Below are 141298 nucleotides of genomic sequence, written 5' to 3'. Positions count from 1 at the left end.
AATTAAAAATTTGTCTTTGAACGATTTTCTTAAATACTTTTAATGACGTCATCGTCATAACAAACATGACGACAACTAACTTCATGACAACATGACGACATGATGACATGACGTCACTCGATAGACAGACAGACAGACATAACCCACAAACTACTTATTTATATATATATATATATAGATATATATATATACAAGTTGTTGGGGTGGCGCTTCGCGCCACCCAAACACCTAGTTGGTGGGGCACTTCGCACCACCCCAAGCCCCCCCACGCGCGTAAGTCGTTACGCGCCATATTAGTTACTCGCCATTGTAGTTGTGTCCATGTGTCCCACCTGTGAATATAGATAGATTTATATATGTGTTTCAAACTACGTAAAACTTGCGAATATACAACATTCTTGGCTTTCCCATTGTCTGTGCATATACAAAGCCTTATGTACTAATAATGACGTCATATACAAACGCTCTTTTTACAAACAAACAAACATGCATACACAAAACTCGTTTTTATATAGATAGATAGATAGATAGATACAATACAAATTAACTGCGTAAAACTTGCGAATATACAACATTCTTCGCTGTCAAATTGTCCCTGCATATAAATAGATTGTCAGGTTTACCGACCCTCGAACATGCAACGTACAATCGTCCATGGGAAAAACAATCAGTATTAAGATCTATACCACATTTTTCTAATGATTGACCTTGAGCTTTGTTAATGGTGATTGCAAATGCTAATCGAATTGGGAATTGCAATCTTTTAAATTGAAAAGGCAGATCTGTTGGAATCATGGAAATGCGAGGAATAAGAACAGCCTCACCCTCAAAAGGCCCTGTTAAAATTGTGGCCTCTATTAGGTTTTCCATTGTTTTTTTTACGGCAAGTCGCGTGCCATTGCAAAGCTTTGGTGGGTTGATATTTCTTTAAAAGTATTATTGGTACGCCTATTTTTAGTTGTAGCACGTGTGGTGGAAACCCTGAAAGATCCACGGAATTTAAAAATTCAGATGGATAATTAACCGCTTCATTTGGTTCCAAAACTGTATCGACTGACTTGTGAAGGACTGCCTGGTCTCGAATCTTAGTCAAATCAATATTGTTGATTTCGTGGACGTCTATATTTTTTGGTGCAAGAATTGCTCTTTCACTTAGCCATTTATTATTTTTATAATTGCTTAGAATATTAGGAAATACTTTTTCAATCAATTCATTTTTGGACGTCACTAAATTACAGAAATCAGCAGGTAGTTGTATATGTCCTGAAATTGAGTCTACTGGGAGCTTTCCGTTTCCAATTGCCAGCAATTGATCTGAAAATGTTTGACCAGAGTCATCGTTTTGCAATCGGAGACGCATAGTTGTAGTTAATTTTAATGTTTTTACGTGTGCCCATAAATTAGAATTTTTCAGGCAAGCATTCATTTTGTCTGCAGGGGTTGATCTCGGTATTATAGGTAATGTTTGCCTGAAATCTCCCGCAAGCAATATTAATGTGCTGCCAAAGGGTTTCGACTTCCCTCGCAAAACTTTCAAGCATTGATCCAGAGCGATTTCAGCATCGATGAGTTTCAGCAATTCTTAACAACTGAGCGTTTCGCTTATGAAGAATAATATCTCGAGGTAAAAAATGATTACCGACCATAACGTTTGCCACTCCGTCGATAGTTGGAGCATTGTATCTACGCACATGTTGGCCAGGAGGCGTTTTGTCAGCGGAAATAACAATTTTATGCTTATCAGTAGGCATCAAATCGATGGCTGTTTTGAACAGACGTACTAAATTATTATTTTGTTGAAAAGATGTTGCAATTGGGAAACGATTTTCCTTTCAACTTTGGGAGAAATTTCGCAACGTGCATTCAATTCAGAATTTCTATCACTGATGAAGTACAATAATAAAAATTTATGATTCTCGCCTGAGAATGGTAGAAGGGACCGTGCTCTATGATAATTTTGCCCTTTTACTTTGAAAGTAGACATAAATTGATCTGTCCACGATCTTCTTACAATTAAAAATTTGTCTTTGAACGATTTTCTTAAATACTTTTAATGACGTCATCGTCATAACAAACATGACGACAACTAACTTCATGACAACATGATGACATGATGACATGACGTCACTCGATAGACAGACAGACAGACATAACAAACACACATTTTCGATTTGGGCTCCAAACGACGTCATTTGGAAACATGAGTTATATTTTCTGATTTTTGACAAAAAACGCTTAGATTCTGACGTAGTAAGAATCTAAGGAAAGTCTTATCTTTCCAGTTAGGAAAGTCTTCAATGGCTCTGGTGGTGCAGCCAATAGAAGAAGTTTAACTTTTCCTGGGGCGCAACACATTCCTTTTGTTTCACCATTGAATTTCAAGGCCTTGCAATAGGGACAAATTTTAGACATAGTCCCGATTTGAAAACATCTACTCAAGCTATAATCATCGACTGGGCTGTACCTGAATGCCAGGCGATAACTTTCAGGTTGCTCTGATTCCACGGCACGCTTTCTTTTCTTACTTTCTCTATCAGCAGCAAGCCTGATTTCTTGCTGTTCTTGTGATTCCTCGGCACGCCTTCTTTTTTCACTTTCTCTTTTAGCAGCAAGTCTGGTTTCATGTTGCTCTGGTTGTTCCTCGGCATGCCTTCTTTTTTCACTTTCTCTTTTAGCAGCAAGTCTAGTTTCGCGTTGCTCTGATAGTTCCTCGGCACGCTTTCTGTTCTTTCTTTCTCTATCAGCCTCAAGCCTGTTTCCTTGCTGTTCTTGTGATTCCTCGGTACGCTTTCTTTTCTTATTTTCTCTATCAGCCGCAAGCCTATTTTCACACTGTTGTTGTGGTTCCTCGTCACGCTTTCTTTTCTTACTTTCTCTATCAGCCGCAAGCCTGTTTTCTTGCTGTTCTTGAGATTCCTCGGCACGCTTTCTTTTCTTACTTTCTCTATCAGCCGCAAGTTTTTTGGCATAGACTCTTTGAGCACTTTCAACATAATTATTCCAAGTAGACATCTTCTAATTTTTACTAATTCGTGACGAGTTGAAGTCACGCGTTGAATAGCAGGAACCTAACAAAAAACAAAACTAATTCTAAAATATTCAGGTAATTTTCTTTTTTGAAATAAAAACTAAAAATTATTGCTCAGACAACATAAATATTTTTGATGTTTACATAATAGCTTTATTGGTTCTGGACTGAAAACTAAATATATATATATAAATATATATCGATATATATATATATATATATATATATATATATATATATATATATATATATATATATATATATATATATATATATATATATATATATATATATATATATATATATATATATATATATATATATATATATTATATACTAGCTGTTGGGGTGGCGCTTCGCGCCACCCCAACACCTAGTTGGTGGGGGCGCTTCGCGCCCCCCCAAGCCCCCCCGCGCGCGTAAGTCGTTACGCGCCATAATAGTTACGCGCCATTGTAGTTGTGTCCCTATGTCCCACCTGTGAATATAGATAGATATATATATATATATATATATATATATATATATATATATATATATATATATATATATATATATATATATATATATATATATATATATATATATATATATATATATATATATATATATTTATATATATATATATATATATATATGGTTTTAACTACGTAAAACTTTTTAGATTTTTTAGTTTTTTTATTAGTTTTTAGTTTTTTTTTTCTTTTTAGTTTTTTTGTCCCGGTCGTCATTTATATCCCCCTGTTTCCCCCGGTTAGTTTTTTTATTAGTTTTTAGTTTTTTTTTCTTTTTAGTTTTTTTGTAGTTTTTACCTTCTTTTTAGTTTTGTTAATTTTTTTTTTTACTTATGTCCTGGTCGTCATTTATACTCCCTGTGTCCCGGTGCTTTGTTGATTGCTAATCGAACATTCCTTTTGTCCTGGTCGCTTTCTCTTTGAGTGTCGTCATTTATTTTTTTCTTTTTTAGTTCTTTTAGTTTTTACCTTTTTTAGTTTTTTTTAGTTTTTTAGATGAAAATTTTTTTTAGTTTTTTCCTTTTTTTCTTTTTAGTTTTTTATTGGTTTTTACCTTTATTTAACTTATTTTTCAGTTTTTTCCTTTTTTTTAGTTTTTTTTTATTTTTTATTTTTTTTAGTTTTTTACCTTTTTTTAGTTTTTTTAGTTTTTTTAGTTTTTTAGCTTTTTTACTTTTTTTAATTAGTTTTTAGTTTTTTTTTGTAGTTTTTGCCTTTTTTTAGTTTTTTCAGTTTTTTTTTTAGTTTTTTATTGGTTTTTACCTTTATTTTAGCTTATTTGTCAGTTTTTTCCTTTTTTTTTAGTTTTTTTTAGTTTTTAGTTTTTTTAGTTTTTTATCTTTTTTTAGTTTTTTTAGTTTTTTTAGTTTTTTAGCTTTTTTATTTTTTTTATTAGTTTTTAGTTTTTTTTGTAGTTTTTGCCTTTTTTTAGTTTTTTTAGTTTTTTAGCTTTTTTATTAGTTTTTAGTTTTTTTTGTAGTTTTTGCCTTTTTTTAGTTTTTTTAGTTTTTTAGCTTTTTTATTTTTTTTATTATTTTTTTGTTTTTTTTGTAGTTTTTGCCTTTTTTTAGTTTTTTCAGTTTTGACGTCAATTGATCCAGTTTTTTCAGGTGACGTCACCTGACCCATCCACAGACAGACAACTTATTTTTATATAGATAGATAGATATATATATATATATATATATATATATATATATATATATATATATATATATATATATATATATATATATATATATATATATATATATATATATATATATATATATATATACTAGCTGTTGGGGTGGCGCTTCGCGCCACCCCAACAGCTGGATCAGGTGACCTCATGTTTCTGTGTCGGCTGAGGTCATGAAAATAGTTGTCAGGTGACGTCATGTTTCTGTGTCGGCTGACGTCATGAAATTAGTTGTCGTCATTTTTGCTTTGACGGTGACGTCATTCAAGTTATATAAGACATATGTTCACGTAGAAATCTATTAATGTTTAAGTTTACAATGACTGATGAAGATGCTCAAAGAGTCTATGCCAAAAAACTTGCTGCTGATAGTTCCTCGGCACGCTTTCTTTTCTGACTTTCTCTATCAGCAGCAAGTTTTTTGGCATAGACTCTTTGAGCATCTTCATCAGTCATTGTAAACTTAAACATTAATCAAAGAGAAATCAGAGACTGGGACACCGGGACACAAATGACGACCGGGACACAGGGAATATAAATGACGACCGGGACACAGGGACATAACTACAAAGGGGACGCCGGGGTGCACAGGGGGATATATAAATGACGATGGCGACTCAGGGAATGGTCGATTAGCAATCACCATCAACAAAGCTCAAGGGCAATCATTAGAATCATGAGGTATAGATCTGAATATGGATTGTTTTCCCATTGACCATTATATGTTGCATGTTCAAGAGTCGGTAAACCTGACAATCTATTTATATGCACAGACAATGGGACAGCAAAGAATGTTGTATATTCGCAAGTTTTACGTAGTTAAAAACATATATCTATATATATAAAAATAAGTTGTCTGTCTGTGGATCTGTGGATCAGGTGACGTCATGTTTCTGTGTCGGCTGACGTCATGAAATTAGTTGTCAGGTGACGTCATGTTTCTGTGTCGGCTGACGTCATGAAATTAGCTGTCGTCATTTTTGCTTTGACGGTGACGTCATTCAAGTTATATAAGACATATGTTCACGACGAAATCTATTAATGTTTAAGTTTACATTGACTGATGAAGATGCTCAAAGAGTCTATGCCAAAAAACTTGCTGCTGATAGCTCCTCGGCACGCTTTCTTTTCTGACTTTCTCTATCAGCAGCAAGTTTTTTGGCATAGACTCTTTGAGCATCTTCATCAGTCTTCAATCAGTCTTCATCATCTTCAAGAGTCGGTAAACCTGACAATCTATTTATATGCACAGACAATGGGACAGCAAAGAATGTTGTATATTCGCAAGTTTTACGTAGTTAAAAACATATATCTATCTATCTATATATATAAAAATAAGTTGTCTGTCTGTGGATCTGTGGATCAGGTGACGTCATGTTTCCTGTGTCGGCTGACGTCATGAAATTAGTTGTCAGGTGACGTCATGTTTCTGTGTCGGCTGACGTCATGAAATTAGTTGTCGTCATTTTTGCTTTGACGGTGACGCCATTCAAGTTATATAAGACATATGTTCACGTAGAAATCTATTAATGTTTAAGTTTACAATGACTGATGAAGATGCTCAAAGAGTCTATGCCAAAAAACTTGCTGCTGATAGTTCCTCGGCACGCTTTCTTTTCTGACTTTCTCTATCAGCAGCAAGTTTTTTGGCATAGACTCTTTGAGCATCTTCATCAGTCATTGTAAACTTAAACATTAATAGATTTCTACGTGAACATATGTCTTATATAACTTGAATGACGTCACCGTCAAAGCAAAAATGACGGCAACTAATTTCATGACTTAATTTCAGAACTTAATTTCTGTGTTGACTGACGTCATGAAATTAGTTGTCGTCATTTTTGTTATGACGATGCTTAGTATATTGTAAAACACATTAATTTGGTTAATAATATACCATTTAAAACACCAAAATGAACATGCTGGAGTAGTCACTCGGTGAGAGAGGGTGTCAGAACGGAGAATGAAGGTCCCAGGTTCAAATGCTGGTTAGGCTAAAAAAGGTAAAAATCTAAAAACTAAAAAAAAAACTGAAAAAACTAAAAAAGGCAAAAACTACAAAAAAACTAAAAACTAATAAAAAAAATAAAGAATAAAAAAAAAATAAAAAAGATAAAAACTAAAAAAAAAGTAAAAAGAAAAAACTAAAAAAACTAAAAAAGCTAAAAAAAAAAGGTAAAAACCAATAAAAAACTGAAAAGAAAAAAGGAATAAAACTAAAAAAATTTTCATCTAAAAAACTAAAAAAAACTTAAAAAAGGTAAAAACTAAAAGAACTATAAAGAAAAAAAAACTAAAAAAAGGAAAAAACTGAAAAATAAAGGAGAAAAAGAAAACTAAAAAAATATAAATAAAAATAAAAAAACTAAAAAGATAAAAACTTCAAAAAAAACTAAAAAGAAAAAAGAAAAAAACTAAAAAACCTAAAAAAAGGTCAAAACCAATAAAAAAAAACTAAAAGGAAAAAAAGGGAAAAAATTAAAAATTTATTTCATCATATACCAATTCAAAAACAAATGTATACCGGGATGACGACCGGGACACAGGGAATATAAATGACACAACTACAACGGGGACGCCGGGGGGCACAGGGGGATATAAATGACGACCGGGACACCGGGACACAAGGAATATAAATGACGCCCGGGACATTCAAAGAGAAATCAGAGACTGGGACACCGGGACACAAATGACGACCGGGACACAGGGAATATAAATGACGACCGGGACACAGGGACATAACTACAAAGGGGACGCCGGGGTGCACAGGGGGATATATAAATGACGATGGCGACTCAGGGAATGGTCGATTAGCAATCACCATCAACAAAGCTCAAGGGCAATCATTAAAATCATGAGGTATAGATCTGAATACGGATTGTTTTCCCATTGACCATTATATGTTGCATGTTCAAGAGTCGGTAAACCTGACAATCTATTTATATGCACAGACAATGGGACAGCAAAGAATGTTGTATATTCGCAAGTTTTACGTAGTTAAAAACACACACACACACACATATATATATATATATATATATATATATATATATATATATATATATATATATATATATATATATATATATATATATATATATATATATATATATATATATATATATATATATATATATATATATATATATATATATATATATATATATATATCTATCTATATATATAAAAATAAGTTGTCTGTGGATGGATGGATGTGTCAGGTGACGTCACCTGAAAAAACTGGATTAGGTGACGTCAAAACTGAAAAAACTAAAAAAAGGCAAAAACTACAAAAAAAACTAAAAACTAATAAAAAAAATAAAAAAGCTAAAAAACTAAAAAAACTATAAAGGTAAAAACCAATAAAAAACTAAAAAAAAAACTGAAAAAACTAAAAAAAGGCAAAAACTACAAAAAAAAACTAAAAACTAATAAAAAAAGTAAAAAAGCTAAAAAACTAAAAAAACTAAAAAAACTAAAAAAAGGTAAAAAACTAAAAAAAATAAAAAATAAAAAAAAAATAAAAAAAAGGAAAAAACTGAAAAATAAGCTAAAATAAAGGTAAAAACCAATAAAAAACTAAAAAAAAAAGGAAAAAACTAATAAATGACGACACTCAAAGAGAAAGCGACCAGGACAAAAGGAATGTTCGATTAGCAATCAACAAAGCACCGGGACACAGGGAGTATAAATGACGACCAGGACATAAGTAAAAAAAAAAAAACTATCTATATATATAAAAATAAGTTGTCTGTGGATCTGTGGATCGTGGATCAGGTGACGTCACCTGAAAAAACTGGATCAGGTGACGTCAAAACTGAAAAAACTAAAAAAAGGCAAAAACTACAAAAAAAACTAAAAACTAATAAAAAAAATAAAAAAGCTAAAAAACTAAAAAAACTAAAAAAAGGCAAAAACTACAAAAAAACTAAAAACTAATAAAAAAGCTAAAAAACTAAAAAAACTAAAAAAAAGGCAAAAACTACAAAAAAACTAAAAACTAATAAAAAAAATAAAAAAGCTAAAAAACTAAAAAAACTAAATAAAGGTAAAAAACTAAAAAAACTAAAAACTAAAAAAAAACTAAATAAGGTAAAAACTAAAAGAACTAAAAAAGAAAAAAATAAATGACGACACTCAAAGAGAAAGCGACCAGGACTGTGGATCGTGGATCAGGTGACGTCACCTGAAAAAACTGGATCAGGTGACGTCAAAACTGAAAAAACTAAAAAAAGGCAAAAACTACAAAAAAAACTAAAAACTAATAAAAAAAATAAAAAAGCTAAAAAACTAAAAAAACTAAAAAAAGGCAAAAACTACAAAAAAAACTAAAAACTAATAAAAAAGCTAAAAAACTAAAAAAACTAAAAAAAGGCAAAAACTACAAAAAAACTAAAAACTAATAAAAAAAATAAAAAAGCTAAAAAACTAAAAAAACTAAAAAAACTAAAAAAAGGTAAAAAACTAAAAAAACTAAAAACTAAAAAAAAACTAAATAAGGTAAAAACTAAAAGAACTAAAAAAGAAAAAAATAAATGACGACACTCAAAGAGAAAGCGACCAGGACAAAAGGAATGTTCGATTAGCAATCAACAAAGCACCGGGACACAGGGAGTATAAATGACGACCAGGACACAAGTAAAAAAAAAAATTAACAAAACTAAAAAGAAGGTAAAAACTACAAAAAAACTAAAAAGAAAAAAAAACTAAAAACTAATAAAAAAACTAAAAAATCTAAAAATCTAAATAAACTAAAAAAGAAAAAAAAAGGAAAAAAATAAAGGAGAAAAACAAAACTAAAAAACGAATGTATATACAGACCGGGACACCGGGATACAAATGATGACCGGGACCCGGGACACAGGGAATATAAATGACGACCGGGACACAGGGACACAACTACAACGGGGACACCGGGGGAAACAGGGGGATGTAAATGACGACCGGGACACCGGGACAGGGAATGGTCGATTAGCAATCACCATCAACAAAGCTCAAGGGCAATCATTAGAATCATATAAATAGATTGTCAGGTTTACCGACTCTTGAACATGCAACGCATAATGGTCCATGGGAAAACAATCCGCATTCAGATCTATACCTCATGATTCTATTGATTGCCCTTGAGCTTTGTTGATGGTGATTGCTAATCGACCATTTCCTTTGTTGCCGTCGTCATTTATATATCCCCCTGTGCCCCCCGGCGTCCCCGTTGTAGTTGTGTCCCTGTGTCCGGGTCGTCATTTATATTCCCTGTGTCCCCGTCGTCATTTGTGTCCCGGTGTCCCAGTCTGTGATTTCTATTTGAGTGTCCCGGGCGTCATTTATATTCGTCAGGATATTGTAGGGCATCGTAGCATCGATGAGTTTAAGCAATTCTTGTCAACTGATTGTTTCGCCTATAAAGAATATTATCTCGAGGTAAGAACTGATCACCGACCACAACGATTGCCACTTTGTTGATAGTTGCGTATCAGGAGGCATCAATTCGATTGCTGTTTTTAAGCAGAAGCACTAAATTATTATTTTTGTGGAAAAGATGATATATATAAATATATATATATATATTTTCTTTTTAGTTTTTTTGTAGTTTTTTACCTTTTTTAGTTTTTTTCTTCTTTTGTATTAATGCTAAAGCCAAGGTTCAAACCTGGAGCCTCTCGGACCTAGAACCTGAAACATAACGCTTTACCAAGTCAGCTACTTCGGCGTGAATACATTCGTTTTGAGCAGCTTCCTCGGGTGTTGCCATTGTAGGTTCTTCAGTCATTTTACAATTAGAAATTTCTCTTTCAACGGTCTTCTTACAATTACAAAATTTGTCTTTGAACAATATTCTTAAATACCTGTGTCCTGGTCGTCATTTATATTGCCTGTGTTCCGGTCGTCATTTGTGTCCCGGTATCCCAGTCTGTAATTCCTCCTTGAGTGTCCCGGTCGTTATTTATATTCCCTCTGTCCCGGTCGTCATTTGTGTCCCGGTCTGTAATTTCTCTTTGAGTGTTTTTTCTTTTTAGTATTTTTTAGTTTTTTACATTTTTTCTTTTTTCAGTTTTCTTTTTCTTCTTTATTTTTCAGCTTCACTATGAAATACATATCGCCGAACCTTTGTTTTTTTAACTAAAATCTGGTAGGCATTGATGACCTTATCCAAGTCAAGATCCCAAACCCAATCATCATCGCTATCATTTTCAGTTTTGATATGTTTTGACTCTCGCTGTCCAGGTGGATCTTCATCTAACTGCGCGGTTTTGCGTTCTTTAGCCTCAAGCCTGTTTCCTTGCTGTTCTTTTGATTCCTCGGCACGCTTTCTTTTCTGACTTTCTCTATCAGCAGCAAGTTTTTTGGCATAGACTCTTTGAGCATCTTCATCGGCTTTTGCCATTGTAAGTTCATCAGTCATTTTAAACTTAAACATTAATAGATTTCTACGTGAACAAAAATGTCTTAAATATATTTAATGACGTCACCGTCATAGCAAAAATGACGACAACTAACTTCATGACGCCAGTCGACACAGAAACATGACGTCACCTGATCCACAGACAGACAACTTATTTTTATATATATAGATAGATATAATTCTAAAATTGTCAGATAATTTTCTATTTTGAAATAAAAACTAAAAATTATTGCTCATACAACATAAATATTTTTGATATTTGCATAATAGCTTTAGTGGTTCTGGACTGCAAACTAAATATAACTCGAAAGTTGTGTGTCTGTTGCCCTTGTAGGTTCTTCAGTCATTTTACGATTAAATATTTTTCCGTCCACGATCTTCTTACAATTAAAAATTTGTCTTTGAACGATTTTCTTAAATACTTTTAATGACGTCATCGTCATAACAAACATGACGACAACTAACTTCATGACAACATGACGACATGATGACATGACGTCACTCGACAGACAGACAGACAGACACATCCACAGACAACTTATTTTTATATATATAGAAGAAGATATATGATGGCGCGTAACGACTTACGCGCGCGGGGGGCTTGGGGGGGCGCAAAAGTAAAAGCCTAAGGCTTTTACTTAACGTGGCTTATTTTTTTTTAAATATAAATTTAAAGCACCTGCTAACACAGCTCCAACCACTGTGCCAACAGTTAAAACAATCCAAAATAGTAGCCTGTCGCTGCAATGAACGTCAGCGAGGCGAGAATTTGATAGGAGTCTTGGCTATTGATTTCGTGTCTTCGTGAAAGTAATGATTGACAACATGTCCTATATTAACTGTAACTACAGTGACAACAAAAAAAGAACAATCTAACATAGCAGTTATGAACTTCAGCGAGACAGGACTTTAACGAGGGTCTTGGATATTGGTTTCGTCGTCTTCACGAAAGTAATGATTAAGAACACATGCTAATACAGCTGCAACCACAGTGGCAACAGTTAAAACAATCCAAAATAGCAGTTGGTCGCTGCTATGAACATCAGCGAGATGGGGCTTCGATGGGGGTTTGGGATACTGTTTTCGCGTCTTCGCGTAAGTTTCCCCATGTAAGTCATAGTTTATTTCTTCTGGTTCCACAACTATGTCCTCTAAGCCTCTTAGCGTCTTCTGAAGACTTTCTCTTAAGTTTTCAAAGGGTCGAAGCATCTTTCTAACTTCTTGTTTATAATGATCTATATTTTCAAATTTGTGGTTAGATTTCAAAGTTGTTTTACGTTCTTCCAATTGAACATAGACACTTTGACTTTTACCAATAAGGCTACCACCTTTTTCGGTAGAAAACCATAGCTTCGAAATTTCGTTGAGATGAGAGCTAAGATTTTCTGGCTCAGACTTCTTCTTTTTTCGATCATGGATTATTTTCATCATTTCAATCCATTTCATTCTTTCAGCAAGCTTAATCAACTGAAGGTTCGTAATGCTTGTTTTTTGTAACATTTCGTGTATTTCTGATTCAATGAGTTCCACCATTCTTAAACCTTCCAATTTATTTAACTTGTCAGATATTCGGTAGTTTTTCAAGTCAATTATCTCAATCTTCTTCTCGTCCACTCTGATATAATTTTCACATAAGTATGGGGTGTCCGACGGATTTTTATCATAGTAGTACCTCTGACCGCGCCCTACCAATATGTGGTTTAAGCTTTCGCTATCGACAGGTAGCCCCCCACGTGATACTCGTTCGAGATATCCGTAATGGGGTATCCTTTTTATATCTGCAGGTTCGTTGTCACCCCAAAAAATTTGTCTCTTCCTTTTGTCCTCAAAATTTTCAAGTAATTCTTGGCCATTTTCCCATTTCCATTTGTCAGTCTTTTTCTGAAGCCCTATCCACAGTTTAATTGTCTTGAATCCCCACTTATCACGAAGAGCTTCCAGGTTGGGATATACGTCTTTGTTTTCTTGATCGGAACTGGAAATTGAAAACACTTCTCCATCTAGCTGCTTACATATCTCTGACGCTTCCCAGCGATCCTTACCGAATTCAGTGATGAAATATTGGTAGTTTGGATCCACCCATGATTTTTGAAACAACATATGCGCGATTTTTTCACCATATTTTTGATACATTTGCCCCTCTTTTTTTCGCCTGCACATGACGGGCAAGCCTTTTTCGTCCCAGCTGGACTGACATTTCGACGCATAAAATGCAGCACGACGTGAAAAAACATCACTAGATAGGAAGGCACACGTTGGATAAGGTTCAATACTTTCTTCATCTTCATATATATCAAGCTTGTCAACTTTTTTGTTGTAATGGGTCCATTTCCAGCTGCTCCCCTCTTCTTTTTGCAGACCTACCAAAAGGTATGGGTTTGATTCTGTTATAACCTCTTTCAGCCATGGTGATAATTCTTCTAGTACATTATTTTGAAGTGACGCCAACCACCCTCCTTTTTGTTGACAGCTCTCTTTGGCGTCTTGCCAAGATTTTTTTGTTTCTTCGTATGTAAAGCAAAGACAAGGATCATTGTGCTGGCAAAGTCGTTTTTGGTTTTTAGCATCGCATTTGTTCCCCAGATGCTGGCAAAAGCTGAAACCAATTAATAACGAGAATATAATTAGTTTAAAAGTTACTTTTGAACTAAGAATCATAAATGTTTCATTATTGAACATTTCTTGTTTATTGTGTAGAGTTCTTAGAATTGAAAATAAGAAATATTTGGAGTAGATAAACGCTATGGAGGGTGGTTTGTTGGAGTTTGAAAAATAGAAATTTTGTAAGAATAAAAAATGGTTGAAGATTCATCTGTGTGGGCATGACAAATAGAGAAATATTTTTGGACTAGTTGTACTCTTTAATTTGTTCAACTTTATGCTTTTTTGGAAAATTGAAAATATGCCATGGAAAAACCAGTTTCGATTGAAGCAAGATTAGCAATTTGAACCAGATTTAGGAATGGTAACTGTTGATTCAATTAATTGCAATAATAAATGTTTGTTTTGAAAACAAACTTATGAGAATTTCACAAATAGCCTAAAACCATACAAAAAGAACATCGAATCGAAATATAAGCGATATCTTTAGAACTACCGTAGCCACAATCATCATTTGGCATAATTACCGTCCACAACCTTAATAAACATTCATTTTGTACTCAGAGGCATTGAACGCTGCAATTAAAAAGATGACTTTCTTCATATGGGATGAAATGATATCTATTTTAAATTTTTTGCATGCAATAGATGCTTTGGGGCTTATTTGAGAGAAAATTGCCATATCTACGTACTTCTACAAACAAAAATATATACAAAATGTGATAAATGTTTCATTTTCATATACAAGAGAAAATAACGCACTACACTACTGACGTCATAAATATGACGTTACAAATATTATTAGCATTTAAATGGTAGATTAGAGTAAAAATAACTCTATGAAAACCATGATAGATTATCTTCAGCGATAAGGGGCTTAAAACTTTTATTAGTTCCAATGAGGGATTTGCAGCTTTTGCGTGTGTAACTAGTATTTATTTTAAGATCCTTACAGATTAACAGCATCAGCGTTTAATCAAAGCTAGGAAACAAAACCAAAGTGTTGCTCTTGCAACACGTTACTCGGCCAAGCTAAAAAAACGGTTGCCGCAACACCTCACGTTGCCCATTCAACGTAGATCTAGTTGATTCTCAAGCATGACTTTGTTAGTTTTTAAGAATTTGTCGTAGAAAATTGCAATTTGTTCTCTACTTGGTTCCAGGTTAAGAAAAAGTCAAGAAATATTTTGTCTGTTATATAGATAGATAACAATACTAAGAAAAGATTAACAATCAAAGAAAATCTGACAGATCAATCATAATCTAAAAAATAAACTTGAAGAGAGACTGCCAAAACTTAATAAAGGGTGTCACCAAAACTTAAAATGTGTTTTAAAGATACTTTCTAGTGTAAAATATTATCTTTATTCACCATCATGGTAGCGACCCAAGACTCCTATTGAAGTCCTGTCTCACTGACGTTTATACTAGTGACAAGCTGCTATGTTGGATTGTTCTGACTATGTTGTCATAGTAGATGCAGTTGCTATAGCATGTGTTCTCACCAATTAAAATTTCCGAAGACGCTAAAGCAATGGCAAAGACCCCCATCGAAGTTTCATCTCGCTGACGTTCATAGCAACAACAGGCAACTATTTTGGTTTTTCATCTGTTGACACTGTAGTTACAGCTGTGCCAGCAGGTGTTCTCAACTCATATTATGGTAACCAAAGTAGCAGCAATCTACTAAAGGTTGAAAATCAACTTAGTGTCACCAATACTTAAAAACGTGTTTTAAAATATACTTTTGAAGTGAAAAAGGTTATCCTTAGTCTTCATCATGGCAGCGATGACTGTAACTTAGGTAAGAGTGAACCCTGTTTCAATGTAGAAAACATCTTAATAACAAATTTAGGGAAAATACTGTCTAGTGAGAAAAATAGTTTTGAAGGTGATTCAGGAACTGTATTATTTCAAAAAATGTTAACTATAAAAGTTTATTTTACCAAAATATTTACGGGAATTAAAAAAAAACCTAAAATCTCAATCGGCATCAGATCGAAATGAAAATTTTTTGCACCATTGAAATCATTACTGTCAAAGATCCTTTGAAGAAAAATATTAGTCTCCCCTCCCCTTGAACAGCAAAGAAAATTACTTTAATGGGAAACGCTTATGTCTGCTTTTTTTCTTCTTTGTTTCCTCCTGGAGTGACTGCACCAAGTTGGTGAGTGTAATTCACCGTCCATGCTCGGTCGATGCTATCCACAATGATCACAAATTGAACAAATAAACATATATAAAAAGGTTTATTAGTGATAAAGGAGTAATTTAGTGATAAAATTCACGGGGAACAGCATTGTGATAAAAACAACAATAATAAAAGAGGAATCTACTTATATAATGGAAAAAAGAAGAACTAAAGAGGAGTAAAACCAAATGAGTAAAATAAAAGTAAAGAACTTCCTATTCAATATTTAAGCTTTCCTGTTAACGTTAGCCAAATAAGATAGGGTTAGATCTAAACAGTAGATTTTTACACATTGAAAAAAAAACTCATCGTGTGAAAAAAACATTGGAAAACTTCTTCTACCTTGAGAAAATCATAAAATCTAATTGTTTCTAAAAGATAACTTTGTACTTAAAACACAGTGTCTGCAAGGGAGTTCTTGATTGAACCGGACACTTAGTCAGACACCATTACTCATCTACACTCAGTAACTGAGTGTCTGAGTGAGTAACTGAGTCTCAATAGCTCAATCAGTTGTCCTGTAGTGGCCTAGTCGGTTTGACCTCAACTTGATAATGCAGGACCCAGGGATCAAATCTTGTTTTAGCAACACACAACAGGGCCTGGAATATGATTCAAGTGATAAGATTGTCGGTAAGGGTTTTTATTTTAATTCAAATAAAAGGATTCAAATAAAATTAATTCATATAAAAAGAAGAAGGCTAAGAATTTCACTTTAATGTAATCTTGTATAGAATTCATTTTATATAGATAGCGTTGAAGGTATGAACCATACAATCTAGCTTACCCTATGGTTCCCACTGCTGGGTCAATCCCGACACGACTTTTTTTCTGGCGGAACAGAAGTACGACAGAAACGGATGGAAATTCACAATGAAACGCAGACTTTTGTTGTAGATGCTGACGTAGAACCGATCGACGGAGACGGTAGACTCGGACGAATTTTACATAAAGAAACTTATAGCAGCAAACCAGCCAAAATTAGCTTTTCAATCAGCTCCATGACTTTGGTTATGATTTTTTTTTTTTTTAATCAGTACAATACATACGATTTGTCGTATGTGATGAAATTATTTAACACATCCGACTTTGCAACAAAACGGATGGTTTTGCGTCGTTTGTCGCACGATTTGTCATTTGTCGCATGTCGCAGGATTTTGCGCGAAATCAAAGCAGTGGGATTAAGACTTGAAACGAAAAGAAATTATTCCGTAGGTGAAAGAGGTTTTACCCTCTCCAACTTCAGGCCAAATTTTCGCATTGTTTTAAAAAGTAGATTTATGACAGAATCAAACTTTAGCGCAAAGAGCGAGGCGTTGCGGAGGGGAGAACCCCTTTCGTATATGTAACAATTTCTGTTCGTTTTAAGTTTTAATGTCGCTCCTTACTTGCAGTTAAAAAAACTTGTTTCTTTTCATTTAATGGTACTACAAAACTATTACAAAGATTCTTTATAGTACTGTAAAGGTAAATATACATAGTAAAGAAAACTGATCCGTTTCTGTTAATGGCTAAATAATGCAGGCTTATATTAGTTTTCACAAGACTTTTGAAGAAAGTAAGTTTCAGGGGAGTGGGCAAACTTGCATATGGCGGGAAGGGGGCAAGCCGAGGTCCAGGATGGGCAATTGCCCTAAAAAAGAATCGACTTATTATCAAAGAATTGGCTTATTATGCTGAATCCAAATGTGTAAGTTTCACTAATATGTAAAAATAAAAAAAAATGATGTGGACTTGTGCGTTTTTTTTTTGCCACAAGAAAGCTCACGGATGCATGTTTAATTGTTTTTTTTTTTTTTTATTATTTTTTTTTTCAACCATGGGTGATCGCATCTACCCGCTAGTCTTACAATGTCTGCAGAGGTATCATCAGAACGGAAATTAAAAGTTTTATTGCCCCTTTTAAGGGACAAAAAAAAGATTGGAGGGCAACTAGCATCCCTCCCATTTCCCTTTTTTCTCAAAATCATCTGATCAAAATTTTGAGGTATCCGTTTTTTCTACATAGTTGAAAGGCAGAATCACTACGCCTTTGGAGACAACATGACCCCCCACACCCCCTAAGGAAGGGTCTTTAAGTTATAAAATGTTCCGACTTTTTACGTATAGTATTTGTTATTGGGAAGTATGGATACATCTTTCGGTTGGGGAAGGGTGAATATTCTACTGACGAGTTTCTCCAGGGGAAAAATTTCCATAAGGGGGGGGGGAGTTTCCAAAGGGTGAATTTTCGAAGGGAAATGTTACACTGAGGGATTTTTCCAGAATTCCTATATGAAATTCCTCTATGTCTCGCTTTCTCTTTGCCAATTCAATTTTACGCGTGGAGATGGTATCGTCAGAATTTAAATGAATCGTCTAAAAGATGTATTCGCAGTACCTGTGGAGGGTGAGTTAGATTTCCTGGTATTGTTTAAAAAACTATCAGAAATGAAAAAAACGTTTAAATAAATTGTTTCAACTAAAAATAAGGAGCAAGTTTAAAGCTTAAAACGAACAGATTTTATTACTTATATGAGGGGGCTGCCCCTCAGCAATACCTCGCTCATTTTGCTAAAGTTCAGCACTTTGTCCCAATTGTTCAAGAACGAATCCTAAACACAAGTGTTGGCTAATTAGAACAGTAAAAGCCTTTTCAAACGTACTAAAAACTTCAGCATAAGGAGCGAGGTGCTGAGGAGGGGGTATCTGTCGTCATATACATAATGATTTCAAAGAGGATGAAAGATGTGTGAGGATCTAAGTAAAATCTCCCCCATGTCGGAAGTGCGCTGGATTAAAGATCCTTAGTCCGAGAGGACGCGGGTTCAAATCCCAGTTTACCCAATTGTTCAGTTGGGACGGGGGTCAGTAAAGTGACTCTGTAAGGTTAGACAGGGTCGACCCAGCTCTAAACCGGTACGTGGAGAAATCTAGGGGAGGCAAACAGTAAGGGTGTGCAAAAGCACAGAATGGTTGGCCTCCAGCCCCCCATTGCACTTCCTGGCTGAAGGGCCAAGAAACGGAGATCACCACCACCGGTAGGGACTGTAAAGTATAATGTTGTATCCTTTACCTTTTTTTACCTTCAAAAATTAAATCAAACATCTTTTAAGTTTTTTAATTAAAACTATTTTTTTCAAATTAAACATCAAAAATGACGTTTCTCATTTTTTGGCCAATAAATTCCGTTAGCAGTTGAGGTGGAAATAAACGTAAAGGCTTAGAAACAATAAACATTTGCTGACAATGAGTCTGAGGCCTAGGTTTAAGAATCTTTTTAGAAATAATTTACCTTTTTTATCGCAAGAAAACACTCCAAAAATGTGCCATTGAACCGTATAGCGTCCTTTTAAACATTTTATGTCTGGGATTATATTCTGGATTCCCTTTTCTGTTTTTTAAGCTACATTCTGTTTCAATTTGTTTTTCGTAGTTCTGTTATTAGTGACGGAGGTGAAGGCAAGCGCCTATTGTGTAGTCTACATTTTTGAACATCCAAAGTCCTAAAGTCCTTTGGTCATCTAACAAAAGATGTGAGGCATCTCTCAGCCAATAAGGTATGTCAACAGTGGAGCGCCAATAGGTAGCCTATGGAATTTTAGACGCATAAAAATTGCCAGAATTTAAGTTTAAATTTGAATTCTATTTTGTTTAGATTTTAAGCTTATTTTATTTTAATTTTAGATTTCTTTTTTAATAGCAAGAGAATATTAAAAAATACATACCTTTAAACCATATTCCGTCCAAATAAACATTCCATTTCCGTTACTGCTTTGTTTTCCGTAGTTTTATTATTAGCGGTGGAGGTAAGAACAAACTCATATTGTGTGCATTTTTTATCACCTAAGACCTTTTTTGGGGTTCCAGTTACAGACTGGGTACAAAAAGTATCATAAAAGCACTTTTGCGTACAACAAAATAAGCTAATTGGTAAATTCCGAGTGTTTTAGTTGCTGATTAAGTAACAATCTATCTATATATATAAAAATAAGTTGTTTGTCCGTTACGCCAGATTATATCTTATCTATATATAAAAATGAAACTAAACTGAAAAGCAAACTGAAACTAAAAATGTAGAAACTGGGAATTGCATAAATATTTCTATATATTTTGACAATAGATTAAAGTAATTCGAAAACTTTATAACAGATATTTATAATTTTGAGGTTTATTATAAATTGTTGAGTGTTAGCATGCTTGGCACGAAAATTGTTTTATAACAGTCAATGTTAGAATGAACACTGAAAAATTGAAAAACATTGAAAAAGATAGAATGTTACCAAAAAGCAAAACCAGGCTTGCGGTTCAAAGAGAAAGGGCAAAATTAAGAATGTGCAATTTACGTCAACGAAGGCGTGCCGAGGAACTACCAGAGCAACGCGAAACCAGACTTGCTGCTAAAAGAGAAAGTGAAAAAAGAAGGCGCGCCGAGGAATCACAAGAACAGCAAGAAAACAGGCTTGCGGCTGATAGAGAAAGTAAGAAAAGAAAGCGTGCCGAGGAATCACAAGAGAAACCTGAAAATTATCGCCTGGCATTCAGGTACAGCCCAGTCTATGATTATAGTAGATGTGTTCAAATCGGGACTATGTCTAAAATTTGTCCCTATTGCAAGGCCCTGAAATTCAATGGTGAAACAATGGGAATGCGTTGCGACTCAGGAAAAGTTAAACTTCCTCTATTGGCTGCACCACCAGAGCCATTGAAAACTTTGCTTACTGGAACTACGTCAGAATTTAAGCGTTTTTTATTACAGATCAGAAAATATAACTCATGTTTCCAAATGACGTCGTTTGGTGCCCAAATCAAAAATCCAGATCAATTTATGCCTACTTTCAAATTAAAAGGGCAAATTTATCATAAAGTAGGGTCCCTTCTACCATTCTCAGGCGAAAATCATAAATTTCTGCAATTGCACTTCATCAGTGATAGAAATTCTGAATTGAATGCACGTTGCGAAATTTCTCCCAACGTTGAAAGGACAATCGCTTCCCAATTGCAATATCTTTTCCACGAAAATAATATTTTAGTGCGTCTGTTCAAAACAGCCATCGATTTGATGCCTACTGATACGCATAAAATTGTTATTTCCGCTGATAAAACGCCTCCTGGCCAACATGTGCGTAGATATAATGCTCCAACTACCGACGAAGTGGCAATCGTTATGATGAGTGATCAGTTTTTACCTCGAGATATTATTCTTCATAAGCGAAACGCTCAGTTGGTAAGAATTGCTGAAATTCATCGATGCTACGATGCCCTATAATATCCTATCATTTTTTGGGATGGAGCCGACGGCTATCACTTTAATATTAAATTGATGAATCCAGCTACTAACCAAGAAATGAATAAGAAATGCAGGGCAATGCATTATTACTCCTATAGACTAATGATTCGGCAGGATGAAGACAATTATATTTTAAAATGCCGTCAATTGTTTCACCAATATGTCGTTGATATGTATGCAAAAATGGAATCAGAACGTTTGCTGTATATCCACCTGAATCAGACCAAGCTCTGCTCTGAACAATCCATTCATTTGCGAGATGCAGTTGTAAATGACGGTAATACCACAAACGATGGAAGATTAACGTTTTTACCTTCGTAATATGCTGGCAGTCCCCGTCATATGCATGAATAAGCTCAAGATGCTATTGCGTATGTTCGTCTCTATGGTCGTCCAGATTTATTTATTACATTTACATGTAATCAATCTTGGGACGAGATACAGCAGCTTTTACGTCAAGGACAATCAGCGGTTCATAGACATGAAATCACTGATAAACTACATAGTAAAAGTTGAAGTGTTTGGGTCAGTGCGATGCTGGATGTACTCAGTGGAATGGCAAAAACGATGTTTGCCACACCCACATATACTAATCTGGCTACATAATAAAATTACGTCTAACGAAATTGATGATGTGATTTCCGCTGAAATACCTGATGAAAATGTCGATAAAGGGTTATATGATATTGTTGTAAAAAATATGAGACATGGACCATGCGGTGCACCGAACGAAAATTCAACATGCATGGCCAAAGGAAGGTGCACAAAGCAATATCCTCGACTTTTAGTATCCAACACAATTACTGGCAATGATGGTTACCCACAATATAGAGGAAGATCTACTGAAGATGGCGGTAAAACAGCAATAATAAAGAAGCGTAACGGTACCACCATCGAAGGAGATAACCAGTGGGTTGTTCCATATTCCCCATTATTATCAAAAACCTTTGATGCACACATAAACGTTGAATACTGTAACTCCGTAAAGGCAATCAAATACATATGTAAATACATCAACAAAGGCAGTGACATGGCAGTTTTTGGCTTGCAGTCCGAAATCAAAGATATTGACGACATCTTACAATATCAGGCTGGAAGATACATAAGCAGTAATGAAGTATTTCCGAATATTCTAAACGATTATAAAAATAATAAATGGCTAAGTTAAAGAGCGATTCTTGCACCCAAAAATATAGACGTCCACGAAATCAACAATGTTGTTTTGACTAAGATTTGAGACCAGGCAGTCCTTTACAAGTCAGTCGACATAGTTTTGGAACCAAATAAGGCGGTTAATTATCCGTCTGAATTTTCAAATTGCGTGGATCCTTCAGGGTTTCGGCCACACGTGCTACAACTAAAAATAGGCATACCAATAATACTGTTAAGAAATATCAACCCACCAAAGCTTTGCAATGGTACGCGACTTGCCGTAAAAAAAAAAACAATGGAAAACGTAATAGAGGCCACAATCTTGACAGGGCCTTTTGAGGGTGAGGCTGTTCTTATTCCTCGCATTCCCATGATTCCAACGGATCTGCCTTTTCAATTTAAAAGATTGCAATTCCCAATTCGATTAGCATTTGCAATCACCATCAACAAAGCTCAAGGTCAATCATTAGAAAAATGTGGTATTGATCTTAATACTGATTGTTTTTCCCATGGACAATTGTACGTTGCATGTTCGAGGGTCGGTAAATCTGACAATCTATTTTTATGCAGCGACAATTGGACAGCGAAGAATGTTGTATATTCGCAAGTTTTACGCAGTTAATTTGTATTGTATCTATCTATGTATATAAAAACGAGTTATGTGTATGCATGTTTGTTTGCTTGTAAAAATAGCGTTTGCATATGACGTCGTTATTAGTACATTAGGCTTTGTATATGCAGAGACAATGGGAAAGCCAAGAATGTTGTATATTCGCGAGTTTTACGTAGTTCAAAACACATATATAAATCTATCTATATTCATAGGTGGTACACAGGGACAGAACTACAATGGCGCGTAACTAATATGGCGCGTAACGACTTATGCGCGCGGGGGGGGGGGGGCTTGGGGGGCGCGAAGCGCCCCCACCAACTAGGTGTTGGGTTGGCGCGAAGTGCCACTCCAACAGCTAGTAGTTTAATAAGAGCACTTTTGAGCTTAGAAAACTCAGCTAGTTGATTAATCTGAGCCTTTTATTTGTTGGATGAATACCAAAATATTTAATGAAGAAACTTTTGACTGCAATAGACTTAAATTTTGATAAATTCTGCGTGTTTTATTTGCTGAGTGAAAATCAAAATCTTTATATACATATAAATAATTTGTTTGTTTGTATGTGTGTTGACTGAGTTGACTGACGTCATGTTTGTGTTTCGACTGACGTCATATTTGTCGACCGACGTCATTATAAGGATTGGGCTGTATGTTGTCGTGAAGGTGTTTGTTGACTGACAAAATTACAGACCGGGACACTGGGACACAGGGAATATAAATGACAATTGGGACACTCAAAGAGAAATTACAGACTGGAACACCGGGACACAATAAATCTTTTGATACTCAGTCATTAACTAAGAACTTGAAGTTTACCAACTAGCTGAGATTGCTGTACTCAGAAGTGCTTTTATCATATTTTTTTATACACAATCGGTAACTAAAAAACATGGAATTTCAAACTAGCTGAATTTATTGTACTCAAAATTGTTTTCGTTAATTTTTGGTACTCAGCTAACAAGTAACATGCACGGAACTTTTCAACTAGCTGAGTTTGTTGCACTCAAAAGTGCTTTCACTAAATTTGTATTACTGAATCAGCAGCTAGAACACTCCAAATTTATCAACTAGCTTTGTTTGTTGTGCACAAAAGTCATTAAACTAAATTATTTATACCCTGTCGGTAACTAAAAGACTCGGAATTTATCAACTAGCTGAGACTGTTGTACTCAAAGGGGCTTCTATTTAATTTTTGATTCACTTTCAGCAGTTAAAACACATGGAATTTATCAAATAGTTGCGTTTGTCAAACTTCAAATCTTATTTCTAAATTTTGGTTAATATATCCCACATATGAGCTTCCGCAAGTACATGGGATCTGGTAGACCCCGCTCTCTTGCCCAAATGAAGTTAGGTCCTTCCCAGAATTTAGAAAGTAATTTCCTAAATTCTGGGAAGGATCTAACTTCATTGAGTCAACAAAATGGAATGTATCTGATTCCTTGTACTTGCGAAAGCTCATGTTTGGGATATACTACCCCGAATTTGTTGATGAGATTACTACAGTATAAAGACTCTATTTCATCGGCTTTAAAGTGAAATTCGAAACCTGAAGATTCCACTTCATGCCTTTCAGAGCATTTTTGACTATATAGACCATTTTATTTTGTTTGATAATGTCTCTTTGATTTCCAGGGTCTTGGGTTTAAAACATAATTTTTGCGAAACTCTTGAAACTAAGAAAATTTCAATCAATGTTATTCATTTCATGTTAAAGAATCAGATCTAAGAAGGTCAAAGAGACTCGCTTCTGTTTTTGCTTTGGAAAGAATAAAATTGTCAAACAGTATGTAGTTTTTGTTATTTTGTATACATATTATTGTTTTAATTGTTTTAATTTAGTTTACTATTGATGCCGGTCAATGCACATGTGACCAAATTATCTAGTATTTTCGTGAAATTCATGACTGTCTATTAAAAGCATCTTATGCGAATAACCCTCTTATAATTTGAACTTATACTCATCGAAATGGAAAGGCAATGTGATATTCGAGATTATCTACATTAACCCAAATGGTTTTCATGATAATACAGTAGAATATAACTGGACTAAGAGCCTGTCAAGCCCTCAAGTCTGAGGCATCTTCAGCTGCTATTTTGCTTAAGAACAGTTGTTTGCTATATCACGTCCAAACTGTGACTAAACTAGTATCACACATACGTACACGCAAAGAGAGGCACTGATTGCGGAGAAGGCAGGAAACAGGGACAATAGTCCCCCAATATGTCCCCCCTTCTGTTGAACACGAAAAAAAATTTGGTGGTATTTTTATTTAAAAGAATAATAAGAATAACAAAATAATCCCCCTAAATCTAAAAAAAATGTTTCCCCTACAATTTTTTCAAGTGGTACCCCTGTATACATATATATGTAGGTACACCAAATACAAACGGAAGGTGTATTTACATCAAACCAAGATGAGGTTTCATCATTCTCGTGGGAGTTCCGTTTTATATAAATTTAAATAAAATTCGCTTGTTTTTCTGCTTGTTTTCGTTTTATATTTTTGGCTGTTTAGACAAATTTTCTATTTCCAAAACTTTTTGAATAATATATTGTACCCCAATACATTCCAAGAATATTTTAATATCTCTAGGTTAAATTTTTAATCAAAGAAAATATACATTCTTGGTAAGCTCAAAAAGTTCATACGATTTAATAAGCCATGGATTACAGAGAATGAAATCCGTGAAAATCCGAACCATAAGACCGTTATTTGTAGCATAAAAAGAGTATTCTTTAGGAAACGAAAATATTCGAATAGTATGTTTTCTCACAAATATTTTTATTTCAGTATATTCACTACTGGACTTTTGTAACAGGTACATCAGTAAACGTAGTAGAAGTCAGGCAATAGAAAATCCTACGCAATAAAGGCCTATTTCTGTGAAGGACCACTCTGTGGCAGTGGCGTGACTTCACAGTTCAGGTGCTTAATGGCACTTTCACCATGCCCAAGCACCCTTTGTCTCACCAGTATTGATTGAGAGTTCGTTGCGTGAACACCTTGTTTTTGGATATTAACCTTTTAATAAAGCAAGGTTCAACCTGTGTGATTTCCCCAGAGACATTTATGATCGGATTAACTTTTTACCCGGTACTGACACTTTTGCTACTTACTATAAATTCCCTCGGGATTTATTAACTGCAGAGACTTGGACTAAGTGATTTAATTTAATTCTGAATCTAATTGGATTGCACAAATAGTTAAAGGCAATCACGCTGCGATAGAGTTGGCGAGAGTAAGGTAAGCAGAAGGGGGGTGAGTGAGCTGGTAGCAAGAGCCGTGGTACCCGCCGGGCGTGCCCCTTAAATTGCAGGGACAAGGTAACCAACCCTTAACACTTCCCTAACTTTTCTCGTAAGGAAACCACCAGCAAAATGGGTGATAACCTAGTGCGGAATGCAGTGCTGAATTTTATTTCAAGAGCCATGATAGCAGGTGTAAAAACAAATGTTTTTACTAGGCGAGGACTCGAGTTTTTCAGCCGTGAAGCGATTTTAGAAGCAAAAGAGATTATCTATCGCAAGTTGGAATTAGGGGAACGTGTAATAAAACACGTAAAGGACGAGGATAACTTGATGGACATTGCGAAGACGTTCGCTCGCTGTGCCAAAGAAAAGAGACAGCTTCCTGAGTTCGTTATTTTTGAGCCCCAAGAAGTTCCGGCCTGCAATGAAGAGATCGCTGCTTGTGTAGTGTCCACTGTCAACGAGATGAATCGCAAGATCAATGGCCTTCTTGATCGTTTGAACCAAAAACCATTGCCGTGGCCTGAAGGCAACCCTGTTGCTGCTCAAGCTAATGAGTCTACTCCTTCTCCTTCGTCTTACTCAGTAGTCTTGAAAAAGCCTCCTACTACCGTTGCTACCACAGAAGAAAGGAAAAACTTCCTGTCGAATATTCGTGGTGATGCTTTTAATGATGACGATTTTGAACTCCGCCGAGGGAAGTACGAATGGCGCCTCGTAACTAAGAACAAATCTAAAGCAGCAGTACTAGCAACATCTATTAATAAAAGATCGCCTGAAACACTGGCAAGCGTTAAAACTCCCACTTTCATCGGTATGATCAAGTTTGTCCCAGCTCATATTAATGGTAACGCGCTTAAGAGAATTATACCGAATTGTGAAAAAGCTGATCAATGTGGCAAAACCATATCCTTCAAATTATACTTCTCATCCCGCCAGTATCTGCACCACGCCATGAAAAACCCTCCTAAAATTGACTTGGAGCGGTACCCCATCGAGGAATTTATCTTTCTCCCAAAGCGCTGTTTTAACTGCCAGAATTTTGGTCATATTTCTGCTAATTGCTCTAGCCAGCAAATTTGCTCTCGATGCGGAGAAGGAGGTCATGGCTCTAGCCCCGACCAGTTCTGTGGAAACCCTATAGCATGCGCCCTCTGCAAATCAAAACGCCACACTTGCCATTCCTTCAAGTGCCCCACAATAATAAAAATCATCAGTGAGCTGAAGCGGCCCAATGTCTGGGCAACCTGTCTGGGCCAAGCCCAGGCTTTCAATACTTCTAAATCTGCAGTTCTTTTTTTCAACGATAGTCCTTCTCAGCCTGAACACCTCCTACTGGGTAACGAGTCAATTACCGTTTCATCTCATGTCGTGTATCTGGGTTTACCCATAGGCTGTAACCTTAATGAAACTCGTCTACTGCTCGTCAAACACGTCGAGAAAAAACTCCGCACCGCGTATGGGTCTATCGTCGCCAGCAGACTCCTCTTATGCCGAAAGTATCTCGCCAATATGTATAACGCTGTCGCACTGCCGCATATTTTATATATCGCGCCATTTTGGAATTTATTAACTGACACCCAAAAACGCAAGCTCCGGTCCGTTTATTTTAGGTTCGCGAAGTTCCTGCTGCGATTCCCCTTGTGGACGAGAAATACTTATATGATTGATAAACATAGGATTGCTGACCCCAGTATCGCGGTAAACCTGTTGATTTCTAATTTCCAGGCAAAATGGAACCACCTCTGGCTTAAACATTTCTACAGTTCTTGATTATGTATTTTTCCATGTTGTGTCTTAAATTTCTCTCCGTTTTTCTTCTCTTTTTTTTCTTTTCTTTTATTTGTTTTTTTCATTGTAATCCGTTTTGTTCCATGTGAAAAATACGGGTAATAAATATTTTACTTACTTACTTACTTACCTGGTATCCGAATTTCAGATCCTTTGTGGGAATTTGCTTTACCGTAAGCTTCCCAGACTCACAGCGACTGAGCTTCCAGAGTCTTGCGGTACTTGAAACCATCTTGCCATTAACTAAGTTTTGTCTCATCGTAGCCAACGCTTATCATATTGTAAGAGTAATTAAGTCGAGTTTTTTTGTAATCAAACACAAAAAAATAACATTTTTTTAAAACTGAAAACAAGGAGTAACATCAAAACTTAAAATGAGCAGAAATGATTGTGTGCATGATGGAGTTACCTCCTCCTCAGTTCCTCTCTCTTCACGGTAACAATTTTTAGTATTTTTCTAGAAAAAAAGCTAATTTTTGGTCTAATTAAACGGCCGTTGTGTTTCCAAAGTCATTCTTAAGGCATTACGACAAAAAGTCAGACTTTAGCGCAAAGAACGAGGTATTGAGGAGGGACAACTCCTGTTTATAAAAGTAAGAATTTCTGTTCGTTTCAAGTTTAAGTACTGCTCTTTGCTTTCAGTTGATCAAATTTGCTTAATTTAATGACTGATCGTTTTCAGATAACACCTTTAAATCTGGCTCCCGCTCCATGGAGAATTTCTTTTCCACGCAGAAAATCCCTCTATGAAGAGTTCTTCCCGATTAAGATACCCTCAGACTAGGGAAATTTCCCAGACAAGTCCATTCTAGCCTAAAATCTCCCCAGGAAAATTTCCTCTGAAAGATTCAAGGGAAAAATTTTCCTTAGCGCACTTTAATTTGAAAAAGACTTTAATTTCTGGTTGTTTTTAAAATCACTCTGAAAATCCCCTCTTCCATAGATAACTTTTACCACAAACACCCCGCTCCCCCGCCATAGTAGAAAGTCACTCCTACAATAAACTTCCCCCAGAGAGAATGTCTCCCGCGTGAAAATCCTCCCTCTACAGAAAGATACTCTAGACAATTCCGACCTGGTAAAAAATATCCCCGGATAATTTCCTTGATCTCCATACTTAAAATTCAGTTGGCAAAGAGAAAGTAAGCAAAATAAAAATAATTTAGTATAGGAATTCTGACAAATTTCTCCTGAAAAGTTCACCCCTAGGAAACCTCCCTCCCCACAGAAAATTCTCCCCGTGGACACTCTCCCAAAAATTTTCTCCGTATCCCCCAAGCAAAAAATTTACCCCTGTCCCTTGAAAAATACTGGTATACTTCCCAACAATAAATACTTTACATAAACAATGGCAAAGTTCATTACCTACAGGCATCTCTCCAGGGGCTGTGGGGGTCATGTTATCCCAAAGCTAGAGTTATAAGACTTTTCAACTATGCTGAACCAAATGGTTATCTCAAGATTTTGTTCAGGTGACTTGGGTGCAAAAATGGACAAGGGAAGGGGGCTAGTTCCTCTCCAATATTTTTGGCTACCTTAAAAAGGCACTAGAACTTATATTTGCTGTTCGAATTACTTCTCTCCTGATTTCCAACACTATTGGTTCGATGCGATCACCCTTGGGAAAACAAAAAGAAAAAACAAACGAATAAACCCGCATCCTTGATTGTTCTTCTGGTAGAAAATGCAAAATTCCACATTTTTGCAGGTACGGAGGTTGAAATTTGTATACTAAAGTTCACTGATACGTTAAATCTGATGGTGTCATTTCATAAAGATTCCTTGACTTTTAAGGTTTTTCCCTCTTTTCAAAAACACAGTACTTTTTAGGCTCGTATTTTCTGATTGGTAACGCTAAACTATATGAATTTTATGCATTTTGAATCATCGTACTTAGCCGATTCTCTTGATACATCTTGTAATGTCAAAATTTCGTTTTTCAATGTTTTGGCTACTACTGAGCCGCGTCACTCTTTACTTACAGTTTTTTTTTTACCACGAACTGTTTGATCAAATTTATTTATACAGTTCAAAAAGCACAATTTTATGTTAAATAGTTTGGGATATAAAGGTCTGTGTTCTGAAGCATGGGTTCTCCGAAAAGCAGATGAAAATTTACTATATGTTTTCCAGAGAAATTGCCTACGGATTGTTCTGGGTACCCGGCTGACTGACCGTATTTCAAACAGTAGGTAGTACGAAAAGTGTAGTTTAATCCCGCTTTCTGGGGCTATAATGAAAGAAAGAATGAGATGGCTAGGCCACGTTCTACGGAAGAAGGATGACAGATTATCGAAGATTGTCCTTTTTGGCCAACCGTCTGGGGCTACATGGAAAGCAGGTCGTCCTTGTCTGGGTTGGGAGGATGTCATAAATAAAGATTTAAAGGCAATTGGAACTTCCTGGGAGGGTGTAAAGAGGGAGGCTTGAAATAGATTAGGTTGGAGGAGGAGCGTGCGTAGCTGTGTTGGCCTCAGGCGGCTTGGTGCTGTAGTGAGTTATTAGTAGTAGTAGTAGTGGTAGTAGTAGTAGTAGTAGTAGTAGTAGTATATAAAGGTCTAAATTGAAGCGAGGGGCAAGTCACAGTGGTTAAGAGTATAAACCCTAACAACAAGAGTACAAACAAAAGATAATGTCAAAAGAAAGCGGCAAACGTGCAAGGCCTGAAAGTCCAAGCACAACCCGAGCGAAGGCTCCACTACATCAAAATACTAAACGTACAAGGGTTTGAGGTTTGACAATAATAAAAAGTCCACTGAAATAAAAATTTCGACATTAATAAAAAGCGAAGTGGGCTCTTTTGGCTTTTTTTTTCAATTTTAATTTACTATTTTTAATCTACTATTTATTTAAATATATATCTACTCTTTTTAAACGAACCAAAATTGTGTATCTTTGTGCGTATTTTCCTCGAAAACGGCGTTATAATTATTATAAAAATTAGCAAACTGAGATTATCTGGCCGAAACAATGATCTAGACAGATCACGCCTTTTGGACAATTTGTTCAGAGCCATTTTTCAGGAAAAACCTTTTTTATATTAATGGTGTCATATTCATGTGCATTTTAAGATTGTTGTTGTTGTTGTTTGGGGTTTGATGCGTTCGACCAACAGGTCATATGCGTTCGTATCACTCAGTTGTTCTGTGCCTTCTATAATCACTAGCTTGCTTGGATGTCACTTCAGTGAGTATTCACTGAACCAGAACAGTATCGCTTGACTTGCTAATGGAGGGGGGTTATTTGCCTGCAGCAACTGCCTGCGTTGAAAAAATTTTAAGATTAACTTGTGTAGTTTTTTCCCCAGGGGTAATCGTATCATTTTGGTATCTATGTTGCATGCGAGATTATACAAGATGACAAAACGCTCCAAACAGCTAAAACAAAAGGCATGGAAGTCACAGCGAGAATCACATTGAATCACAAACGAAAATGCTGCGTAACGAAATTTGGGGCTATAAGACAAATACAAATTACATAGCTACGCAAAATTATACGGATGACAGATGAATCTAGACAGCTGAAGTAAAATACATGGAAAAAATGTCTGAGGTAAGGATGAACAAAAATGAAGTACAGTGAAATCTGCGTCTAGAAGACATACGACAACATGCATCACAACAAATCGCAAATGAAAATGATGGACAATAAAATCTGCCGTTAAAAGGCAAACAAAAAACCAAAAACCAAACTGAGGTGCAATGAGTAAGAATCACAACCGATCACGAACATAAAACTGAATTATGAAACAAAATGATTAAATAAAAAACAGTTGGGGGTGATCTTATCGCTTTTAGTATCTATTACGGATGACAAACTACTTTGCAGAGAATTACAATTGAATAAGGAGAATTACAAATCAATCACAATTAAATGGGGAGCTCCTCATACGTTTCAAGATTACAGAGGGAAAGGAAAGGGTCTGAAGCCTCATCCCATCCACCTACAAGGGGATCTGTCGTCTTCGAGTAAATTCACCCCTGTGGATGCCACCATGAAATGATGAGCCCCTAGTGCTGTCTTGGGAGCTCAGTGAATCACTTCCGAAAAAAATAGGCTAAGGTACGCACTTTAGTTTTGGACCTGACAAGTTTTACTTTGTAAAAGGATTCTACAGAGAGTATCTTGTAATAACATCCCCATTTCTTATGACAGTTTAGATATCCTTTTAGGAGTTTCCTGGCCTAAAATTCCCAGATTGTCCTGTTGGTGCTAAAGATCGTGAGAATACAAAGACACCCGGTGTCACATTTCTAATTTTAGTCTTGTTTCCGACTTTGCTAGAAGGGGTCAGAAATTTGGGGTGAAAATCCCTAAGAAATGTACGAGACGGATGCATGAGAACTTGAATGGATTCTGTGAATCCCTGCCACTGTTTGGAAATGAATGATAATGTAATATCATGAAGATAACTTTAAAGTCCATTTTGGGTGGTTTTGCAGTTTAGCCTAGAACACTGAGATGATATTACATTATGGCAACAGGCTTTGAAGGGGCATTAAAGATAAATGTTTGACAGAATTTAAAGGGGAAAAAAAAGGAAGAAACCAAAAAAGGAATATTTTTATTATTATTTTTCTTTGCATCACTTTAATAAAGTATGGCCACATTGGTTTCAGAGTGCATTTATACCAAACATTAATAGTCATTAATATATAATTCTAAGAAAGTAAAAAAGTATTTCTCAATTGTTGATAATTTCTTCATTTTTATTTCTTCATTAAGTGTATTTCTTAGTTGTTATTAATACCCAAACAGAGCAAATACAAAACAATAACAAACATGTTTTCAAAATAATCAATCTCTTTGCAAGATCCATAAATTTTGATTTATTTTTTCGAGTCCCAAAGACAGTGAAAATAAAACAAGGTTGTTAGGATTGGTTAAGCCAAGACTCACACAACCACAGCCTACATATAGGTTTCTTTAAAATTTAGAAAAACAGAAATTCAATTTTCCAATGAAAAAGACTTGCATTTGCAATGGCAGGCACCAAATTTGAGAAAAAAGTAGTTTGGATGAAAAATGAGCCAAAAAGTTAAAACCAATAAAGCTTAAAAACCAAAACTTAAAAACCAAAGCTTAAAACCAAACCTTTAACCAAAAAACCTAAGTCTTAAAACCAAATAAAACATGAAAAATGCTTTTATTTTCCCAAAACAATGCCTTGACTTAATTTGCAAAAATAAAGAAAGTTTACTGGCCAAAGGGCACTTTTAGAGCATAAAGCATTTAAAACCCCACCCCTAGGTGTTTGCCCCCCCCCCCTCAAAAATACTCCCGGATAATAACCACTCGTGGAAAATACCCCCGAGAAAAATACCCCTGGTTTTGTAATATACACAACTCACTCAAGTTTACGCCGTGTAAAACTCGAGAACAAACCGGTTTCTTCGTTAGTTTCTTTCAGCTTAGCGTGAGACAAGACAAGGACAAGTGACAGAATAGATGGGAAATATATAATTCGGGTGTTTAAGTAGCACATTATACACAAGTACCGGAATTTTTCACTGAGAGAGAGCCGGATTTCACGGAATTATTTAAAAAGGGATCAGAAATTAAATTAAAGAATAACAAGTTTTTTCAACTGAAAGAAAGGAGCAACGTCAAAACTTAAAACAAACAGAAATTATTACGTAAATGAGAGGAGTTGTCCCTTCCACAAAACCTTGCTCTTTGCGCAAAAATTTGACTTTTTGTCCTAATTCTTTAAGAACGATTCCTGTAACACAATGGATGTTTAAATAGAATAATAAGCTTTGTTTTAAATTCTAAAAAAAAACAGCTTAAAGACCGAGGTCTTGAGGAGGAGGCAATCCCTTTCATATAACTAACAATTACGGTTCATTTTAAGTTTTGATGCTGCTCCTTAGTTTCAGTTGAAAAAAACTTGATTTTTTAATTTGATTTCTTATCTTTTGTAAATATTACCGGGAAATCCGGCTCTCTCTCTCCATGAAAAATTCCGGCACTTGTGTATTATACGCCACTCACTCAAGTATACGATATATAAGACTCAAGCACAAACCGGTTTCTCCATCAGTTTCTTCGTTACTTTAGAAACAAATTTGGGCTATAAATTTCCACATTAAGGGGGGGGGGGTAAAGCGTAGTAGGTCTGCATGCAAAATATGTTAGGTACAATTATTCTCCATAATATGAACTAGAAAAGTTTTTCCGACTTCAAACTGCCCCCTTATGTACAAAATATAGCCCAAATTGTATATTTCTCATCTATTCTGTCACTTGTCAATGTCTTGTCTAACGCTAATCTGAAAGAAACTAACGAAGAAACTGGTTTGTTCTTGGGGTTTACATAGCGTAAACTTGAGTGAGTGGCGCATAATACACCAAGTACCAAAATTCCTTCCCCCTACAGAAAAAACTCAAATAAAATTTTCAAATTAGGAAAGCCTTATTTTCTACGGGGGGGGGGGGGCCGGTATTTTCCGAGAGTTGGGGTATTTTAAACGGGGGTATTTTCTCGGGGTTATATTCGGGGGTATTTTCCTCGGTATTTTTCCGGGGGTATTTTCCATCGGGGCCATTTTCCGGGGGGTAAACGCTTAGAACCGAGCATGCACAATTTAGAGTTGTAGTCTTTGGGAATCAACATATTGTTAATGTTGAATTTTCACGGACGAAAAGGGTTGCTAAATTTATCTAATTCGTTTCCCCATTAATTTTTGCGATTTAACTTGGCAACACCGACGAAAATGTGGTACTGCGCTAAAAGCTTCATAGCCTTGAAAGAATCAACTGAAAAGTGCTTTGAGTTTTTCAGGTATGATTAGACCTTAGACAGGTCCAGGATGCAAAGATGTTTTTTTTCTGGCATTTTAAGTAATAATAGGTGATTAAGCAGATGATCGGTTTTTGGACTGTCAAAACCAAATCTGGTAAATGAAAATATACTTTGTCAGTTTTAGCCATATTTAAGCTTCAGCAAATACCATAAAATATTTTTATTTTTAATTTAAGTAATGTTGAATGACTTTCACTTTGGAACATTTTGGGAACCGCATTCCTGACAAGCTACTTTAGGGTAAGCCTACTAAAGTCTACTGAAAACACTGTTATTTTGGAAGCCACGTCAGGGTTGCCGGAAAGGTTGCGAAAGCGAAGGTAACTTAAAGCGAAGGCAACTTAAAGCGAAAATCACTATGTTAATTATAATTGGTGTATTTAAATAAAAAGAAAAATTCTTGAATCCTTCCAGGAAATTTTCATAGAAACAAGCAAGGGTACTTATTTAAACTACTAGAAAAAGAAAACAAATAGTACATTTCTACCTTTTTATAAATATAAGACTTTAAATTATTTTAAACACAATTTTATCGGCCGGAGAAACAAATTTTTCAACAAGATTTCGAAAACCGAATAGTCATGCATATTTCGATATTTTTCCTCGGGCGACGCGAAATCCGTGACTACCGGAGGAAAAACGAAACGGCCAGGGAACGAATTCTTCAGTTTGAAACGAATGGTCACACTCGTTAAGCAGTTTCACCCCGAGCAACATGAAATGCGGTTCGAGCAAACTGTGCGGACTGTTCAGGCAAAATTCGACACTTGTCGGAACATGCTTTAAAATTAAGAGGCCCGGCACCGAAGATGCGGTGACTTTTAAACAACTCATGCTATCATTTCGCGATTTAAACATAAACTTCATTAACATATCATTAAACATCTATATTCATTAAACATATTTAAGTTTAATAAAAGATGCAATTACTTTAAAAATTACTTTAAAACACCTCGTGCTATCATTTCACAATTCAAACATCAACTTCATTAACATATTATTAGACATCTATATACATTAATGGTAGGCACGCCACTTGCCTGGGTAGGGAATTTAAAGTGCCGAAATCCTATAGGTAAGTCTGCATTCTCCTGATGAGCCCTTGTGTTGGGTTGTCGTCTCTGAATTATTTGTCTTTTTTTGTTTTTAATATTTGGTAAATGATGACTTATACTTACTTACGACACGACTGCCTGTCCATGGATTATTCTTTATGGTTGATTGTGTATGGCTATGCTGTTTGACCTATGTAATTGTATGGATGAGTAGGGTTAAGGCCTCATTCAAGTACTGATCTATATTAATTACTAAAGTAGGAAAACAGTCTTCCTTAGTCCTTCTAATTTTTTTTTATGGTCTATGTTTATTTCCGTGCCTGTAATGCTGCATTGGTGATTTCTTTTATCATTTTAATAAAAGATGCACTGAGTTTAAAACACCTCATGCTATCATTTCACAATTTAAACATCAGCTTCATTAACATATTATTAAACATCTATATCCATTAAACATATTTTATGTCTAATAAAAGTTGCATTGACTTTAAAACACCTCATGCTTCCATTTCGCAATTTAAACATCAACTTCATTAATTGTCCATTTAATTTAATTCATTTAATTGCCAATTTCCTAGATGATTACGCGAAACGAAGTGAGTCGGGGGGGGGGCAAGATGGAGTTCATGCCCACCCCAAGATTTGGCCCAAATGGCGCCTCTGTTAACATATTATTAAACATCTATATCCATTAAACATATTTTGTGTTTAATAAAAGATGCACTGATTTTAAAAAACCTCATGCTATCATCCCGCAATTTAAACATTCCAAAAAATTGTTTTGCTCTTTACGCTAAAGTTTCTTACTTTTTTAAGAATAGAGTTAAGAGAAAGAGTCGAACTTTAGCGTAAAGAGCGAGGCGTTGAGGAGGAAAAGCCCCTTTCATATACGGAGTAATTTTTGTTCGTTTTAAGTTTTTAATGTTGCTCCTTACTTTCATATAAAAAAACTTGTTTTTTTTGTTTAATATATTTACAAGAAAGATGTAGGCTATTACCAACAAAATATATTTTTGAAAATTAGAATTTTCAATCAATACTACTTCGTTAAGACAAGACTTGTTAATAAAAACAATGTAATTAGTATAATAATATGTTGATAAGTAGTAACGATGCGTTTAAGACGTCTTGAGTCAATACTACCTAATTCAGATGCGGTGTGTTAATAGTAACAACGTGTTTCTGTTTAGTAACGATGCTTTTAAAGATGGTAAATAGTAACGATGCGTTAATGATGTGTTTTATTATTAATGCCTCTTTATGAAGTGTTTAGTTTATGGCAACGATATGTTTGCGTTTAGTAACGATGTGACGGGTTGCTACACCTTGCGATTCTTCACTATTTTTAGTTCTTTTTGTATTACCCACTGTTTCTTTTCAGCGAGTGGCTTTTTCTAGAATTAATGATTTGGGAGAACAAAGGACCAAATAACCGGGACAAAATTGGGAGCAAAATGATAGAAGCAAAGCGACCCGGCTCAATAGTAAACGAAACTCTAAAAAACGGAATTTTCATACTAAAAGATACATCAAAAGAATCGAATTTTCATGCTGATTTTAAATATATAAGTTTCATCAAATTTAGTCTTCGTCATCAAAAGTTACGAGCCTGAGAAAATTTGCCTTATTTTGGAAAATAGGGGAAACACCCTCTAAAAGTAATAGAATAACGAAAATCACACCATCGCATTCAGTGTATCAGAGAACCCTATAGCAAAAATTTCAAGCTCCTATCTACAAAAATGTGGAATCTCTTATTTTTTGCCAGAAGACAGATAACGAGTGCGTGTTTATTTTTTTTTATTTTTTCCAGGGGTCATCATATCGACCAAGTGGTCCTAGAATGTCTCAAGAGGACTCATTCTAACGAAATAAAAAGTTCTAGTGGCCCTTTTAAGTGACAAAAAACTGGAGGGCATCTAGGCCCCCTCCCACGCTAATTTTTTCCCCAAAGTCGACGAATCAAAATTTTTAGATAGCTATTTTGTTCCACATAGTCGAAAACCATAATAACTATGTCTTTGGGGATGACTTACTCCCCCACAGTCCCTGGGAGATGGGCTTCAAGTTACAAACTTTGACCATTGTTTACATACACTAATGGATATTGGGAAATGTACAGACGTTTTCAGGGGTATTGTTTTGGTTTGGAGGTGGGGTTGAGGGGAAGGGGCTACGTGGGAGGATTTTTCCTTGGAGGAATATGTCATGGGGGAAGAGAAACTCAATGAAAATTCTTTCTGCTACAACAATCAGGAAAGTTACACTTTTAAGAGCTCCACACAGATATCCCACTCTCTTTACTTTCTGCTTACTCTTTCTTTACGCAAGATTTTCAAGCATTACTATAGAAAAACAATGAAAAAATGAACATGAAAAAGTTTTTTCGATTGAAAGTAAGGAGTAGCATTAAAACTTAAAACGAACAGAGATTATTACGCATATGAGGGGTTTAAAAATACTTCAGCATAAAGAGCGGGGTATTTAGGAGGAGATAAATACCTCGCTCTTTATGCTAAAGTATTTTTAGTAATTTCAACTATTTATTCTACGACCTTCCTCATTCAGGGGTCATTCTTAAAGAATTGGGACAAAACTTAAGATTTAGTGTAAAGAGCGAGGTATTAAAGAGGGGACCAACCCCCTCATATACATAATAAAAAAATAAGAATATAAAAGTTTGTTACGTAAGTTAATTCTTATGTTATGTATATTTTTTACTAATAAAAATGTTCTTTAAAAATTCAAAATTTTAGTTGCCTTTTTAAGTAGCCGAAAACTTGCAGGGCAACTAGTTTTCCTTCTACTACTACTACTACTACTACAACTACTACTACTACTACTACTACTACAACTACTACTACTACTACTACTACTACTACTACTACTAACCCACTGCAGCACCAAGCCGCCTGAGGCCCACACAGCTATGCACGTTCCTCCTCCAACCTAATCTATTTAAAACCTCCCTCTTTACACCCTCCCAGGAAGTTCCTATTTCCTTTAAATCTTTATTTATGACATCATCCCAACCCAGACGAGGACGACCTGCTTTCCGTGTAGCCCCAGACGGTTGGCCAAAAAGGACAACCTTCGGTAATCTGTCATCCTTCATCCGTAGAACGTGGCCTAGCCATCTCAACCTTTCTTTCATTATAGCCCCAGAAAGCGGGATTGAACCACACTTTTCGTAACACCTACTGTTTGAAATAAGGTCAGTCAGCCGGGTACCCAGAACAATCCGTAGGCAATTTTTCTGGAAAACATCTAGTAAATTTTCATCTGCTTTTCGGAGTGCCCATGTTTCAGAGCCATATTTGACCACTGTCATCACTGTAGCTTCCAATATTCTAATCTTGGTTTGTAGACTTATCTTTCTATTCTTCCAAACTTTTTTTAACTGTGAAAAAACACCCTGAGCCTTAGCTATTCTACTTTTAACATCTTCACTGCTCCCACCATCTTTACTAATAATACTACCAAGGCAATTAAAGTTCCCAACCTGATCAATCTTTTCGTTACCTAATGTCATCTGTTCATCTTCACTTATTCCTAGCCTTAGTGACTTAGTCTTCTTAAAATTAATTTTCAAGCCTATTTTAGCACCCTGAACTCGCAAAACCTCCTAAACTTCATTCATTTTGCTCAAACCTTCATCTAATATGCTTAAATCCTCGGCATAATTTAAGTCCAGGAGCGTTTTTTCTCCCCATTTGATTCCGTGGTGTCCAATTGCCTTTCCTGGGCTCCTTAAGACAAAGTCCATCAAAAAAATCCATATAAAGGGGAATAGAACACAACCCTGTATAAATCATGATTTAATACAAAACCAGTTGCTAACCTCCTTTCCTACCATAACCGCAGCAGTATTATCAAACAGTTCGTGGTAACGAACTGTAGTAAGGAGCGACCCAGCTCAAAAGTAACCAAAACTCTAAAAACTGGAATTTTGATACCAATACCTACATCAAAAGAATCGCATTTTAATGCTGATTTTAAAATAAGTTTCATCAAGTTTAGTCTTACCCATCAAAAGTTACGAGCCTGAGAAAATGTGCGTTATTTTAGAAAATAGGGGGAAACGCCCCCTAGAAGTCATAGAATCTTAACGAATATCACACCATCAGATTGAGCGTATCAGAAAACCCTACTGTAGAAGTTTCAAGCTCCTATCTACAAAAATTTGGAATTTTGTATTTTTTGCCAGAAGGCAGATCACGGATGCGTGTTTATTTGGTTTTTTTTCCTCAGGGGTGATCGTATCGACCCAGTTGTCCCAGAATGTTGCAAGAGGGCTCATTCTAACGGAAATGAAAAGTTCTCGTGCCCTTTTTAAGTGACCAAAAAATTGGAGGGCACCTAGGCCCCCTCCCACGCTAATTATTTCACCAAAGTCAACGGATCAAAATTCTAAGATAGCCATTTTCTTCAACGTAGTCGAAAAACCTTATAACTATGTCTTTGGGGACGACTTACTCCCCCACAGTCCCCATGGGAGGGGCAACAAGTTGCAAACTTTGACCAATGCTTACACATAGTAATGGTTATTGGGAAGTGTACAGGCGTTTTCAGGAGGATTTTTTTGGTTCGGGGAGAGGTTGAGAAGAGGGGGATATGCTGGGGGAACTTTCCATCGATAATTTGTCATGGGGGAAGAAAATCTCCATGAAGGGAGCGCAGGATTTACTAGCATTATTTAAAAAAAAACAATGAAAAAATAAATATGAAAAAGTTCTTCCAGCTGGAAGTAAGGAGCAGCATCAAAACTTAAAATAAACAGAAATTATTACCCATTTGAGGGGCTCACCTCCTCCTAATACCTCGCTCTTTACGCTAAAGTATTTTTAGTAATTTCAACTATTTATTCTAAGGCTTTTGTGATTCTGTGGTCATTCTTAATGAATTGAAACAGAATTTAAGTTTTAGTGTAAAGAGCGAGGATCTGACAAGGGGGCGAACCCCCTCATATATGTAATAAAAATATAAGAATACAAAAGTTCTTTACGTAAGCTAATTTATAAGTTACGTAAATCTTTTACTAATAAAAATATTCATAAAAAAATTAAAAGTTCTAGTTGCCTTTTTAATTAACCAAAAAATCGGAGGGCAACTAGTCTTCCTCCCCCGCTCTTTTTTTCTCAAAATCATTCGATCAAAATTATGAGAAAGCCATTTAGCCAAAAAAAAAAAAAAAAAATGCAAATTTCGTTTTAATTATTCCTCTACGGAGAGCCAAAATCAAAACATGCATTGATTCAAAAACGTTCAGAAATTAAATAAAAAAAAACAAGTTTTTTAAACTGAAAGTAAGGAGCGACATTAAAACTTAAAACGAACAGGAATTACTTCGTATATGAAAGATGCTGCTTCCTCATCAACGCCCCGCTCTTTACGCTAATTTTTTTTACTGTTTTAAAAAGAAGAATTGAGAGACAGAGTCAAACTTTAGCGTAAAGAGCGGGGCGTTGTTGAGGAAGCAGCATCTTTCATATACGAAGCAATTTCTGTTCGTTTTAAGTTTTGATGTCGCTCCTTACTTTCAGTTAAAAAAATTGTTTTTTTTATTTAATTCTCGTACATGGCGCAAATCACTTTAATGTGTTTTTCTGGTATACCCTATAACGATAAGACCTTTGTTAACGCTCTTCTATCAACAGATTCGAAAGCTTGCTCATAATCGATAAAACTGAGGACCAAAGGAGTTTGACAACGAAGGGACTTCTCAATTATTAACCTAAGAGTGACAACATGGTCGACAAATCCTCTACCTTTTCTAAAACCGCATTGTTCTTCCCTTAAAACTTTGTCTACAGCATGTCTCAGTCTAAAAAGTATCATATTACTCAGTAATTTGCTACCTACAGAGACAAGACTAATGCCTCGATAATTACGACACTCACTCTTGTCACCTTTCTTATACAGTGGTTTAATTAAGGTTTTCCTAAAATCATTGGGTACTTCCCCTTTTCCAAAAATCATGTTCATAATCTTCAGTAGCTTATTCCTAACCTCAGAGCCACCATATTTAAGAAACTCATTAATCATACTATCAGCACCTTCTCCTTCCTCATCCCTTATTTCTCAAAATCGTCGGATCAAAACTAAGAGAAAGCCATTTAGCCAAAAACAGGATTAATATGCAAATTTCATTCTAATAATCTATGTGCGGAGAGCCAAAATCAAACATGCATTAATTCGAAAACGTTCAGAAATTAAATAAAAGAAAGGGATTTTTTAACTGAAAGTAAGGAGCGACCTTAAAACTTATAACGAACAGAAATTACTCCGTATATGAAACGGGTTGTCACCTCCGCAACCTTTCGCTCTTTAGGCTAAAGTTTGACTCTTTGCCACAATTCTACTTTTTAAAACAAAAAAACTTTAGCACAAAGAGCGAAGGATTGCGGAGGTGACAACCTATTTCATATACGGAGTAATTTCTGTTCGTTTTAAGTTTTAATGTCGCTCCTTACTTTCAGTTAAAAAAACTAGTTTGTTTTTATTTAATTGAAAGAAAGAGGGACACTTTACACGAAACTTCACTGATAGCCAATGAAAACCTTAAACTATTTTTTTTTTTTGTTCTGCCACAGATTATTATTAAACATCTATATCCATTAAACATATTTTATGTTTAATAAAAGATGCAATGACTTTAAAAAACCTCATGCTATCATTTCGCAATTTAAGCATCAACTTCATTAACATATTATTTAACATCTATATCCATTAAACATATTTTAATTTTTATATTGATGCAAAAGGCAAACATTCTTCCGTAACCTTGTGCCTACCCTAATTTGGCCAATTGCAACACAATGCTAAAAAAAGAAACACTGAAATCTATGATGGCTGTGCCCACCCAAGAGGCTTGGCTGCATATACAGTTTGTAGGAGATGTATAGAATGTAACGGATTTTCAGTCCAATTAGCTTAACATACTATTTGATAAATATCTTCATATTGTGTAAAATCCGTTTAGATTCTTGTCATTCATTCGTAGTTCCGACGAGGCGTGTTTACAGAATTTACGCACGAATTACTGCGAGAAGGGTTTCCGTCTGATAACTTCTGCTAAAGACAAAAAAGTTTGATTTTTTTGCCCATCTAGATTTGGAAAAATACTTTTTTTTGTATTATCAATGACAAATCCCTTTTTTATTGAAAAAATACAACAAATACTACACTTAAAATCTTAAAAAATATATTTTCCCCTTAACCCTACACTTTCATATTGTTTTAAATACGGTTATTCAGACGGGTACCCAAAACATAGTCCGTTGACTGTCTATGGAAAATATCTAAGAACCCCTTTCTGTCTTTCAAAGCCTCCACGCTTCAGAACCAGACTTGACAACTGTCATCACTACAGCTTTCAATATTCTAGTCTTGGTTAGCAGACTTATCCTCCAATTCTTTTCAATTAAATTTCTCAACTAAATTCGAGCCCCCTGGACTCGTAAAAAAGTAACAAAATGCATATATTCTCAATGTGCTTTGTAAAGTTGTTTTTTGTATCCCCTCCCCGAACAAAAATCCCGGATACACCCACCTTATACAAAGAAAACTATTTTGGCAGATCTAATGGACCTTAGAGTAAATCATCCCTCCTATCAGATTGTTCCGAAAAAGCCCACCCCCTATTTTGTATCTACCATCGAAATTAAAAAAAAATTAATCAAGATTTCGATTTTATAAAAATAATTTTACTGTAATAAAATTAATCGCTCATTAAAAAAATAAAGTTGGATTTTGATGTTCTTCACGTATTTCTGTCTTTGATCACTAGAATTAATTATTGAAAAAAAAACTGGTTATCCTAACGATAGTCACGAAGAGTACTTAGGAGCCAGTCAGCACGAAAGATTATGTAAAACAAATTGACCAATAATATAAAAGTACCAAGGACCTCAAAATAAAAAAGTTGTGCCTTCCTCCCTTTGGACCTATGTTAAGTCTAAGAATGTCCGAAAACGACGATTTTTCTTAGATATTCTTTTGGTTATTTCAAAATTGTAAAGCTCTTAGTGTAATATCCCTGTCACGTTAAATGATGTTGTCACGTTAAACGATGAAAATATTATTAAATTATTTACAACTCACTGCAGCACCAAATCGCCTAAGGCTAATACAGTTACACTCCTCCTCCATCCCAATCTATTCTAAACCTCCCTCTTTACACCTTCCCAGAAGATTTCATTTCCCCTTAAATCTTTCTTTACGGCATACTCCTAACCATGTCGGGGACGACCTGCTTTTTGTTTGACCCTGGACAGTCGGCCAGCAAAGACAGTTTTCGGCAATCTCATGATGACCCTACACTAGAGAACCGGGATTGAATCACATTTTTCGTACAAATTTGTTGTAAGGTACAATCAGCTGGTCTGGTACCTAAGATATTCCGTACTATAAAAAAAAAAACGATAAAAACGAGGTTTTTTAAGGCCAAACGAGAATACTGAAAAAAAAACACACAAAGCGAATATTTCGAGATGACAGCCGCCTCTCTTCTTCAGCGCGAACAAAATAGTATATTCAAGGAAAATGCGGAAGAAAAAGCCAACAAAACAAACGCGGAAAATAAACATAAAAAAAACATGAAAAAACAAAAAGTAAAAGATGAATAAAGTTCAATAAAAGCCAAAATTTATAAGAGTTAAAACCAAATACCTAACAACCACAAAGCGAGTTGTTTGCCAATATCCGCGATTTGCACAAAGTTCAAAAAATTAGAGCTATCATCGACGGATACTAGCGAACAACCCCATTTCTAATCGTGTTCTTTGTTTATATTATGACACGCCAATATGGTTAACGAAGATATTCCGTAGGCAATTTCTTTGGAAAACACCTAGCAAAACCTCCTCCGTTATTCGGAGCACCCGTGATTCTGAACCACATTTGACCACTGCCATCACTATAGCTTCCGATGTTCTATCTTCCTATTCTTTCAGACTTTTTCAACAGTGAAAAAAAAATTCTGGGCTTTGTCTATTCTACTTGTAGGATCCTCACTGCACCCACCGACTTTATTAATAATTAGTACAAACGGGAGTTTAAAGGAATTTATTTAAAACAAATGGGCTACAGCCCTAGCTCCTCTTCCCTAACCGTAAAAAAAAACCGAGTCATCCTAGACTTCCAGAGGTCGATGATTCTTGAAAATAGATAACAATAAATAACCAAGTCAAACTCAAAACAAGCAAAAATTACTACGAGTAGGTATGGTATGCCTTATCAAGACCAGAACATAATTTGAACAAAATGGGTATATCAAAATTTCTACCGGGTTTTTGTGGGAAAAAGAAGGCGTGGGGGGACTAGTTGCCCTCCGACCACTTTCAACTCTTAAAAAGGGCACTAGAACTTCTTAGTTCCGATCGAATGAGTCCACTACGAAGTTTATACGACCATACCTTCCATATAAACCTTATTTCTAATAATGGGCAACTAGTATAACCTATAGCCCTTGCCCCAAGGGCCTGTGCTTAATGTATTTTAGGCTTTTGAGCTCGATTTTGAATTTAAATTGAACTATTTGCCTCCTTAGGAACCCCAGTGCCAGCGAGCAGCATCACCAATTCAAGGGAACAGTGTCTGGAGTTACCAATTCATGATAATTTTTTGGGGAAGGGCAACTGTACAATTTAAAATCCCTGGGGCGACCTCGATGCTTTTTTCTTTCCATAAAATTTACTAAACAAATGTATTTTACATTGAAAATACCAAAAATAGGCATTTTTCAAAATCAAGAGGGGACCTAGGCCCCCTTTCTCATTTTAACTGACGCCCTTTTCACTGGCTCTGAAACTGAAAAGTTCAGAAATGATCTTTTGATAGTTCTAAGTTGATTGACAATCTCAGAAATTTCACTTGATAGCAATTTGGCCCTGCTTACTCCAAATTTGTCGTTTTTGTCACAAAAGAGTCATTTTGACTCTTTCGATATTCTAGGACCAGTGGGTCGATTTGATCACCCCTAGGAAACAAAAACAATTGAGCACGCATCCATGATCTTTCTTTTGACAGGAAAAAAAAATTCCACGTTTTTAAGTACAGTACCTTAAAACCTCTACATTAGAGTAATCTGATATACTGAATCGGACAGTATGAATTTCATTAAAATTCTTCGACTTTTAGGGGATGTTTTTCCCCTTTTTTGAAAATCCGGCAAAATTCCCTAGGCTCGTAGCCTTTGATGAGTAACACTAAACATAACGAATTTTATATATTTGGAATCAGTATAATAAGCCAATTCTTTGGTATATCTCTTGGTATCAAAATTCCGTTTGGTAGAGTTTCGGTTACTATTGAGCCGTGGCACTCTTTGGTTACAGTTAGTTACCACGAACTGTTTAATAAACTATATAGACTATACTTTATAAAGTATACTATACAGTATATACTATATACTATGTACTATATATATATATATATATATATATATATATATATATATATATATATATATATATATTATACTATATACTATACTATATACTATACCATATACTATCTATCTATATCTATATATATAAAAATAAGTTGTCTGTGTGTCTGTGTGTCGAGTGACGTCACTGTCCGCATATGACGTCTGAATTATTTCATCACATACCAATTCAAAAACGAATGTATTCAAGCCGAAGTAGCTTAGTTATATAACTACCTGTGTTGGCGCAGTGGGTTTGACCTTAGCGTGGTAATACGGGACCCAGGGATCGAACCATGCTGCAGGAATGCACTACAGGGCCGACGCAGGGACCTTAGTAGTCAAGAAGCGTCGTTAATCCGATGCAAATATAGTAGCTCAGTTGGTAAAGCGTTATGTTCCAGGTTCTAGGTCCGAGAGGTTCCAGGTTCGAACCTTGGCTTTAGCATTAATACAAAAGAAGAAAAAAACTAAAAAAGATAAAAACTACAAAAAAAAACAACTAAAAAGTAAATACTATGAAAAACTAAAAAAGCTAAAAAACCAAAAAAAAACTAAAAAAAAGGGTAAAAACTAAAAACTGAAAAAGAAAAAAAAACTAAAAAAGGAAAAAAACCGACAAATAAAGGACAAAAAGAAAACTAAAAAAAAAAAAAAAAAAAAAAAAAAAAAAAAAAAAAAAAAGGTAAATGTATTCAAGTCGAAGTAGCTGAGTTGGTAAAGCGTTATGTTCCAGGTTCTAGGTCCGAGAGGTTCCAGGTTCGAACCTTGGCTTTAGCATTAATACAAAAGAAGAAAAAAACTAAAAAAGAAAAAAAAACTAAACAAGATCTAAGAGCTCATATGGCACGTGTGACGAGGCGAGAAGAGCTAAGAGCCAAGAGATCATATGGTATGAGCTCTAACAAAATTCTATGAATCAATAGATTGATTTAAAAAGGAAAATATGAGGCTTAATGCCGGTCAGGATTTAAAATAAGAGCTCTGAGTCACGATATCCTTCTAAATATCAAAATTCATTAAGATCCGATCACCCACTCGTAACTTATAAATACCTAATTTTTTCTAATTTTTCCTCTCCCTTTAGCCCCCCAGATGGTCGAATCTGGGAAAACGACTTTATCAAGTCAAATTGTGCAGCTCCCTGACACACCTATCAATTTTCATCGTCCTAGCACGTCCAGAAGCACCAAATTCGCCAAATCACTGAACCCCTCCCCCCAACTCCCCCAAAGAGAGCAAATCCAGTACGATTCTGTCAATCACGTATCAAGGACATTTGTTTATTCTATCCACCAAGCTTCATCCCGATTCCTACACTCCAAGTGTTTTTCCAAGATTTCCCCCTAAAACTCCCCCCAATGTCAAACGATATAGTCGGGATTTGAAATAAGAGCTCTGAGACATGAATTCTTTCTAAAAATCAAATTTCATTAAGATCCGATCATCTATTCGTAAGATAAAATACCCCAATTTTCACATTTTCCAAGAATTCCGGTTTCCCCCTCCAACTCACCCCAACGTCAGAGGATCTGGTCAGAATTTAAAATAAGAACTTTAAAGCACAAGATCCTTTTAAATATCAAATTTCATTAAGATCTGGTAACCCTTTCGTAACCCTTTCACATACCTCAATGAATACCCCCCCCCTCCAATTCCACCAAAGAGAGCAGATCCGGTCCGGTTATGTCAGTCACGTATCTTAGACAGGTTTTTATTCTTCCCATCCAGTTTCTTCCTGATCTCACCGCTTTAAGTATTTTCTAAGATTTCCCCCCCCCCCCATTTACGCTTGATCCGGTTGAGATTTAAAATAAGAGATTTGAGTTACGAGGTCCTTCTAAATATGAAGTTTTTTGAAGATCCTCCTTCGTACCTTAATAATACGTCATTTTTTCTTATTTTTCAGAATTAACCCCCCCCCTCAATAGATCGGATCCGTTCCAATTATGTAAATCACGTATGTAAGACTTCCGCTTATTTTTCCCACCAAGTTTCATCCCGATCCCTCCAATCTAAAAGTTTTCCATGATTTTAGGTTCCCCACCCCAAACTTCCCCCAACGTCACCAGATCCAGTCAGGATCTAAAATAAGAGCTTTGAGACACGATATCCTTCTAAATATCAAATTTCATTGAGATCCGATAACCCGTTCGTAAGTTAAAAATACCTCATTTTTTCTAATTTTTCAGAATTAACCCCTCCCCCAACTACCCCAAAGAAAGCGGATCCGTTCCGGCTATGTCAATCATGTATCTAGGACTCGTGATTATTTTTTCCACCAAGTTTCATCCCGATCCCTCCACTCTAAGTGTTTTTCAAGTTTTAGGTTTCCCCCTCCCAACTCCCCCCCCCCCTCCTATGTCACCAGATCTGGTTGGGATTAAAATAAGAGCTCTGAGCCACGATATCCTTCTAAATATCAAATTTAATTGAGATCCGATCACCCGTTCGTAAGTTAAAAATACCTCATTTTTTCTAATTTTTTCAGAAAGAACCCCCCCCCAACTATCCCAAATAGATAGGATCCGTTCCGCTTATGTCAATCATGTATCTAGCACTTGTGTTAATTTTTCCCACCAAGTTTCATCCCGATTTCCCCTCCCAACTCCCCCCCCCCATTTTCCCCAGATCCGGTCAAGCTTTAAAATAAGAGCTCTAAGAGACGATATCCTTCTAAACATCAAATTTCATTGAGATCCGATCACCCGTTCGTAAGTTAAAAATACCTATTTTTTTCTAATTTTTCAGAATTACACCCCCCCCCCCCCAAAGTACCCCAAAGAGAGCGGATCCGTTCCGATTATGTCAATCATGTACCTGGGACTTATGCTTATTATTCCCATCAAGTTTCATCCCAATCCCTCCACTCTAAGGGTTTTCCAAGATTTTAGGTTTCCCCCCTCCAACTCCCCCCAATGTCATCAGATCCGGTCGGGATTTAAAATAAGAGCTTTGAGACACAATATCATTCCAAACATCGAATTTCATTAAGATCCCATTACCCATTCATAAGTTAAAAATACTTAATTTTTTCTAATTTTTCCGAATTAACCGGCCCCCTACCCCCCCTAGATGGTGAAATTGGGAAAACGACTATTTCTAATTTAAGCTGGTTCCGTCCCTGATACGCCTGCCAAATTTCATCGTCCTAGCTTACCTGGAAGTGCCTAAAGTAGCAAAACCGGGACCGACAGATTGACAGACAGACCGACAGACAGACAGACCGACAGAATTGGCGATTGCTATATGTCACTTGGTTATACCAAGTGCCATAAAAACAGGTAAAACTAATAAAATAACTAAAAAAGCTAAAAAACTAAAAAAACTAAAAAAGGTAAAAAACTAAAAACTTAAAAAGAAAAAAAAGAAAAAAACTAAAAAAAGGTAAAAACAGCAAAAACATTAAAAAGAAAAAAAAAACTAAAAACTGAAAAAGAAAAAAAAACAAAAAAAGGAAAAAAAACTGAAAAATAAAGGAGAAACTGAAAACTAAAAAAAAAATAAAAAAAATAATAAAAAAGGTAAAAACTACAAAAAAAATAAAAAGAAAAAAAACTAAAAAGCTAAAAAATAGGTAAAAACCAAAAAAAAAACTAAAAAGAAAAAAAGGAAAAAAAAACAAAAATTTATTTCATCATATACCAATTCAAAAACGAATGTATATACAGACCGGGACACAGGGAATATAAATGACGACCGGGACACTCAAAGAGAAATTACAGACTCGGACACCGGGACACAAATGACGACTGGAACGTGTGTGTCGACTGACGTCATGTTTGTGTGTCGACTGACGTCATGTTTGTCGACTATAATTGACGACTGGGACACAGGGACACAACTACAACGGGGACGCCAGGGGGCACAGGGGGATATAAAAATGACGATGGGGACACAGGGAATGTTTGATTAGCAATCACCATAAACAAAGCTCAAGGGCAATCATTAGAATAAGGAAGTATAGATCTGAATATGGATTGTTTTTCCCATGGACAATTATATGTTGCATGTTCAAGAGTCGGTAAACCTGACAATCTATTTATATGTACAGACAATGGGGCAGCGAAGAATGTTGTATATTCGCAAGTTCTACGTAGTTAAAAACATAAATATATAAATCTATCTATATTCACAGGTGGGACACAGGGACACAACTACAATGGCGCGTAACTAATATGGCGCGTAACGACTTACGCGCGCGGGGGGCTTTTGGGCGGGCTAAGCGCCCCCACCAACTAGATGTTGGGGTGGCGCGAAGCGCCACCCTAACAGCTAGTATATTTATATAAATAAGTTGTATGTTTGTGTGTTTGTCGGCATATGACGTCATTATAAGTATATAAGGCTTTGTATATGACGTCATTATAAGTATGTAAGGGGCGATTAAAAGAGAAATTTCAGTATAAATCCTACAATGGCAGAAGAAACAGCCGAGGAAGCTGCTCAAATAGTTAATTTAAAGAGAAATTTTAGTATAAATCCTACAATGGCAGAAGAAACAGCCGAGGAAGCGGCTCAAAGAGTTAATGCCAAAAGGCTTGCGGCTAAAAGAGAAAGTAAGAAAAGAAAGCGTGCCGAAGAATCACAAGAACAACGTGAAAACAGGCTTGCGGCTCAAAGATATATTACCAAAAAAAATCATGACGAGGAATCACAAGAACAACGTGAAAACAGGCTTGCGGCTCAAAGAGATAATGCCAAAAGAAAGCGTTCCGAGGAATCACAAGAACAACGTGAAAACAGGCTTGCGGCTCAAAGAGATAATGCCAAAAGAAAGCGTGCCGAGGAATCACAAGAGCAACGTCAAAATTATCGCCTGGCATTCAGGTACAGCCCAGTCGATGATTGTAGTTTGAGTAGATGTGTTCAAATCTGGACTATGTCTAAAACTTGTCCCTATTGCAAGGTCTTGAAATTTAATGGAGAAACAATGGGAATGTGTTTTCCCTCAGGAAAAGTTAAACTTCTTCAACTGGCTGCACCAGCAGAGCCATTGAAGATTTTATGACGTTACAGACTGGGACACGGGGACACAAATGACGACCGGATATAAATGACGACCGGGACACTCAAAGAGAAATTACAGACCGGGACACAAATGACGACCGAGACACAGGGTATATAAATGACGACCCGGACACTCAAAGAGAAATTACAGACCGAGACACCGGGACACAAATGACGACCGGGACACAGGGAATATAAATGACGACCGGGACACAGGGACGCAACTACAACGGGGACGCCTGATGAGCACAGGGGGGATATATAAATGACGACGGGAACACAGGGAATAGTCGATTAGCAATCACCATCAACAAAGCTCAAGGGCAATCATTAGAAAAATGCGGTATAGATCTGAATACGGATTGTTTTCCCATGGACAATTATATGTTGCATGTTCAAGAGTCGGCAAACCTGACAATCTATTTATATGCACAGACAATATATATATATATATATATATATATATATATATATATATATATATATATATATATATATATATATATATATATATATATATATTCACATTTGGGACACAGTGACACAACTACAAAAGCGCGTAACTAATATGGCGCGTAACGACTTGCGCGCGCGCGGGGCTCTGGGGGGGGCGAAGCGCCCCCACCAACTAGGTCTGGTGCGCCACACCAACAGCTAGTATACTATTTAAAGCATATACTATATAGACTATACTGGGTTTACACTTTATAAATCCAGACTATCTACATAGGCTATATATAAACTATCCTTATAAGGTCATAAAGGTTACCTTATAAAGTTCAGCTAAGACTGACAAAAAAAAAGTATCGATTTAGAAGATAGAGCTTTACTTAAAAATTGAACAGCTCCCTATTTTAATGTTTGGTTTTTGGCAGCTAGCCTATTTTAAACGTGGTGATGTTTATGTTTTAATTTCCATGGTAACTCGTTGCTTTCAAAGGCTTTCATACTTCCCCTGTTTCTTAACAGATGAATTGATGTATTGTTATAATATGAGAAGAAATGATAAATTAGAGTAAATACGAGAGTGTATGGTGTTTTATTATCGCCACCAATAGCATAACAACTCGAAAATCACAGATCATCGTTTGATGAAGAAAAAATAGCTATTTTCAGATCCCTAAAAAAAAAAAAAAAACTTTTTTTCATTGAAAGTGATGCTTTCCACGGATAGCTTCACTTTCCATAGAAGATTAGTCAAGACCTATGACTTAATAGAGAGTCAGTGGGAGATAAAAATAAATGAAATATGAAAATGAATGTTTGCCGTGGAGAAGCGTGGATAAGCAATGTGTTCCCACTGGGGGAGTGGGGTACCTATTAAAAAAAATGTCGATTCTATATATTATTTTTTCTCACAAGCCACTTCTAATGGCAGGATCATTTTCTCATTTTATAAGTTATGATACAAAAAGAATGTATTTCTAAATGTAGAGGGGAGGGATTATGGGTTGAAAAAAATCGAAATCTAGGCGGCCTCCTCTATCCCTGTTTATATGAAAATTATTCCTACCCAATGAAGTAGAGAAAAAGCTTTCAGGTCAATTTTTAAACGTAATCTACTACGATGCAAGGCTTAAAAAGTTCAACTCCTGTCTGAATTTCAGGCAACCATAGGGAGCACAATAGCGATGTGGCTTTTCCTCCTCAACGCCCCGCTGTTTACGCTAAAGTTTTTTACTGTTTTAAGAAGTAGAGTGGAGAGAAAGAGTCAAACTTTAGCGTAAAGAGCGAGGCGTTGAAGAGGAAAAGCCCCTTTCATATACGGTGCAATTTCTGTTCGTTTTACGTTTTAATGTCGCTCCTTACTTTCATTTAATTTTTTTTTTATTTAATCCGTTAAGGAACAGAGTCTTTCCCATCTAAACCACTTCTCCGTTAGAATGTCCCTTCTCCTCGTAGAACTTATCTCTTTGAGTACTAGTCATTATTCTGATAAGTTAACTTAAATAATATGGGAATTAAGGCGGGTGGCCATCCCCCCGGGATAAACAGCTAGAAAGCAAACTGCTAAATAAGGGGGTAAGTTCATAAAAGGAACTTTTTAAATGAGCAACATTAATTCAAGCTAATACCATATTTCTTCTAAGCATTTTTAGAGGCTTTCCCCGCGGGAAAAATTTTATACCCTGGGAAAAATTTGTTGGGTGTCAGATATTGTTCATTGGTCAACAACTTGTTGCCTTTCCCCGCGGGAAAAATTTTATACCCTGGGAAGAATTTGTTGGGTGTCAGATATTGTGCCTTGGTCAACAAACTATTGAAGAACAAGTCTTTTAATCATCAAGGAAATAGATAGTTGACGCAACTTCTTCTGTAACTTTTTTTCCTTTATATCAAAAGTATGTTGCAAACTTAAGAAATATTGCGTATTAAGCCATGAATAGCAGAGCTTATAAATAAATTTTTCGGCAAATCTAGATTGTTTATAGGTCAAACAATGGTAGTCTTATAAAATTAACAAAAACAAGCTTTGGGAAACTCTTAACAAATACCATTATGTATTTTCAATAAAAAAAGAACAAAAAAAAGACTGAGCAAAATATAAACTAAAATATTCTTCAAAACCTGAGGGAGTTGGCTTCTCAAGATTTTGTATCATCATTTGAAAAGATCATTAAATCTTTGCCACCCCTGTGTTTTTGAGAACTGGTGCCTCTAGGGCTTTACTTACCCTCTCAACCCTCTTAATAAGAGAAGTTTACTAAATAGCGTTTCATACTTTAAGTGGACATTACTAACAACAACTGCAATTACCAAAAATAAATCATTGTAGCGCATAATCGCCTCTGGCCAAAACTGTTTTACACGCTCTCCTTCCGTATGGTCAAAGCTACGCTCTGATGAATGACATACTGAGAAAAAATAGCCAACAAAAACTAAGATTTTGGTGATTTGTCATTCATGAACCTAAACCTTGCCCTTTTATCTGTTCTTTCATTATAGCCCTAGAAAAAAGGATGGAGCCAAATTTTTCATAGAGCTGACTGTATGATATATGGTTAGTCAAATGTATACCTAAAGGTATCCTTAGCCAGCTCTTCTAAAATTAAATAAAAAAAACAACTGAAAACAAAAAGCACCAACTTAAAAACTTAAAATGAATAAAAATTATTCCATATATGAAGAGGCCTGCCCGCTCCTCATCTCTCCCTCTTTACCCTAAACTCATGAAGTTCATAAAAAATATTTTTAATTCAAATTCAAAGGCCATTGTGTTTGAAGAGTCTTTCTTAAAGAATTGTTAGAAAAAGTCAAATAAAACGTAAGGAGTATGGGATAATGAAGGAAATAATAAGGGGAATTCAAAGAGACCCCAGATTGTCCCACAACATTTCATTCTTTTGTAATGTCAGCAAAATGAATTTTTAATAAATTTAAAGATAAAATGTAAGTTTTCTGGTCCCATTAAAGTGGCATAATCTTGTCAAAATCATGTGAGGAGAGGCAAAGTTAAAGCCGATGTTCCCATGTCAAATGGCAGTGAAAACTGAAAAATTAGATATATAAAAGTAAAATTATACTGATTTTATTGTAATACTTACAATAAAAGTAAAGGTATACTGAAGAAAGCTGATCTGTTTCTGTGGATCCTTGAATTAGGTAAGCCTATCTTAATTTTTGCAATATTTTTCGAGATGCTAAATTTTAGCTGTAAGGGGGCGAATTGTGGTCTGGGGAGACATTTACCCCCCTGCTTTATTAATGAAAAGTATCACAGTGTAGCGCCAATAGCAACATTCTTAGATAACAATCAAAACTGGCGGTTTAAACCTCAAATTACATTCATGAACATAAAATACAGCCTGGAAAATTGTTACTTTCAATTTTTACGACCCACATTCTTTAAACTGAACTAGGTAAATATCTATTTGAGATCAATTGCCTTAAGTATTTGCTTACAATAGATGCCTTATATTAAAAAAAAATAAGAAGGCAGTGAATTGCTCCTCGGGTGGTCTGAAATTATCTGAAAGGCTATGATTCAAACTGTGAATTCCATAAATCTTTTCACATTAGCAAAACTTAGCTTTGTTTTGGGTTATGTAGTTTTGCGGAGCGAATTTTATCTGTAAAGTAGGCAGCAGTGCGGAAGACTCGAATTCTACTTAGAGTAGAATTCGGGCAGACTCGAATTCTACTTGCGCTACGGGAGCTTATGTTATGTTATGGAAAAGTTCAAAATAGCAGCTAAGGAACTTTCTGGATAGTCTCTTATCCTTGATCAAAGCTTTAATCTCCGTTTCGATTCTATAAGCTTTTGAATAGTTTGCTTTTGATGAATGTAATGAATTTCAAAGATAATTATAATAGTTTTATGGACATTCACGTGATCTTGGTGTAAAAGGAACTGTTTGAATCTGAAAGACTACACTCAATGTAGCGTGACTCAATCACTTATGTAGAATAGAAAATTATGTGCTTAATGTGAAAGCCGCCTAAGACCCATACTCCTTTAAATTATATAGGTAAATATCTCGTATGAGATCAATTGCCTGATGTATTTGCTTACAATAGATGCCAAAAATAAAAAAAAGTAAGGCAAGAATGGTTCCCCAGGTGGGCTGAAATTGTTTGATAGGCCACAATTCAAACGATTAGAGCCTGACTATTGTGAGGTTCAACCAACAATGGATTCGAACAAGAGTGAGCAGGGAGGTAGAATAGACGCAAAATCACTCTTTTGTGTTGAAATAGTGGCTTCCATGACATTGTTCAGGCATTGTAAGCCGTTTTGTAGCGGGATTCTTGAGGGAACCTGAATGGCTTATCTATAAAGCATCATAAGGGAAAAGTAAATTCCAGTGTGAAGCGATTCTTGGAAGAAGGAATTTAATAAGTCTGCAGAAATAAGCCAAATTACAAATTATTCCCCCTCGATAAAATTCATCCAAGATTTAGAAGAGAAAATATGAAATCTTCATCCCTATCAGGGCCGTATCTAGGATTTTTTTCGAACGGGAGGGGATGTATAAAAGGATTTTTTCAGGGGAGGAGTTATAGAAAAGACGGTACTGTATGATATAGTGCCGACCATTCAAGTTGTTCTTCCATTGACGCATTGTGAAATTGTTTTTCTTCGTTAGTTTCTTTCAGCTTAGCGTGAGACAAGACAAAGAAACGTGAGGGAATAGATGGGAAATATATAATTTGGGCTATATATTTGCACATTAGGGGGGGGGGAGGGCAAAGTAATTGAGCAGTGTTAAGTTAGAAAAAATTCTTACTTCATAATAAACTAAATAATTGTGCCTAACATATTAGGCATGCAGACCCGCAATACTTTACCCTCATTCCCCTAATGTGCAAATATATAACCCATTTGTTTCTAAAGTATCCCATTTTCATCATACTTAAGTATATTTCATTAGGATTGAGCGTCAGAGAAACAACTTCTGCTTAGATGAAGAATATTAGGTCGGCGCTATATAATATAAGAATTTTTTGATATTCATTTTTTGTTACGTTTTGAAACTGCCTACCCCTCCCCCTGGATACGGCCTTGAGTCCTACGTCGTGGGATTGGGAAATTCTAATGAGAGAACTTAAATACACATCTAAAGTGTACTCTAAAAACCCACCTTTAAAGTTTGGTTCATTCAGAAGGTTTTATGGGAAACCTATTGTAACTGCGGATTATGCGAGGGTCAGTAGTGTCCACAGCAATTTATTTCTGGGATGACTTGAAGGGCGAAGATGAAAATCTTAGTTCATGCTCTGTGAGGTGGAAAAATTTGACGATGGAATTTTAAAACGCTTATTTGAATTACAGTTTGTCTCATTTAGAAGGTTAATTCTTAAGTTTGTGCGTCCGCAGTAATTCATGCGTTGGACAATTTTATTGTACTTTTGTAAAAATTTTGGTGAGAAAACTTAAAAATTCATCCTCTACAAACGCACTTGGAAATTCCTATAAAGTATAATTTGGCTTATTCAGAAGGTTTTATGGTAATTAATTTGTGAATATGTATTTTTCTCAGGAGGGAGGGGAAACTTAAAGTGAAGAAGATCTTAATTTTTACACTGCAGAACAGAAAAATTTTAACACGCAAATCCATTGAAAAATACTTTTAAATGTATATTATGCCAGGGGAAAGACCTAAAAGGAGAAGATGAAATCTTAATTTGCGCAGTGGGATAGCAAAATTTTAACACAAATATTGAAAATTACTTCTTCATAAAATGGACTTGGCGATCCTTATTATTTACATTTGGCTCATTTATAAAGATAGTTCGCATACTGTGAGATAGAAAATTTTCAGTGAGAAGATTTAAAATGCTTCTTCTACAAATGTACTAGATGATCCCCATAATTATAATTTGGCTCATTCAAAAAGCATTGCAAATTTCAGATTTGGGATTTTTCGGCAACCATATTTTTACAAGGAGTTAGCAACGTTCAGAAGAATTTTCCTGTGGGGGGACTTGACGAAAAAAGTTCCAAAATACGGCGGGTTATTCAAAAATGTAGGAAACTTCTTTAAAATGTGCAAACAATTTTGGGATCAAGAGAAGTAAGCGTCTGAAGGGTCCTCCTCCTTCTCTCCAGTCTTGCTCAGAGCAGTCATTTTCTTCAAGCCTTAGCACAAGATATTTAAGTGCTATTCCATGTCAAAATCTGGGTTTTTTAAAGCTAATCAGATGATTTCGAATTTTTTCGAAAAAGTCGGCAAATATGTGTGATTTCCGCAAAGGTCTTAAAACAGTTTGTCTCGCTTTGTTTGATTGCTGAGGAATCGTTAAATTGCATCTCTTTCGCTCTCTTTCTTCTTCCCTGAAAATATCTTTCTTCCCACCAAAACAAAGCGTTTAATGAAAATAAATTTTTATTTTTTGTTGGATGGAAACAAGGGTTTTTTGAGTGTCTTGGTAGGTGAAATGTGGTTTTGCTTGGAAGGGCTGTTGCGAGCTGCAGTAGGGCAAATGCACATTTTTGTTTCCCTCTTTCTTTTTTTTCTTTTCTGTTCTTCTTTTCTTTAAATTTAATTCCTATGTTTAAAGGGTTACTCCGAGCAAGCGAAAGCTTACTATGACAAGCGAATTGCTTTGTCATATTGCCTTTTTTTTCTTTTTAGTATTTTCTTTGCATAATTTGTTGTTTATTTTCTTGAATAAAACCCGCTATTAAATTGAAATTGATTAGGTGCTTAGTTCTCATGTGTTTTAGCATTTTAACTCAGTTCTCAAACTTCAAGAAGTAAGGAGTTTTACAGATATATCACTTGTGAGGCCAGTCGTTTCGTTTGCTCAGCAACAGAGGGAGTTAAACGATCGAGGGGTCAACCACTTTCCACCACTTAATATAGTCCCCAGCCCCCTCCCCCCCCCCAAAAAAAAAAAAAACTCGGTAACTTTGGTAAACTTTGGTAAACATTTCCCGATCGTGTGCAGCTAGGGTAAAAAAGCCTTTGCTCTTACGGTTCTATCGCACGCAGACAAGGGGGAAAAAGTACAAACAGTAATAGGGGACCAACCAATGGCAACCCTAGTAATACCCCACCGTCCTAAACTGTTTTTTTTTCAAGTATCTTGCTTGATTGCTAAAATACTTGTAAATAGTATTTTTTTTTAAATTATGCTTTCAGATTGCCGTGATGTCAAGGTTGTATGTAGGGGGACAAGATGGTTTGCCCCCTCCCACAAAAATTTGAATCATAAAAACGTACCAAAAATAGATATAAAAAGTTTTTTATGCGTTTTTTATAGTTTCTTGTGTAAACTTTACCTCAAAGAAAAATCTCGTATAGGGCTCTGATATGCTTAGATATAGGATGATTGGCCCCCAATCCCCCATTGCGCTTTCTGGCTGAAGGGCCATGAAACGGAGATCAGCACCATCGGTATGGACTGTGATGCCAAATGCCGTTTTTTACCTTTACCTATAGTGATATCCTGACAAAATTTTAACTACAGATTTGACATTTAGAGGTTAAAATATTATAAATTTAGATCGGATTCTTTGTAAAGTAGGCTTTTTCATTTGTTCATTGCCCCTTTTTCCTCAACCACCCTTTCCTCAACAGCCTTCAGTCGAGCCAACGATTGACTTACCCTTTGAACAGTATCTGAAAAAAAGTCTATATGAAAAGAGCGATTTATTGTATTTCGTTTTCCCAAAATCGGAAACAATCTCGGACTAAAATTTTATGACACGACCTCCATCAAATGTGATAGGTTTTTTTCTATATTCCGTTTTAAAGTAATATCTTTTTTTCAAAACTTTTTTTCTGATGTATTGTTGTGTATACATCAATACATATTTTTTTCTGATGTATGATGTAAGCTATGAAATTGTTTTGATATAATAAAAAAAAAACAGGCATTTTAGCTCGAAAGAGACATTTTTTAGGACTGAGACACACTTTCAAAAATGGGAAAATTATAAGGAGTATTGGATATCGGACATAAAAATTGCAGAAATTGCAACATTTTAGAGGCCACATACCTAAATTTCTTCTTCGCGTGTGCCTGGTTAGTGATTAAAGCCATTATTGATAAACCAGGTGTAGAAGGAAGTAAGCAATTACTGCCAAAATTCTGGTTTTTGCATATAACAAAAGCTATTGTATGATACACCTTGGGACTCATCATTATTTCACTATTATTTACGTCATTTTATAACATGGAAATTCTTATTAAGAATTCGTTCATCTTCTGAAACTGTCCGGAACTCCAATAAGGGGAAGGGGTCAATTACCCTCTCTTAGTCTTTCTACAATATTTTTTCTTTATCTTAAGTAATATCAAATATAAAAAAGAATCTGTTGCATTCCCGGTATTTTTGCGAATTAGCGCCGCTGACACGAGTAGTTTTTATTGATGTAAGTGATTAGTGGCGTTAATCCACGAAAATTTAGTGTGGGTGGTAAAATATATTGTACAATATCTAAGGGGAGAGGGCTAATTGTCTTTTAAAAAAAATAAATTTGTCAAGAGAAGATATTTTGCATACTCCTCGCTAGTGCCCCAGAAATTATATTAGTTCTAATAGAGCAAAACAGGCACGTACGCAGGAATTTATTTCGGAGGGGGGGCAAAACCTTCGAAACAGCAGATATAAAGTAGCACTCGTTTTTATAGTAACTAAATAAATGCAAAAAGCACGTATATCGGAAAATACAGATTAACTTTAACCAGTAGTATTGCAGCGGATTGGGGAAGGAGACTGAGGCCTCAAAAGTACGTTTTAGACTCAGGTTATGTTCATAGCGATTTAGAACCAGTGATTAATCTATTATATCCCACTGACAGGGAAATTTTGGGGTTAATAGTGCAATATGGGTGCTGTGAGGGTAGTTCTTCTATTGCAAAAATATCGATTTGAATGAAAAATGATAGTTTCCAAAATTGATCCATTAAAAGCTGTACTTTATCCTGAAAACGCCATAATATCAAAGATAATTCTATTTTGCAGTGGAAAGCAAACTCTTTTTACAAAACAATATAACGGTACAATCGCTATTTACTTCAAAGAGGGTAAAGAGTTAGACAGAAAATGGGTTGATAATTGGGCAGTGACTTGATCAGATAATTGCATGCTGTAAAATCCCAAAAAAAGCTTCATACATGTATCTAGATTCTTAAAAAATGTCCTACTTTTGCCAGAAATCCCAAGAAACCATGGGGAAATTAAACATTTCGAAAAATTTCTGGGGGGCGGGCCCGAAGCCCCCCCCCCTGCGTACGTGCCAGGACCAAAAAGAAGATGATTTCTAAATTCATAGGGTGAAGACTAAGGGGTTTTAAATGGACAATGAAAGAGTTCTAAAAAGAAAAAGTATATATTTTTGGTTGACCCCAGCTGCCCCATTTATGTTACTGTGTTGAATAGGCTAAAAAAATCAACTTGATCTTTTTTGCTGATCTAGTGGTTTTTTTTTCAAGAATCTAGTGATTTTTGTTTCACTTGTGGCAACCCTGAGTCAATGTGCTTAAGAGTAGTAAATAGTGATATCTTAGCACTTAGCAACGACTTGTTAATAAATAGTAACGATGTGTTTAGTTAATAGTACCTCATTAGGATGTGTTTCATTAATTACGACCATATGTTTGTGCTTAGTAACATTGTGTTTAAGAATATTAAATAGTGATGAAATAGTTATGTTTAGTAAGGAAGTGCTTATAGTTACGATGTATTTAGTTAATAGTGCCTCATTAAGACATGATTTGTTAATAGCAAGGACACATTTGTGTTGATTAACAATGTGTTTAAAAATCAAGGAGGCACACTCGTGCCTCTTTAAAGAGGCAAACCACGACAATGTTAAGCGATCTTCGGTTCCAGTGGTCGCAGAGGGATGGAGAGGGATGCATTTCGTAGCCCGAGCTCCAACTAAGAAACCTGCTAAATTTCATCGCCCTCTGACTTTTCCTTCATGGGGAAAATCTGGCCGAAAGTTTCGACACCCCAACCCCCCTTTAACGTTGTCCGATCGGGCTGAAATTCACAAGTTAAGGTCCCCTAGGGCCCAGGAGCTTATCCGCGAAATTTCAGCTCGATCCGATAACTCCTTCCCTGTTTTCCAGAAACCACGCATAGCCACTTAATGTTCATGTTCTTTTTTTTTTGGCACGCCTACAGGTCACAGCCGACATCGGATCTGGGTGTACGAAGACTCATTCGACGCGGAATTCTCCGAGTAATTTTCCTGGAAAGTTTCGTCGGAAAATCTTAACCCCCCCCCCCATTTTCAAGCTTAGAAAAACCCGATTCCTCATTGAAGGTAAAATTTTCTCTTGTAATAACATCACTTGTTTGAAAAATTCTTACACTAACAGCAGCTTGGCGCAGCGGAAGCGTGCTGGGCCCATAACCCAGAGGTCGGCGGATCGAAACCGCTAGCTGCTAACTTTTTAAAATTTGTAAAATTAGGTAATTTTGTCAGTTTGAATTTATTGATACAAAAAGGGAGAAAATAAACATGGAAACATGTGATCAGAATTACATACCGGAATGTTCACAAGAATTTATACTGAAGCGGGGGTAAGGCTTGATGGAAGCAAGTTAAAATAACCATTTAAATTGATTTCCTAATTGAAGCCGTTGGTGAAATTTTCTATTGTAATAACTTGTTTGATAACAAGCATAACAGCAGCTTGGCACAGCGGAAGCGCGCTGGGCCCATAAACCGGAGGCGGGTGGGTAAAAACCACTAGCTGCTAAATTTTTAATTAAGCTGCTAAACTATTAAAATTATCAAAATTAGATAATTTTGTCAGTTTGAATTTATTGATACAGAAAGCGAGAAAATAAACATGGAAAATTATTATTAAATTACATCCACCATGGATTGTAGAAAAACGTACAGAAATAATATGAAAAAAACTTCGTTTTCTTAAAGAGTTAAAGAGGCTGCGTCCCAAAGTCGAACCTTAAAACGTACAGGAATTAGGAGAGGCAGTTGGGGGGCTGCCGCCCCCCAAATCCCCCGCTTTTAAAGACTCTTTTGTACAGGTTTTTTGTTGTGGGGGGCTGCCGCCCCCCTAACCCCCCGCTCTTGGCTTCGGAAAGGCCCTCTTTTAATTAACAAAAAATTGAAATGAATGAATAATGGAATAACTTCGAAAAATGTTAAACACAAGAGGACAGGAGAACCATTGCGCCGAAACTAGTAATTAGTAACAATGAAATTGACCACTCCATTTACATTTAAACATAATTATTGAAACTGTTTCCCAGACACAGAGCACACAAGCTAAGAGCTGGGGGTTTGTTGGTGTACAACAAAAAACCTGTACAAAAGAGTCTTTAAAAGCAGAGGGTTTGGGGGGGGGGGCAGCCCCCCAACTGCCTCTCCTAATTCCTGTACGTTTTAAGGTTCGACTTTGGGACGCAGCCTCTTTAACTCTTTAAGAAAACGAAGTTTTTATCATGTTATAGTAATTAGTGACGATGAAAATAGTAAATAGTGACTATATGTTTAAGATTTGTTTTGGTACTAGTACCTTATTGATATGTGTAGTTTTAAATTGCCCCTATTAAAGTTATGGCTTTTTCATGAAGGATTATGGCAAACTTAGTCGTCGAAAGTCCTCCTACGTCTAAAAATGGGGTTGCCCAAGGTTCATACGGGGCTGCCAAAAAAATTGGTAAAATAGGTAAAAATAGGTACTTGAGACCTTTTTTATGGCACTTGGTATTAACCAAGTGACATATAGCAGTCGCCAATTCTGTCGGTCTGTCTGTCGGTCTGTCGGTCTGTCTGTCGGTCTGTCGGTCCCGGTTTTGCTACTTTAGGCACTTCCAGGTAAGCTAGGACGATGAAATTTGGCAAGCGTATCAGGGACCGGACCAAATTAAATTAGAAATAGTCGTTTTCCCGATTTGACCATCTGGGGGGGAGTGGGGGCCCGGTTAATTCGCAAAAAATAGAAAAAATGACGTATTTTTAACTTATCAGCGCGTATTTGGATCTTAATGAAATTTGATGTTTGGAATGATATTGTGTCATAGAGCTCTTATTTTTAATCCCGACCGGATCTGATGACATTGGGGGGAGTTGGAGGGGGAAAACCTAAAGTCCCGGTTTTGCTACTTTAGGCACTTCCAGGTAAGCTAGGACGATGAAATTTGGCAAGCGTATCAGGGACCGGACCAGATTAAATTAGAAATAGTCATTTTCCCGATTTGACAATCTGGGGGGGGGGGAGAAGGGGCCGGTTAATTCGGAAAAATAGAAAAAATGAAGTATTTTTAACTTATGAGCGGGTGATTGGATCTTAATGAAATTTGATGTTTGGAATGATATTGTGTCTCAGAGCTCTTATTTTAAATCCGAACTGGGTCTGATGACATTGGGGGGAGTTGGAGGGGGGAAACCTAAAATCTTGGAAAACACTTAGAGTAGAGGGATCGGGATGAAACTTGATGGGAAAAATAAGCGCAAGTCCCAGATACATGATTGACATAATCGGAACTTATTTGCTCTCTTTGGGGTAGTTGGGAGGGGGGGAGTAAGTCTTAAAAATTAGAAAAATGAGGTATTTTCAACTTACGAACGGGTGATCGGATCTCAATGAAATTTGATGTTTAGAAGGATATCGTGTCTTAGAGCTCTTATTTTAAATCCCGACCGGATCTGGTGATGGGGGCGGGGAGTTGGGAGGGGGAAACCTAAAACTTGGAAAACACTTAGAGTGGAGGGATCGGGATGAAACTTGGTGGAAAAAAACACGAGTCCTAGATACATGATTGACATAACCAGAACGGATCTGCTCTCTTTGGGGTAGTTGGGGGGGGGGGTTAATTCTGAAAAATTAGAAAAAATGAGGTATTTTTAACTTACGAACGGGTGATTGGATCTCCATGATATTTGATTTTTAGAAGGATATCATGTCTCAAAGCTCTTATTTTAAATCCTGGCCGGATCTGGTGACATTGGGGGAAGTTTGAGGTGGGAAGACCTAAAATGATGGGAAACGCTTAGATTGGAGGGATTGGGATGAAACTTGGTTGGAAAAATAAGCAGAAGTCTTGCATACGTGATTTACATAATTGGAACGGATCCGCTCAATTGTGGGGGGGGGGGGGGGGTAATTCTGAAAAATAAGAAAAATGACGTATTTTTAACTTACGAAGGAGTGATCGGATCTTCATGAAACTTCATATTTAGAAGGACCTCGTAACTCCGATATCTTATTTTAAATCTCAATCGGATCAAGCGTAATTGGGGGGGGGCAGTTGGGGGGACCGGAAATCTTAGAAAATACTTAAAGCGGTGAGATCAGGATGAAACTGGATGGGAAGAATAGAAACCTGTCTAAGATACTTGACTGACATAACTGGACCGGATCTGCTCTCTTTGGTGGAATTGGGGGGGGGGGGTAATTTTGAAAATTGAGGTATTTGTAACTTACGAAAGGGAGACCAGATCTTAATGAAATTTGATATTTAGAAGGATCTTGTGCTATAAAGTTTAACTTTAGGTTCTGACCTTCTCACAAGTGCCAAATGAGCTCTTGGCTCTTGGCTCTTCCGACCTCGTCCAAATGAGCTCTTGGCTCTTCCGACCTCGTACCATATGAGCTCTCGGCTCTTCCGACCTCGTCACAAGTGCCATATGAGCTCTTAGCTCTTGTTCTTTCTAAAAAGGAACTTCACTAGGGATCATCTCAGACCTAAAACACAACTTAGGAAAGCCGTGGGGAAGATAAAAGCACTAAATACAACCAAAACCTACACTCTTCTGAAAAGAGAAAAAAACAAATAGAAGAAAACAAAAAAACAAATAGAAGAAAACAAAAAAACAAAGAGAAGAAATTTTAAACTATTGTCTGTTCATTTCAGCCTATGTAAAAAACAAAAACAGACAAATTTGGAATGGTTTTTTGCATAAATCTCTTCATGGTCAGATTCCAAGTGTTAACTAAGAAACAAACCTCCTGAATCTGCTCCAACTGAGACATATTGTATATGTGTGTGAGATACACACTTGCTTTTACGCTCAGTCTAGAACTGCATCTTTTTTTCTTTCTTTTTTCAACATTTGAAATTTTCACTTTCAAATATTCGAAACCAAGTGAGAGATAAGATCAAATTTATTTTCAAAAGGCTATCATAAGCTCTAATAGAGCCGAGTTCACTTCGTATGTCCAAAGAGAAAAACCAAAACCAAGAAACAAATGATACAGCAAAACAAGAGTAAAAGAAACACCAATCAAGCAAAAAAAAGTCCAAGTCCAAGAATTAAACTGAACTTTATGCGATTAATGGCAAAACAGAAATTTCTGTTTTGACATTAATAAAACAATATCACAAACTAAAAGGAAAAAAAATTTACTGAATCCGCATTCTAAGTCAAATACTGTAAAATCGAAAAAAAAAATCAATGTCAAATTAATGGTCAAAATGTCAAAATGAAATATTTGCAATTAAAGAGAGAAATGTGCAAAGACTAGAATAAAATGAAATAGAGCACAAATAAATATAAAAAATAAGAAAAATAAAAATGACCAAGGATTAAAAATAAGTGGGTATGATTATTATGACCATACATCATCAACTAAAATAAGGGACGGGGGAAAAACCAAAATCAAGAAACAAATGATACAGCAAAACAAGAGTAAAAGAAACACCAATCAAGCAAAAAAAAGTCCAAGTCCAAGAATTAAAATGAACTTTATGCGATTAATGGCAAAACAGAAATTTCTGTTTTGACATTAATAAAACAATATCACAAACTAAAAGGAAAAAAAATTTACTGAATTCGCATTCTAAGTCAAATACTGTAAAATCGAAAAAAATTAAAATCAATGTCAAATTAATGGTCAAAATGTCAAAATGAAATATTTGCAATTAAAGAGAGAAATGTGCAAAGACTAGGATAAAATGAAATAGAGCACAAATAAATATCAAAAATAAGAAAAATAAAAATGACCAAGGATTAAAAATAAGTGGGTATGATTATTATGACCATACATCATCAACTAAAATAAGGGACGGGGGATATTCAGGACGCATATTAGGAATTATTAAGGTGCTCCAGAATAAAGGGGATAAAACTTTTCCAGAACCTCTCAGTAACGACATGGATCAGAGAATACGTTGGGATTGCCAAGGAGGCTGAGTAAGGACTCGAGGAAAGGGGTCGTGAAAATCAGGGAAGATATCCTCAGTATGAGGATTAGAAATTGCGGATTTAGCAAAACGCAAACAAATTTTGTCTCTCCTTTCTTTTCACGTGGTAATTCGCGCGGATTTAAGGAGAAAGGAGAATGGAATTTCGCTCTCTTTGTAGATGATCCTGAGCGAACGCTTTTGGACCGACCCAATTTTGTCACTAAGATCACTTGAAAGATACGAATTCCAGAACGGACATGCATACTCCAATAGATGACAAATGATAAAAGATAAATTATAAGTAAACACGGAGCCTGACAAATGATAAGTAAACACGGAGAGGATGCATCTTAGGGCAACTAAATTTGTTTGATGGTGTCAACCTAGTTAGTGAAACATTTGCTTGTTTAACAATGGAAACGTGCATTTCCCACTAAGGATTATTTGAAATTGTGGCACCAAGGAGTTTATCATGTTTCACTAGCATTTCAAGTGGGATAGGGTCTAGGAAAACGGGAGTGAGCTCCAAAAAATTTGTCGTCATTATCTTTGAGTTAGCGGAATTTATTTTCATATTTAGATTCTTAGCTTCATCCGAAGCATGGGTTAAGACTTCGAGGGCGTCACCTCTAATATTTCTATGACGCACTTCAAGAATCAACAAGTCATCTACCTTTTGTAAAATTCTTTACCAATTTTGTTAATAATAACTATAAGATTGGTCCCAATAAGGTTCTAATAAACTTAAAAACAATAGAGAAATGTAGAAAACAAATCTTACTTATTTTCATTTTGTGCTGCCTTCTGGTGTATCAGAGGGATGTCATCAGCGACTATTCTACTCTACCTATTTTGGAGCGGTTTTGAGATAAGCTACTGCCTTTTTTTTCTCAGTGTACAATTGGCAGAATTCCAATAATCATGACAATACTTCAACTATGCCCTTCTTTTAGTTCTGTTCCTCAACCGGCTGTGGGACCAGGCCCAGATCGAATAGGCATGGGGCCCGATTGGATTTTCTTTTGCGGGGTCTTATGCTTATATTAAATATTTGACAAAATATACCTACATTTTAGCTTACGTACGTAAAGTTGTTCACGTACATAGTGCAAAATCTCTTAAATTATATACGACTATCTCGATTAAATTTGATGAATTTGACAAGAATTTTACGAGCGTCAATATTCTATATTATAAAAGTACATGTTAAATAACAATAAACATATTAATGAACTCATCAAAAAATTCAAAGTCAAAATAAATATTTATTTGACTATTTGGATAATTCGTAATTTATTCTTTATTGTGAAAAAATATTTGCTTTAAATTTCATTTTTTTTGTTAATTTTGATAGTAACGCGAGGCCCTTTTAAATGCGGGGTATTGGGCCCAATCCCTTCAATTGCCCTTTATCCGGCCCTGAAAGGGACTTTAGCGTCCAAAACTAAGTTTTATGGACCTGTGAACCTTTACTCTCATAAACCAGGGGCGTAATTCGCTATGGGCTGAGGGACATCTCCCTCCGACCCCAGTTTGCCCCCAGCTGAAATTTTATCTCTTCAAAATCTTTTCAAAACTAAGATAAGCCTTCATAATTCAAGCATCCAGAGAAACGGGTAAGTTTTCTTTAGTACATCTTTGCCTTTATGGTACTATATGGCTCATTTTCTTTTTTTTTCTGTCATTTTTATTTGATTTGGGAAAATGAGCTCCAACGTTGTACCCCCCCCCCAGCATTAGAAAAGACTTCAGAGATTGTGACAGCACTGTAGGCAGCGTATGTCGAGAAAACATACCTTAGGGCACTGAAAATTTTAATGAAACAATGAAATACAGCTAATTAAGACGTATTTTATTTGGTAACTCTTGCTAGTTCAGTCGCTACCCAATGATTCAATTAATGGAAGAAACCACTTAAAAATGAACAATTTAAAAAGTATTAAAAATTTAGCCATTTTTAAGATGCACGGGCCTGAATTCCATTTCTTGATTCGGGTTTAATCGCGATGCTTAGCAAAAACTTTTACTATTCAAACTGGTATTTTCCATTCACTTTCTGCCCAAAATTTGAGTTCATTTCAAAAATAAAGATTAAACGCCCATGTACTCTTTGTGTTCCTGTTACAATTCAAGAAAACCTTCTGAAGCCCAAGACAGCCCTGGGTTTTTCATCCTTTGAAAAGCCCAGTGGCGATTCTGGCCTCTATTGCTCCCGGGGGCAAAATCAATGTTAGCCCCCCTCCCCTGTCTCCCAAGAATTTTCAGACAGAATTTCAATAAAATCTACATTTGTTACCAAATTTGAATGGAAAATATCACGAAAAAAACAAGATTATAAAATTCGATGTATTTGCTATTATTTTCAAGCAAATGTCTCTGTCCTGGGCAGGTGCACCCTCTTTCCCTCCTAAAACCGCCTTTGCAAAAGCCAAAGTGACTGCGAAAAAAAAACAACTAAAAAGACCTGGTATATATTTGCTTGTACTTGTTGCACGTTCAAGTCACAACCAGGCTCATTGTGAGGCCCAGCAGACGATGACAAGTCTTCTTCCAGAGATTCCGCTCGAGGGTGGCAGGCTTTACGATCTCCAGCCACTGACGATTCTAACGACGGGATTTTCCTTAATTATCCGATTGGCTCCAGATCAAAATCACACTCATCATCATTACTGGTAGTTTCTTGGGGACAAGGTACACCACAAGGTGTGTGGCATTCATAGTTGTCTTCAGGAATCAACAGAACGTTTGAATTTTACGGACAAAAACCTTTGTCAGATTTAAGTAACTGGTTCTGCTTATTTATTTTTTCAGTTCAATATGGTATAACTGACGAAAATGTGGTAATGCCCTAAAAATTTTCTAATTTTTTTTATCACCTAAAGAAAAACTTGAGAAAATTGTGATTTCAGCTGTGAATAGACTTTAAATAGGTAAAGGAGGTGAAAAATGTTTTTACTTTTATGTCCTTTAAAATTTAAGTCTTAGTTGGAAGGTTCTGCAAACTTCCTCCCCCGGAGAATCACCAAGGGAAATTCCTTTAGAAGGAAAGCTTGTCCCCCAAAAAATTGCCTCGGTAACTTTTTCCCATATAAAACTCTCACCGGAAAACCCGTGTAGAAGTATTCAAACAGTTCGTGGTAACGAACTGTAGTAAGGAGCGACCCGGCTCAATAGTAACCAAAACTCTAAAAAATTGAATTTTGATATCAATAGCTACATCAAAATAATCGCATTTTAATGCTGATTTTAAATATATAAGTTTCATCAAGTTTAGTCTTACCCATCAAAAGTTACGAGCCTGATAAAATTTGCGTTATTTTAGAAGATAGGGGGAAACGCCCCCTAAAAGTCATAGAATCTTAACGAAAATCACACCATCAGATTCAGCGTATCAGAGAACCCTACTGTAGAAGTTTCGAGCTCCTATCTACAAAAATGTGGAATTTTTCATTTTTTGCCAGAAGGCAGATCACGGATGCGTGTTTATTTGTTTTTTTTGTTTTTTCCCCCAGGGATGATCGTATCGACCCAGTGGTCCTAGAATGTTGCAAGAGGGCTCATTCTAACGGAAATGAAAAGTTCTAGTGCCCTTTTTAAGTGACCAAAAAAATTGGAGGGCACCTAGGCCTCCTCCCACGCTAATTATTTTCTCAAAGTCAACGGATCAAAATTCTGAGATAGCCATTTTATTCAGCGTAGTCGAAAAACATTATAACTATCTCTTTGGGGACGACTTACTCCCCCACAGTCCCCGTGGGAGGGGCAACAAGTTACAAACTTTGACCTGTGCTTACATATAGTAATGGTTATTGGGAAGTATACAGGCGTTTTCAGGAGGATTTTTTTGGTTTGGGGGAGGGGTTGAGAAAAGGGGGATATGCTGGGGAAACTTTCCTTCGAGAATTTGTAATGGGAGAAGAAAATTTCCATGAAGGGAGAGCAGGATTTACTAGCATTATTTTATAAAAAACAATTAAAAAACAAAAGTGAAAAAGTTTTTTCAGCTGGAAGTAAGGAACAGCAATAAAACTTAAAAGAAACAGAAATTATTACCCATATGAGGGGCTCACCTCGTTCTAATACCTCGCTCTTTACGCTAAAGCATTTCCAGTAATTTCAACTACTTATTCTACGGCTTTTGTGATTCAGGGGGTCATTCTTAATGAATTGGGATAAAATTTAAGCTTTAGCGTAAAGAGCGAGGTACTGACGATGGGGCGAATCCCCTCATATGTGTAATAAAAACATGAGAATACAAAAGTTCTTTACGTAAGCTAATTTATAAGTTACGTAAATCTTTTACCAATAAAAAGATTCGTAAAAAATTAAAAGTTCTAGTTACCTTTTTAATTAACCAAAAACTCGGGGGGCAACTAGGCTTCGTCCCCCGCTCTTTTTTTCTCAAAATCATTCGATCAAAATTATGAGAAAGCCATTGAGCCAAAAAAAAAAAATATGAAAATTTCGTTTTGATTATTCCTCTGCGGAGAGCCAAAATCAAAACATGCATTGATTCAAAAACGTTCAGAAATTAAATAAAAACAAGAGCTAAGAGCTCATATGGCACTTGTGACGAGGCGAGAAGAGCTAAGAGCCAAGAGATCATATGGTATGAGCTCTAACAAAATTCTATGAATCAATAGATTGATTTAAAAAGGAAAATAAGAGGCTTAATGCCGGTCAAGATTTAAAATAAGAGCTCTGAGTCACAAAGTCCTTCTAAATATCAAAATTCATTAAGATCCGATCACCCACTCGTAAGTTATAAATACCTATTTTTTCTAATTTTTCCTCTCCCTTTTGCCCCCCAGATGGTCGAATCTGGGAAAACGACTTTATCAAGTCAAATTGTGCAGCTCCCTGACACGCCAACCAATTTTCATCGCCCTAGCACGTCCAGAAGCACTCGCCAAATCACTGAACCCTCCCCCCCAACTCCCCCAAAGAGAGCGAATCCAGTACGATTCTGGCAATCACGTATCAGGGACATTTGTTTATTCTATCCACCAAGCTTCATCCCGATTCCTACACTCCAAGTGTTTTTCCAAGATTTCCCCCTTCAAATCCCCACAATGTCAAAAGATCTGGTCGGGATTTGAAAAAAGAGCTTTGAGACATGAATTCCTTCTAAAAATCAAATTTCATTACGATCCGATCATCTATTCGTAAGATATAAATACTCCAATTTTCATGTTTTCCAAGAATTCCGCTTCCCCCCTCCAACTCCCCCGAATGTCAAAGGATCTGGTCGGAATTTGATATTAGAACTTTAAAGCACAAGATCCTTCTAAATATCAAATTTCATTAAGACCTGGTCACCCTTTCGTAAGTTACAAATACCTCAATTTTCAATATTACCCCCCCCCCCCCAATTCCACCAAAGAGAGCAGATCCGGTCCAGTTATGTCAGTCACGTATCTTAGACAGGTTTCTACTCTTCCCATCCAGTTTCATCCTGATCTCACCGCTTTAAGGATTTTCTAAGATTTCCGGTCCCCCCAACTGCCCCCCCCCCCAAATTACGCTTGATCCGGTTGAGATTTAAAATAAGATATCGGAGTTACGAGGTCCTTCTAAATATGAAGCTTCATGAAGATCCGATCACTCTTTCGTAAGTTAAAAATACGTCATTTTTCTTATTTTCCAGAATTAACCCCCCCCCCCCCGCAATTGAGCGGATCCGTTCCAATTATGTAAATCACGTATGCAAGACTTCTGCTTATTTTTCCAACCAAGTTTCATCCCAATCCCTCCAATCTAAGCGTTTCCCATCCTTTTAGGTTTTCCCACCCCAAGCTTCCCCCAATGTCACCAGATCCGGTCAGGATTTAAAATAAGAGTTTTGAGACACGATATCCCTCTAAAAATCAAATTTCATGGAGATCCAATAAACCGTTCGTAAGTTAAAAATACCTCATTTTTTCTAATTTTTCAGAATTAACCCCCCCCCCCCCAACTACCCCAAAGAGAGCGGATCCGTTCTGGTTATGTCAATCATGTATCTAGGACTCGTGTTTTTTTCCACCAAGTTTAATCCCGATCCCTCCACTCTAAGTGTTTTCCAATTTTTAGGTTTCTCCCTCCCAACTCCCCCCCCCCAATGTCACCAGATCCGGTCGGGTTTTAAATAAGAGCTCTGAGCCACGATATCCTTCTAAATATCAAATTTCATTGAGATCCGATCACCGTTCGTAAGTTAAAAATACCTCATTTTTTTTTATTTTTCAGAAATACCCCCCCCCCCCAACTACCCAAAAGAGAGCGGATCCGTTCTGTTTATGTCAATCATCTATCTAGGACTTGTGTTTATTTTTCCCACCATGTTTCATCCCGATCCCTCCACTCTAAGTGTTTTCCAAGTTTTAGGTTTCCCCCTCCCAACTCCCCGCCCCCATCACCAGATCCGGTCGGGATTTAAAATAAGAGCTCTAAGACACGATATCCTTCTAAGCATCAAATTTCATTGAGATCCGATAACCCGTTCGTAAGTTGAAAATACCTCATTTTTAAGAATTACTCCCCCCCCCCCAACTACCCCAAAGAGAGCAAATCAGTTCCGATTATGTCAATCATGTATCTGGGACTTGCGCTTATTTTTCCCATCAAGTTTCATCCCGATCCCTCCACTCTAAGTGTTTTCCAAGATTTTAGGTTTCCCCCCTCCAACTCCCCCCAATGTCATCAGACCCAGTCGGGATTTAAAATAAGAACTCTGAGACACAATATCATTCCAAAAATCAAATTTCATTAAGATCCAATCACCCGCTCATAAGTTAAAAATACTTCATTTTTTCAATTTCTTCCGAATTAACCGGCCCTCCTCCCCAGATGGTTAAATCGGGAAAACGACTATTTCTAATTTAATCTGGTCCGGTCCCTGATACGCTTGCCAAATTTCATCGTCCTAGCTTACCTGGAAGTGCCTAAAGTAGAAAAACCGGGACTTTAGGTTTTCCCCCTGCAACTCCCCCCAATGTCATCAGATCCGGTCGGGATTTAAAATAAGAGCTCTGAAACACAATATCATGTTAAACATCAAATTTCATTAAGATCCAATCACCCGCTGATAAGTTAAAAATACTTCATTTTTTCTATTTTTTGCGAATTAACCGGGCCCCCACTCCCCCCCAGATGGTCAAATCGGGAAAACGACTATTTCTAATTTAATCTGGTCCGGTCCCTGATACGCTTGCCAAATTTCATCGTCCTAGCTTACCTGGAAGTGCCTAAAGTAGCAAAACCGGGACCGACAGACCGACAGAATTGGCGACTGCTATATGTCACTTGGTTAATACCAAGTGCCATAAAAACAAGTTTTTTTAACTGAAAGTAAGGAGCGAAATTAAAACTTAAAACGCACAGAAATTACTTCGTATTAGAAAGAAGCTGCTTCCTCATCAACGCCCCGCTTTTTACGCTAAAGTTTTTTACTGTTTTAAAAAGAAGAATTGAGAGAAAGAGTCAAACTTTAGCGTAAAGAGCGGGGCGTTGATGAGGAAGCAGCCTCTTTCATATACGAAGTAATTTCTGTGCGTTTTAAGTTTTAATGTCGCTCCTTACTTTCAGTTAAAAAAACTTGTTTTTTTTATTTAATCACATTTAAGTACATGGTTCAAAAAAGGCTGTAAGTTTGAATTGGCTTAAACTTGGGTTTCGGCCAAGTCCAATCCAAAATATTAACTAAAGCTTAATTGTGAAAAGATTTGGTGTTAACTTCTGAAAATTAGCATTAGCTGAACTTCGATGTTGCTTAAATCGTATCATATCTTAAGAAAAAAGTGGATATATATATATATATATATATATATATATATATATATATATATATATATATATATATATATATATATAGCAAGGTATTACGAGGTGAACCCCTCATATGCGTAATAATTTCTGTTCGTTTTAAGTTTTAATGCTGCTCCTTACTTTCAGTTGAAAAAACTTTTCATATTTGTTTTTTCACTGTTTTTTTTTAATAATACTAGAAAGTGCTGCAGCCCCTTCATTGAAATTCTCTTCCCCGATGACCAATTCTTTCATGGAAAGATCCTCCCTTGCCCCCCCCCCCCCAAACCAAAAAAATCTCCCTGAAAACGTCTGTACACTTCCCAATAACCATTAGTATATATAAACAACGGTCAAAGTTTGTAACTTGCAGCCCCTCCCACGGGGACTGTGGGGGAGTAAGTCGTCCCCAAAGACATAGTTATTAGGTTTTTCGACTATGGTGAATAAAATGGCTATCTCAGAATTTTGATCCGGTGACTTTGGGGAAAATGAGCGTGGGAGGGGGCCTAGAACTTTTAATTTCCGTTAGAATGAGCCCTGTCGCAACATTCTAGGACCACTGAGTCGATACGATCACCCCTGGGAAAAAAAAACAACAAAAAAACAAATAAACACGCATCTGTGATCTGTCTTCTGGCAAAAAATGCGAAATTCCACATTTTTGTAGATAGGAGCTTGAAACTTCTACTTTAGGTTTTTCTGATACGCTGAATCTGATGGTGTGATTTTCGTTAAGATTGTATTACATTTTGGGGGTGTTTTCCCCTATTTTCTAAAATAAGGCAAATTTTCCCAGGCTCGTAACTTTTGATGGGTAAGACTAAACTTGATTAAACTCATATATTTAAAATCAGCATTAAAATACAATCCTTTTGATGTAACTATTGGTATCAAAATTCCGTTTTTTAGAGTTTCGGTTACTATTGAGCCGGGTCGCTCCTTACTACAGTTCATTACCACAAACTTTTCTCATTACCACAAACTTTTGTCATGGAAAGGCAGTGTGGTCTTCGAAAATACGTATATTTGCCTTAATGGTAGCCTAATATTTACTTTTAATTTATCTATCCTTGAGAACAGATCTACTTTTTCAATATTTTTATTTATGGATAATCCATTATTATTCTTGTTCCAGACGCACCGCTACTCTCGGCATTTCATTATTTGATATAGCTGAAACTAATTTTGAAAGAGTTCAAGAAATGCCTTTCCAAAGTATAAATGGGTCTTAGGACGCAGTTCTTAGGGCTCATCTATAGTTAATATTTGCTGGGAAGCTCACCAATCAAGTGGCACCCAAAAAGGGTGGTTTACGTCCGCCCTCATACAGGCGTGCATTGATTTATCAAATTTCTCACATTTCCGGCCCATTTTGGCAAGAAACACTAAATGTGGAAGCGCACTTAGCATGTCCCTCTGATTTGATTTTCAGATGAAGGAACTGCCCACTACCCACTAGTTGCCCACTACCCATTAGAACCGCCCACTAGTTGTATATGTTCACATGCAAGTCTACTCTATGTCTATCTTTTCTGCTATTGTCGGTTCCCCGCCATCATCTTGGTTATACACCAGCCGACTTAGTTCACCAACCCCTTATTATTTACAAGACACGCATCAATTGATCAATTCCTTAGAATAGATATACAAAAGGGATGAGTTTCGGAAACCAAGTTTAGAGTTTCACCCCTTGAATCCCCTTGCGTTTGCTATCTAATTAAAGTTCGGTTCTCACGATGGAAAACTGTAGATCCACAAGGCTTAACCAGAGGTTACAGACAGGAATGGGTACTGGAGAAGGGGGTAATTGACAAAACTACACTTAAGTAATAGGTTTACACGGAAATGTTGACTTTTCAATAGTAATATAGTTTTAACATGCAAAAAGAAAAAAACGAGTTAGACCTTTAAAGCTACCCCTCCAATCCTTGAAAAGGATTGTCATTCGTGTTTTACTGAAAACTATATGTTTTTTTAAGAGTTCATTTTCATTTAACCAGGTATCAACAAAAAGCTAAAAATCTGATGTTTATTAATGTAACAAGAAAAACATTCTTAGTGTTTGCATTTTTATTTCAGTTTAGCTTTGATATTTTGAAAAGACAGTTTTTTGATTCTATTTAATTAATAGGTACAGGAAATTGACTAATCAATAAATGACTCGCAAATTGATTTTGTGTACATTTAAAAGGACATTTTAAATATTTTCACTTTTTTACTTTCATACTTAAAAGATTATCAAAACTTAAGGAATAAATATCAGCATATGTCAATTAAACTGATAATCTACTGTTGTTGGTTTTTTTTTTTTACAATAGAAGAAACTATTTGAAGGGAATAAATTCGAAAAGAAGAAAATAATTCAAAAGGAAGAGAAAAATATTTTAATTTGAGTAATAATAAAAAATTTATTTCCGTTCATTTTTGAAATGCCATAGATATTACTGAAATTGGATGCTTAACATACAATAATATATTAAATGAAGAATTCTTGGAATCCTGAGCGATTTCGAAGTTGTTAATGCTGCAATGACAATGGAAAAACTTTTTAAAATTAATATATTATACCCAGTAAGGCACAGATGACACTGTAGCCCTTAGGGGATTTTAGCGGGTGATAGCCTACATTTAAAACCATAAATTCTGTTAATTTCAGGTTTGACTTGGATTATTTATTTTGATTTTTATTCGTTTTAGGTTCCATTTATTCATAAAAATTTCCGTTTGTCTTAAGTTTGACTTGTTATGTGACTTCATTTTTGCCCTTATTTAGCTTTCAATTTCACCCTTTAATTTTCTAAGAAAAAACTTATTAATTAGAGTAATGTTAAAAAATTGATTTCCGTTCATTATTTTTTAATGTCATAGTTTTCATAATTTCATATAACATAAATGTCTAATTTCATTATGGGTCAATTGCTGAAGTGAAGTTTTTTTCAGCTTTTCTTATAAAAAAATAAATGTTTCAGAGCAATTTATATTTGAGGCAAAATCTGAATATTCAGTCAGTATGCTTGATCATCAGTAGTGTTGTCCAATTGTTGTTTAAAACAAATATTTTTACTTTAAAATTCCGGTTAGGTAGGGCAGGGATTTTTAATCCTCCCGAAATGACAAGTTGCGTCTTTTTTTGTCTTCTACGGACCAGATTTTGGGCTTGGACTATGGACTGGATCCTAAACGCACATTGTACTAGCTACGATTATAGCCTAGACATTTTTTAATTCATCATTTTATTACGATAATTTCTTCATGTTCTATTTTGTTTTAAATGCTAATATGCTCAAATAAATGCATATCTAGGTCAAATATAAGAAAAGTTAAGTTTTTTCCCACAATTAATATTAATTCCTGCTTAAATGCATATATATATATATATATATATATATATATATATATATATATATACTAGCTGTTGGGGTGGCGCTTCGCGCCACCCCAACACCTAGTTGGTGGGGGCGCTTCGCGCCCCCCCAAGCCCCCCCGCGCGCGTAAGTCGTTACGCGCCATATTAGTTACGCGCCATTGTAGTTGTGTCCCTATGTCCCACCTGTGAATATAGATATATATATATATATATATATATATATATATATATATATATATATATATATATATATATATATATATATATGTTTTTAACTACGTAAAACTTGCGAATATACAACATTCTTTGCTGTCCCATTGTCTGTGCATATAAATAGATTGTCAGGTTTACCGACTCTTGAACATGCAACATATAATGGTCCATGGGAAAACAATCCGTATTCAGATCTATACCTCATGATTCTAATGATTGCCCTTGAGCTTTGTTGATGGTGATTGCTAATCGACCATTCCCTGAGTCGCCATCGTCATTTATATATCCCCCTGTGCACCCCGGCATCCCCTTTGTAGTTATGTCCCTGTGTCCCGGTCGTCATTTATATTCCCTGTGTCCCGGTCGTCATTTGTGTCCCGGTGTTCCAGTCTGTGATTTCTCTTTGAGTGTCCCGGGCGTCATTTATATTCCTTGTGTCCCGGTGTCCCGGTCGTCATTTATATCCCCCTGTGCCCCCCGGCGTCCCCATTGTAGTTGTGTCCCTGTGTCCCGGTCGTCATTTATATTCCCTGTGTCCCGGTCGTCATTTGTATCCCGGTGTCCCGGTCTGTATATACATTCGTTTTTTAGTTTTGTTTTTCTCCTTTATTTTTTTCCTTTTTTCTTTTTTTTCTTTTTTAGTTTATTTAGATTTTTTAGTTTTTTTATTAGTTTTTAGTTTTTTTGTAGTTTTTTTAGTTTTTTTTTTTTACTTATGTCCTGGTCGTCATTTATACTCCCTGTGTCCCGGTCGTCATTTGTGTCTCGGTGCTTTGTTGATTGCTAATTTATATTATATTTATATTTATATTTTTTATATTTATTAATATTTTTTTAGTTTTCTTTTTCTCTTATTTTTCAGTTTTTTCCTTTTTTTTAGTTTTTTCTTTTTTAGTTTTTAGTTTTTTTTTGTTTTTTACCTTTTTTTAGTTTTTTTAGTTTTTTTAGTTTTTTAGCTTTTTTAGTTTTTTTATTAGTTTTTAGTTTTTTTTTTAGTTTTTGCCTTTTTTTAGTTTTTTCAGTTTTTTTTTAGTTTTTAGTTTTTTACCTTTTTTTAGTTTTTTTTAGTTTTTTAGCTTTTTTAGTTTTTTTTCTTTTTAGTTTTTTTTGTAGTTTTTACCTTTTTTAGTTTTTTTTCTTCTTTTGTATTAGTGTGAAATAATTCAGACGTCATATGCGGACAAACACGACGTCACTCGACAGACAGACAGACAGACATAACCCACAAACAACTTATTTTTATATATATTTATTCATATTTTTTTAGTTTTCTTTTTCTCTTTTATTTTTCAGTTTTTTCCTTTTTTTTAGTTTTTTTCTTTTTTAGTTTTTAGTTTTTTTTAGTTTTTTACCTTTTTTTAGTTTTTTTTTAGTTTTTTAGCTTTTTTAGTTTTTTTATTAGTTTTTATTTTTTTTGTAGTTTTTGCATTTTTTTATTTTTTTCAGTTTTTTTTTAGTTATTAGATTTTTACCTTTTTTTAGTTTTTTTTTAGTTTTTTAAGCTTTTTTAGTTTTTTTTCTTTTTAGTTTTTTTTGTAGTTTTTACCTTTTTTAGTTTTTTTCTTCTTTTGTATTAGTGTGAAATAATTCAGACGTCATATGCGGACAAACATGACGTCACCTGATCCATCCACAGATCCACACACAGACAACTTATTTTTATATATATAGATATATATATATATATATATATATATATATATATATATATATATATATATATATATATATATATATATATATATATAGATATATATATATATATATATATATATATATATATATATATATATATATATATATATATATATATATATATATATATATATATATATATATATATATATATATATATATATATATATATATATATATATATGTGTGTGTGTGTGTGTGTGTGTGTGTGTGTGTGTGTGTGTGTGTGTGTTCTGAAATTTTATTGAACTGACGCTAACCTTTTTGACTGCCTAAAAATGTTCTAAAAAGTAAAAAAAATTCAAAAAAATAATGCAATAACAATTTATTTATAGACATTTAATCACATAACAATATCCTTTCAACTCTTTAAAGAAACGTACTACTACCTTAAAAAAAGGAATTCAACTGAAAATATCACAAACTCTGAAATGCTACTTCAACATCAAGAGGTAGAAAAGGCAGGGAAAAAGAAGGCAATATACACAAACTCAATTAAACACACAAACCAACGGTGGGTAACGTAAAACACAGAATTTTAGGTAAATTTAACCCCTCCCCTCCACGCGATTTATTTGAAGGGGCTGCGAATTTTCAGTCATATTCATCACATTTGATGCACTGCCAGCGGGTATTAAACTTGAAATTAGGGTAGGGGGACTCATTTACAAGCGGGAATTCAATAATTTGATGTGCATGTTACCGACAGGCTGTCATTCCACAGGTACTGTCTTATTGGATTTTCTTATGACCGATTTATTTTCCATTCTTCCTGTGACAGGAACGTTACGTGATTGTGGAACGTTAACGTGACTTTTTCAACGTTTACAGGCTGATTGTTTATAGTGCTCGTGCAAAGACCCAGATGCAAAAATTGAAACAACACAAAACGATATATTCCGTCTCATATTTGGTCTTAAGAGACCAACCAGTGCTCTTACTGAACTCTTATTCTTACTTACTTACTGAAGCTTCTGCTTACTGAGAGTGGGTTATAAACAACAAACGAAAGATGAAGATTTTAATTGATAAATTATCTGACAAAAATTGAAGAGAAATTGAAAATTTCTTTTTCAACGTTAACGTAATTTTTTCAGGAAATTACGTGATCGTGCTTACTGAAAAATAAACAAATAATATACCTCCTGATTTTTTGGATCTTAACCTTTTTAAACTAATACCAATTTAACTATTTTTTCAGAAACTCCATATAATTTTTTTCTATTCAAAGTACAAAAGTAGTCATAAAAAATCGTTTATATCAAGTGACGTGCCAAACAGGTGACAGAACAATGCCATGCCCAGCAGAACAATTGCCATCGAGTGGCGGAGAGCAGACCACCTCTCTGTTGTAAGTACACTGATACCAAAGATTCAGTCCCAGTTATCTACTTCGAGGCGGTCTCTCATCCAAAATTCATTAAAAGATATTCTGAAAGCTACCATTAAAACTGTGCATACAGACTATATCAGAAATGGGGATAAAATGAGGATAAAAGTAAATTAAATAATATAAATGTACGCTCTGGTAACAACTGGTCAAGGCCGTATTCAGGTGGGGGGTATGAGTTTTTAGCCCCCCCCCCCCGCCAAAAAAATGGTCCGACTCGTAAAAAAGTGACAAAACTACATACAAAACACTTTGAATGCGTTAAAAGATATATACCCCCCCAGCAAAATCCTGAGTACGCCCTTGCAACTGACACTTTTCTCCCTGGAACACTACATATGGCCCATCCCCCTCGTTGGACTGTTAACACATCTAAAGTCTTAAAGAAATTAATGCAAATCCTGGATATTAGGGTAAAACAATATTTTCCTGGTGGCATTAGATCCCCCGACAAATGAATAATGGTATTGCTACCGCCGGGCCTCAAACCCCAAAACAGCGTGATTTGTTATGATAATCTTGTCAAGGCCAGTTTCCTAAAATCCCTCGATGTTTGAAAACTCCCCATAACCTTAATAAAGCCTGCCTGTTTTTACCTCCAGAAAATACTTGTTACCCACAAATTAACTTCACCCCCCTCTCCTCAAGAGAAAAAAATCTTAGATACTCCCAAATCTTAGATCCCCTTGAAGGTTTCGGCAGCACACCCAATACAGTTCTTATGCGTCAATATAAAATGCAAGAACAGCAGTTTCAGAATCAAGGTAACCGCACGGACTGAAAAAACAGTACAAAAAATTATAATCCTACAATGTAAAAAAAAAAAAACGTAAAGGATGCGGCACTAGACCCTTAAGGTCCGAACCGGCGGTGCTGATCTCCGTCTCAAGGCCCTTCAGCCAGGAAGTACAATGGGGAGATGAGGGCCAGCCATCTGCTTTTTGCACACCAATCCTGTTTACCTTCCCCAGATTCCTCCAGGTACCCATTTAGAGCTGGGTCGACTCTGGCAAAGCTTACTGAGTCACGCCACTGACCCCCGTCCCAAACCAAATAATTGGGTACACTAGGATTCGAACCCTCGCCCTCTCGGACAAAGGATCCTAAATCCAGTGCACCAATCTACTGCAACCCCTATCACTACGATACATTCTACAATGTATCGCCCAGGGGCAAATTGCAAGCCTAGAAATGTACCTTTTGTATTTTGACCACTGGGCCACAGGACAAAACTAACACGTCTCATTTTTGTATTTTGACCACTGGGCCACAGGACAAAACTGACACCTCTCATTTTTGTATTTTGATCACTGGGCCACAGGACAAAACTGACACCTCTCATTTTTGCACCCATCCAAATTTTTTCTTTTATTTCAGACAACGAAAGTAAATTTCAGCAACCGAAGGACAAAAATTCCATAAATGCAAACTATGTTCCATATTCTGATTCAAATCAAATACCTGAAGCAACCAAACCACATAATTAAAATCCAGCGATGCATAATAATATGTAATTTGCGGCTTTCAAGATATTGCCTAAGAGGCATTTTGAATTGAGTTTCATAACTGACAAAAAATTCCTCATTTCTTGCCAAAAACACGAAACTAAATGATTGGTGGGATGAAAAATATGATGATCGTCCCTTAGTACATATGCAACAGGATACTATTGTCGCAAAACCTATCACTACTTTCTTTGTAGTCCAAGGCAACGACGTAGCCAGGGGGAGGTTTTGGGGACAATTCTCCCAAACCCCAAAGTTTATGGGCACTTTTTATCCAAATTATTAAGTAAAAAGCTGTTTTTTTGGACTCCTCCCAAAAAAACCTATCACTACTTTCTTTGTAGTCCAAGGCAACGACGTAGCCAGGGGGAGGTTTTGGGGACAATTCTCCCAAAACCCAAAGTTTATGGGCACTTTTTATCCAAATTATTAAGTAAAAAGCTGTTTTTTTGGACTCCTCCCAAAAAAACCTATCACTACTTTCTTTGTAGTCCAAGGCAACGACGTAGCCAGGGGGAGGTTTTGGGGACAATTCTCCCAAACCCCAAAGTTTATGGGCACTTTTTATCCAAATTATTAAGTAAAAAGCTGTTTTTTTGGACTCCTCCCAAAAAAACCTATGTAGGTGCTTGGCCCAATTGACCACTGGTATCAACGGAAATTTTGCACTCTAAGAACTACACCAGGCGACCCCTTGTAGCAAAAAATTGATATTTGCAACCAGGAACTTATCCGTATTTTTACAAAATAAAAGGTTATTGCTCGATATTCGTCTTACATTTATATGGACTATTTCAACATTTTCGACAACAAACATAGTTTCGAAATTAAGCTTCGAGGTTACTTGAAAAAGTTGTAAAAAAAAAACTAATAACATCATGAAAAAATGAATCCTCAAAAAACAACCATTATAATTTGGAGTATTTTCGTAATTATTATTTGCAGGGACTTTTCCTGAGGGGCAGGGGAGAAAGGTGTCAAAATTGGAGAAAGCATATTTTATGCTAACTTATTTTTGATTTTCAAATAGGGGTTCTTCGGACCCTCTCGGGGCGAAGAGAGGTATCAAATGCTTGTTGTTCCGTCTTGATTTTTATTTCTCTTTTTTTCAGCTTTAGTCTCGAGGGGGGCATCCGTCGTCATCTCCATATTTCCCATCCCCCTAAATTTTGAGAATGCCTTTTTGTGTTTTTTTTTTTATCGGAAAATGTATTTTTAAAGTATTCAATTGAAAAACTAGAGAAGAAACAAAAGCCCCTAGATTTCAAAAATACATTTTCCCCCCCCCATTCCACCCCACCCCTGGCTCGTGAATTGACGCCACTGCAGCTTATCAAAAATAACCCACACAAATTTAAATTACTTCTAGTTTTCTAGGTAGGCTAATATACCATCGTACCTATAAAATTCCAAAAGGAATTTTAATTGAGAAACAATAACAGTTTCATTAGAACAAAGGATTCGTTTTTAATTACCATGATCATCAATCAAAATCTTAATTTACAACCAAGCAGTAATTTAGAATCCCGCGAATATAATGACCGTTGCAAATGAGTAGGCCGAGTTGTGTTGTGCAAATGAGTAGGCCGAGTTGTGTTGTGCAAATGAGTAGGCCGAGTTGTGTTGTGCAAATGAGTAGGCCATTTTATACAAAGGAAACAATTAAAAAGTGAAAAAAGCTAATCAAGCCCCCCTCCTCCAACTCAGAATAATTCCGTTTCATTAATGCAAACGACTCTTTCCTAATTAATAAGATAGTCAAACCAGTTATTAATTTGCGAACAATCAGCAATTTACATTTCCACGAATATATACGACCGTTATTAAATACTGTCGTTCAGTGTATTTAAACGGTTATATCAGGCGATGCTCAAATGCTGCCAAAGCAGAGACCTTATGGAAAGAGATAACATGTTTAGGAAGCAAAAAGCTCAAATCATTTCATCCGCAACAAACAAAAGGGGCATCGACTTTCAGAAACTACATACACCGAATGGCATGTGCCAAGTGTGGCTGAAATTTGTCAAGCATTGAGTGAACTGTGCCACGCCTTGCGGAACTGTGCCGCTCCAAGATGTAAACCCTTTTATGGGAAGTGGACGACCTCTCGGCTGTATTTTAAGAAACTTTAGCATCAGAATTTGTGACAAAAGATACCACACCCCTCCAACCCATGATTATACCTTTCCAATACGACAAAAGGTTCATATTGAATTAACATAATCGTTCTTAACGTTAATCTTTAATAATAACATCTTTATAATTTATATATCTTTATTTACAGTTATATCTTTTTATTATATTCATTTATTGCATTAAACTATATTTATTATATATGTATTTATATATCTTTATTTATATTTATATCATTATACTAAACTGTATGTAAACAGACAAATTTAGCTAATCAATTATAAAAAATGTGTTTAAATCACATATAGATAGCTGATTAACTTCCAGAAACTAAATAATACCAAATTTACCACTGGAACTTGAAACAAAAGACACCCCACCACCCACCAGCCCAAGATTATGCCTTTTCAATAAGGCATAAGCTTCATTTTTAATTAGTATAATTAATTTCAATTAACATAATTTACAAGTGAGCAGTAGTTTATATTTCCACTAATACACAACTGGATACTTGTGTATTATTCAGAACACACTCAATAAGTGAAGTTAGGTTCTTTCGTGAAACAAACTACCATGCAGGTACATTTTAATTAGATATTTGGTACTTGTTCATTATTCAACTGATTCAATTCAGTTCAGAACACACTCAAGAATTTTGCTGAGAAAATCCGGTTTCATGGCCACAAAGACACAACTCAATTTAGTTTGCTACGCATAGTGATAGAAGATAGTGTCTGAACAAGAATTTTACGTTCTTAACGACATTTCTGCGTTCTGGGTACATAATTCTAAGTTGTAATCTTACAATTTTCCTAATAAAGTATTATATTTTCATAATATTTTGTTTTATTTCATTAATTTTATCAGAAGTTTGGGTTATATATTTGCACATTAAGGGGTTGAGGGAGGGGTGCAAAAATTCAACTTAACATAACCTAATCACCTCTATATATACAAAATATTTCATTAAAATGTACCTGCATCGTAGTTTGTTTCACGAAAGAACCTAACTTCACTTATTGAGTGGGTTAAGAATAATACACAAGTACCCACAACTGTTACAACAAATGTAATCGGTTGTGTTCGTGTATCGGGTTGTGGAATATTATCATCTCTATACTGTGTATTATACAGAGGCAAACACATAAAACACATATAAAGAGGCAACAGGATCAACTTTCCGCATCTACATATTATCAAATTTACTATTACAACTTGCGACAAAAAAGCCCCCCCCCCCCAAGATTATACCTTTTAATAAAAGCAAAAGATGCGTTTCTAATTGACTTAATTGTCATTCGTATTCTTAATTTACAAGCAAGCCACAATAATTTATATTCCCACGAATAGACGACCGTTACTAATGTGTTGGGTCGGGTTGCGGTATATTTGTATCTTTCGGTATCAAGCTCTGAATTTGAAAAAAAAAATGCAGAAAAGGCTTGTAGACTCACTGTCATACATAATTTTATTGAGTCTTAAAAACAAATTGAATAAGAATAATGAGTACAATTAATTCTATTTTTGGATCTAATCATTGACATAAATTAAATGACTAATATTTATTTAATCATATTTTGATGCCAATCATAGTTGGATTTAAGGATCTCAATGAATTTACGGTGATCCAGTCCTTATTCATCGAAGTTCACAGCCTACAATTTCATTTTTGAGATACTTTGGCCCAAGGCCTTATCCAGGATTTTTGTTGGGGGGGGGACTTTAAAAAACGTGCTTTTATTTAAATTTTTACGAGTCAGACAAATATTTCGAAGGGGAACTCCCTACCCCTTGAATACGGTCTTGCCTTGGAATATACTCTTTTATAAGGACTGGAGGAAAAATTTTGCCCCCTTCCCCGAATCAGCACGTTCCTAAATCACACAAAAAACAGACTACGCCTAAAATTCGTTAACTTTCAATGAAACCTACTGATCTCATTAAACTATACGCAATGCTGGCTAGCCTTCGGGTATAAAAAACGTACACTTCCTTTGACTACCGGAAATAAACTGAGCATAAAACTACCCTGCAGAAACTGTTACCCGTTTAATAAACATTACGTCATTCACTAGTTTTAGATTTGCAATTGGCTGGGTGTTACAGACATTTACTAATTATATAAAATATACCAATAGTTCAATCCTTATAATGGATTGATTCCCTTATAATAACAGCTCAATCCTTATAATGACGTCAGTCGACAAACATGACGTCAGTCGACACACAAACATGACGTCACTCGACACACACACACACAGACAACTTATTTATATATATATAGATATACCAATAGTTTTTACCAGCTGCTCTTAAACGAAAGATCAACATGGGAGAAACGCTCAGTTGATCCCCTGTAAGTAAAACTTTGCAAATATTTTTCGGCAATTATCCCGGAAGTGTAAACACGTCAATTACCACCATTACATGTAAAAGCGATTATATGAAAATGCATTTATAGCACTGGATAAAGAAACTGAATTTTGAAAACGAAAGCTCGTTGAAAACGAGCACAAGATAATGTACGCATATCTGTATATTTGCGTATACGAATTTCTTTTTTAAGCACCCTCCCTCTCATGTCAAAATTTATCACGATTCACCCGTGATTACTGCTAAATTAACGTAACTATTTTTTATACACAAAACAAATCTTTACTAAGATGGACTATACTAACATAAGTTACTTATCTGAGTGGAAAGACAAAACTGTTTTTATGGTTGACTATGTTCTTTGCTCCAGTGATTCAGTTATAAATATAGCGGAACTGAAATATTAATGCGAAAAATTTGATTATTAAATACACACCTGAGCATATGAATGAACTCATCCGATTTTCCATCCTAAATAATAATAATGACATATCATTATGTAATTATAATATTTATGTAATTATAAATAATAATAATATTGTCTAGATATGGCATACTTCTATGTCGAGGTGAAGTCTGAGAGAATTCTCTCAGACAGTTCGAAAAAAAAATCCCCTCTTGCAAGTTTCAGAAAATTTGGCCTAAACTTGTGCTGTTCAAAATTTTTGACCATACCCTCACTTGAATAATGCTTTTATAACCGTTATCTGATGATGGAAATGTTCGCAATTATGCGTTATGGTAATTAATTCGATGTAGCAAACTGTCTCTGCTTTAACCGAGAGGTTATCTGCAACCCGCTCTCAGAAATCATTTACACCAGGTGACACGTACCAAGCGTGGCAGAACTGTTCGTCACACTTGGAATACCCAGATACACAGGGTGATGGATATGGGTAGCCTGTCGGTTTGAACCTTATAAAGTCTACGAAAAATAACTTCAAGAATTAGTTTTTTAGCTGCCTCTTCAAGATTAGAACAGAAAAAACTGCGCAATAAGATTTTACGCTTAAATTGGCCGAGAAGTAAAACGCTAATTGTTGTGGTAGCTATATTTTAGCAAATCCTACGATGAGAATTTGTGACCAAAGATACAACACTGGCTTCAGCCCGAGTTTATCCCATAACCCATGAAGAATTACGAATAGCCGAACGCAAATACCCTATTTTTGTGTTTTCCCCCCAAGAAACATACTATTATCATCCCCAGTGGCGTTTCTGGTATCTCTTGCGCCCGGGGAAAAATCTTTATTAGCATCCCCATGTCTTCCAAAAAATGTGAGGCCACATTTTATTAAAATTTTCATTTATTAACAAAAGCTTCATTGATCAACAATATTTTCTATTTATTTACGTTGGAATTTTCTTACTTTAGCCTCTGGAAAATCATCAACCCTCTTGTAATAATTTTCTCGTTAAGAACGGGGATGAAGATACGGGAAAATAAAATTTCAAGTTCAATTTGCTTATTTTTACAGCCAACTGCGTCATGTACTTTATTTTTATAAACAAAAGTTTCAGAATTATAAATGATTATAACCGTTAGATTATTCATTTGGAATTTTGCACCCCTAAAATTTCTGCACCCAGGACAAGTGCCCCCTAAACCGCCTCTAATCCTTCCTTACCAACAAGGAAGATAACAAGATAGTTTTACTTTGTAAAGCGTAGAAGCAAGTCAGTATTATCATGTGGGTTCAGATAACAAGATAGTTTTACTTTGTAAAGCGTGGAAGCCAGCCAGTATTATCACGTGGGTTCAATTTTTTTGAGTAGTCAAAGCATTTTTTATTGAAGCGTTCTTTTTCTGGACGCTTTTCAAAATTTGTAAATTAAGCTAAGACACTGAAACAAATGAAAAATCTTTCGAATAATATCTGACGTAAATCAATATATTATCAATTTAAAGTCGAAAAATAAATAAATGTTCAGAAAACTAAAAGGAATAACATTCTCTAAAGCAATTCTCCACGTCTTCAATTAAAAAGAATGTCGCTCCCAATAAATTTCCAAGTTCCCCGTTTATCAGGACTAAGGAAAACGGTTTGTCTGAGAAATGAAAAGCAAATTTCTCATCCGAAATATCGTACAAGCAACAACGAAACACTAAACCAGAGGCATATTACATCATTAGATTACAAATTGACTGACTCAACGCATTGCATAATGAGATTCCATGTAGCTACAACTCGAGCCATTGTATGCTGAGTTTTTGAAATAAAACACATTAAACAAATTCATGGTAGTGACAATGAGTCCTGATTGTTTAAATTGGACAAGTGAAAACTTAAACACTATTCAAGAACGTATCCAGGATTTTTTTTTTTGGGGGGGGGGGGTCAAAAAATATTAAAACGCATCAGAAAAATGCTATATTAATTTTGTTACATTTTTACGATTTGGACAAACATTTCAGGGGGTTCAAGCCCCCTACCCCCATTTAAATGTATTATTAGCCGTTTACTCGTCGCTATTAGAGATGCATTTTAGATTGCAAATGTTATGCTCTTTTTGATGGTTAAGTCGCATTTATGACAGTTCACCCTCGCCCCCTAGGCTGTAGACCAAATTAACACATAATAAAAATGACATTATTAGGCTCCTTATTTTACGCCCCATTTCAACAAAATAGTTATTATTCTGACAAAGTACCCCCCCCCATGGTCACATATACAACCCTAACGTCATATTTGTCTGCTGTTCTTTCCATTATTTGATCGGTTGTAAAAACGGCTACCCAGTGTAGACTCCAAATGCGGTGGGATAGGTGTAACGGAAAAGGCCCGAAAGTGTTTTTGGCTAGTAAGTTTGAGTGCTGAATTAAAATTATTACGCTCATGACTTCAACGGAATGTCCAATTTCAGCTTTATTTTATTTTGTAATCAATAACTTCAAGAAAAGAATGGTATTTATAGAAACCTTGCAAAATCCTTACTTAGACCTCATTGTTGACGCTAGTTTCTTGAGAAAAATTAATTATGACAATGAAAGCGTGGCCAATTTTTATATTCCTTGCTTTTCCAGCCGTTATTCGCGAAACTAGGTGGTATTATAAGCCAGCTTCGCTTTCCATTGGATACTGGTGACTGGCACTTCCTCGCCACCAAGACATGGCTCGTATAGAGAGGGTTTTAGGGGGGAGAGGGGGCACTTGCCCTTGGGGAAGAAATTTCAGGAGCACAACATTTCAAATAAAAACAAGAGCTAAGAGCTTCTATGGCACTTGTGACGAGGCAAGAAGAGCTAAGAGCCAAGAGGTCATATGGTATGAGCTCTAACAAAATTCTAAGAATCAATAGATTGATTTAAAAGGAAAATCAGAGGCTTAATGCCGGTCAGGATTTAAAATAATATACCCACTACCACTCAAGTTGTTCATTCATTGATGCATTATAAAACCGTTTAATTTTCTTTGGTTTCTTTCAGTTTAGCGTGAGAAAATACAAAGAGGAGTGACAGAATAGATGGAAAATATATAATTTTTGCCCGACTCGTGAAAACGTAATAAAAATGCTAATGCATCAGAACACATTTTTGATGCGTTTTCGATGTTTCTTGTACCCCCTCCCCCACCGAACACAAATCCTAGATATGGCCTTACCTGTGCAAGTTGTTGTTACGTTATTTTCCTGCAGTTTTACAGTTTCAGCATTTGAATGAAATACGTTATTTTTGCTACCATTTGATAGCTGAGATTCCCCTTCATAAATTGCATCTTTGAAATTTACTTTATGAGCTTTTGAGATGAAAATACTGAAAATAGTTGAAAAAATGAAGATTTTTCAATTTTTAAGCAAGCTTACAGCATTCTTTAATACAAAGTCTAAGTAATATCACAATTCTCACTCCGCGAAAGGTCATGTCCAATTGATGCAAACTACTGCTTGTCACAAAATCGCATGTTTGACAGGAAACACTAACCTTGACATAAAACATTTGGTCATACACGTTAAAAATTGAAACACAGTTTGACACGGACAGCCCCTATGGCCAAGGAAATGTACATCATGTCCATTCGCAGTCTTGTAAACATAAGAAATCATTTGTTGTTTATAAACAATTGGGCAACCTAATGGCCATATCCAGGCTATACTTTATTACTTCGAATCGGACAGAAATTCCGGGTGGGAGAGGGGGAGGGGCAAACTATCGCCCCCATGGATACAGCCCTCGGCAACCTCCAACTTTTTTGTTAAATGACAATGGACTAGAAGACGCTTGCAAAGAAAATGAGCGTTTAAGATTCAACCTTTTGATTTTCATTCCTTCCTTTTTACGACTTCTAAGTAGAATCCAGCTGACGAGCAAAATCGAAGCCCAGATAAAACCTCGAGTATCGCCTAGAAAAAAAAATCAATATAAAGTAAATTCATAATTAGTATAAAATAAATGAATAATATAATTAATGTAAAAATTATTTAATTAATACAAAAAAAATTAATGTAAGAAGATATACAATGTGCTTTTAAACGTCGATTGTTATAAAATACACACACCAAGGTTTCAGATGCTCAATCGGTCAATCTACTAACAGATTAGTCGACTGTTCAAATACACTATTTTGTTTCGGGGGTTAACACAACTTAAAAGCCTACACAAATTAAAGCCTAGATTTAAAGTAAACTATTTTGTTTCAAGGGTCAACACAACTTAAAGCCTACTGTTCAAATACACTATTTTGTTTCCGGGGTCAACACAACTTAAAATTTTCACAAATAGGGTTTCCAAAACACATTGTTGAGACTGCATTTTGCTGGAGGTTTCCAAAACATTTATGTCTCTTTCTCAAAACATAGGCTAAACTTCGAATGTTGCAATCAAAAGAAAATCAAATGCCAACTCGCAGGTAAATGCTACGACTGTTGGTGAAATCGAAGGAGAGGAAGGCGTGGGCTAAGGACGCGGTGTTGTTAGCTAAAATCGTAAACACGAAGAGCGAAAAGTGAAAATTGATTGCAAGATTTGGTGATGTGCTTTACAGAACATGCACGTGATTTTCCGACGCCAAATAAATCAAATTCACTTACAAATTACTGTTTAAAAAAACTAATGATTTTTTTGTAAAATTTTCGGAAAAAAACCTATCAGAAACAGAAGTATACTTTTTTTGTTGAAACAGTGTATTTAGTCGAAGAACATATCTTACAAATTATTTTAAATGTTGATTATTCATTTGACAATTATTTTAAAAATCAACAAACAAAAGGAGGAATCCATTCACCTCAGATCTTTCAGTCTTTCAAATTTTCAAATCAGTCTTTCAAATTTTCGAAAAAAAACCTATCAGAAACACTGGTTGGAAGCCAAATACTTTTTGGAAACGGTGTATTTAGTCCTACAAATTATGTTAAATGTTGACTATAAATCTGACAATTATTTAAAAAATCAACAAACAAAAGGAGGAATCCCTTCACCTGAGATTGGCCCACAGGGAAAATATGAAAAACCAATCCAAAACAAAATGTTTCTCAAACAATAGTGAGATCAACACTTGTTCTCTTAACTCCACCCCGTAAAAGCCTCTGAGCTCCTTTTAAGACACAGCTGAACTCCCCATAAGTTTTAATGTGTTGAGGGAGAGGACGTTTGACACCCCATAAGGTGTCAACTACTGCCGTTTTCACAAATGTCAGTGTGGCGAAGTCTTATTGACTTGGGCAATCAACCAAGACTCGGCTGAAACTGGTAAGTACGCAGGGGAGGGGGGCCTTTGAACCCCCCCCCCCCCCCCGAAATTTTGTGAAATATTTAATTTCCCCACGGTTTCTTGAGATTTCTGGCAAAAGTAGGACATTTAAGAATCTAGATACATGTGTGAAGCCTTTTTTTGGGATTTTACTGCATGCAATTATCCGGTCAAATCACTGACCAATTATTAACCCATTTTCTGTCTAACGTTTTACCCTCTTTGAAGTAATTAGCGATTGTATTGTTATTTTTTTTTTTGTAACGGAGTTTGCTCTCCACAGCAAAATAGAAATATCCTTGATATTAGGGCGTTTATCCCTCCTTTTCAGGATAAAGTATAGCTTTTAATGGATCAATTGTGGAAACTATCATTTTTCATTAAAATCGACGTTTTCGCAATAGAAGAACTACCACCTGCAGCACCCATATTGCACTGTTAACCCAAAAATTTCCCTTTCAGTGGGATATAATAGATTAATCACTGGTTTTAAATCGCTATGAACATAACCTGAGCCTAAAACGTACTTTTTGAGGCTTCAGTCTTCTTTCCCCCATCCGCTACAATACTACAGATCTGTATTTTCCAATATACGCGCTTTTTGCATTTATTTAGTGACTACATAAAAAAGTGCAACTTTACATCTGCTGTTTCGAAGGTTTTGCCCCCCCCCCCGAAAAAAATTCCTGCGCACGTGCGCAATTTTGTGTCGGGGAGGCAGAGAGATTTACAGGGAAATCCCCGATGATTCGAGGATACCGGAGGCCCTGAACAGAATACAACCGAAGAGTGATGAGCCAAAAGTAATGCCAGAGAGAAGTGATACCGAACTCTCAGGTGCCATTTTTGGGAGAGTTCTTACAGTTTATAAGCGGCTATGGAATTTCTGTGTTGTTTCAAAATCACTTTTCAGTGAATAGGCAGCACAGCAGCGAAGTACACACTTGGACGATAAGGCATATCAGTCCAGTTTTTGTAAAAAAAAAAAGTTCATTGTTTTTTGTTTTTGCGCCCCTTGGCATTGTGCACCCCTAGGCCCGGGCCTAGTCGTAAATCCTAGCATGACTATTGGGAGGATAGTTGATACTCCACGCAGTGTATTTCAAGCCCATATAGCACGATTTTAATGGATTCTTAATTTTCAGCACTTTGTTGGTATCCCTCTCTCCCCCATTTAAGGCGCAACCCCCCCCTTCATATGCAAAGGCATGATTGCAATAATAGAAAACCTACTCAAACAATTAAAACCTAGCAATTAATCGTTTCGTTTGGGGGTTGCTCACGTCCCATTTGTTGCACCAAACATGCCACTTTGTCACTTTGTGCCACATAGTGGGCTATGTGCCACATAATCCCAATTCGCACCACTCGTGGTACAATTTTAACAATCCTAACACGCACACCAAATGGTGTACAAGGTTCTTGAAAGTGGGGAGCCCCCTTGTTTTGTTGAGCGTCAGTGCAGTGACGTTGTAGCCCCCTGGGTAATTAACCAACTTTTAAAGAATGTCAGCCTTTATGATAACCTAACGAACTGTAAAAACGATCTATTGTTTAAAATAAGACAATCGGAAATCGCTTACTTAGATTATCTTCCTGTGAACATTGATTATAATGGAGAAAGTGAGTTTGATTTATTTTAGCGATTGTTCAAAAACCAGCAAAACCGGCTGTCCGTATACAGAAATAATTATTGTATACAACGCCCCTTTTCAGCCTTGTGCATAATCAACCCTACTTTCTCTATAAAACAGAATTTGCTACTTGTCTGTTAAACGGAACACACTCAAAATTACACTGTTTATGATCTGACAAATTGCCTCTCCCGAATCAGTTATGAATTACTTATTTTGAGAGAGAAAAACTACGATGTAAGTATATTTTAATTAAATATTTAATATTTAGTGGTGATAATGGGTTAGGCTCAGTTAGATATTTAATATAATATGTTTTTTGCCACCTGCTTTCCATAATTCTTTGTCGTAGTTTCCATAGCTTTGTTTCTAAAGCATTATATTATCATCATGTTTGGGTATATTTCATTTGGATTAACCTAACTTCACTTATTTAGCGTTCCGCTTAGCGAACAAGTACCCAGAATTTATTTTAAAAAAGGAAAGTAATAATTTTTGGATATGTCCGTAAATGAAAAGTTAAAGAAATGAGTTTCAACTGAATTCCATTCCAAAATTACACTGCCACCTACCGCGTCACAAGAAAATAACAGGACAATACTATGCAGCAGCACTATGGTATAGTGTAAATCATTACACTATTATTTTTTACCCTATTATTGAACGATACTTTCAGATGGCTCAGAAACCTCGTAAGTATGTCGATGATAACCTCAGTCTGAATAGTCTAAGATTTTGATTAAACAACTCATGGCTAATCCCGCCTGAGAGGCAGACCCCGTACAGGATGGTAGGATAGCCTCAATGGACTTCTAGTGATGGCTAACATTGCTGTTGGGAGACTCCATTCTTAGCAGTAGAACGGTCAGTCTGAGGGAGCAAATTTGCGGCGCTCTTTACGCCTCCCCTAAGGCAGCAGGAGCCTTAAGGCAAGTAATTACTAATATGAAATTGTTACAACACAACTGGTAACGTCAACACCACCGAGAGATCACCCAGCGCGGTATGGCACGGGTCATGCGTGGAGCAAAAAGGTGCAGCGTGGCGGAAGTGTTAAGCACATACTAGAACAAATGGCGCTCCGTGGCTCTACTTGGTAGATATATTTTCTTTTTTTATATTTATTGATCCAATTATCCTAGCCTGAAGAGGCACTACAGCCATTTATTTCAATACTACTACTACTACTACTACTACTAACAACTCACCGGATCACCAAGCCGACTGAGGCCAACACAGCTACTGACGCTCCTCCTCCATACCAATCTATTCAAAGCCTCCCACTTTACATCCTCCCAGGAAGTTTCCATTTCCTTTCAATATTTCTTTAGGACATCCTCCCACCCCAGACGAGGGCGACCTTCCCGTTTAGCCTTAGACGGTTGGCCGTTCGGCAATCATCCTTCCTCCGCAGAACGTGCCTTAGCCATCTTAACCTTTCTTTCATTATAGCCCTAAAAAGCGGGATTCTAAAAAGAGTGGGATTGAACCACATTTTTCGTACTGCCTACTGTTTGAAATACAGTCAATCAGCCGGGTATATTATTTTAATATCTGTATTATTTTTAGTATATATTCTGTATTAATATCTGTATTTAATATCAGATACTATTTTAATATTTCTAGATATATACGTGGAGAGACGCCATTGTTGCCCTATGCGCCCACCGGCTTGGGAAGATCTAAGCTAAACTAATTTTAATATTGGTATTACGGCGTACAAGGTTCCATGTCTTATCTTTGTTCATGACCTCTAGAAACTACAAGGACAATTTTCGCAATAAAGCCGTGTCTGGCTCACAAGAAAGATGGTGAGCGCAAAAGTGAATGGAAAGCATATCTGTATCATAAAACTAAAGGCCTCTTTTATTAAGAAAGCGTCCAATTCATTCATCACTTTCTGTGTTTTATTGTGGTATGATTCCCAGTTTAATCAAGCTGAGGAATAATAAGGACTTGCTGTTGTAGCGGCAATCTTGCCATGTATACCCATGTACTTGAAAAATAAGGACGATTTTTGTACTGAATATGTCAAGGAGGCACACTCGTGCCTCTATAAAGAGGCGAACCACGACAATGTTAAGCGATCTTCGGTTCCAGTGGTCGCAGAGGGATGGGGAGGGATGCATTTCGTAGCCCGAGTTACAACTAAGAAACCTGCCAAATTTCACCCCCCTCCGACTTTTCCTTCATGGGGAAAATCTGGCCGAAAGTTTCGACCCACCAACCCCAGCCCCCCTTTAACGTTGTCCGATCGGGCTGAAATTCACAAGTTAAGGTCCCCTAGGGCCCAGGAGCTTATCCGCGAAATTTCAGCTCGATCCGATAACTCCTTCCCTGTTTTCCAGAAACCACGCATAGCCACTTAATTTTCATGTTCTTTTTTTTCTGCCACGCCTACAGGTCACAGCCGACATCGGATCTGGGTGTACGAAGACTCATTCGATGCGGAATTCTCCGAGTAAGTTTCCTTGAAAGTTTCGTAGGAAAATCTTAACCCCCCGAAAGTTTCGACCCCCCAACCCACCCACCCCCCTTTAACGTTGTCCGATCGGGCTGAAATTCACAAGTTTCTGTGTTTTATTGTGGTATGGTCCCCAGTTTAATCAACCTGAAGAATAATAAGGACTTGCTGTTGTAGCGCCAATCTTGCCATATATACCCGTGTCCTTGAAAAATATGGACGATTTTTGTACTGAAAATATGTCAAGGAGGCACACTCGTGCCTCTACAAAGAGGCAAACCACGACAATGTTAAGCGATCTTCGGTTCCAGTGGTCGCAGAGGGATGCATTTCGTAGCCCGAGCTCCAACTAAGAAACCTGCCAAATTTCAACCCCCTCCGACTTTTCCTTCATGGGGAAAATCTGGCCGAAAGTTTCGACCCACCAACCCCAGCCCCCCTTTAACGTTGTCCGATCGGGCTGAAATTCACAAGTTAAGGTCCCCTAGGGCCCAGGAGCTTATCCGCGAAATTTCAGCTCGATCCGATAACTCCTTCCCTGTTTTCCAGAAACCACGCATAGCCACTTAATTTTCATGTTCTTTTTTTTCTGCCACGCCTACAGGTCACAGCCGACATCGGATCTGGGTGTACGAAGACTCATTCGATGCGGAATTCTCCGAGTAAGTTTCCTTGAAAGTTTCGTAGGAAAATCTTAACCCCCCGAAAGTTTCGACCCCCCAACCCACCCACCCCCCTTTAACGTTGTCCGATCGGGCTGAAATTCACAAGTTTCTGTGTTTTATTGTGGTATGGTCCCCAGTTTAATCAACCTGAAGAATAATAAGGACTTGCTGTTGTAGCGGCAATCTTGCCATGTATCCCCATGTACTTGAAAAATAAGGACAATTTTTGTACTGAAAATATGTCAAGGAGGCACACTCGTGCCTCTACAAAGAGGCAAACCACGACAATGTTAAGCGATCTTCGGTTCCAGTGGTCGGAGAGGGATGCATTTCGTAGCCCGAGCTACAACTAAGAAACCTGCCAAATTTCACCCCCCTCCGACTTTTCCTTCATGGGGAAAATCTGGCCGAAAGTTTCAACCCACCAACCCCAGCCCCCCTTTAACGTTGTCCGATCGGGCTGAAATTCACATGTTAAGGTCCCCTAGGGCCCATGAACTTATCCGCGGAATTTCAGCTCGATCCGATAACTCCTTCCCTGTTTTCCAGAAACCACGCATAGCCACTTAATTTTCATGTTCTTTTTTTCTGCCACGCCTACAGGTCACAGCCGACATCGGATCTGGGTGTACGAAGACTCATTCGATGCGGAATTATCCGAGTAAGTTTCCTTGAAAGTTTCGTAGGAAAATCTTAACCCCCCGAAAGTTTCGACCCCCCCAACCCACCCACCCCCCTTTAACGTTGTCCGATCGGGCTGAAATTCACAAGTTAAGGTCCCCTACGGCCCAGGAGCTTATCCGCGAAATTTCAGCTCGATCCGATAACTCCTTCCCTGTTTTCCAGAAACCACGCATTAGCCACTTAATTAACTCTTTTCTCCATAAGAGCCCATGTTAATTTGAAATTTTTAAAAGGTGTTTAAAAGTTATATTTACACACATGCAGGTGGTTAGCTCAGTCGGTAGAGCGTGGGACTTTTAATCCTAAGGTCAAGGGTTCAAGTCCCTTATCGGGCGGTTTTTTTCACAAAATATGAAAAAACTTCGTTTTCTTAAAGAGTTAAAGAGGCTGCGTCCCAAAGTCGAACCTTAAAACGTACAGGAATTAGGAGAGACAGTCCTAATTCCTGTACGAGGAGTACAGGAATTATTAAATTACATCCACCATGGATTGTAGAAAAACGTACAGAAATAATATGAAAAAAACTTCGTTTTCTTAAAGAGTTAAAGAGGCTGCGTCCCAAAGTCGAACCTTAAAACGTACAGGAATTAGGAGAGGCAGTTGAGGGGCTGCCGCCCCCCAAACCCCGCGCTTTTAAAGACTCTTTTGCACAGGTTTTTTGTTTTGTTAATTAAAAGAGGGCCTTTCCGAAGCCAAGAGCGGGGGGTCAGGGCAGCCCCCCACAACAAAAAAACCTGTACAAAAGAGTCTTTAAAAGCGGGGGGTTTGGGGGGCGGCAGCCCCCCAACTGCCTCTCCTAATTCCTGTACGTTTTAAGGTTCGACTCTGGGCCTCTTTAACTCTTTAAGAAAACGAAGTTTTTTTCATATTATCTTGCAAGAAAGAGCTGAGCATAGGAGCATATCTCTCTTTTAAAACTAAGCTACTGCTAGCAAAGTCCTCTTTTAACTACGGATGTGGATTCGGCTAGCAAGCTGCTATCAAAGCACAGACAGTCACTCAGTCTTAAAGGTTTCCCCTGAGTGCGAAGAAACCACCATAGACGAATTTGGCACTTTTAGTCGATAACCCACATGCCGTCACCATCACTAGAAATTACAAGATAGTGGTAATCAGGGCTGTGTCTAGGATTTTTGATCGGGGGGGGGGGGGGGGGGTACAAAAAACTTTAAAAATCGGAACAATTTTTTTAATGCATTTTATTTAGGCTTCATGAGTCGAACAAACATTTCAGGAGGGAGGGGGAAACCCCCTACCCCCCTGGATAAGGCATTGCTTGCAAGACAGTTTGCAATTTACACCGGGCACTCCGAAGAAAATAAAGAATTTCCTAAGAAAAATCGGATTTCCAACATCTGGGCGTAAAATTTGCCTTTTGGTCAAATTTAAAACAGATAATCGAACATAAACGATTTCTAAAAGCTTGTACCGTAATTAAATACCATGATTAGGAAGGGGATGGCTAATAAAAAAACAAACTGACAATAAACGACAAAACAGGCCGCAGAATACCACTGACACTTGTTGACTCTGAAAGAGATCTTGGTATTATTGTTGATCCACAGCTTAAATTTCATGAGCACACCCAGAAAACTATTTCCAAAGCTCGTCGGGCATATCAGACGAAATTTCAAGCACTTGAACAACAATACTTGTAAACAGTTCGTAAGCAATTTATTCACAACTGGAACATAAACAACAGGGTTGGTCGATTTCGTAACTAGCCAGGTAGCAAAACAGCTAGAATTGTCCTCTATTCATGCCCGCTTTTTCGTGAGCATAAACTGAAACACAACGGACTGAAAGATGCAAACACCGTATCTCCTCGTTGATAAAACACCCCCCTCCCCTAGAAGAGTCCTATAACAAACAGAAAAGGGTAGTGAATAATATGTGAGAACATTGAGATCTGTAAATTCGGGCACAATTTGTTTTCACCGATACATCGAAACCCCGCAGCAACAGGTTTTATATGGCAAAAATACCGAAAATTACAATATTTCGTTGTATCTGAGGGGGGGGGTAGGAGAGCCCAGTCGCGGTTCTGGCCTCGCTTGCAATCGCGGCATTATGGAATTTGTCAGAGGGGGATCCCCCCAGGAATCATTTAACTGTTTTAATTTGTGTGCCCAGTGTTTAGTTGAAAGTCCAATTATCTTATTTGTAACTGAAATACATAATACGCGCTGACAACGGCTTATTCGTTCGTTTTGGATTCACATACTAACCCACAAATGTAGGACTGCTTTTGTGTAAAATACTATGACCTAACCTTGACCATTGGTAATCGATATCCATCCAGGGTAGAACCTCAACAGGTTGACTCTAGATCGGCATTGTGGAGTGACATGAATGAGAGGAAAATTTTCAAGTAAAATAATGTCAACCAGCGTGTGTTCCCCGGGGAAAGACCCTCCAACAAGGTTGACTCTAGTTCGGCATTGTGTAGTGACATGCTTGAGAGGTGTAGCACAAGTGGGAGACAGTAACAACGGCAATGAACCTTGACTTGATGCCCACTTAATTGGACAATCTGTCTTGGCTTTTTCTACAATTAGCCATGACTTGACTTTTCCCATAACTATTCCATTTTCAATTTTTCTCTATTTCTGCTTTTCTAAATATTTCTTTTAACCAGCTCCAAAAAAAGAATTGACATAAATGTGCTAAGAATTATGACTGAAGTTAGTCACATTTGACACAACGCCGGTGCTAGTTGTGGGACATTTATCTCTGCACCAGCATGTTGTACGAAATGTCTGCTGAGAATAGAATAAAGTGAATTTAAACTAAATATGTATATTTTCCTCACAATTTAGAAATTTTTTGTGCACGTATGAGCGGTATCCCATTACCTGATTTACAAAAGAAAATTGTAAGCACGATTTTTATAGAATTGTTTTTTTTTTTTTTTTTTTACGAAGATACGAAGGGGAAGGTCATTTTTATTCTTCATTAAACAATGGCCAACGGATAAGTTAATAATTTTAACTTTTTCGAATAGTTTCAAATTTTAAATATGGAAAACATGTCAGAATGTACAATCTATGTGTAATACCTATCCTGTATCTTTACTTATAGCGGTCCCAACCCATTCTCTTTTTCTATTGTTATCACTTTTATCATGCAACACTGGGAGACCAAGCTTAGCTTGTAAAGTGACTTATAAACATAAAAACGATTCTCAGAGTAACCCCCTTCCGGAACTGGATATCCCATTACCTGATTTACACAAGAAAATTGTAAGCGCAATTTTTATAGAATTGTTTTTTTTTTTTACGAAGATACGAAGGGGAAGGTCATTTTTATTCTTCGTTAAACAATGGCCAACGGATAAGTTAATAATTTAACTTTTTCGAATAATTTCAAATATTAAATGTGGACAACATGTCAGAATGTACAATCTATGTGTAATACCTATCCTGTATCTTTACTTAGAGCGCTATTGTGCTGCCTATGATTTTTGTTTCGGCTCTGTGTGGCCCGCTGATATCAATGCTATGTTTTACCATAAATCGGTGAACCCGCAAACAAATCAATTTAATAAAAAGTTTTTAATAATATTTTAATACATCACGTATATTAAATTTTAGTACAAAAAAAATTAAATCTTACAGAGTCAAAATCCATTAAAAATTACGAGCAAGTGGACTATTAGAATAGAGCTTGGTTCAATTGTGAGATTGAACAATCTGTGATGGGCGTGGCGGTTGGGAGAAGTGAAGGGGGATTTATACTGCAGCATAAGAGGTGAATTTGGATGAATAAAACTGAGTGTATACAACATTCACCTTTGCTCATTCGAAAGCTTGTTTACTTTATACTACTGTCGTCTGCACCAGCTCTTTACTGACAATTTTCGTAAAAAGCCCAGCACCAGAACTTATATTTATGACCGTTTAATGTGCGTTTATTACTTATAATGTATTGCGTAATGTTTCAAATTCCCAGGTAGCGTGTTAGTTAAATAGTTAAGTTACTTTTCTTCACTACCATTTGCTTAGTACCTAAATCAACAGTACCCTCTTTCGCCCCCATTAAAACACTTGGTTCAAAGTGTTAACTGTGCATTAAACTCAGGTAACGTACCTATGTCTATTTTCATTGACATTAGAAAAGCGTTTGACTACCAAGTATTGTTTCATCGAATGAGAAGTCATGGAATAAATGGAGTTTGTCTAAGATGGTTTGAGAGCTATCTTTACAGTAGGTCCCTTAAAGTCTCATCGTCTTTTCCTGTGAAGTGAGGTGTACCTCAGGGCTCTTTGCTGGGCCCTTTACTTTATCTAGTTTATGTGGACATGATGCGCTTTTACCTGCAGGATGCACGTATTACTTCTTTTGCAGATGACACTGCGCTTACAGTATTTGCAAAATCAGTTGATGATTTAATAGTAAAAGCTAATGATGCTCTCAAAAGATTAGATGTGTTTAAAAGTATAAGTTCGCTGTGCGTGAATGTAAAGAAAACGTTTTTACTGACATTCTGTAGAGTGGGTGATTCTGTTGATGTAAGTAGTAAAGTCCTATTAGGTGAAAAGCCTATTTTACAAGTTAAATCACTGCAGTACATATGGCTTCTAATCAATCGTGGAAGCATCATAGCGACATTATTTCCGCCAAAATTGCACGTGGAGATGGCATCCTCAGAAGACTGAAGCATATTCTGCCGGAACGTACTCTTCGCACGATATATTTTGCAATAATCTACCCGTATATACCATACGGACGTTTAGTTTGGAGCAGCATTTTTTAGTTTAATTACAAGCGTGTGCCAATTCTACAAAATAAAGCAGCAAGAATAATTGGGAAGTACGTAAAAAATGTTAAAGACACCAGTGCATACTTTAAGTCTCTAAGGCTACTCAATGTTGGACAGATAAGGGACTATCAAGCGGCAGTGTTTGTGTTTAATTATTTGCATAATCTAGTGCCGGAAACTTTTAATGAGTTTTACTGTTTTAGAAGTTCTGTTCATGAGCATAATACAAGAAGATGTGATGACTGGGTTGTGGGTATTGAAAATAGTGTAAGATCTGGTTTTACTTTGAAGTATCTTGGCCCTTCTGTCTGGAATTCACTTCCTGTGAGTGTTAGGGAGACTGAGCACCTCCCACAGTTTAAAAATGAGTATTTGTTGGGGAATTAGTTTTTTACCTTTTTTTGGGGGGGGGAGGGGATCGGAGTGGGTTTATTTATGTAGCTTTTTTATTATTATTTTTAACTTAGGATGCCTTTAGGAACATTTATGTAGTTAATCACTAGGCGTTAGCAATATTTAAATTTTTCCCTAGCGTAGTGATTTATATTTGTAATAGTTTATATTTCTGTTTATTATGTAAATAAAAGTCAATATAAGAATTAGACAAAAATATTCTTGCTCAAAATATGAATCTTTTTTACTTGCAGCAGGCAAGCCTAAGTATTAAACACCTACCAAAACCACAATTTTTTTATTGCTTCGACACCTCCCTTATAAACTCTCAGGGGGGTCAGACTTCTACATACAGATGAAACCATGAATACAAACAGGATAGCCTACGTAATAGCCGACTATCCTGCATAGGAAACCGTTTTAATATTCAAATCCTGAGAAACTGGAGGTCCTCCATACGTCCCATGAAACCAGTCAAAAATCAATTGAAACCTTTTCGGTTGAAACAAGCATGCGGGTAAAATTGAAAATTACTCCTAGAGCAAATATAAAAGAGGGTGCTTTGTTTACCTCTCCCAAGACAAGATATCTTTTGCAAAAGACAGGATATCCAGAGGAAATTTCATTTTTCTGGTTTCCTTAAATACCTTATTGGTTTCCAGGAATACCTTATTAACCTGTGTTAGAAAAAAATTGGATAGAAGCCAAAAGAGACCTCCCCTTGCACGAAGTTATTTAAAACAGTCTTAAACCGAGAAGAACATCCTTGAAGGTACAGGCGCAAAGAGGTATGAACCAAACAGGATTTTTCCTACAGGGGCGGAGGGATACAAACATAGGCCTACTCTCTTCCAAGTTTTACAGGAAAATCGTTTGCGCTGCCCCAGCCCCCCTGCAATTGCAGTTATGACGAACACAGTAAAATAACTAGAGATTCTGGAATAAATTTCCATGGAATACAACAAAATAGACAGGGGTTTCTTAGGAGTTGGAATAAGGAGCAAAGAAATACGTTAGTGGATTGCTTCTGAAGAAGTTTTCTAAGGGGATATAATCATGTTCTTAAAAATCTTCTAAAGAGTTTGAAAGGGGGTTGTTCAGGTCAATCTTTGGGAAAATCTTCACCCTCCTGCTTGCAGTTATGTTGGAATCTTAGGAGAACACAGCCAAGATTAATAAATGAACTTCAGGGGGATGTGTTATAACTAAGAATATTCCATTAAGAGGTAGGATTTTTATTTGGAGTCATAACAAGGAGAATAAAAATTTATTCAATAAAGATTAGTTGAAATTGTATTTATTTGTGAGGAGATTGGAGGTGGTAGGGAGGTCTGGTTGGTTGGGGGTGGTAGGGAGGAGTGGGTGGTAGTGAGGGAGTAGGGCTGATGGGTGGTAGTGAGGGAGTAGGGCTGTTGGGAGGTATACATTTATTTTTTAGGGGATAATGTGAAGGAGGATGATCTTTGGTTTTGTGTTTTTTGTGGTGTGTTTTTTTCTCTTTTTTTGTTAGTTATTTATTGTGCTATTTTTTTGGTGTGTTAAGAAAATGATTAAATTTTACTACTGCACGCCAACCAAAACGTATATTTTTCCATTTGTGCAGTAGATGTAAAATGTAAAGAGTTATAATTGTGTTTATTAAGAAAGTAAACATCAATTTCATTTTTTTTCTAAAGAGGTTGGGATAGTGTTGATATGAACCTTTTTTTTCAGACAGCTCCTTTCCAGTTTTCCAGGAGGGGGGGGTCTTATGCACCATTTTTATGGTGGAAAAATTACCTTTGTATGCAAGTATACTAAAATGAACAGAAATCCAAATATTTAGACCTGGAAATGCCCTTTTCCAACCCTTGGGCCTACCAAAAATGCCTTTGGTCTCTGTCACTGATTGACCGATTTCAGACTGAAACTTTCAAATGTGTCTATAACGCATTAAAAAAAAGTAACGGTGATAACGGTAAAAACAATATTCGGTAAAAAAAAGAGTAATGGTAATAACGGTTAAAAAGATATTCGGTAAAATGTAACAGTAATGACGGTAAACAAATATTCGGTAAATTGTAACATAAAATATTGCAAGAACTTTAGAACAAATTACCCACCATATTAATGCAGAATCATATTAAAATAAAGTATCACTAACTTATTTGTTCTGTATAATCTATTAAATTTCTGCATTCATCCAAAAAATCTACACTACTAGAAGCTTTCCTGAAAGTATATTTACTCACAGAAAGTCATGGCATAAAAACCAAAAAGAGAAAAGTGTCGATTAACTTCATCCTAGGAACCAGAAAATCAAATTATACAAGAAGAAAGTTTCCAGGAAATTCCCAATATTCCGGGAAAGAATTAAAAAAAAAACAGCAAAGGAATGCCATAGCTGATAAAGACTACCCAAACAACGTATCTAGGATTTTTTTTTTTGGGGGGGGGGGCAAAAAAACTTAAAAACATATCGAAAATTTGTTTATATTCTTTATTGTTACGTTTTACGAGTTGGACAAAAATTTGGGGGGGGAGGGAGTCAAACCCTACCCCCTGGACTCGGCTTCTTTTATTTTTATTTTTTTAACTATGAACAAAAACTTAATCGAGGGAAGATATTCGTACACAAGAAAAGGGGTTGACGACGGCACTCAAACTTTTGTACATGGGGGAATGAGGGAAAATTCAGTCCTTGTAAAGTTTAGAAGTGCTTGCGCACTTTTCTAGACATACCCACGCAGGGAAGAGGAAATGACCATTTTTGGACCTCAGGAACGTTTGAAAACTAAGGAGCTGATAAACCATTTTCGGTGTTTTGCCAACAAAGTTTACCAGCATTTACCAAATTCTGTAACCTTTTTTGGCCTACCCAAATAGAAAAAGTGGCATCAATCCACAAAATATGGAGGGGGAGGATAAAATATATTTGTAAAAATCTACGGGAGGTAATTTTTTTTTAATGAAAATACCAAAAGAGGCATTTTTCGAAGAAAATACCACAAAAAGTATTTCTCAAAATCAAGCGAGATGTACCCCCAGATACACACAACGGAGTAGGACACACCTGTGTGCACCTATGTTGCTAAACAAGTCACTTTTGTGCATGTTCAAACAGAAAAGTGACACCCTGAGAACCAACGTAAGATTCCGTTAGCCCCCAACATTATATATATATATATATATATATATATATATATATATATATATATATATATATATATATATATATATATATATATATATATATATATATATATATATATATATATATATATATATATATATATAGCCTAATATTGGCCTACAAGTATGTCAATCAGAAACTACAATTTCTCTGATATAATACCAGGGAAGAATCATCGACTCTCTCCTCCTTCCCAAAAATACCGTAAAATTCATGCAACAAAACATGTTCAACTTTTTACTATTTTTTTAGTTGCATTTCTCTCTTCTGTTTTTCTACATACACCCTTCTTCCTCCGCAAACTCAACTATTAAACGATTTTATTGGAGTCCATCATAAAAATGAAAGTCATAAAAAACTTGCAAAGAAAAGAGAAAAGAAAACGAACATTCGCCAATCAATCCTATTCTTTGGAGCAAGAAATTTGAAGCATGTTTTCCAAGAAATTCCCAGTTTTTAAGAGATAAAGATTGAAAAAAATACTGAGACAGAGGGGACTAATAACTAAAGGGTTCTTTTGAACGAGGGCGAAGACATGCTCAAGAGATTATACGAAGCTTATATTACAAGACTTGAGAGCGTCTCAAAAGACGTCTAAACGGAAACACAGGAAATAATTATTTCCAAAAATATGCTTCAGAGCATGGAAAGTGTTGTTTGGGGAGAAAGTTGCACGAAAATGTCTCTTTAAAAAGTTACCTATCAACATACATTTTTTTTTGCCAGACAAAGACAGGAGAAATAAAAGAAGATAAAATTTTCCGTTAAATGTCCCAGGGAACTCATTTAAAAATGCTGGAAATAACAAACACTATAGTCATTGACTGCAAGCACAAAATCATAGATATAACTCTAACTCCGTAAAAAGTCTGGATATCAAGAGCATATTTAAGGGGTGGGGTCATTCGCCAAGAGTCTCTCCCAGAAATTTTTGTCAGATTCGCATAAAAGAAACAACATATACGTAAACAAATTTTTGAAGTGTTTTATCAATTTTTACCCCCCCCCCCCACCAAACAGAAGTACTTCAGACGGCCGTGTTGAAAATGCTCGTTAGTTAACTGCTCCACTGATTTATGATATTGTGCACTGTTGCCTTTTCATCAAAGGGGAGCCTTAACTTCATCTAATTCCCATCTTCAGATACTACCGTATTTAGAAGGGGGGGGGTATCCGGCAAGAGTCCATCCTCGAAATTTTAGTCGGACCCGTATAAAAGGAACAAAATACACGTAAACAAACTTTTTAAGTGTTTTGTCAAATTCTTTCTGAACCTTCCCCCCCTTCCGCCAAAAAAAGTTTATAAGACGGCCGTGTTGCAAATGCTCATTTAGTTAACTGTTTCACCGATTTATAATATTGTGAACTGTTGCCTTTTCACTATGGGGGAGCCTTGACCTCTTCTAATTCCCATCTTCAGATGAAACGCACTGAACTGAAACGTACTGAAACGCACCAGCATCTGGATTAGTGAGTAAGCTTCTGATATGACATACTTTTAGCGCTTAAAAAAACCAGGGTAGATGGTAACACATTTTTGGGTTACAAGTGACAAAACGTCATAAAAGTTCCCGTCATTAGCTAAGGTCCCTTGCGGATCCTTTATCCTGAATATTAGTCCTACTCACATCCCCACATGATGTGAGCATCCCTGATATACACCGCCCTCCTTCAAACCCTAAGTATTTGTGCATAAGTGCACACGATTAAAATAAAAATATCACAATCCTCTGCAAAGCCTAGAATAGAAGCAGTCACAGACCGAGGTCAGAACCCCCCCCCCCCCCAAATCTACTTCCTTTCCTTGAGAATATTAACACTGAAGTTTCTTAAGTCTCCTCAGTCATTACAGAAATCGGTAATTGTTAATTATTCAGAACACACTCAATAATTTCGTTCTGTAAGATATGACTAAACCGATTTGCCTCTCTGCAATCGGTTATAGCCTATCCTGACAGGGAAGGTATACTTTAATTAAATGATTTAATATATATATATATATATATATATATATATATATATATATATATATATATATATATACTAGCTGTTGGGGTGGCGCTTCGCGCCACCCCAACACCTAGTTGGTGGGGCGCTTCGCGCCCCCCAAGCCCCCCCGTGCGCGTAAGTCGTTACGCGCCATATTAGTTATGCGTCATTGTAGTTGTGTCCCTGTGTCCCACCTGTGAATATAGATAGATTTATATATGTGTTTCAAACTACGCAAAAATTGCGAATAAACAACATTCTTGGCTTTCCCATTGTCTGTGCATATGCAAAGCCGTATGTACTAATAATGACGTCATATACAAACGCTCTTTTTACAAACAAACAAACATGCATCTACATAACTCGTTTTTATATAGACAGATACAATACAAATTAACTGCGTAAAACTTGCGAATAAACAACATTCTTCGCTGTCCAATTGTCGCTGCATATAAATACATTGTCAGGTTTACCGACCCTCGAACATGCAACGTACAATTGTCCATGGGAAAAACAATCAGGATTAAGATCTATACCACATTTTTCTAATGATTGACCTTGAGCTTTGTTAATGGTGATTGCAAATACTAATCGAATTGGGAATTGCAATCTTTTAAATTGAAAAAGCAGATCCGTTGGAATCATGGGAATGCGAGGAATAAGAACAGCCTCACCCTCATAAGGCCCTGTCAAGATTGTGGCCTCTATTATGTTTTCCATTGTTTTTTTTTACGGCAAGTCGCGTGCCATTGCAAAGCTTTGGTGGGTTGATATTTCTTAAAAGTATTATTGGTACGCCTATTTTTAGTTGTAGCACGTGTGGTGGAAACCCTGAAGGATCTATGGAATTTAAAAATTCAGATGGATAATTAACCGCTTCATTTGGTTCCAAAACTGTGTCGACTGACTTGTAAAGGACTGCCTGGTCTCGAATCTTGTTCAAAACAATATTGTTGATTTCGTGGACGTCTATATTTTTGGGTGCGAGAATCGCTCTTTCACTTAGCCATTTATTATTTTTATAATTTTTTAGAATATTCGGAAATACTTTTTCAATCAATTCATTTTTGGACGTCACTAAATTACAGAAATCAGCAGGTAGTTGTATACGTCCTGAAATTGAGTCTACTGTTTGACCAGAGTCATCGTTTTGCAATCGGACACGCATATTTGTAGTTAATTTTAATATTTTTACGTGTGCCTATAAATTAGAATTTTTTAGGCAAGCATTCATTTCGTCTGCAGGAGTTAAACTACGTAAAAATTGCGAATATACAACATTCTTGGCTTTCCCATTGTCTCTGCATATACAAAGCCGTATGTACTAATAATGACATCATATGCAAACGCTCTTTTTACAAACAAACAAACATGCATACATACAACTCGTTTTTATAGAGATAGATAGATAGATAGATAAAATACAAATTAACTGCGTAAAACTTGCGAATATACAACATTCTTCGCTGTCCAATTGTCGCTGCATATAAATAGATTGTCAGGTTTACCGACCCTCGAACATGCAACGTACAATTGTCAATGGGAAAAACAATCAGTATTAAGATCTATACCACATTTTTCTAATGATTGACCTTGAGCTTTGTTAATGGTGATTGCAAATGCTAATCGAATTGGGAATTGCAATCTTTTAAATTGAAAAGGCAGATCCGTTGGAATCTTGGGAATGCGAGGAATAAGAACAGCCTCACCCTCAAAAGGCCCTGTCAAGATTGTGGCCTCTATTAGGTTTTCCATTGTTTTTTTTTACGGCAGGTCGAGTGCCATAGCAAAGCTTTGGTGGGTTTATATTTCTTAAAAGTATTATTGGTAGGCCTATTTTTAGTTGTAGCACGTGTGGTGGAAACCCTGAGAATAATATCTCGAGGTAAAAACTGATCACCGACCATAACGATGGCCACTTCGTCGATAGTTGGAGCATTGTATCTACGCACATGTTGGCCAGGAGGCGTTTTGTCAGCGGAAATAACAATTTTATGCGTATAAGTAGGCATCAAATCGATGGCTGTTTTGAACAGACGCACTAAATTATTATTTTCGTGGAAAAGATGTTGTAATTGGGAAACGATTGTCCTTTCAATGTTGGGAGAAATTTCGCAACGTGCATTCAATTCAGAATTTCTATCACTGATGAGGTACAATTGTAAAAATTTATGATTCTCGCCTGAGAATGGTAGAAGAGACCCTGCTCTATGATAAATTTGCCCTTTTACTTTGAAAGTAGACATAAATTGATCTGGATTTTCAATTTGGGCTCCAAACGACGTCATTTGGAAACATGAGTTGTATTTTCTGATTCATTTATATTCCTTATGTCCCGGTCGTCATTTATATCCCCCTGTTTTATATCCCGCTTATTTTTCAGTTTTTTCCTTTTTTTATTTTTTTTTTACTTTTTTAGTTTTTTTAGTTTTTACGTTTTTTAGTTTTTTTTTAGTTTTTTAGATGAATTTTTTTTTTAGTTTTTTACCTTTTTTTCTTTTTAGTTTTTTTTGGTTTTTACCTTTTTTTAGCTTTTAATCTTTTTTATTTTTTTTTATTTTTATTTTTAATTTTATTAGTATTCTTTTTCTCTTCTATTTTTCATTTTTCCTTTTTTTTAGTTTTTTTTTAGTTTTTAGTTTTTTAAGTTTTTTCCTTTTTTTAGTTTCTTTAGTTTTTTTAGTTTTTCGGCTTTTTTATTTTTTTATTAGTTTTTAGTTTTTTTTTTAGTTTTGCCTTTTTTTAGTTTTTTCAGTTTTTTTTTTAGTTTTTTACCTTTTTTAGCCTAACCAGGATTTGAACCTGGGACCTTCATTCTCCGTTCTGACACCCTCTCTCACCGAGTGACTACTCCAGCATGTTCATTTTGGTGTTTTAAATGGTATATTATTAACCAAATTAATGTGTTTTACAATATACTAAGCATCGTCATAACAAAAATGACGGCAACTAATTTCATGACGTCAGCCGAAACATGACGTCACCTGATCCACAGATCCACAGACCCACAGACAGACAGACAACTTATTTTTATATATATAGATATATATATATATATATATATATATATATATATATATATATATATATATATATATATATATATATATATACATATATATATATATATATATATAGGAAGTTAGGGGTTAGGTATTTAATATAATGCATTCTGGGCATAACTCTCTGTTGTAGATATATTTCAATAACTCTGCATTAGTTACCATAGTTTTGTTAATAAAGCGTTATGTTTTCATTATATTTTGGTATATTTCATTAAAATCAACCTAATTTCACTTCTTGGGTGTGTTCTGAATAATTAACAAGTAACCAGAAATCATAGCATCACTTTTCGTGCGCAAACGGTGTTTGTAGTAAATTATTTTACGCTTTAAATTCCCATTCGTCATATTAACTTCTTTTATTTTCGAAATAAAATATAAAATATTATCCTGTAGTGAAATATCGTGCGGAAAAATTACTACTACTAGTTCAACATTAATGTAAATTAATAAGAGGTGCAAAAAGCACCTTCTTACTTAAGGCCTGATATTTATGAAACAAAAATTAGAGCCAGAAATAACACAAATTCCCATCGTTTACAAATGACAGACATGAAGCTATAATTCAAGCAGTCACAGCAAGAGGTCAAAGACCACCTAAATAGTATCTTACCTGTTTCCTCTCCTAGAGAATATTGCAACTAATTTTCACATCAATCTTCTTATCCGTTACGTAAATTATTGTTGGAGAGCTTCGTGCGCAAACTCCGTTGTCAGGAAATCATTTCATGCCTTAAATTCCCACGAATGATTTTAACTTCGTATATTTTTGAAACGTAATATGAAAACCACTTGCTGTAGTGAATTATCACTGCTAAACATTATGCACAAACGGTACCACCAAAAATAACATCGATTCTCATCAACTTCTTAAATTGCAAGAGATTAATAAAAATTCAAAAAATTCGGATAATTCATCATTAGAATAACTAAATGTTCAACGCGTTTCTATGAGGATTAAAATCCATCTATAAACTCAATTATTGCCTTAGAATTTCCAACATAAACACTGACCATATACATTTTGCGTCTTGAATTCCCACCAAAGGAACGGAATTTAAAATTCTCAAATTTTCAGCAATTTTACCAATGACGTTAGATTTTCAAATCATCAAGCAAAAAATAAACACGACAGTTTATATTGATGATCAACGGAGAACAAGAAACGCTGTTCTCTGGGGTTAAATTCACACCGACGCGACGACATGGGGCCTATTATTAACTTCTTAAATTGTTTACAGCCAGCCAAAATCCACAAACAAATCGGACACCAAACGATTTCTTGCCGTGAACATTTAGTGCACCATCCACAAGCACTTAATGATTTAACTTCCCGTCACTTAACTTCTTAGAGTCTAAGAAACAAGCAATTATTCAAACAGAAGATGTACTGAACTCAGGCATCCAAAAATAAAAGAACTAAGCAACTTGTTTGTTTATAAGAGTATTAGAATACACCGCCAAACTCATGAGCACACGATAAACTCATAATCAATGTAAGAATAAGTACCAATCCAACTAAATCTCTTTGGTTCATGGCAGTTCTTAGCAGCCATGTATCAAAAGACTAGTACGCCACAACACGTTTTAGAAAAATTGAAAAAAGTTATGAGCATTTATAGAATTATATCAAGCACATCACTTAGGTTTTCTCTTAGCCTTTAAACACTTTCGTCTTTTAAGGATCATGTCATACAAAGCATCCAGCCCTTCATCAAGACCTTCACCAGTAACTGCACAAGTTGACTGCACATGAAATAATTGATTAGAGCCTAGATCGTTAAGACCTAGCGAAGATTCAATCTCTTTTGTGTCTTTGGCACCCGGCAAATCTTGCTTATTTGCGAGGACTAGTACAGGGACTCCCACATTTTCTGGTGACTTAGCAGTACGTACAAGCTCCATCTTAGCCTCCTCCATTCTTTCACTGTCCACACTGTCCAGGACAAAAACAATACCATCTGTGCATCTTGTATAGCTCTTCCACAGCGGCCGTAACTTCTCTTGACCTCCTACATCCCATATCAAAAATTGAACTCCTTTAGATTTCCCCGTGGCACCTTTTATTTTCTCACAATTAAATCCAATTGTTGGCACTGTGTTCATATACTGATCAAATTTAAGTCTGTAGAGTGCAGTCGTTTTTCCTGCACTGTCAAGACCCAGCATAACTATGTGCAGCGGTCCGTGTCCGGATGGTAATGATTCGAGGAATGAGTTGTTTTTTCCCATGCTTGCACCCATTCTTCAATTCTCATCGTTTAGGGATTTCAGGACTCATCAAACCTAAAAAAAAACAAACTCTGAGCTTCAGTAAGACACTCTAAGGATCACAACTCACAAGCCCCAAAAAGGAGTGAATATACAAACAAGTTTGCTGATATGATAAACACTAATCGTAAAAAGCCTTGTATATCCCCAAGATCAGTACTTGTAATGATATTATTCCTGGCACCACCTAATAGTAATCACGATTTTACCCAACACCCATTTACTAAGATACAATCTCCGTGAAGAATTATTTATAATATATATTTTATAGTAGATACGAAGATTGAATTAAGGGTGATTTCCTAGGTAAGGCACCAAAGCAAAATATATTTCAATATTTTTCGTGGATCAGTAGTACTAGTTTACCCAACATTCCCTAGTCGCCTGATTTACACCAAATTTACAATTAATAAGTAGCCCACATGGCCGTATTCAGGAGAGGCGGGGGGTCTGGGTTGGCAACCCATTCCACCTCCGATTCATCCAATGTTCATGATGTCGTGAAATGCAGGTAAAAAAGACAATTTATCATAAGAAACTAAAAAATACTTCTTCGACTCGTAAATTGCTCTTAAAATGAGTGAAAAAAAACTTAAAACCCCTGATAAAAATTTCTAGGTACCCACCCCCCCAACCGTCCTGAAAAAACTTGTGTACGTCTCTGATAACCCATAACCGTTTTTTTCATCTATGTGTAAAATGTACGATCCAAACATACAAAATAAACATAAAAAGCTAAACCTAATGTCCTTTATCCGGATGTCGACAGACCACATAGGAGGGCTTCGGAGCTGTAAACCCTCCTTTCACTCAAAATTTCAATATTCTGTAATAAAAAAATCTTTTACGCCCTCCCCCTCAGATTCCTATGTACATATTGGGGTCCATACCCACGAAAAATCTTAATTTAGCCAGATGTTTAAATGACACTCCCTGAATCGTTTTATTCAAATCTTTTTCCTAATCAAAAAACGCGATATATGTATTATTTTTTTTTACTTATTAGAAATAAAGGGAAGACTAAAATAACCTTTTGAAAGAAACCAGAGGTATCTTTATCCATCACAATGATCGTTCCTTCAGATCAAATGTCAAAATTACAAAATTTACAATATTCCTCCAATTTTGGTCTATAACCCTAACACGTGTTGAAGTTCTTATACGTCGTAAACAGAGAAAAGACTAAACGAAGAACATATGGCCCAACCGAAACTATTCATTAAATCAGAAAATCTGTCAAAAATTACATGACATACGAGATATAGGTTTTTAATAAAAGTCAAGAGGCAGAACTACCCTTGGGCGTTTGAGCTCTAGTAATTGACGGCATTTTGATTGAATGTAGGATATGTTTACAGTAAATGCAGGGTCTAATGACAGTGTTGCCAAAAAAGCTAATTTACTTAGAGACTGATAAATATATGTTCAAACATAATTGGGCTCACCAATTTAGGTTGATCTAGTATACACATCCACGCTGTCGGATTGTAACCAGTTTACATTTGATACTATTTCATTTACATCTGAGATTATATATATATTCTATACTGATTTTTAGAAAATGAGTTAGAAAGAAAAGTTTTTTAGGGTCTAAGGCTTTAGCAATTGACGACATTTTTAATGAAAGCATGATATGTTAACAATAAATATAGGGTTTAATGATAGTGTTGCTAAACTGGCAAAGTTACGCAGCTCCTGATCAATATACGTTCAAGGTTGTCCAAGTTTAATAGACCCTGATAATTTGGACACATTAAAAAGGGACTGAATCCGAAGGGCAACCCACTTTCCCCCACCTGGTGTACTATCTTGGGGCGTCACATGTGCCATTGCAGTTTCGTGAGCCGCAGCACGGTCCCCGCAACGCTTGCTATACTTTGGTCACGTTTGGCAAGCGCCGCCCGGTTTACGTGATTTGTGAAAGTTGGTGCCCCCTCGACTGAACACAGATACACAAAGTGTCAGATTCTCCAAGATTATCCGATACCGAAAACTTTCACGTATCTTAAACTTAATGTAAACTCCCAAAAACTAAGTGAATTAAAATTTAGGGCGAAAATTTATTCCCCACGGCCAAGTCCAATTTAAAAAAAAATTCCGAACGAAACAGAAATTTGGATCATTACACACAAACATAGAAAATGCTTTCAAAATTCCTGGGGAAGGTTGGTCTTAAGGTTAACCCCCTCCCCTTCTCCATACGTGCCTGTAATCCGATGGTCAACATTTTGGCATATGCTCTTTTTTGTGAACTTGCATTCTCTTACACCCAAAAAAGCGGACGATGAAGTTTTTTTCGAGGGGTCTTTCATAAAGCAATTGCCCCTGTGGCCTGAGCTTCCACTTGGTTTGGCGAGTCCGCTCGCGGCAGGGGGAGTACCGAAATCATTTCACTTTTTAAAAGTTCACTTTTAAAATTCAGGTATACTGGAAAGGTTGTAAACTTTTCAGGTAAGTGAAACTAAATTCAGAAGCTCACCTATTACGAGGAATGTTCAAAATGAAAGCGGTTGGTAACTAGATAAGCTAAAAATAAGGTCAAATTCTAATTTAAACACTTTTCACCATTCAACAAGAGAAGACTAGAAATTACCAAATAACCCGCCACTGACCTCGTTCACCGACGATGTTTAGCTTGTTTGTAGTGGCTATTCGAGGTATGGGCGAATTGCCTCAGGTGCGAGCGAGGGGAGAGAGGTTTTCCGGTTGGAGCTTCTTCCCTGGAATGCATGTGTTTTTTGACTTATGCTACAATTCCTATATCGTTTACCCGGACTTTTTTTATTTTTTAAACTTCAGCCCTCACCCCTCAAATACATTCTAGCATATGATTTTTACAATAAACTGAAATACACAGGTAATTCTATGTAACAGCAGGAAAACTATTTACAAATATGAAAATTTATAACTATAAGTCTTCGATCCAACTTATAACTATAAGTTTTCAAGTACCACCCTCCAAACGGAATGTCTTTTATAGAAAATTGCATATTTTTTTTTCACTGCATCACTAGCTTTTATGAGCAAAACATTAAAATCGAATTTCTATACACAGAAATATATTTTGAATGGGGTAGGGACAGGCAAGTTCACCTCCCCTGAATTACCACAATCTTTATGAGTAGTTGTATATTCTTCAGTAATTTCCGTATAATTTGCCAGTTTAATGTTGTTTTGAGGACCCCCCCCCCCACCTGAAAAGAAATTCCTAAATAAGCATAGTATAATTAATTTATAATTAATTAAATTATTATTAATTATATATTATAAATTATAGAAGAATGTGTCCCGAAACCTTTAAAAATCATGGTTTTTCGGTCCATTGTGGTGCAAACCCTTCAAGAGAATCGTCGCGTTTTCAAAGTTAAATCACTTAAGCCATATACAGAATCGCGTGGTGAATTGAATGTCAATATCACTGTATTGTCATATAATAATACAAACTATGAATATGGTATTTGTCAATACAAGAGACTACAATAAAGCAGACCACGATGGCACAAGATGAAGAATTGGCGTTGAACGTCGGACATTTTTATACTTGGCGTAATCATTTTTATTACTTGTGACACTTGCTGGAACAGTCAATTTTAATGATCCTTGAGTAAAAAGGAGCCTAAGTGTCCATATCCCTAACAATATTAAATAAAAAAACAAGTTTTTTTTACTGAAAGTAAGGAGCGACATTAAAACTTAAAACGAACAGAAATTACTCCGTATATGAAAGGGGCTGCTCCCTCTTCAACGCCACGTTTTTTACGCTACAGTTCGACTCTTTCTATCAACTCTACTTTTTAAAACAGTAAAAAACTTTAGCGTAAAGAGCGGGGCTTTGAGGAGGTAACAGCCCCATTCATATACGGAGTAATTTCTGTTCGTTTTAAGTTTTAATGTCACTCCTTACTTTCAGTAAAAAAAAACTTGTTTTTTTATTTAATTTCTGAACGTTTTTGTATTAATGCATGTTTTGACTTTGGCTCTCTGCATATGAATAATTAAAAGGAAATTTGTAGATTAATTTTTTTTTTTTGGCTAAATGGCTTTCTCATAGTTTTGATCGGACGATTTTGAGAAAAAAAAGGAGCGGGGGAGTAGGCCTTGTAACCCTCCAATTTTTTGGTTACTTAAAAAGGCAACTAGAAATTTTAATTTTACGAACGTTTTTATTAGTAGAAAAACGTAACTTACGAACTAACTTACGTAACAAACTTCTAAATTCGTATGTTTTTATTACGTATATGAGGGGATTCGCTGCCTCGTCAATACCTCGCTCTTTACACTAAAGCTTAAATTTTGTCCCAATTCGTTAAGAATGACCCCTGAATAACAAAGGCCGTAGAATAAACAGTTCAAATCAATAAAATTACTTTAGCGTAAAGAGTGAGGTATTAGGAAGAGGTGAACCCCATCATGTGCGTAATAATTTCTGTTCGTTCCAGGTTTTAATGCTGCTCCTTACTTTCAGTTGAAGAAACTTTTTCATATTAATTTTTTTGTTGCTCTTTAAAAAAATGCTAAAAATAACGTGCGCCCCCTTCATGGAGTTTCTCTTCCCCCATGATAAATTCCTCCATGGAAAGTTACCCCGTATAACTCCCTCCCCGCAACCCATCCCCCAACCAAAAAAATCCCCCTGAAAGCGTCTGTACACTTCCCAATAACCATTACTATGTGTAAACAAAATACTGGTCAAAGTTTGTAACTTGCAGCCCCTCCCACGGGGACTGTGGGGGAGTAAGTCGTCCCCAAAGATAAAGTTATTAGGTTTTTCGACTATGCTGAATAAAATAGCTATCTCAGAATTTTGATCCGGTAACTTTGGGAAAAAAAATGAGCGTGGAAGGGGGCCTAGGTGCCCTCCATTTTTTTTGGTCGCTTAAAAAGGGGACTAGAACTTTTCATTTCCGTTAGAATGAGCCCTCACACGACATTCTTGGACCACTGGGTCGATACGATCACCCCTGGGGAAAAAAAACAACAAATAAACACGCATCCGTGATCTGTCTTGTGGCAAAAAATGCAAAATTACACATTTTTGTAGATAGGAGCTTGAAACTTGTACTGTAAGGTTCTCTGATACGTTGAATCTGATGATGTGATTTTCGTTAAGATTCTATGACTTTTAAGGGGTGTTTCCTCCTATTTTCTAAAATAAAGCAAATTTTCTCAGGCTCGTAACTTTTGATAAGTAAGTCTAAACTTAGTGAAACTTATATATTTAGAATTAGCATGAAAATGCGATTCTTTTGATGTAACTATTGTTATAAAAATTCAGTTTTTTAGAGTTTCGGTTACTATTGAGCCGGGTCGCTCCTTACTACAGTTCGTTACCACGAAATGGTTGATATACTTCAAGGTCTAGGAACATTAGTACCTGTATGGTTTTATCCTTTTAGTTTGCACAGTGTCTGACAGGCACGTATTCAGGTTTTTTTTTTGTCTGGGGCATTTATTAATAATATAATATTATAATGAAATAATATAATATATTAATAATGATTTATAAATGAAATTAATAATAATATAACAAATAATATTAAGATAATATACTATTTCATAATAATATAATAAAAGGACTTTGGCAGGGGTTTATTCACAATAAAAAATTTGAAAATCTAAATGACAAGTGCGCGAAGGGGTTTCAAGGGGTTCGGGTCAAGAAGCCCCCTTCCCTTGGTATGTGGATGCTGACGGTGAGCATATAACCTCCTCCCCCTTCAAGGCGACCCCTGTACAACTCAATTCAATTTAACCTGTAGTAGAGGTTGAATTGAATTGGGGTTGTGTTGAAGGTTGGTTGAGTTGAACAGGGGTCGAGTTACCGGGAACCGCATGCAGCCCAACATAGGTAACCCACCAATCGAACAGGAGCTTCAAGCAATAAGTCTGAAACTCTTCAAACTATCGTTCTACACATGAAACTTGTTGCTTCTACTCTAGCCAGCAGTTTCTTAGAGTGAAACGTGAATTTAGCTTATCATCTGGGTACCCGCTCCAAGATCCTAACTCCAACTGAGGACCCCACTGAGTCCTAACCCCAAGATCCCCACCAATAGATAATTAAATTGAGTATGATATAAGCGGCGTCAAACTACAAAAATCAGGGGGAGGGGGGGCAAATGTATTTTTTATATCTGGCTTTTCCAATGAGAATATCAATAAAGGACATTTTCAGCTATAATACCCCCAAAATTAGGTTTTCCAAATCTAGAGGGTAAATCTAAGGAGACTGAGAGGCCCCTCCCTTCAATTGACGCAACCAAAATAAAAAAAATCTGAACTGTATTAAGGTCTATTGACATTTAAAATAACAGACATTAATAAAATTATTTGTTTACCAAGGATTGCCTAACTTATCAATAGTTAGTATTAAGGTATGAGAATGTTACTTTATTTCTAAAGTCTAAGCATGTTTAACCTCGGTCAATGCGTGTTTTTTAAAATTTGTATACAAACTTGGTTCACAAGTGCCTCCAAAGAGGCACTCAGATTGAACTGGGTGTGTCTGTCCTTCGAATTTATTACCCCAGTGCTTGACATACGTAATAGTGGTTCAGATATGTTTTGAAAAAAAATGACCTTTTTTTTCAAAATGTGTCAGAAATTTGTCTGACTATATCTCCGGGTCCTACAAGTCAAGACTCACCCTAAAATCAGAATTTCCAGCTTGAAGGAGATGTTTTTACCTACGTGAAGCACATTTTTTCAATGCAAGCAAATTTGCATATTAAGTACTTTTCAAAATTCCTCCAAACCAATCCCAAAACCATCTCACAATTGACAGAGGTTATAGCCTATTATAATAAGGGTATACAACTTGATGGAAAGTGAAAGGGTTAACCGTATTATCGGTAATAGCAACAAGTTTTGAAATACTGATTACAACAGCCACAATTTGATTTCAACGGACAAAATGATCAGGTGAATCAACTTCAAGGCTGGTGTAAACATAGTTACAGTAGGTGTAAACATAGTTTACATATCCAAAATTTGAAGGCGAAAAGGGTAAGACTGTAGGATTGGGTCGCCAGGGCATATGTCGAAATGCGACCTAAATCAACAACGATTTCCCGTAAATGGAGAATAATCAGTAGCAAGGTCAGAAGGAGGGGAAATAAACATGAAAAAACTGTATACAATATGTTCTTTTGGGTAACATGAGGGTTATGAAGACCTTTTCTGTGGACAGACATCACCATCTCAAGGGAAATCTTGACAGTCAGGTTTCCAGAAAGACCTTGTCCTCGCCCCTAGGACCCCATCATTTTAACCCCCCCCCTAAATAAAAACCATTAGATTTGCTATTGCTGCTGCTATTACCAATTTGTCTCGCCCCCCTGAAAGTGATTCTCGCGTAAGTTCCTGAATCTCCACTAGGCTACGGTCCAGAGCTTTGATATTTGACAAAACACTTGGTCTTAATACTAAACATCCAAAATGTATTTTACTTTCAAAAATTGAAAAGGAGGGGGGCTCCCCTCAGATTTCTAATGAATAGGTATGATGTGGCAATAAAAAAGGTAATTTTGGGGGTAAACTCCCCTTTGAACTGAATACTATAATACCGAATAAGTAACATCAATCGATTCCTCATTTAACACTTTCCTAAAACAAAATCCACAGCCATATAGACTCGAAAGAAATCAGGATAAATTTTTCATTGTTTATATTTTTGACTTACAAATAAAGTGAACATACCACCCGATATTAGGTTAATGCAGTTTTTCATATAAGCATTTTATAATGATCGCTGATCATTTTATTTGTGCCTTTGGTTTATGTTATTGTAGTGTGTTCACGGTTGTATATTTAGCTATAAAATACACTTACTTATCTAAATGTATACTACTCGATGCCTTTTTTATGCTCTTTACGAATATAATAATCGCTTCTATCGCAAATTCAAATTTAAGCACTTTTTGACCTAACTAACCTAATCATAAATAATTTTGGGGCTGAGGAAACGTAGCATATTATTTTGTCGAAAACGACCGAAAACGCATACTTTAATTAAAAATTCGGCGTCAAGGAAGAAGAAAACGACAAAATAAAATTTATTTATCCAACTTAATCGTGGAAAATCGGTGCTTGTGGATTATATAATATTCAATCAGATCGTAATAAGGGCGTACCCAAGATTTTTATTCGGGCGAAGGGGTTAAAAAACTTTCAAAAACACGTTAAGCTCTGTTTATATGTATTTTCATTAGGTTTTTACGAGTCGGGCAAAATCTCAGGGGGAAGGCGGTTAAAACCCCACAACCCTCCCTGGATTATACTTAAATTAAGAAGGCAATACATGAATTAGTAAAATTAATTATGAATATCTATAAAAACAACAATGCAAATAAGATTTAATACAATAAGATAATATACTTAGAGTAATTGGTCAACAGAAAATTACTGCTAAAAGGACCAGTAAAATCCAACAAACAACTCTTTCTTATCCAACTTTTAAGTTCCTTTACAAAGACTTCTCGATAGATACTAACTCTCCAATGTACAATTTGAAACTAATCTTATTACGGCACCAGTTTGCCGATTAATCCGACCGGGGATGCGCAAGAGCCTTGCGCTGTAATCATATAGCGTTGTCTATAGTAAAAGCCATACGGCTCCAACACTATTTTTTCCCAGGGACACTTCATATGGAAGGGGTCATCGTATAAACTTCAAAGGGGGCTCATTCGATTGGAAATCGAGAGTTCTAGAGCCCTTTTTAAGAATCAAAATTGATTAGAGTGCAACTAGCCCCCCCTACGAGCATTTTCCCCTAATACATCCGATAACAATTTTGAGGTAGCCATTTTGTTAAAAAATAGTTCAAAGATCACATAACAAAAACTCCGGTGTGGACACAACAACCCAGGGCCCGGGGCAGTGGTTGTAAGTTATGCCACGGGGATATATGTGGTTCTTATGGATAGGATGCTCGTATAAACTTCAGAGAGGGATCATTTGATTGGAAATTAAAAGTTCTAGTTCATTCTTCAGAGTCAAAAGAGATCGGAGGTTAACTAGTCCCCCCACGAGCATTTTCCCCTTATACATCCGATAACAATTTTGAGGTAGCAATTTTGTTAAAAAATAGTTCAAAGATCACATAACAAAAACTCCGGTGTCGACACAACAACCCAGGGCCCGGGGCAGTGTTTGTAAGTTATGCCACGGGGATATATATGGTTCTTATGGATAGGATACTCGGATAAACTTCAGAGAGCATTTGATTGGAAATTAAAAGTTCTAGTTCATTTTTTCAGAGTCAAAAGAGATCGGAGGTTAACTAGACCCCCTTCCCACGCCCTTTCCCCCCAAAGCATCAGATGAAAAATTTGATAGTTCAAAGATCAGATAACAAGAACTCGGGTGTCGACACCCCTCCTCCAGGGCCCCGGGGGATGTCATTGTAAGTTATGCCCTCGGGGCATACATCGTGCTCATGGAAGGGATGCTCTTATAAACTTCAGAGGGCTTATTGGATTGGACATCGAAAGTTCTAGTTAACTTTTCAGAGACAACGCTATGGCGTTGCCTATAGTGAAGACCAAATGACTCCAATGTTTGATTTTTTTTTTTTTTTTTTCAGAAGCACTTCATATGGAAGGAGTCGTCGCATAAAACTTCATTTGATTGGAAATTGAAAGTTCTAGGTCAGTTTAAAATAGTCAAAAGAGGTTGGAGGTCAAATCGGAGGGCAAAAGAGATCGGAGGAGGCAACTACTCCTACGCACACCCTTTTTCCCCAAACCCATCCGACACAAATTTTGAGATAGTCATTTTTCAAAATAGTTCAAAGGTCAGATAACAAAACTCCGGTGACGACACGGCTACCCAGGGCCCGGGGGCAGGCGTTGTAAGTTATGTCCAAGGGGCATATATGGTTCTTATAAAAGGGATACTCATATAAACTTCACGAGAGGGCTCATTTGATTGGAAACTGAAAGTTCTAGTTCACTTTTTAAGGGTCAAAAAAGATCCGAGGACAAATAACCCCTTGACACCCTTTTCCCCCCAAATTCATCCGATAAAAATTTTGAGACAGCCATTTTTTTAAATTAGTTCAAGTGTCAGATAAGAAAAACTCCGGTGCCTACACAACCCCCCAGGGCCCGGAAGCAGGCGTTATAAGTTATGCTCTAGGGGCATATAAGGTTCTTATGGTAGGAATGCTCGTAAAAACTTCGGAGAGGGCTCCTTTGATTGAAAATTGACAGTTCTAGTTCACTTTTAAAAGTTAAAAGAGATCTGAGGGTAACTAGCACCCCCATAGCCCTTTATCCCCAAACCCATCCGATACAAATTTTGAGATAGCCCTTTTTTTTAAATAGTTCAAACATCAGATAACAAAACTTTGGGGTTGATACAGCCTCCCAGAGCCTGGGGACAAGTGTTAAGTTGTAGCCCGGAGACGTATATGGTTTATTATGTATGGGGTGGTCGTATAAACTTGGAAGGTGGCTCATTTGATTAGAAATTGAAAGTTCTACTTCACTTTTAAGAGTAAAAAGAGATCCAAGCGCAACTAGCCCCCCCCCCTCCCTATCCAGTTTTCTCAAAATCCATCCGATACGAATTTTGAGACGGCCATTGTTTTAACAGTTCAAACATCAGATAACAAAAACTCCAGGTCGCACATCCCACAGAGCTCGGGGGCGAGTGTTTTTGAGTTATGCCCCGGAGGCGTATAAGGTTTTTATGTAAGGAGTGATCGCATAAACTTCGAGGGTGGCTCATTTGATAAAGTTCTAATTACATTCTTTTTGAGTTAAAAGTTAACAGAGGGCAACTACCCCCCTGACATAGACACCCTCTTTTCCTAAAATTAATCAAATGAAAATTTTGAGATAGCCAGTTTGTTTTAAATACCTCAACGATAAGATAACAAAAACTTCGTTGTCAACATACCCCCCCCCCTCGCCAGGTGCAGGGTTGTAACTTATGCCACGGAGGCATATAGGTTTAACTGGGAGATGTGGTCATAAAAACGTTGGAGGGGACTGAAATGATCAGAAATTGAACACAATGGGTATATAAAAAAGTTCGATTGGACGTATTTGGGGAAAAGATGGTTGAGAGGGAGGGGGGTAGTCACCATCGGATCCCTTTTTGACTCTTAAAAGGTGAATTAGAACTTTCAATTTCCAATCAAATGAGTAGGTTTTAGACTTTTACTGTGAAAGAAGGAGGCAAAACCCAAACTCTTCTTTGTAGAGATTTTTGTTCGTTTCAAACTGGATTTGCATATTCAATTTAGGTTCCACTCGTTTTAGGATTCATTAACTCATTTATATTAGTAACTATTGTTTGTTTGTTTGCTTTGATTTTTATTTAATTTCTGCTCGTTTTGGGTTTCATTTATGCCTCAATAGCAAAATATTTTTGTTCGCTTTCAGCTTGATTTGTATATTCAAATTAAGCTTTACTCGTTTTGAGATCTATTTATTCATTTATATTAGTATCTGTTATATGTTTTTTTGCTATGATTGTTTATTTAATTACAGTTCATTTTTGGTTTCATTAATTCTTTAATTTTTTAATTTCTGGTTGTTTTGACTTTGAGTTATTGTAGGTTTCTATTTCTTCTGATCTTAAAATAATATGGCCTTTACTTTTCTTTAGAATGAGTATACATCACAAAAACAATGGTATGGTGCAGGCTTTTAATGTCCCGTGCGTTCGGCCCTTCCACTACGCCATCTGAAAAATCAAGATTTTTACAATTTATTAGGAGTTTTCTTCTGAATTTATTGTGGATTTCGGCGAGAATTTGGGGTTTAGGGATAAATAACCATAGTAGAAAATCATGATAACAACTGAAATTCTTTGTGCCCGATCTACCCTGTTCCTCGTTACATCTTGTGACCTTAGAGCTTCTAAAAGCCGCCAAAATTTAAATTGAAAAACCTTTATCAATTAAATTTGCCCATTTTAAATAGTTGGAAGATAGGCTAACATTCACATACAGCTAATCTTACCCTATTTTTGGGTTGAGGTCACGGCCGTCTTAAGAATTTTTTCAGGAGGAGGGGTTTACAAAAATATTTTTTCCGGTAGGGGGGGGGTACACATTAAAATAATGATTCTTTGGAACCATCTGAACTATCAAACGTGATAAGATCAAGATAACACGTGAATAAATTAAATTCACAACGGGTTAGGATCAACCACCTGGATTATCAAAAACAAAAATTTACAAGCGTTATAAATGATAATTGGTTGGAAGAAAAAGAAGTTTTTATCCCACCACCTAACAATTAACATATTCATGGGCACCGGCAGGGGGGAAATGACCCCCCAGGAAATTTGGAACTATAAAGTAATTACAAGGAAACCAAAGGAAAAAGAGCTAAATAGGGAAAAACATGGGACAATGTGTGCCTTCCCCATTGTTGGCTGCCTGCCAATAGATTTTCACCCTTAATAAAGAAAAAATAAGTTGTAATTTGTGACTGAGTGAATCCTTACCAGTTTTTCCACCAAAATATGTTTGAGACATAAGATCTTTCTATATATCAAGTTTCATTAAGATCCGATCACGCATTCGTAAGATAAAGATACCTCAATTTTCACGTTTCCCAAGATTTCCGGTTTCCGCCTCTAACTCCCCCCAATGTCATCGGATCTGGTCAGGATTTAAAATAAGAGCTCTGAATCACAAGATCCTTCAAATATCAAATTTTATTAAGATCTGACTACCCGTTCATAAGTTACAAATACCTCATTTTTCTAACTTTTCCGAATTACCCCCCCCCCCAAAGAGAGAAGATCAAGTCCATTTATGTCATTCACGAATCAAGAATTGTGCTTAATTTTCCCACCAAGCTCCATCCCGATCCCTCCGCTCAAAGCGTTTTCCAAGATTTTAGGTTTCCCCCTCCAACTCCCCCAATGTCACTGGATCCGGTCGAGATTTAAAATATTAGTTCTAAGACATGATATCCTTCTAAATATCAAATTTCATTAAGATCCGATCACTTGTTCGTAAGTAAAAATTCCTCATTTTTTTTAATTTTTCCGATTAACCGTCCCCCCCAATCCCCCCCAGATGGTCGAATCGGGGAAACGACTATTTCTAATTTAATCTGGTCTGGTCCCTAATATGCCTGCCAAATTTCATGGTCCTAGCTTATATGGAAGTGCCTAAACTAGCAAAACCGGGCCCGACAGACAGACCGACAGAATTTGCGATCGCTATATGTAACTTGGTAAATACCAAGAGCCATAAAAAGCGAAATTCCACACTTTCAAGATTGGAGTTTGAAAACTGTATGGTGGGGTTCTCTGATACGGCGTATCTAATAAGGAGATTTTCAGTAACATCGCTTACTTTTTATGGGATGTTTCTGCTTTTTTCAAAAATCAGACAAATTTTCTCAGATTTTTGGTTTTGGGTGATTAACAATAAACTGAATGAATTTTATATATTTATAACTAGCTGTTGGGGTGGCTCTTTGCGCCACCCCAACACCTAGTTGGTGGGGGCGCTTCGTGCCCCCCCCCTCCCCGCGCGTAAGTCGTTACGCGCTATTGTAGTTGTGTCCCTGTGTCCCACCTGTGAATATAGATAAATATATATAGTTTTTAACTACGTAAAACTTGCAAATATACAACATTCGTCGCTGTCCCATTGTCTGTGTATATAAATAGATTGTCAGGTTTACTGACTCTTGAACATGCAACATATAATTGTCCATGGGAAAAACAATCCGCATTCAGATCTATACCTCATTATTCTAATGATTGCCCTTGAGCTTTGTTGATGGTGATTGCTAATCGAACATTCCCTGTGTCCCCGTCGTCATTTATATATCCCCCATGTGCCCCAGCATCCCCGTTGTAGTTGTGTCTCTGTGTTCCGGTCGTCATTTAAATTCCCTGTGTCCCGGTCGTTATTTGTGTCCCGGTGTCCCAGTCTGTAATTTCTCTTTGAGTGTCCCGGTCTTCATTTATATTCCAGTGTCCCGGTCGTCATTTGTATCCCGGTCTGTAATTTCGTCAGTCGACAAACATGACGTGAGTCGACAAACAACTTCATGACGGCATAATGCTCAATCCTTATAATGACGTCCGTCGACACACAAACATGACGTCAGTCAAATGACAAACAACTTATCTATCTTCTATATATATAAAAATAAGTTGTCTGTGTGTCTGTGTGTCGAGTGACGTCATGTCATCAGGTCGTCATGTCGTCATGAAGTTAGTTATCGTCATTTTAGTTATGACGATGACGTCATTAAAAGTGTTTAAGACATTGGTTCAAAGACAAATTTTTAATTGTAAGAAGATCGTGGTAAAGCGAAGATCGAAGATCGTTGGTAAAGCGTTATGTTCCAGGTTCTAGGTCCGAGAGGTTCCAGGTTCGAACCTTGGCTTTAGCATTAATACAAAAGAAGAAAAAAAACTAAAAAGAAAATACTAAAAAAACTAAAAAAGCTAAAAAACTAAAAAAACATAAAAAGGTAAAAAACTAAAAAAGAAAAAAAACTAAAAAAAACTAAAAAAAAGGTAAAAACTACAAAAAAGGTAAAAACTACAAAAAACTAAAAAGAAAAAAACTAAAAACTAATAAAAAAACTAAAAAAAAACTAAAAACTGAAAACGAAAAAAAACTAAAAAAAGGAAAAAAATTAGAAATAAAGGAGAAAAAGAAAACTAAAAGCCGGGACACAGGGAATATAAATGACGACCGGGACACTCAAAGAGAAATTACAGACTGGGACACAAATAACGACCGGGAGATATAAATGACGACCAGGACACTCAAAGATAAATTACAGACCGGGACACCGGGACACAGGGAATATAAATGACGACCGGGACGCTCAAAGAGAAATTACAGACTGGGACACTGGGACACAAATGACGACCGGGATACTAGGAATATAAATGACGACCGGGACACAGGGACACAACTACAACGGGGATGCTGGGGGCACAGGGGGGATATATAAATGACGACGGGGACACAGGGAATGTTCGATTAGCAATCACCATCAACAAAGCTCAAAGGCAATCATTAGGATAATGAGGCATAGATCTGAATACGGAATGTTTTTCCCATGGACAATTTTATGTTGCATGTTCAAGAGTCGGTAAACCTGACAATCTATTTATATGCACAGACAATGGGACATCGAAGAATGTTATATTGCGCAAGCCCCCCCCCACGCCCGGGGGGGGGGGGCTTGCGCCCCCACCAACTAGGTGTTGGTGGCGCCCCCACCAACAGCTAGTCTATACATATAAAAATAAGTTGTCTGTGTGTCGGGTGACGTCATGTTTGTGTGTCGACTGACGTCATGTTTGTCGACTGACGAAATTACAACCCGGGACATCGAGACACAAACGACGACCGGGATACCGGGACATCTATATCTATCTATCTATATATATAAAAATAAGTTGTCTGTCCGATACGCCAGATTATATCTTCTATATATATAAACGAAAACAAACTAAAATTTAAAAACTGGGAATTGCATAAATATTTCGAAATATTTTAACAATAGATTAAAGTAATTCGGAAACCTTAAAACAGATACTTAAAATTTGATGTTTATTATAAATTGTTGAGCTTTAGCAAGCTTGGCACGTGAAGAGAAATTTTTAGTATAGATCTTAAAATGACAGAAGAAACAGCCGAGGAAGCTGCTCAAATAGTTAATTCAAAGAGAAATTTTAGTATAAATCCTACAATGGCAGAAGAAACAGCCAAGGAATCTGCTCAAAGGGTTAATGCCAAAAGGCTTGTGGCTAAAGAACGCAAAACCGCGCAGTTAGATGAAAATCCACCTGGACAGCGAGAGTCAAAACGTATCAAAACTGAAAATGATAGCGATGATGATTGGGTTTGGGATTTTGACTTGGATAAGGTCATCAATGCCTACCAGATTTTAGTAAAAAAAAACAAAGGTTCGGCGATATGTATTTACGTTTGAAAAATAAAGAATAAAAAGAAAACTGAAAAAAGAAAAATGATAAAAAACTAAAAAAAAAATAAAAAGAAAAAACTAAAAAAAAACAACTTGAAAATAAAAAAAAACTAAAAAATAAAAAAAAAGAAAAAAAGAAAAACCTAAAAAGAAAAAACGTGAAAACCTTAAAACAGATACCCAAAATATTGAGGTTTATTATAAATTGTTGGAGCTTTAGCATGCTTGGCACGTAAAGATTTTTCCAAGTGTCAATGTTAGAACCGGGACACTGGGACACAAATGACGACTGGGACACAGGGAATATAAATGACGACCGGGACACTCAAAGAGAAATTACAGACCGGGACACCGGGACAGAGGGAATATAAATGACGACCGGGAAACTCAAAGAGAGATTACAGACTGGGATACCGGGACACAAATGACGACCAGAACACAGGGACACAACTACAACGGGGACGCCGGGGGCACAGGGGGATATATAAATGACGACAGGGACATAGGGAATGCTCGATTAGCAATCACCATCAACAAAGCTCAAGGGCAATCGTTAGAAAAATGCGGTATAGATCTGAATACGGATTGTTTTCCCATGGACAATTATTATGTTGCATGTTCAAGAGTTTGTCTGTGGGTATGTGTGTCGAGTGACGCCATGTTTGTGTGTCGACTGACGTCATGTTTGTCGACTGACGTAATTACAGACCAGGACATCGGGACACAAATGACGACCAGGACACCGGGACATAGGGAACATAAATGACGACCGGGACACAAGGAATGTTTGATTAGCAATCACCATCAACAAAGCACCGGGACACAAATGACGACCGGGACACAGGGAATATAAATGACGACCAGGACACTCAAAGAGAAATTACAGACCGGGACACCGGGACACAAATGACGACTAGGACACAGGGAAACAACTACAACAGGGACGCCGGGGGGCACAGTGGGACATATAAATGACGATGGGGACACAGGGAATGTTCGATTAGCAATCACCATCAACAAAGTTCAAGGGCAATCATTAGAATAATGAGGTATAGATCTGAATACAGATTGTTTTTCCCATGGACAATTATATGTTGCATGTTCAAGAGTCGGTAAAACTGACAATCTATTTATATGCACAGACAATGGAACAGCCAAGAATGCTGTATATTCGCATGTTTTACATAGTTAAAAATCTACATATATCTATATATATTCACAGGTGGGACACAGGGACACAACTACAATGGCGCGTAACTAATATGGCTCGTAACGACTTACGCGCGCGGGGGGGCTTGGAGGGGGGGGGGAGCGCCCCCACCAACTAGGTGTTGGGGTGGCGCGAAGCGCCACCCCAACAGCTAGTATATATATCTATATGTATATAAGTTGTTTGTGTGTTATGTCTGTTACACTATGTCTGTTACGCCAGATTATATCTTCTATATATATAAAAATAAGTTGTATGTATTTTTGTGTTGAGGGTTTGCATATGACGTCTGAAAAATAAAGAAGAAAAAGAAAACAAACTAAAATGTAAAAACTGGGAATTGCATAAATATTTCGAAATATTTTGACAATAGATTAAACTAATTCGAAAACCTTAAAACAGATACTTAAAATTTTCAGGTTTATTATAAATTGTTGAGCTTTAGCAAGCTTGGCACGTGAAGAGGAATTTTTAGTATAGATCTTAAAATGACAGAAGAAACAGCCGAGGAAGCTGCTCAAATAAAAAGAAAAAACTAAAAAAAAAACTAAAAAAAAAATTAAAAAAAAGAAAAACTAAAAAAGAAAAAAACTAAGAAAAGAAAAAACTAAAAAAGAAAAAAACTAAAAAAGAAACCGTATTTATATATATAAAAATAAGTTGTATATATGCATGTTTGGTTGTTTAGAGGTTTGCATTTGACGTCATTATAAGTATATAAGGCTTTGTATATGACGTCATTATAAGATGCCATTACAGACCGGGACACCGGGACACAAATGACGACCAGGACACAGGGAATATAAATGACGACCGGGACACTCAAAGAGAAATTACAGACCGGGACACAAATGACGACCGGGACACCGGGACAGAGGGAATATAAATGACGACCGGGACACTCAAAGAGAAATTACAGACTGGGATACCGGGACACAAATGACGACCGGGACACAGGGAATATAAATGACGACCAGGACACAGGGACACAACTACAACGGGGACGCTGGGGGCACAGGGGGATATATAAATGACAACGGGGACACAGGGAATGTTCTATTAGCAATCACCATCAACAAAGCTCAAGGACAATCGTTAGAAAAATGCGGTATAGATCTGAATACAGATTGATTTCCCATGGACAATTATTATGTTGCATGTTCAAGAGTTGGTAAACCTGACAATCTATTTATATGGACAGACAATGGGACAGCAAAGAATGTTGTATATTCGCAAGTTTTACGTAGTTAAAATATATATATATATATATATATATATATATATATATATATATATATATATATATATATATATATATATATATATATATATATCTTTCTATATTCACAGGTGGGACACGGGGACACAACTAGAATGACGCGTAACTACTATGGCGCGTAACAACTTACGCGCGCGGGGGGCATGGGGGGCGCGAAGCGAATACTAATAAAAAAAATAAAAAAGCTGAAAAATAAAGGAGAAAAACAAAACTAAAAGAAATAAAAATAAAAAAAGACTAAAAAGGTAAAAACTACAAAAAAACTAAAAAGAAAAAAAAACTAAAAAACTAAAAAAAGTAAAGACCAAAAACAAACTAAAAAGAAAAAAGGGGAAAAACACAAAAATTTATTTCATCATATACCAATTCAAAAACGAATGTACATACAGACCGGGACACCGGGACACAAATGACGACCGGGACAACTAGGTGTTGGTGTGGCGCGAAGCGCCACCCCAACAGCTAGTTTTTATATATATAGATAGATAGATCAGCATAAAATGCCAGTGTAGCAATTGTCATGAGAATTCCATTTTTAGTTTTGGTGAATATTGGTCCAAGTCACTTTTCACTTCCAGTTTTTTATCACAAATTATTTGATAAGATTCTCTTATGACGAAATTTTTTTGAACCTGTTTATTTTATTTAGTTTAATAGGACAATAAAAACAAAGGGGGTTTAATTTGACAGCTTGGTAGTAAATTTAAATTTTATCTTTCTTTCGCTATTTTATTTTTTTTTTCTTTAAGTTCAAGGGGGGGATTGTTCTGTTTTGAAAAGGGTACATTTTACATGGCCGTAATAAAATCAAAACGTGGTATCTAGGTAGGCAGGATGATTTTTAAGTATATCTACTCCTTCTGTAAACTATTCTAAGCCGTAAAAAATTGCATAAAGACAAGTCTACATCTGTTATAATCTATGGAAGTAATAAATCTGTCTGTAATTTTGGTTTGAGTTTGATTTTTTTTTAAGATTAAATGATAATCATTAAATATATTACTGGTGAAACAAATTGATCCCTTAACCAGGAATCCTTGTCGTTTAAAATTTACTGTATATTGTTTCATTTTGCATGCAATTTAATTGTTCTTTTTATTTGCGATTGTTTCCCTAAAAGTATTAGAAAATATACTTATTCTTACCAAAAAATTTTCTGGAATATATTTCCTGTCACTCAACCACCACTGATATTTTGGCGTTTGCCCCCCCCCCCTGGAAAATTTTCTGCCGGCGCCCTTGAACATATCTACAACCTGGACCATCATGTGAAACTAGACCAATAACGGCATCTAAAGTAAAGAGCACTGGAAAATTGTCTGAACTGATGAGAATCCAAAATAAAAAAGAGAGAAAAATGGGATGAAAAGATAAGGAATAATGGAGTCAAAACATGCCAAGACTGAAAATGATAGTTATGATAATTGGTTTTGGAATTTTGATGTGGGTAAGGTCACCAACGCTTATCATGCCTTTGTTAATCAGCCTCTGTTAAAAAATAAAGGCTTGGGATTATGTTTTCATAATGACAAAAGAAAAGCCAAGGCAAAAATTAAAGGTCCATTAACAAAAAATCGTAATTTCACATAAATAGTTACATAAATTTTACATTCTTGTTTTTGATGTTCGTAAATTTATAAATGCACTAATTCTAATTCAAGGTCATTTACAAATGTTCAAGGGGTTGATTGATGAAAATGAAGCACAGATAAATGTGATTAGAAAACTGGTGAAAGTGAGAATCACAACAGCTAAAGAAAATGGCATGGAACAAACGACACAAAGAATCACATCGGAATGTAAACAAAATTCTGAAAAGTGATCTGTGGTTGAAACCTGAGCCGGGGTCGGGGCTGTATCGAACCTATGGTGATGTCACGACATCAAGAAAAGGCTCAAATTGTCTGCAGTTAGAAGACAAACATTTTTTCAGGAGGAGTGGGGTCTAAAAAACAATTTATTTGAGGGGGGTACAAAAAAACTATAAAATACATAAAAAATTGTTTATATTCATTTTTGTTACGCTTTTAAGAGTTGGACAAACATTTCGGGGGACGAGGGGTGTTCAAGCCCCCTACGCCCCCTGGATATGGCCTTGACCTTGATATATATATATATATATATATATATATATATATATATATATATATATATATATATATATATATATATATATATATATATATATATATATATATATATATATATATATATATATATATATATATATATATATATATATATATATATCCATAGACAAGAAGAACAGTAGGGAATTTTTCAAGACAGTAGGAAACAAATTAGAATGAATGTTTCGCCCCTATGTCCAAGCAATCCTCAGCAATACCTCAGCATACCTCGGGCCGTCCTCAGCAATACAAAAATGAATAAGAAGAAAGAACTTATAACAGGATAAAATTAATAAAACTAAAATGAAAGATTTTCAAAAAAAAAGTCCCAAAATTCTTACCTCAGCGAAGTTCAACCAGGACTGATAAATAAATTGTGATGAAACGAGGCAAAGAAGTAAAGGCTGAGGTATGGATGCTGGGACTGTTTTGAATTTTTTTTTTCATTTTAGTTATTATTAGTAGCCTATATATGTCATTTTAATATATATATATGTCAAAAGTCTGAGAAAATTCGTTAAGAGCCTTAATTTTGGTTTTTGCAAATGAAGTAATGTACTATGTCAATACATCACATAAGCATTTCTTAAGACGTCATACAAGCATTTTCTTATATGATGTCATGCACAGCATAAATAAGATTGTTGAGTTTCCAACGCAACAGTTATTCATATAAAATAATGTCCGTTGTAAGGCCCAAAAAATGAAAACTGGCAGTCGCGATTACAATAAATGATGATTCTATGGAACCAACACCTGAACTATGGAAGGTGATAAGATGTAAAATTCGACTACCTGGACCATCAACTGCGCGACACCAATACGGACAGCTAAAGCAAAGGCCATTGGGCCATTGCTAGATTGTCTGAAGTAATCAAAATCCAAAAGCGTGTCAAAAATGACAATGAAGAGCAAAGACGCGGACGGTTAGAAGATACGTGAAAATGACAATTAGAGCGTGTTAAAAATGAAAATGAAGAGCAAAGACACATGCGGTTAGAAGACATGCGATACCAAGCATGTGAGCAAGTCATAAATGAAAATGAAGAGCGGTCACATGAACACACGCGGTTATTAAAACAGCGGTGGCGTTTTAAAAATGAAAGTGAAGAATAAAGACATGCGATACTGAGCATGTGATTAAGACAACAATGAAAATGAGAAGCAACGACACATGCGATTAGAAGACATGCAACACCGACCATGTGAGCGAGTCAATGAAAATCAACCTGGACAGTGAGAATCAAAACGTGTTAAAATTGAAAACGATAGCGATGATGATTGGGTTTGGCATTTTGACAAGGATAAGGTCATCAATGCCTATCATACCCTTGTTAAAAAAAAACAAAGGTTCGGCGATATGTATTGCGTAACGACAAAAAATAAGCTGAGGTTAAACAGACCAAACAAATTGAAAATGATAGTGATGATAATTGGGTTTTGGATTTTGAGATGGATGATATCATCAATGCCTACCACATAGTCGAAAAATCAAAAATATGGACTAGACATATTGTTGAAAAAAAGAAGTTTTTGTCCCATCACCTGAATAATTAAAAGAAACAAAGGTTCGGCGATATGTCTTTCATAAACACAAAGAAAAGCCTACACAAAAGAAGAAGTTTTTATCCCACCACCTGAAAAATTAAAAGAAACAAAGGTGGTCGTCAATGCCTTCCGTACCTTTGTAAATCAAAAACATGGACCAGATAAATCGTTGGAAGAAAAAGAAATTTTGGCCCTACTACTTGAACAATTAAAAGAAACACAAGTTCGACGATATGTCTTTCATAATGACAAGGCAAGCCGAGACAAAAGTTAAAGGCCCAATAAAAAAAATATGTAATTTTACAAAGACACCACTTCTAATTTAAGGTCCATTTGGACGTCATGGCATCAAGAAAAGGCTCAAATTGTCTGCGTTTAGAAGACAGCGACACTGAGAATCTATATATAGAAGCCTACCGCGTGCCGAGTGCCTGGGCTCGGCGGGCTCCCAGTACTATATATATATATATATATATATATATATATATATATATATATATATATATATATATATATATATATATATATATATACTAGCTGTTGGGGTGGCGCTTCGTGCCACCCCAACACCTAGTTGGTGAGGGCGCTTCGCGCCCACCCCCAAGCCCCCCCCCCCCGCGCGCGTAAGTCGTTACGCGCCATATTAGCTACGCGCCATTGTAGTTGTGTCCCCGTGTCCCACCTGTGAATATAGATAAAAGAAAAAAGATTTCTCTTTTTGTTATAGATATATATATGTTTTTAACTACGTAAAACTTGCGAATATACAACATTCTTCGATGTCCCATTGTCTGTGCATATAAATAGATTGTCAGGTTTACCGACTCTTGAACATGCAACATAAAATTGCCCATGGGAAAAACAATCCGTATTCAGATTTATACCTCATTATTCTAATGATTGCCCTTGAGCTTTGTTGATGGTGATTGCTAATCGAACATTCCCTGTGTCCCCGTCGTCATTTATATATCCCCCTGTGCCCCCGGCATCCCCGTTGTAGTTGTGTCCCGGTCGTCATTTTATATTCCCAGTATCCCGGTCGTCATTTGTGTCCCAGTATCCCAGTCTGTAATTTCTCTTTGAGCGTCCCGGTTGTCATTTATATTCCCTGTGTCCCGGTCGTCATTTGTGTCCCGGTCTGTAATTTCTCTTTGAGTGTCCCGGTCGTCATTTATATTCCCTGTGTCCCGGCTTTTAGTTTTCTTTTTCTCCTTTATTTTTCAGTTTATTTCCTTTTTTTAGTTTTTCTTCTTTTTCAGTTTTTAGTTTTTTTATTAGTTTTTAGTTTTCTTTTCTTTTTTAGTTTATTTTGTAGTTTTAAAAAAAAACTTAATAAAATCTAGTTTTTTTTAGTTTTTTTTCTTTTTTAGTTTTTAGTTTTTTACCTTTTTTTTAGTTTTTTTTAGTTTTTTAGCTTTCCGGTGTCCCGGTCGTCAATTGTTCCGGTGTCCCGGTCTGTAATTTCTCTTCGAGTCCGTATTGGGGGGGTGTATGGGGTTTGGATTCTCCCCCCCCCCAACTTTTTCAGACTCGTAAAAACGTAACAAAAATGCATTGAAACAAATTTTTGATGTGTTCTTTAATGTTTTCTTTTTTTGCCTGATATGCTTATTTTTGCTTCTCTGCAAAATATAAAAATATTTCAGCGTTCGTATTGAAGATTTGAACGTGAAAAATGCGGGGACGCGAAGAGGAGAAGAGGGGGATAAGCGGTAAGAAGAGCAACATTAAAAAGCACTAGGCAGCACTTGTTAAGAGGATGCGGTACCTTAAAATCCTTTTGGCAGCCGCAACGTCAGATGACCATCACAAACAAAAAGGGCCCATTAGCAAAATTTCCCAGGGAATTAGCTATCCTCGAGAGCAGTCAAAAACCTGCGGTTTAACTCAATTGACAGAAATTTTACGTTCCTTTTCTCGGCGAGCTTGTCAATCAATGCAGTTGATACCACAGGGAACTTCCAAAACGACGAAATTTTCCAAATGGTACAGGGCCAGAGTGGCTCTGAATTTTACAGAGTGGCCCTGACAAAAGAGTTCCTCCTCCTGTGGCACGGTTGCCAAAACACTTGGCAGAGTTCCGCAATGAATTTTCACTGTCTTTTTAAATGGTGGCATCTGGACTTCACAAGACTTGACTATCTCTAAATGTTTTAAAGGGTACATTTCTCATTTATAAGTAACATCTGTGCTTTTCGGACGTGTGGACCTTTTATCATTCCATTGGTATCTTCATCAGGGACTGGGAATCCATTTTGGTAAACAATAAAATTTTTCCAGGTTCTTCCAACCACTGATTAGAAGAACAAAATTCAATTAAGCTTCTCCAATGTTGGTGCGAATATAGATAGATAAAATGTCAAGTCTCTTGCAAAACTATCTTTGATTTTTTACAGATTACTTGATTGTGTTTCTTTATGGACATCACATCATTTTTTTATGAAAAAAAATATTTACATGTATGATTAATATATAATATTAATCTAATAACGGTTCCAGTTTATTCCAGGTTTTGATTTTATATGCCTCCGTGGTATAGAAATTAAGGTCTCATATCTGTTCACGGACTCCCGGAGCCTAGTTCCAGAACTTGCTTCCACCTTTAGTGGCCTTGCTTGTTTGATAGGGCTTCTATTCCTTTTTAAGTGTTTTGTCTCTTTTACTGATAATATGAAAAAAACTTCGTTTTCTTAAAGAGTTAAAGAGGCTGCGTCCCAAAGTCGAACCTTAAAACGTACAGGAATTAGAAGAGGCAGTTGGGGGGCTGCCGCCCCCCAAACCCCCCGCTTTTAAAGACTCTTTTGTACAGGTTTTTTGTTTTTTTGCTAACCCCCCGCTCTTGGCTTCGGAAAGACCCTCTTTTAATTAAAAAATAATTGAAATGAATGAATAATGGAATAACTTCGAAAAATGTTAAACACAAGAGGACAGGAGAACCATTGCGCCGAAACTAGTAATTAGTAACAATGAAGTCCCCCCACAAAAAAAAACCTGTCCAAAAGAGTCTTTAAAAGCGGGGGGTTTGGGGGGGCGGCAGCCCCCCAACTGCCTCTTCTAATTCCTGTACGTTTTAAGGTTCGACTTTGGGACGCAGCCTCTTTAACTCTTTAAGAAAACGAAGTTTTTTTCATATTATTTCTGTACGTTTTTCTACAATCCATGGTGGATGTAATTTAATAATTCCTGTACTCCTCGTACAGGAGTACTCCTCGTACAGGAATTAGGAGAGGAACCCCCCCCCCTCCCCCCCGCTTTTAAATCATTGTATAAAATAGAAAAAAAATAGATAGAATGACCGAAATGTTTCTTTTGCTCATAAGAAGCTAATATTCTGTTATCTCTCAAATGATAAGCTGTCCAGGTGTTATCAAAATTTTTTTGATGTTGTGAAAAAAAACCGCCTGTAAGGGACTTGAACCCTTAACTCGAGGATTAAAAGTCTCACGCTCTACCAACTGAGCTAATAACTTGCATGTGTGTAAATATAACTTCTCAATAGCTTTTAAAAAATTCAAATTAACATGGGCTCTTATGGAGAGAAATCCGTTAATTAAATAGCTAATGGGTGGTTTCTGGAAAACAGGGAAGGAGTTATCGGATCGAGCTGAAATTTCGCGGATACGCTCCTGGGCCGTAGGGGACCTTAACTTGTGAATTTCAGCCCGATCGGACAACGTTAAAAAGGGTGAGGGGGTTGGAGGGTCGAAACTTTCGGGGGGTTAAGATTTTCCTACGAAACTTTCCAGGAAAATTACTCGGAGAATTCCGCATCGAATGAGTCTTCGTACACCCAGATCCGATGTCGGATGTGACCTGTAGGCGTCTAGGAAAAAAAAGTAAATGAATTTTAAGTGGCTATGCGTGGTTTCTGGAAAACAGGGAAGGAGTTATCGGATCAAGCTGAAATTTCGCGGATAAGCTCCTGGGCCCTAGGGGACCTTAACTTGTGAATTTCAGCCCGATCGGACAACGTTAAAGGGGGGCTTGGGTTGACAGGTCGAAACTTTCGGCCAGATTTTCCCCATGAAGGAAAAGTTGGAGGGGGATGAAATTTTGCAGGTTTCTTAGTTGGAGCTCGGGCTACGAAATGCATCCCTCCCCATCCGTCTGCGACCACTGGTACCAAAGATCGCTTAACATTGTCGTGTGTCGCCTCTTTATAGAGGCACGAGTGTGCCTCCTTGACAATATTAATAACGATGTATTTCAACCCTCTGTACAAAACATTGATGTTCGTAGAAAAGTTATAAAAAAAAGGGAAAAAATTAACCCACCAACAAAAAATTGACAAGAAAGTTATCAACTGGACAACGTCGATACACATAAACAACACAGTAAAGAAGAAAGTACTTTTGTGTCGCTTAAGGAATCCATCCATAAGCTGGTTCATTGTTGTCCAGCAGCATACCAATTGGGTTCAAACTGACTAGGTCTCAACAGCTTATGTATTGGAATTGTATTAGTTGTGAGTCCAAAGTGACAGCCGGGGAAGATAGGCTGCAAAAGTAAAAGAATATAGACCAATTTTCTTCAGCTCAGATACGGTGAAGAAACTTTATGATGGGACCAGAACGAAGTCATTTTGGGTCGAGATACTCCACTTTTGATTTTTATAGCACATCAAATATGTGCGTGCGATAGTGTAACTGAATAATATTTATATCATAGGCAGCGCTGAGACAGCGCAATAGCACTGCTTAAGCAAAGAGCAAAGTGGGAACAACGCATTTTTTTTTCTTTTTACACCAAAGGTACTTCGTATGGAAGGAGTTGTCGTAGAAATTTCGGAAGGGCTGACTTAATTTGAAATTGAAAAAGTTTTTACGAGTCAAAAGTGCTTGAAAGCAACCAGCTACCATCCTGTGCACATTTCCCCCCTGATTTCTTCGGACTAAAAAATTCATATATATATATATATATATATATATATATATATATATATATATATATATATATATAGTTATTATATATAACTATCTATATATGCTAATATTAACATTTATATTAAACTGTCAATCCACATTCATTTGTTGGTGCAAATTATGTTCTGGTCTTTAGAAAGCATGAGGAGCGTCGGCCCTTTTCCTTGTAGTTTC

General features: G+C 36.2%; 1 protein-coding gene across 3 annotated transcripts; it reads right to left on the bottom strand.

The window, feature by feature from the left end:
- Nucleotides 1-80227: 80227 nt before the first annotated feature.
- Nucleotides 80228-141073, bottom strand: LOC136040261 (ADP-ribosylation factor-like protein 4C). 3 transcript variants are annotated; one of them, XM_065724484.1, is made up of 3 exons: nt 140553-141073; nt 112444-114116; nt 80228-91659 (listed from the first exon to the last, which is right to left on the bottom strand). In XM_065724484.1, the coding sequence occupies exon 2, from the start codon at nt 114072-114074 to the stop codon at nt 113469-113471; it is 606 nt and encodes a 201-aa protein (XP_065580556.1). In that variant the 5' UTR covers nt 114075-114116; nt 140553-141073; the 3' UTR covers nt 80228-91659; nt 112444-113468. The 3 variants fall into 3 exon arrangements, with proteins under 3 accessions (XP_065580556.1, XP_065580555.1, XP_065580557.1); XM_065724483.1 differs by lacking the exon at nt 140553-141073 and adding an exon at nt 122478-123017; XM_065724485.1 differs by lacking the exon at nt 140553-141073 and adding an exon at nt 122506-122606.
- Between the last annotated feature and the right edge of the window lie 225 nt (nt 141074-141298).

The sequence above is a fragment of the Artemia franciscana genome, chromosome 20 (assembly GCF_032884065.1).
Source record: "Artemia franciscana chromosome 20, ASM3288406v1, whole genome shotgun sequence".
In the NCBI taxonomy this organism is placed as follows: domain Eukaryota; kingdom Metazoa; phylum Arthropoda; class Branchiopoda; order Anostraca; family Artemiidae; genus Artemia; species Artemia franciscana.
This window is presented reverse-complemented; position numbering and strand designations above follow the sequence as displayed.

What these genes read in the sequence shown, in the direction of transcription:
- LOC136040261 (XM_065724484.1), bottom strand. Translation starts at nt 114,074, where the DNA reads ATGGGTGCAAGCATGGGAAAAAACAACTCATTCCTCGAATCATTACCA.